The 144179-nt window shown below is 39.1% G+C and overlaps 1 protein-coding gene across 1 annotated transcript; it reads left to right on the plus strand.

Annotated features, from left to right (window-relative positions):
• Nucleotides 1-4298: 4298 nt before the first annotated feature.
• On the plus strand, nucleotides 4299-68773 carry ARSB (arylsulfatase B). The gene is made up of 8 exons (XM_059833483.1): nucleotides 4299-4559; nucleotides 8033-8219; nucleotides 10671-10861; nucleotides 11508-11715; nucleotides 36213-36456; nucleotides 45119-45189; nucleotides 67424-67552; nucleotides 68114-68773. Exons 1-8 carry the CDS (start codon nucleotides 4299-4301, stop codon nucleotides 68377-68379), a joined length of 1557 nt encoding a protein of 518 aa, XP_059689466.1. The 3' UTR covers nucleotides 68380-68773.
• Nucleotides 68774-144179: the final 75406 nt, after the last annotated feature.

The following is a 144179-nucleotide window of genomic DNA, read 5'->3' on the forward strand; positions in this document are numbered from 1 at the left end:
GGAGTAGCACTCCCTTTTAGGCTATAGATAAACCTTTTTTGAAGTACATATGAGTATGAGTAATGTCCAAAATGTACTTTCTCCAAAGAAGTTTGTGCCTTTAAATCTTCAGCAAAGAAGCATGCATATAACTAGAATATGATCAGCAGAAACACAATTTGAATGATGAACTCTTGCTAAAGTAAGCTGACATTGCATTGTGCTGTTCTGAATATCTTTTACAAAGCAGGTGAAAATAAAATTACACAAGCTTTGGCAGGTTTGCATGTAGTGCTACCTGGAGTGAAAAATCCATTCAGGAATTACTCTCTGTTATGCTTTTGTAAGTGATTTAGTTCTACCTTGCTGAACCAATCAGAGATGTTACTTTTTTTAAAGATGACATTATTTGTAATGAGGCAGTTAGCCAATATGTATCCTTGAGAATTTAAGAAATCTAAAATACAACCCAATGCAATATTCTTTTATTTACGAACATAGTTTTGAATTTCAGTATTTCCCAAGAACATGCAAATTCATTAGACACCACGTCCTGGAGTGTACAATAACAGTTATCCTGAAACAGGTTCTCACATGTACTTTCCTAATAAGCTTTGCTGTGCCAAAACTCTGTTTCAATGATACCTTCCACATCCCAATCTGGAAGTTTGAATTAGGTTTGTAACTCCTTTTCCAGCTTGGAAGAAAGAAGTTCTATTCATTAATATGTCAACCAGATCCATCCAACAGCGCAGAAGGGGCAGGCTTTCTGCAGCCTGAGCAAAAGGTAATGAATCAAAGGTGTAATTCCTACAGTCAAGTAAGCTCAGAAACTACCCTCCATGGGCTTGTACCGCATTTCCAGCTGTAACCTCCCAACCACTAATATCTCCTTGTAGCTGATGCAGACAGCTACCTGTCTCATTTTACGGTGTAGTATTCTAGAGGCCCAAACACTGATTTCCTTGTGGGCTTCTCATTGACAGCTGTCGTCACTGAAGTCTCACGAAGATCGAGCCTTGGCCAGTTAAATTGCATTTAGTTTCAAGATTTAGGGAAGCAGACAAAAACTGTAGCATGCTGCTTCTGGGACAAGGCAATGCAAAGTAAAGTTTCTTTCCTGCAGCCAACTTGTAAGACCAAAACAACTCCCTGTTCATCACTGACCATAAATCAGACAAATGGAGTATCTGAGAGCTTGTTGCACTCTGTTACCTCTTAAGAATGGCTGTGCTTTCTGTTTAAAAATGCATTCAGGAGCAGGGAGACCTGAAGTAGCTTTAAGCAAGCACGGCTGAGTATTAGAAGCACTGTAGCTATGATAGCCGTATGCCTGACAGGGCTTCCTAGTTGACGTAGCTTCTTTTTTACAGCTCTGATACTCAAGTCAGTTTACTGAGTATTTATTAGGATAGCTCAACATTGCAGCACTTTGCACAGCATGGATTAACTAAACTGTAAGGGGATGAAGCTTTACAAATCATGCCCACAGAGAGGTTCACGCATTTAAGTCAATCTTTCATAGTTATAAAATGAAAACGATAAACCTGAAGAAATGAGGGGCAGGGGGGGTGTTCAGCAGCTTCGTGGTTTCCTGTCACTGCTTCTTTTCATTATATGTTGTGATACGGTGTTGCATAAACTTGCGGTGCCAGGATACAGCAAGAGGAAGTGAATAGGAGCAAGAATGTTTACATAATACATCCATGTTTTAAGAGGTCTTCTAACCAATCAAAAACAAATACCAGGGTAGAAAGACTGGCAGGGACATCTTTTGAGTCTTCTGCAACCCCATTATCTAACAGAGGAGACACCTCTGCAATGAGGTGAAAAAATGACAGTTGGCCATCTAGGAAATTTTCTGAAATATTCAAATTTCTCTGTGTGGAGAGACCAGGACATGTCAAAAGGCAGTTTCCTCAGACACATTTTTTGTCATTTTGCCTTATTCTTTTTCCATCTCCAGAGAGTTTCGGTACAACAGAGTAGATGTTACTACTACCATTTGAATTTTTGTTCCAAGTTCCCATGTGCTATGGCAAGATGTGCCATGTTCATATGACTCTAATGACTTCACTAACCATTGACCTCAAAACAGCATCCAAATTATTCAACCCTGAATTCAGAACAGGTACACAGAAACATAGGGGACTGAACATAGACCATTTCCAGGATTTATTCTTTTGATTCAAGAGAATACTTTCTGATATAAAGTGTTTTCTGATTGGGATTCCAAATCCCTCAAGTAGTAATAAAAAAAACCCCAAAACACTAAGAAAATATGACAGGCAGCAACATCCAGACTATGACTGTGCAGTATCTGCTGTGTATGTTTTAGATGGTACAACTTAATGTTTTAACTCTGGCAGCTCAGGCAACCAGGTTATCCAGTTCTGGTGGAGCAGGATAACCAGCAAATAACTCTTGACACTCCTCTGCAGGGAAATATGAGTTCAGCTGCAGTTGAACACCATGGTAACTTAGGAAACGTGTCAGGTGGATAGCTATTATGAATTTTATTGCAAAATTTCTATCCAACATTTCTGATTTCACCAGCACTGTGTAGATTTTCAAAGTAATTGTTTTGAATAAACAAAAATGGTTTCCATGAGTATGTGTTAACATGTGAATGGAACTTTACCTATAATAAGGACCTGGAAGAAGTTAGTAAAATACACAATTCAGTGAGACAGCTGTGACTGGTGATGGGGTCTGAACTAAAACCAAAATAAATTGGAACTTTCCGGCCTTTTGAATAGTATGAATCACATCCAGCAAATAAAATATAACTCACAGTCACATACCAGCTTGTTAGCAATCCTGGACTTTACTTCAGGGAAAACTGGCTGTTTCTTGTTCCAGTACCAGCTGGGGACTATAGCACATTCTTATTGTAGAAAAAAATGTGGCATCACTCATCATTGCTGTTGTTTTCACACCAGCAGGGAATCCTTTGGGATTTATAAAAAAATATCTGGTAAATTCATAGGCTTATCCACGAGACTTCATTCATAGGAGCAGGAACTTTCTTTCTACAGAGACTTGTCAATCAAAAAGAAAGTAGGCAGGAGTCTAGCACACCCAGTATTTGGCTTTCTTACCAAGAAATACGATTTTTAATGTGGATCGTTCTTTCACTTGTTACCAAATGGCTATATAAACTTGGGCATGCACATATGTACCATTCCAGCTAAATGTGGAACACATATATATGTATTCCATGGATGAACAAAATCGATCAGAGCTGACAGCTATTTCTGTCTTTCCACAGACTTAGATTTTATATCAAGATTCTAAGTAAGGTAGTGGTCGTTTACAGTATTGCCTTAGAAGATTACACAGTTTGAAGAAACGGCCCTGTTGACATAGCTGTTACTGCTGCTTCTGGGTTGCTTCACTTCCTTCCTAGACAGTAACAGTCACAAGCACCATTTTACAGCCAGACCTGGATCAAGGCTTCTCATCCGTATGAGCAAAATGAAGAGAGAAAAGCACTGGGTTGCTCATGATTTTGCAGAATGGGAGGGCAGGGGAGGGGATGAGAGCAGCAGCTGATGATGGCAGGAGAGAGACCATGCAATTTTCTGCTACGGGAATGATTGCCGTCTCGCACAGCTCAGCTGCTTCTGCAGTGGCAGTGACAATTCGTCTTTCCCAGGCTGTAGCACAGGCTGGCAAGCAGCAAGGCCATGGCTGTTTTGCAGCTGCCCCACTTTGCTTATGCGTAGAAAAAACTCTGTTGGCAGCATTAAATCTGAATGAGCTGCCATAGTGTTGCAAATGGAGACAGAAATAAAGAGTCCAGTTACTTGTACCGGAATACACTGTGTCCTCTACTCAAACTGTTGTATTGCCTTCCTTGGAAACACAAGCTTGGGAATAGTTCCCTGGTTCCCCCGGGAAAGGCTCCATGGCTTAAAACGAATGTTTCATGTAGGAATTGAAGGAAGATGAACTCCAGCATGACTAACTCGGACGCTGCTAACACCGGCAACAACTTTACAATCTTTCTTTGGCGCGTTTCGTAAACTAATCGGCCTAAAGCGACACCGCCTTCACCCACCACAGGCACCCCGGAGCCTCGCAACTCTTACCGCCACGCGAGCTCGGACCGAGCAACCGCATAGGGCTGCGGGAGCGGGCGGCCCCCGCCCCAGGCCCAGCCCAGCCCGGCCTGGCCGGTGCCCGCGGGCGGCCGCGCCCCCCGCCCCCGCCTCCGCAGCCCCCGCCCGCCCGGCGGGAGGAGCCGACCGCTGCCGCTGCCGCCGCCCTGGCCCGTCCCCGGGGCGGTCCCCGCGGCCCAGTTCCTGGTGGCGGGCATGGCGCGGCGGGCGGGCGTCCCGCCGCCGCTCTGCCTGCTCCTCTGCCTGCTGCGGCTGGCGGCGGCGCGACCGCCCGCCCCGCACCTGGTGCTGGTGCTGGCCGACGACCTGGGCTGGGGCGACGTGGGCTGGCACGGCTCGGCCATCCGCACGCCGCGGCTGGACGCGCTGGGGGCGGGCGGCGTGCGGCTGGAGCGGTACTACACCCAGCCGCTCTGCACCCCCTCCCGCAGCCAGCTCCTCAGCGGCCGCTACCAGGTAGGGCGCGGGCCGAGGGGGAGACCCTGGGAAACTCGGTGCCGGAGCTGTTGCCCCAGCGCGGCGGTGCCCGCGGGAGAGCCGCCGGGGCTCCCTCCATCCCTCCGCGGCGGCGGCGACGCCCGCAGCGGCCCCTTCCCGCCGCGGCCCCTTCCCGCCGCCCTTGGCGGCGTGTCGGCAGGTCGCTGGTGCGGCGCTTCCCTCCTGCTCGTCTTCAGCAGCGCTGCCTGTAGTTTGGCCGCCTTCTGTCTCATGCGAAGGTGCACTGGGAGAAAACCAGTTGCGTTTGTACGCAGACAAACTTATTTCACTCACTTGGCCTGTGTCAGAACAGCGTACCCAGCGGGAGCAGGGAGGTGATCGTGCCCCTGTACTCGGCACTGGTGAGGCCGCACCTCGAATACTGTGTTCAGTTTTGGGCCCCTCACTATAAGAAAGACATTGAGGTGCTGGAGAGTGTCCAGAGAAGGGCGACGAAGCTGGTGAGGGGTCTGGAGCACAATGGGTCTTATGAAGAGTGGCTGAGGTTTCTGGGGTTGTTCAGTCTGGAGAAGAGGAGGCTGAGGGGAGACCTTATCGCTCTCTACAATTACCTGAAAGGGGGTTGCAGAGGTGGGTGTTGGTCTCTTCTCCCAAGTGACTAGTGACAGGACAAGAGGAAATGGCCTCAAGTTGCACCAGGGGAGGTTCAGGCTGGATATTAGGAAAAATTTCTTTACTGAGAGAGTGATGAGACACTGGAACAGGCTGTCCAGGGAGGTGGTGGAGTCGCCATCACTGGAGGCGTTCAAGGAACATGTGGACGTGGCATTGTGGGACATGGTTTAATGGGCATGGTGGTGTTAGGTTGATGGTTGGACTTGATGCTCTTACAGGTCTTTTCCAACCTTAGTGATTCTGTGATTCTGTGTGATTCTGTGATACTTCTGGCTTGCTAGCTCAGCAATAAGCTAAGCGTGAGTTTAGTGCAAGTTCTGCTTCAGAAAAGCTGAAGTGCTCTCTACACTTCAGTTGTACACTGAAGTTGTACGCTTCCGGTGCTGGGCATGGCAGCGTGTAGTGAAAAATATTCCTGTCGTAGTCATCTTCTGTTATGTACTTCTGAACTGAACAGGTGCACAGTCAAGATGCAGCCAGAAGTGGATTAAGTGCTACGTGCTCAGTTTATGCGGCTTGTTTTCCAATGCAGTGTTTAGATGCGTCCTAGCCTGTACGTTCTCCTTCATATGGTAACATGGGTGTAAACACTTATGCACCCCTTGATGGAGTGCGTGCACACTGTTCCTTAGGGTGTCTAGCTGCTTCGTAGTCCTCGTCATTATTTTTCCCATTTTTTCCAGTTGCATGGGTATAAGAATTGGACTTTTTCATACTGCTGTACTCCCTCCTCCCCCTTCTTTTTATTGCAGCTTTGGCAAAAATGGTGGAGAGAGAAAAATACAGCACAGACAGAAAGGAGAAACTCACGAAGGGTTAAGTGTATTTGAGAAACTTCCCCTCTCTCTCAAAAAGTCTTGCGCATGCACGTTAACCATAGTGATTTGTCAAAGAAACTGTTCAGAATGAAAATAACTGTCATCCTGTATTAGTGGATGTTATCTCTTGTTTTCACAGGAAGGTTGTTCTAGGTGATACTTACTCTTCCCAAGCAGTGTTTGTTCTGTTCCTAAAAACTCTTAAGAGTCAATAATAAAGAACAGGAAGATGTAATTGATATTTTTTTGCCAACTCTTTAACTTGTTTTGTGTAACTAACTGAAAACATTTTTTCATTTTGACTGTTCCTAGAATACAGTTCATACTCTGAACATGCTTACTGAGAAATGGCACAGGGTTAACTGGACAGTGCTGCATCTGAACTTTAAAGTGGAAATTGGAAATGTTCATAGTTCAGTCCTGATTTAAATTCATCATATGGATCTGACTTGATAATTTAATCATCTTCAAGTTGACCTTGTTACAAATGAGTAAAATAGTATTAGAAAGTGGAAGTAATTTTTCCATAACATTGAGGAGATGTTGTGTGCAGGAAATAATTATGTAGCAGATACGTGGGATTTTGTTTTGTTTTACCCATTGGCATGATTAACAATTGCGCAGAGATTTGAAAAAGTAACCTAAATCTGATCCTATCTGGAGCTGGAATTTTGATAGTCATCTTGCATTCCACAAAGAAAGAAGAGCAAAGGTATTGGTTTATGAAAGCTGTAGATTTTTTTTATTATTATTATTTTCCTTTCCTTTTTCTTGCTTTCTAGAGTGGAAGAAATTACAATGCTTTGCTAGCTTGTGTCTTTCACTATATCAATAATCTTTTTTGTAATAACTGCATTTTAAAAAAAGAAAAAAAGTTTTTTTCCAGCTCCTGTTTCAAAGAAAATTAGTAACTAGTAGACCCGTTGACAGAGTCTGCTTACCCACTTGCCTAAGATCAGGGCTTATTTGGTTTAAAAGTGAGTTCAAAGTGTTGCTAAAGTGATGCTTCAAAAATTAATCATGCAGCTTGATACACTGGAGTGCTTGATAACTGGAGTTATAAAATCTGATGTCTTATGCTCTAGGGGGTCTTGGAGGTTTTGTACTTTGACAGAAGCAGATTATGAGAAATATTTAGTAAATGAACAAGATATTTATACTTGTACGTGTATGTTTGCTGGCCTAAGCTTAGGGTAGTGTGGGTTTTTTCTGGAGGAGATAGGGGAGTTGACAAAAGTCAGCTTAAGAGTACACAGTAACTGAAGAGGTTTCTTGCATCAAGCAAAGTGTTTGGAGTATCGTTATCACTCATGCTTTTGTAAAGAGATACAAAATTCACTACTTGTTAAGACTGGAAACTATGTGGAACTATTAGAGGTCAGATCTAGGCAGTGTCTAAAACTTGTGTTATCCCCAGTATCCAAATGCTTTTTTTGTAAAAGTGCTCACACTCACTTTAAGTATGTAAATAAATACATAAATGTGTGTATATAATGTACATTTAGAAAGGTAACGCAAAAAGCGCTCTCTTAGCCTTTATCACCCTTTCCTCTGGTGACTGTTCTCGATACAGGCAAAAGTTCGATAGCTTCATCCGCCGTGTGCCCTTTTGCCCATCTCCATCCCATTTGAATCTCCCACTCCATCTTGAGATGTTGTCCCTAGCCTTCAAAGAGACGGTAATGGTAACTGTTTCCTGTTAGGTTTTTTAGATGAAAACACAGAAGGCTTTGCTTTTTTGTATTGCACTCGATTAATGCCTGGGAAGATCTTGTAAACCCCTGCGGTGCTATTTCCTTGTCTTCCTCCATATTCCCCCTGCCCTCCCCCTGCGGCTTCCTCATCTTCCTTGGTGCTACGCTGGTGAAGACAGAAGGCCCTAAAGCTAATACTAGCTCCTGGTGTAGCTTTGTTTCTTTTTGCACCTGCTTATAAAGTAGCCTATGGGAACGCGTTGCCGTGTTGTAACTAATCTCGCATCCTTCTTTTATCTGCTAGATCCACACAGGTTTACAACACCAGATAATTTGGCCGTGCCAGCCCAGCTGTGTGCCACTGGATGAGAAACTCCTTCCAGAGCTACTTCAAGAGGCGGGATACGTTACTCACATGGTGGGGAAGTGGCATTTGGGGATGTACAGAAAAGAATGCCTTCCAACCCGCAGAGGATTTGATACTTACTTTGGTAATGGTTAGATTTAACATGGACAATAAACGCGGTGTTAAAAATTATGAGAAACTGCCCGATTCTTCTAAGAACAGCAGATTTACTATTAGTGTATAAGTAAATCAATACCTGGGCATGTATGTTTCCAAAGTATAACTGCTAAAAATAAGGTAATGCCTTAAATACGTGCCCAAGCCTTAGAACTTATTGAAGAAAATATCATAATTATTGGGTAGCCCCAAAGAAAGTATTTCTGTCCTATGATCTGGATTTAATTCGGTTCCATGATTGTTAGAAGATTTAAGTTGTAGTGATTGGTTTGTTTTTGTAAGTGTCTTTAATCTGAATGTGTTGTGTTAGATCAGCCAGTAGACATCGCTTGCTCTGCAAATAATGCTGTGCTTCTAAAAGCTGGTATTTTTAAGAGAGAAATAGACGTCATACAACACTGTGTTCGTGCTTTGTGAATACAGTAGCATTGGTTTTCCAGAGCCTATGGCAAGGAAGATAGTGTGAGAGCCTCTGTAAAACAGTATCCAAAAGATCTGTTGGAGGAACTCGCAAGTTATGAACTCAAACCCTCAGATTAAAAAAATAACGCCAGAATTAGACTGTCCAAGTGTGAGTGTGTTACAAAGCAACTTGTAGCTACATGTTTATTCTTCCTCTCACAAAGGCTCGTGTCCCAGTGTTGATTGGATGTTTATTAGTTTTGCACAAGTGCCACGGAAGTTACGTGATTCAGGCTGCCTGCAATACGTCTCATTCCGCATGGTACTGAATGCGAAGTTGTCCATCTCCACGTGGTTGTTTTTAAGACACTTTGAATGGAGAATTTCAAAGCAGTTCATCATCTTCAAAAACTTTGCAAGCTGTTGATAGTACTGCTGCCCACTTCTATAGCTGAGAAAGTAAGATACAGAGATACTTACACTGAAGTCCATGTTCCTCTTGTCTAAATTTAGGTACTTAAGTGAAGAGCCTGGCTGTGCTACATGCCCATTGTAGGCAGTGGTGCTCCATACTTTAGGTGGGGAGAACTGTTCCCTTAGATTGTTTGTCTCTTTTGACTCCTCAGGGACCTTGGGGCCATGGTTTCACAAGTAAATTAAGCTAATATGTATGGATTGTAATATAATGTCTTGTTGCTTAAACATATATGCCTCCTCCCATCCCTTCGCAGGAGCTTGGGATCTTTTTGACAGCATAGATGTAGATAGGCTGTCACGCCTCGTGAAATCTCACCCTGGGACCAAGCAGGCTCTTAATGCAGGGTCCTTAACACAGGCTGGCTCTGGGCATGGACTCTGGGTGCGCAATGTGCCATTATTTTTTAGAGAATGTACTAGTTTAATATCCTACAACGTTCATGTAATTCCAGTGGGTGTTGATTGCAATTAAGGGGCATTTGATTCTTCGGCAAACTTGACGTGGCATCTTGCCCGCTGGGCAGTCAAAATGGAAAATGCAACTTGCGGCTCTCAGTACATTGATGTAGGCAGTCTGCCCACAAAATCTCTCCTTGTGCTTCAAAACAAAAGCCATTTTTTCCTTCTAAAAATGTATTGGAACTTTATATTGTATTTAAAACAGAACTTCATTCTTTCTGTACATACTTTTTTGCACAAGGAATGATACTTGAAGTTGTTGAATAGAAATTCAAGTGAAGTTCCTCCATTTTGGGTTTTTGTGCCCAATTTTAGTTTGGTTTTGCAGAACTTACTTAAGAATATATTTTTGCAGATTCATCTGTTTTTTCAGGGTGTTGGGGAATAAGACTGAAATCTAATTTCCAAAGTAATAATTACTGAGATTCAAAAAATTTTGAAGAGATTTGTTTCTAGTCGATAATAAGCAAAGGCACTCAATACTTAGTAGCATAGCCCTCGATAGGAGGAAATCTATACCTCTAGAATTTTCACATAGTTTCTTTTGGGTATCTTTAAAAAATAGTTTCTTTTTTTCACCAGTTGGTGTCAGCAGTGGATCAGAAGTTGCTTTACAGCTGACACAAAAAATGCTTCATACTTGGATGTTTTTGATTAAATTAAAAAAAATCCAAAATTTCTAATAGAGAGAGAAGTCTTTTGTGAAAATACAAGTGCACAAAATCATACCAGCTAAAATCGGAGTAGTATAAGGATAGGTCACTGCATTCGCTATCAGTGCATTAGTTTAATGCTAACGTATTTGATATCAAGTTCTGACTATAAAGTCATTGAACTGCTTTCAAAGTGTTTCGTGTTTTGAAATTACTACTTGCATTAGCAATAAAAAGTCCATGAAGTATTAAATGTTGAGCTACTTAGACCTGTCAAGGGATGTCACTAGAGATGGTCAAATGTTGGATGAGTGTTTCAGCTCAAAACCATTTAAGTTTTGACGTGTTTTTGACTTCTTTTTCCCCTGTTGTATCTGTTTTTACAACATTATGTTGGTCTGCTTATTTGGCATCTTTTCCTGTTCTAGGCTATCTTCTGGGCAGTGAGGATTATTATTCTCATGACCATTGCGTCCTCATCAAAGCAAAGAATGTAACGCGCTGTGCTCTGGACTTTCGAGATGGAGAAGAAGTTGCAACTGGGTTTAAAAGCATGTACTCTACTAATTTATTCACAGAAAGAGCTATAGATCTGATAGCCAATCACAAAACTGAGAAGGTACAGACAGCAGCTGTTACTTTGATAACTTTAGCACTAAAGAATGTTTAAAAAAATGTTAATGAAATACTAATGGAGAGATCTGCACTCGAGCTGTAATTCAGGGCTTTTCAGCAGGGTGCTTAGAGCTAAACGTGAGAAGCAGCACTGGTAAAGCTTGCTTTGTCTCCTGTCACAGTCAACTTCGGCTGCACAGCCCTGGCTTGCTACCCTTCTCCATTTCTCTTTTAATAATACAAGTAATGAATTTATAGAAATGATTTACCATGTAGTTTGCTCTTCTAATAAAAGAACGGAAAGTTTAATGGGAGAAGTTTCGCAGAGAAAAACTGTATGGAAAGTTTAATGGGAGAAGTTTCGCAGAGAAAAACTGTATGGAAAGTTTAATGGGAGAAGTTTCACAGAAAAAAACTGTTAACAACTGTGTTATAAAGAAAAGATACACCTGATGTTTTTCCACAGTTTTGCAAAAGTCCTTTATCAAAGTTTTATTAGTTTATGTTTAGGGATTAGAAGAGAGAAGTGTAGAAGAAATCAAAACACAGTACCTGCGGCTGTTGATGAATCAGGGCTGCTTTTGCTGCACTAACTTTTGCATTTAGTACTTTATGTTCAACTAATTTCTGTTCTATCCCTTCCACCCCAGCCCCTCTTTCTCTACCTTGCTTTTCAGTCTGTCCATGAACCTCTGGAGGTCCCTGAAGAATACATTAAACCATATTCTTCCATTAAAGATGTAAAGAGGCGCCATTATGCAGGGATGGTGACTCTTATGGATGAAGCGGTAGGAAATCTTACTGATGCTCTGAAAAGATACGGTCTTTGGGACAACACCGTTCTTGTTTTCTCTACTGGTAAGTTCATTCAAATATTCTTTCAGTAATAACTTCGATACAGTGTCTAACAAGCTGACTGCAAAGACATCTGGCTCCTCTGTCCTTCCTCCATGTATTTTCTAACTACAGAAGAGCAATGAAAGTGAAACAGGACTTTATACTAGAAGGAGCAGTTTCCCTCCCCCTTCTTACGGCTTTCTTAAGCATGATGAAAACAACACTGAAGAAGTGTCTGTGCAAATGGGGGTTATTCCTATTGGAGTAAAAACAGCCTTATAAAAACTGAGGAGTGCGGTGAAGTTGAAGGCATCTTAATTGCCACTGCAGTTACTGAGTATATGTCAGAATTGAATCCTTACTGAGAGCAATCTACGAAATTCGTCTGTCCTGAGCTATAGGTAGCTGTCTGATCAGTCTATAAATTGCCATGTGTTGCATGAAGCACAAACAGCCAGACAGCAAGCAGTTTGAAACCAAAACTCTTTCTTTCCCTTACTTTCATCTAACATGTAATTTTTTTCTTGCTTGAAATATTTCACTGGCACTTTACTCCCATGAAGCAAAGGTCTGCTGATAAAAAAAGCTTAATATGTGATGATACAGTCTAAGCTGCCAAATTACAGGCTAAGTTTTTGTATGTACTAGCACACGATCTGGTTTCTAGATTATTAGGGTAATGTGAATAATACATTACAAAGCAGTCTCCTTTGTTTCCAAATTAGGAATGAAACAGAACCTTTTTGAAATACAGCTGCTTGGCTGGATTTCAGGAACATAGTTGTTCTTGTTTGGTTGGGAGTGGGAAGTAGCCTTTCAATACTTACAGTTGCTCTTTTACCCAGGCTTTATGTATTAGGGCTGTCAAAATGGCAAATCAATTTTCTGTGAACACTTCAAGAAAAACAACAACGACAAAAAAACCCCGAACCCCAAGGTTTGATGAAAATGCAGTGATGTGTTTTGAGTTTAGCAGCTGCTTCCTATAGCATTTGGAATCTTGGAATTTCATTTTGAGTCCAAACCTGTTTGCCTTATGGTGTTACATTTGTGTCCAGGTTTTGGCTCTAACAGGATTAGATAACTCTTCTATGCCTGTTTCTGTTTGCGATGTTTTCATATTTAGAACTGAAAGTAAGCAAAGCCATATGGAAAATGATACCAATATTTATTCCATATGGAAAAAATCAAGTCTTTGCTGATGGGGTCCTGGTAGACTTATTTCAGTAATGTTTGTTTAGTACGTTGTGGAATAAAACTAAAGACACCTGAGTTGGAATTACAGGGTATGACTGAATTAAAAAGACAAAGGTGGGTTTTTTTGTTTGTTTGTTTATAAAACTTTTTTTCCCAAACAATGACAGTATGCACTGCTCTTAATAGTAGTTCTTGCAATCAATTACAGATACTTTTCAACAAGAGTCAAACAGTCAGGAGAATCCAGTGTCTGCCCTGTCTAATGGGACTTATCTTGAGTTAGCTGACATTTTAAACTGCCAGGAGTGGAATGTAATATGACTGAAATGCAGAGAAATCAGGCCTGGATCAAGCAGGCCAGGGGGCAGTGATTTGCGTTTTTTTCAGTGTTCTCTCTTCACTTCAAACAACTATTCTTTACAGGCATAAAACATTGCATGCATTAAAGACACAGTTTCCAAAAAACAAATGTTGAAACCATTAAGCATTAAAAAAAAAGGCAAAAAAAGGCAAACAAAAAAAGAAGCGTGAAATCTATTCAACTTTTCTATATTACATTTATCGTTTTTGCAGATGGTGTGTTTTAAAATTGGCATTAGAATGTGGTTGAAAAGAAACACAAGAGGGTCTGCAATTGAGTGTCTTGTGCAGAGAGTTGTGCTATGTGAGATCTCTGCACAGCTTTCAAGTCCTTTGTAACTGGGAGTCTTCGCACCAGTAGCTATAATATGGGTATATATTTATAGTAATGTATTATCTTCAGCTCTTGAGGGCATGCCTGCTCGAGGAAGCTGTGCCCTCTCTCCCTGCCTCAGGAGCTCTCCTGGGAGTGGGAGACCCTCCTGTTGCTCGGTATGGCAAGAGAGACACATTCTTCTCTACGATCAGGAATTCTCTCAAAGAAAGTTCTTCCCATGTTGTGGCTTTAAGAATAATTTTAAGGATTTAAATGAAGACTGCTAGGGAGAATCTAGAGAAGGATAAAGTGTATCCATGATTTTAATGAGTGGTATCTACGTGTCTCCTCACCATCGCAGTTAAAGACACAAGATCGTAAAAGCACTCTTTGTTGTGTTATAAACCTGTATGGTTTGATAACTGTAGCGTTGGAAACCTGTAGAGGAAAAAGAAGTGAAGACCCTACTTTTATAATAGATTTTATTAGATTCATTACTATTCCCTGTTTAGTTGCGGCCAAAATTCACACTTAAAAGTTTGCATCTCTCACTGCTTCAAAATTCCACCACCACCACCCCCCCCTCCCCCCGAATAATTGACAAGTGATCATTTGCTATTGTGTGCTATAGCAGGTAGCTTTGCAACAAACATACAGTCTTCTGATTGATTCCTTCACTGTGAAGTGTTGACCCCAAAATTAGAGATTTCTTTTTGGTGGGTGCTTACTGGAATACTCTAGAACATGATATAATCTTTACTTTCATGGTAGATTTCTTTTTATTAAACTCTTTCGTGTTTCTTCCTATTTGTATATGTTATGGCTCAACCAGGATTGCCTTGAAAACATGCCAGTTGACGAGTGGAAATATTGCACGTTTTAAAAGGGCCTTGTAAAATGTGTAGAAGAACTTTAGTTCCTCTTTAAAGTGGCCTCATGGAGACACCAGGCCAAAAATGAAGTAATCTGGTCATTAGCAAAGTCTGACTCCATCAGTATTTTGTGTAAATCAACATCTCTCATGTCTTTTTGAAGCTATTTCTACAGGTAAATAAGAAAAAGAAAAAGATGAGCTAGTTCAATGGTATGTGGTGTTATATTTGTGTATCACGTAGTAGCTTGAAAAGTCTTGGCTGGTGTGATATGAAATAGAATTTGCTTTTATGGAGCACCTTTTATACTGCAGATACAAGTAAGTCTACGCTAATGACATCAGTGGTGAAAATGAATTCATTGGCTGTTCAAGCAAAACAGATAAAAATGGATGCAGCACTGTCTTGGATACCCATGGCCTTTTATTGACTTGAAATCAAAAAGAATGAGACTTAAGGTTTATTTTTCTTTGTAGGCAGCATAAGAGACTATAACTACCAACTTTCATGAAGAGGGCCTTGATTTAACATAAATAAAGTTCATAAAAAGCATTCAAGTGGTACAAATTTACCTCAGCACTATTAACACTGGCTTTAAGTCCAAATTTTGCTTCAAATACAGACCTATGATTTGAGGTAAGAAGTGGGGATTGCTGTAAATACCATGCGTTTATAGTTTCTGCAACATACTACAAGTAATTTTGGTGGAAACTTGCCAACATTAGAGGAAAGCAACCTGAACTCTAATTTCAGTTCTGTATTAAAGCTATTGTCCTTTGCTTTGTTTAACTTTCAGCTTTTTAATACTAAATAATTTTGGAGCAAAACTCCTTACTGCTCTTTCTTCCAAGATGTCTGTTAATTCTTAAATGTGGGTTAGCACTGTAGTGTCTGGTAGTTGCCATAAGAGGGCTTTGAACAGTAAAATACGTGGAACTTTTCAAGCCTTGGTTTACATTGCTAAGAGGAAACCACATAAATCCTTTCCATAATGGAGCATGTGACAGTGATGACTGTTTTCACTCCAAAAGAGGGTCTTTTTATCATTTTAGAATTATGATTAATAAAAGCACGGATTGTTTTGGACATACTTACTGACCTTTATACAGTCTCTGTCTCTCTCATACCCCTAGATTATTTTTTTTCCCCAAAAAATTTCATACTACCCTCATAAAGACTTTTTCTGAGTCTCTTTTTTTTTTTCCTTTGTTCCAGGCAGCATATTGTTGCTTTTATCTAATAAAATGTTGGGATTTTTTTTGCCTATTTCCAGCTCCTACTTTGGTAGAAATCAGGGATCTGACTTTCACTGGTTCTCTAAGGGCAGTTTTTTATCTTCTCCCTCATGTCTTTGTTCCTGAATGAACTCCTGCTCCTTCTCTTTTGCTGGTAAGGGACTTCAGAGACTTTTAATTGCAGATTGTCCAAGCCAATTTGGTTAGAGCAGTTACTCTCTGGCTGTGGTGTCAGAGGTGCTAATTTTGAAGGTTGTGTGGTCAGATTTTTTTAGTAAACCTGCTCAATTACAGATATGAAGACCTGCTTTAATTCGTCTTGTCAGGAGGTCCTGAGAGGTTCGGTGCATGGTCAGCGAGGAAGATGCCTGGGCATCTACTGCCTGAGCACCTGCTGCTTCCTAAGAGGAAATAAGCACAGGTGCCTTAACAACAAGCACCTTCAATCAGAGTAGTTATTTGAGTCCGTATATTCCCAAATACTATTTTTCTATTGCTTGGTTATTTAAGCTTGTTATTATACAGGCAAAAGTTGTGGCTGATCACTGTACTTGCATTGGTCAGAGTTTTTTTGCGTGTCAGTGATAAATAATCAAAGGTGCATGTGGTTGGTGTTTTAAACTCCAATGTTGGCTTTTATTCTTTTTTGAGGCTTTTTCCACATTAAAGTATGGGTGGTAAGAATAAATATTCTAGAAATAAAATAATATCTTCTCTGACGTATGATGCAGATAATAGTAATGAGACATCTAGACTAATTTGTAAGACTATATTATCAAAGGCAGAAGTGTTATCTTATGATGGAAATTAATTTCAAAATGAAAACTGAGAAGATGTTGATAGTCAATATATTAATTCCCCCCCCCATTTTAAAATCTCATGAAAACTCAAAATGTTTTGTAGGAAATGTTTAGTTATCTTCCCTTCCTTCTAGCATTAACCCCTCCCCATGCACCCTGCTTTTTCCATGTGAAACCTAACACTCCAAAACAGAGTTCCTGAACAGAGGGTGACCTTGTGCCAAAGGCACTCGCTTCTTTTTTCCCTTTGTGTTTAAAAATTCCAGCATAAGTGGAATCTTGAATTTTCTTCCTGTTTTTAGCAAATGCCAGTGCTTAAAGTGAAGTTCACTTGTAAATGAAACTCAGAAGTGAGTTTGCCCAGAGTCACAAGCTGGACATTTTTGTGTAAAGCTTTGACTTAAGCATGCTAATAGTTACCCTAGCATATTCTTTATCAGACTGAGATGAATGCTGAAAACAACTCATTTTACATGTTAACAATGTTTAATAATTTCCCACAGCTCTCAAAAGGTTATCTTAAACTATGATTACTATTGAACTACACTAGTCTTCTCCATAGTAGTGTTTAAGAAGCCATTATTCTTTGTGTCAGAATCTTCTACACCCAAATCAGTGGTCAGGTTCAGTGCTCTGTCACAGGGACAAGTTCAAAGTTTTCTTGACTATGCCTCGTTTAACTTGCTTACTGCAGACATACGAACAGTTTGTCAGATTATTCCCATTGTTTTTAGGTTAAAATTTCCCTCTGTGTTTCTCTTGTGTTTAGTGATGGTAAATGCTAGCATAGACCTGACACAGCAGGGTCTGTAATTACTGAGACCTGTTTAATTACTGAGATTGCTTACAATGAAAGCAGTTGCCTGAAATTGTCTGTGCTAGGATTGCTCCTATCGTGAAAGCTGTACTGGGATGAAAAAAAAAAAGAGAATTCAATAGGATGAAAAAGGACATTGTTCACGCAGCTTTTGTAGGGCTGAATTTGTAACTATTGGAATCTTGTGTACATCGAAAGCATGTTTTTCCATGAGATCAATTTTCCCTTTTGTTTTTTTTCCACTTCATTAAAGTCAGGAGAATAAAGAGACAGTTCTGGTGAGTTATAAAAAGATATAGAGGTTGATTTATCTGAGCATAACTCAATAAAAGTTGCTCTGTAATGCTCAGTAAAGTTGCTCAGCAAATGGTGCTCTGATGCAGGAGAGGTATTATGTTCCCTTGATGGAAAATAAAAGTCCTATGGGTGTATTTAAAACACAACAAGAATTACATTAGCAGAATTTTATAGTAGAAGGTGTAGTTTTCTGTTTCTATTGTCCATCTAATGGAAAGGTTTTCAGTAGTTCTTCCATCACACACACGAAAAAACCTGTATTAAGCACTGAAAATGTAATAATGCGTCAGCACTCTGAAGACACTTTTTTGAGTGGCTTTTCTGCTGGTTATATTGAACTTCCAAGGTTACTTTTTCCACTGAGAGTGTACAGCATCAGATTGCAGTACACAACAGATGTTTTTTCATCCACTGATCTTAACCAAATGATTTTGGTTCGTTTCATTGGAAATACATGTTTTGTGTTAGCCTTCAGAGGTAGTGTGCTAGCATTTCTGTTACACTTGCAGCATGACTGAAAAACGCAGCAACAAATGGGCCTTTCAGATGCAATATGGGGAAGCAGGAAAGAACTTGAGTTCAAATTAAGGGCGAACTTATTCCCTAATTCATGCTGCGAGTCTCTTATCCGCAGTGTAAATCTCTGCTGTGTATTCTGTACTCTTTTTTTTTTTTTCCAATGAAACCTCAATGGGAGTTCCACACTTGGAACACGTACAGAATAAGCATTATTCATGCTGTGAAGATCAGAGGGGAGAAATTTTCCCCAAATGCGATCCTTTACCACTATTATCGACAGTGCTCTCTGTTTAACTGTGAGTCACAGCCATGAGCTTAAATCACACAAAGGAAGGGCTCTGAAGTCCTTTTCTGTGACCTAGACTTTCAGCAAGAATGTTGGAGGTCAAAAATGAGATGCATTTACAGAGCTGTGCATTGAAGCTGTCTGGTGCTTGCTCGTATTGTGTCTGGCAGTAGTAAGTGCTGTTTAATGCCCTTTCATATATACGAAATTCACACAGAAAATTAAAAAAGTTTTTTTTAAAAAAAAGCAACAGCTAACTGCCTGCTTGTTTTGTTGATATTGGCAACTGATTGTAGTATTACATCCAAACTTCTGTGTGAGAGTATTATGCATGTAGACTTGTCTCCTGCTTATAGCCATCACTTCGTTTTTAAATAAGTACATATTAAATGATATGTAGTGGTATCATGTCCGCTAAATAACTGCGGGGATTTTAAACTATTGTATCAGTGTTATTGTAGTTCCCCTTCTTTGCTTTTTATTAGTATGAACTATTGACTGCCTCCATAATTTCAATACTATTTAAAACAGAGTAATACAGAGCCCGGTTTTGCATTATGGAAAAGAGATGTCGGCACTTCATGTAAACAAAACTACTGGGGATTACCTTTTTTGTAGTCTCCCGATCAGAAATAGGCAATAGCAAGAAAGGTATAGGGATATGGGTTTCGTCCCATCTTCTATCTTTTGTTTATCTTTGTCTGAGGTTGTTTGCATGTTGCATGTTACTCCTTTTATTTATTTTTAATTGCAAACTTCAGAAATCTGCTTTGTAGAAATATCTTAGGTAGTGTGAGTTACTTCATTTACATACTCTGTTTTCAACAATACCGAGACACTAGCATTGTTAAATTGGCTACTTAAACTCTGTAAGTTGCATATGAAATAATTTTAGTTAACTTTTAGTGTACTTTACAGTTCTGCTTCTGTTGGATGGACCCTTACACTGACTTCCATATGGTTCTGATTAAGTATAAGAGCATGATTGCTCAATAAAGCCCCAGCCCTTCAAAGGAACACTATATATATAACATGTAACAAATGTTTACAGAATTAAACCGTGGATGAATTGGATATGCCATCTTATTTTTGCCATCTTTTTCTATACTTGTTACACCAATTATTGTTTAGTTGTTATGGATTAAAGGAACCTACATGGTCACTAGTATACAAGGTTGAATCACATTTGATTTTTAAAATGCAATATTACAACATCAGAGAGAAAAATGAAAAACTCACTATTGGTAAAGAAAGCCAGAATTACATAAAGGAGAGAAAGAAGCAACATCTTCTCTCATCCAGTTTAGTGCTTCATACTGTTTTGGATCAGGGAGACAAAGGTGGTTGAAAATCTGTCCTCAATCCATCATCCCCTGTAATTCATCCTCTGTTAAGGGAATTGTGCTCCCTGGCTGACGGTGGCACAGTACAGGATCACTTCAGATGCTGTGAGATTCAGGCTTGGAAGTGTGTTTCTGTTGGTGCTGTTTACAACTCGTAAATCTCCTAGTATAGTAGCACAACAAGAAGAGGGGGAAAAAAGTCCCAAAACCCTGTGAGTTTGAGTTTCTTTTTAAGCTTTCACCATTCTGAGCTCAGGCTGCATAGTGAAAATGTATCAGAAACTTGAGGAGAGGGAAGAAATTTGCTCCTTCCTTATTTTACTGGCACACGGTGGGTATGGGTTTCTGTCCGCTTCCCTCATTGCCCATCTTAGGTATCCAAATGGTGAAATGTCTTCCACTTTCTGTGGCAGACTGTCTTCTAATGTAACACTGCAGGTGATTTCAAAAAATCTTAGAAAAACTTTGAATAAATAAGCTTTCTCTGTTTTTCCTCACAACTCTTTCTTGCACGACTTTTAGTATTTCTTCCTTGTCCTGTACATTGTTTTAGACTATGGCCATGATTTTACATATATATTGGTACTATTAAACTACCAAATACTATTAAGGGTACTAAATATTAAGATATAGCCAAATATATGCCATTTACTGATTGACTAGTTTCTTAACCGATAGTAACAAAGGAGATAACTACAACATCTCTTTCGTATATTGCCATTATTCTTTTAGAATCTAAATTTCTTCTATAGCCAACTTTTGAGCTTTGAATATGCAAGGAAAAGAGGAATACTGCTTTTAGTATCACTAGGAGTCACTCAGCAGAGTGGACATATACTGTGAATCTGTCATGTAGAGCACTAACATTTTTAATACCTGCTATTATGTTTTCTTAGAATAGCTTGATTATATAGAATCATAGAATGGTTTGGATTGGAAGGGACCTTAAAGATCATCTAATTCCAACCACCCTGCTATGGGCAGGGACATCTTCCACTAGATCAGGTTGCTGAAAGCCCTGTCCAACCTGGCTTTGAACACTTCCAGGGATGTGGCATTCACAGCTTCTCTGGGCAACCTGTTTCCATGCCTCACCACCCTCATGGTGAAGAATTTCTTCCTTATATCTAGTCTGAATCTACCCTCTTTTACTTTAAAGCCATTACCCCTTGTCCTATTGCTACAGGCCCCTAAAAAGTTTGTCGCCATCTTTCTTATAAGCCCCCTTAAGTATTGAAAGGTCACAACAAGGTCTTCCCAGAGCCTTCGCTTTTCCTTCTTGCCCTTTAGTTTGACCAGCAGGTCTTGACTCAGCCATGCTGGTCTCTTGCCTTTGTTTCCTGATTTCTTACACATGGGGGTCAAGAGCTCTCCCATTCTATGGAAAGCATGCTTAAAGATCTGCCAGCTCTGTTATGCTCCCTTTTGCCTGAGGGCAGTTTCCCGGGGGGTCCCATTGACTAACTCCTTGAACAGCTGGAAGGTTGCTTTCCTACAGTTCAGGGTCCTTTACTCTTCGCCTGTCCTATGATGTCCCTCAGGACTGCGAACTCCGCCAGTGCATTGTATTATAGAAGATCATACAAAATTATCAAAATGCAAATACTTAGCTTTATATAATTTTGTATTTCAGTATTTCTTTAATAATTGTTTGAAAGAACAAATGCAAATGGACTGAAGTTTGAAATCTTATATACATAATTTTTTTAGATGATTTACTAATAACAATCTAACTGATTAATGTTGTTTGGAACAACACAGAACTGTCTCACACAAAGCTTTCATATTTATTTAGAAATACTGCTTCTCCATGAGACTTACTTTGTCAGTCATGGACAGCCCTTGCTTGTATGAATCAATATAGAAACGTAGCGAAAATCTGTCATTGATTCACTTGGGAAAGAAACATGCAATATTGTCTGGTCTGGGTTAAGAATTTGGAAGAAGCTGCAGGTGTTGTAAGATGGCCTTAGTCAAATAAGTAGTATCTGAAAAAGATTACTCGAATCCCTGCTGAGATGTTCTGGATCTGTTTTCCTTCTCTGCTTTTTCATTTTTTTCATACCTATATGTTTATATAAACTATGATTTGGTTAGTACATCTGTTTCATATATTTATGAATATTCCAGAATTAAAGTATGCTCCAAAAAAACATGTGAGTGAAGGCTAAACTCTACAGAAGAAATGGAGAACTTCCATATAAAAGCACAACTCTCCTTTGTATTCTTTTCTCTCTTTCACTTTCCATTATTCCATGTTATTCTTATGCATAGACTATAATAGATCGATATTTGTGGACGATATCACTTTAGCATGTGTTAAAGGAGTAAGATTTTCCTTCTCTGCCTTAATTCATGAGAGAGTAAAACCAGCAGAATTTACTGAGTGTCAGAATATAGATGTGCTGAATGCCAAGGAAGCCATACATTTTACAGATTTTTGACTTAAAAAAACCCCAAAGAAACACTGAAATCCATAAATGCATGTTAGTTATTCCAAATTGCAATTGATTTATAGTAACATATTCTGTCAGTTAAAAATTGGTTGACTTTAAAAGTGGAAGGAAAGTTTTGTATCATGGTTTTGTGCTCTTGCCTATAGATTTTCCTGATCATCTGTTTCTCTGAGATTTAGAGGGGATTTAAGCTTAGATGGACCTAGTGTTGCCCATCTCCTGTGCATGAGAAAAGAAGGATTTTTTTGTGGAAACAGGGTTGGGAGCTATAGTGGAATGTTTTAATATTGGAAAAAAAATCTGTAAAATAGCTAAGGCTAGAAGATGGAAAGTGTCCATCTTCAGAGCTAGTGAGGTTGAGCAGGGTGAGTTTGAAAGTAACTGTGTATTAAGTATTTAAGTATTACATCTCTTTAAGTCATGGATGCTAAAATTTGGCCATGGGTGAGTGTATAAGATCATTTAAGTATCTGGTGTGAAACTGGCTTGGAGAGCTCTTACTACAGTGTCCATTGCAGGTTTTTTAGCTCTTCATACTGATGCTGGAACTAATAAGGTAATTTCCCCTCCTTTTGTAAGGGATTCTTGTTTGTGTTTTTCAGTTCCTTATAGATCAGTTTTAATCTTTCCTCTGCTTTCTCCATACTTTCCTACTAATTGTCTTCATGCTCTTTGCATATCTCTGCATCTCTGGATACCTTCATGTGCCTTCTATGACTGGAATATCTGTCTCTCACTATACAGCATCTATCTTTACATTTCTCTTTAAGCAGGAAGAAACATCCCTACGTTTTTATCCGAACTTTGAGCACTGCTGACATGTGGAATGCTGCCTGTGCCTGCTCTTAGGTTTGACCTCTAATTGCATTTTCTCAAGTTAAAATACAGCCAGAGCTTTGTGTACATTGAAGTGAGCTGACCCTGAATTCTGTATTAAGATTCCAGAGTTGCTTGAACTTGGTTGGGAAGAACCAGAAATCTGCAGCAGTAATTTCACTTATATTTTAAAGTAAATGGCTTTAACTAACTGCATATAAAAACAATGCAGCAACAAACAAAACAAACAAAATGCAGCAACTGTAGTGCATGTTTTTCATTATTAACTTCTTGTATTATATATGATCTACATGTTTAGGCTATTGAAAAGATTATTACTGATCACTGCAGAGAACTGCATGTATTGGAGCACTGCACTGCTTCTCATATTTTGCAAGAGATATTTTATCAAATTAGCAATAAAATAGAATATGTTGACGTCTGATACGCAAAATTCAATGACAGTTTTAATAGTTACATCTCTTTAAGTCTGCTTTCTGTTTGCACTGCAGCATTGTAAAGCATTTTGCAATTAATTAAGCATTTGTAACAAGTGGATCTTATGAGTGACATTCTATGCATGCTTTTCTGCCAAGTCCGAATTTTTTCAACGGTATTCTTCCATTTCTGTTTTTGCGGAGGTAAAAAAAAAAAGCTTCCATTACTTTTCTCATGAAAGTTGTACATATGTTGACAGCAAATGATTGAATTCACATCTGCCTACTTGAATGTATCACACATTAAGCTGCCATCCAGCTGTAGTCCAGTGATTTCAATGGACTGAAAAAGAAAAGTTTTTGTTTAAAACAGTTTAATAATTACATTTTATGGACCACAAATGGTTCACATTGACTAGGAGATATAAACTTGTGCTGGCCAACAGTTACAGTTCATTAGAAAGTCAAAGGTAGCAGAAAGAATGCAAATGCAAAAAAATTAAAAAGAAAAATGCATGCCTCAGGAGGAAGAATAGCTGTGTAGACAGTGATGTTGATAAGTGGGACTAAGGTTCAGGGCTTTTTTGGCCCACAGGTGCCTCCCTTCACAGGCGATTGCCCCTGAGGTCTCCCAGCTGCATTCAGGGACGGCATGTGGCTTCCTGTGATTCTCTCGAAGTGACCTTGGGTAGCTTGAAGATTTTTAATAGTTACAGGAGTTTTGGTTTATTAATCCAGATAAGCACATTAATCCAGAGTAAGCACACATGCAATTATACCAGCCTTTTTTAGGGACTGTTGACCTCTTGTGCGATCTGAGAGCTTTCAATTAGCTTAACTTTTTAAATTAGTTTAGTCAGAGCTGAAAGAGTACATCTTGCTGCAGCCTAAGGCAAATGAGGAGAGAGGCTTTGGGAAAACATGGACCTGAAGACCTTGACTAATTTAATGGGTCACTTACTCTGTAATCCTGAGAGAGACTTGAAGTTGGATTTTTTGAGAATTAGTAACTCCTTTGCCAAAGTGGGAGTAGGGGGAGGATGGGACTTCTTGTCTCACCCTTGTTTACAGTGACCCTGCCCATTTGACTGAAACAGTAGATCTTTGCTAATGCAAGTTTGGACCGAGCAGGCTGAGGAAGGATGATGTGAGTGGTTTGGTCAAGGTTTGATCAATAATATGAAAGAGATGATAAATTCTGCCTGTTTGTGGCATCAGGGATTACAAGCAATAGCAGACAGACTCATTTTGCAAGCACAGGTTGAACCATAAAGTGGATGCGCTTTATGGATCTAATATCGCTACATTAGATAAGGAATTTGCAGAGGAAAGAAGGCAAGGCATCTTCTGAAAATGAAAGGATTAACTTATTTCTGAAGTATGGGTGTACTGGGAAACGCTTGACCATCCAGGGCTAAAGCTCTGTTTATAGTGAAATGCTGTCTTTGAGCAGAGGAGTCTGTTAGTACATAATGGATTTTTCTGCTTCTTTCCCAGTATCGGGAATGGAACAGGAAACCAGTTAACCTGTAAAGAATAGAGTTTCTGGGATAAACTTTCTAAGGAACGATCATTAGGCACAAAAACATCAAAACTAAAATGCCCGCCAAGAGCAAAGTATGGAATTTGACTGTTCCTTTGAAGTTTACAGTTGTTTCCGTTGTGCATATGAACAGCTCCCCTTCGAAATCACTCAGTTATATTTGTATATTTGAGGACTGAATGTGGTCTGTAAAGCTAGATAGTTGCCAAGAGGAGAGATTTCACAACTTCAGGAGTCAGGAAATATGATCAAAAGTGGCAGAAAGTTCAAGGATGATGGTGTTGGAGAAAGGTTGGATCTTGCCAAGAGGAAATTGCTGATGACCTTACTGAACTACCACAGTGTCTTGCAGTTGTATTGCAGAGATTCCAACATGATAGCAATTAGAAGAGGGCATGTTTTGGCATGTAGCTGGGGAAAAAAGTATGACAAAGTTAGAATAAAATAATTGCTATTAAATCAAAAATTTTGAGTTTAAGTGCTCCGTCTTGTTATTCACTTGAATGTAGCATTGATGTGACAAAATTAAGGAGGAGGAGAGGAATATTAGGCACACTGTAAATGCTAGGGTTTTTCCTGTTTCTTTGGAGAAAATAGGTTCAGCTTTAGCCATCTTAACATCCTTTTTCTTAGATTCAGCAATGTGTTATTCAGCCATTATTACCTGTCACCCAGCAAAGATGTTAAAGAAATAAATAACAAGTAAAAAATGAGTCTGAAATACTCATTCAGCAAGTATGTTCTCTGCCATTTCCCCACCCTGAAAACATAATCCATTGCTGAAAAACAGACTTCTAAAAACTGGTTAAAAATGCTGCTTAGATCATTAAAGGGAAAGAAAATTATTTATGTAAACATCCATTTCTCTTCATTACCTGTGTTTCTATGTCACCATGTTACCTTATCAAATAATCCCTTTCCTCCCCTGTAAGCTTGATTGCATTTAGCAAAAGCTGAGGTAGGTGTTGGGATAGGCTTGGACATTTCTGAATGTACCTATATAAGACTTATGCATTTTCTGCCTTGTCCACACATGCTGAATAAAATTCTGTGTTTCATTTCATTGTCATCCCTAGGAAAATGAAACAGCCTACAGGAGACAGAATAGTTGCGACAGATCACAAAGATTAACCTTCCCTCCGACTCCTCCAGAAGTTTGACTAGTGTCATAAATAGTATTATTTTCTTTACTCTGTTATTGATGTATTTGATTTAGAGAATTGCTGGATGGAATTTCAGTTTTTGTGGTTTATGTGCATGGTGTGAGAGTTAGCTTAGGGACAGATACTTCTTACTAAGGTGTGTGCTGCCCTTTTTTCAAATGTCCAGTGTGGTAAGTAATAACTGAAGAGTTTTGTTTCATTTTTATGTCTTTATGCCAGCAGATGTGTGTTTCTTTCTGCTAGTGTATTCAGCCAGTATATTCTGGGTATAGCTAGGGCCCCAAGTGAATAAAAACTCAAGTCACTCCTCTCAAACAAAAGCAATGTGAAAAACAGATGTAAATCTGTCCAATTGCCAGAATCAAGTCATAGTTTGCACTGTGTAAAGCCAATGCATGTGCCTACACTTAATAAGAATAAAAAAAGTCATCTGGCTCGTAGTGGATGAAATATAAAAGTCATAGGCACACAGGAGGAGTTGGGCTACTGCTGGATGGGCAAGGATCAGCTGAAATGTTCCTGACACTGAGTGGTGGCCCTGCCACTCCTGCGGTCAGGAGCAGACTTCTTAATTCCCTACGTTGAGGTTTCTGCTGTTCCTGGGCTGGTTGGAGCATTTCAGCGCGGGGCAGTTGTCCCTGGCTGCCAGCAGCGTTGTTGGAAGGTGCCCATCTGCACCGCTTTCCGGTGCGCAGGCTCAGCTGGACCGCGCACAGCCCTCTTCTTCCTCCCTAGCTTTTCTCCTGAAACCTTTCCCAGCTGGATCCTGATGTGCTAAACCACTTAAATTATCTCCAGATTGCTCTTGTTTATTGCGTGCCAGAGAAGTGACAGAAGGCAATTGGAGCAGCCCCCCCTCAAGTAAACACCAAGGAAGAGGGGGTACAGGATATTAGGATGGAAAATGTGGGTTCTGGGCAAAAACCTGAGGCTTTAATATTAGATCATTTGTCTCTGCTGTTTGCATGTAAGTCTAGGTTTTGGCAGCTTCATAGCCCTGGAAGTGGGGGGTTTTTTTGTTTTTTTCTTTTTAAAGAAAAAAAAAAAAGGTGTTGAGTCAAAGTAGTCATTTCTTCCCTTTCCCTCAAAAGACAAAACTGAAGAAAGGTGAAATAATAGTCCCTTAAGGATGGCAGACTTCCCTGCAGGGCATGCACACCTTAACGCTGCATCTGAAGTCAGGGACATCATTTCCTGTACACGACTCTGATCAGCAATAGATGTAAAACTAGTTTTCTGCTGGCTCCTGTCCCCACTTGTTAGAATTGGATCCTCTTTTCTTACCTTACAGCTGCAGCCTAAAGTACAAAACCAGCAGGCCTGAGGTCAGGTATTTTCCATACATCTGGAAGTATGGATGCGTTAGTTTTGGCTGATTGCTGCTTATACAGGGTGTCCGTAAGCACAGTAACGGTGGCCTGACTTCCTGCTTTTTTTCCTCCAAAAGCTGCTATAAATATGCCTCCTAATTAGATCCATAACGTTGTTTGGATAACAGCACTAGGTTTGTTCTAAGAGAGTCACGCTGCTTCCAGAAGCAGAGGAGGAAACCCAAATGTATTCAAAATAAACTTCCGAATGCTTTTACTGAATAAAAACACCTAGATGTTGCCAGCTATTGGACAGTCTCTGCAGTTAGAAAACGTAATGCTTGAAATTCAGTGCTTCCCAGCATACTTGCGATCATTTGTCAGTCCTATCCGGTCCTCCTTTTACTGAGTGTCTGTCTACCATATGGACGTATCTCTTCTGTTTGGTAGGGAGAGAGGGGGGATGCACTTGGAAACTAGACATTCTCCTGAGTTACGTTTACAGCACTTACTTATTTTAAAGGGAAGGAGGGAGGGAGGGAGCATGCGGCAGGGACTCTGTTGTTCCTTTTAGCAAAGAGAAACCACCTTACTTGCACTCTTATCTTCACAAAGGAATTAATCTATTGATCAGAAGCAAGAAACTGGAACAAGTACCAGGAATTATTATTGACCATACTTCCCCTTCAAACATTTTGTGCACATATTTCACGCTAGGTTGATGGCTTTAGTATTTCGGCAGCCTTTATTTTCAGGGGTAGCAGGAGCTTAAAAGGTTCCTTTTTCTCGTTATTTTGAAGGTGCTTTAATTTGATAACGTATTGAAATGCCCAAATCTGCATTATAAAATAAAATTAGTTGGGTTTTTTTCTGGTCTGTACTCACTTTTAAAATACCGCGTGGCTTTAGACAAGGCTTTCAAACAGAGCTTGGCATGGTTTATGTATCAGACAGATGTGCACTAGATCAGCTTACTATAGGGGCCCATGAGGAGAAAATACAGAGTATGGGAGTTTTCTCTTGCAGCTTCAGAAATACTCATCAATTAAAAAAAGTAGGAGCTTAAGGTACAGGTGGAAAACAGGAAAAAAAAAGCTGGGGCATGCCAATGTTGCATTTGAAAAGTACTGTAGATACAGTAAGAGTATCTGGCAAGTATTTTGTAACTGTTTTCAGGAAAAAAGGAGATCTAGGTGTTTGTAGCCGGGAGCCGGCAATGTTAGGCTAGATCTTTACAGACTCTAATGGTTGGTTAAAGTTATTAAGCACCAGTACATGGTAAATTATTAGTGAATTGACTTGTGATGTCTAATTGTATTTATATGATCCTAGATGCTTAAAGTTAAGTTTTCCTCTTACTTTGCCTTTGCGGATGTATGACTTCAAATGCTTTCTTTGTGCTGTGTTCTGAATAGGATAAAAAAGTGGTTGCATAGACAAAGAATTTCTTGGTGCAGCACTTGATTTTTCTGTCTCTTTTTTTCTTTTCTTTTTGACTGATTCCTAATTACAGAATTCCTTTGAGTGTTGGCTGGTTATTTCTTGCTCTGTTGGTATATGAGTTTTATACATACAGATCTGTTAAACTTTGGGATGGCTGTTTTTAAAAATGAACCTAGCTATCCGGGAGAAGTTACGTATTTAAATTTATTAACCTCATTATAATAAAATATTTTGCATGTTGATTTTTTTGTGATATCAAGCAGTTTTGGTCTTTTGCTACTAATTGCTAAAATTTATTTATACAAAATTTGTTTTGCTGTGAGACATGCAATGCAAAACAGTCCAGAAATACTTATCCTATTGGATTTTTGTGCTGAGGTTTTTTTAATTTTCTGTTAAGACTGTTATTTTTCTTATAGGAAATAATTAATTACTGGTGTATTTTCCAGAGGTGGTGTTGTAAATATTTTCTGTATTCTTGGATCACTCTTTGTTCTACAAATGCCAAAACCAATTGTTAAACTTACCTTCATAATTAGGATTACTAGGACACATACTTAGGATTCCAGTTCTGCCATTGTAACTGAGGTTGTATAATACGTATTACAAACTTAAACTCTCTGGAGAATGAGCATGGAAGGTTTAGAATAAATAGAAGTTAAAGACAGTTTATATAAACCTGGCGTATTTTCATGAGATATTCTCACTGTCTAAAACAATTTGCACCCTAAATGTAGTCAACATTTTCTTTTTTTCGGTAAGGAGACTTATGAGTGGCTCCTTATTTTGACTAAAAAAATACAAAGACTGAAAAGAAATACTGGAATTAAAACTCTGTAACAGCAGCACCAAATACCATCCTGGATGAATCTGTGGAGAAACTCTGCTGCTAAGATAGTGTGTGCAGGTAGTAGAATTCGCAGAAAGGAAGTCGCTTAGGCCACTTGTCCACGTGGTGAAGAAAGTTAGCGTGTTGGTCATACAGTACTTTGGAAAGTGTTCTTTGGCAACTCTTCTTCGTTTTTCCCACCATCCAAAAAATAAAGCAAAAAGGTCTCTTTATAGCTTTTAAAGTAAGTTTTTCATTCCACTACATAGGCAATAATGATTTTTGTGCATACAACTGGGGGAGATTAAGCTTACTTTCTTAGAAAACTGGCCTTATACAGTATTACAGGACTTGTTTCCATTTAATTTCTTCTCCCAACAATAACTTTTGAGCCCATTGATCAATTTAAACTGAATTTGTCAGAGGCGTGAGCTCTGACACGTGAAGTTTTGACAAATCTATTAATGCTATTAATATTGCCCCTGAGTTCAGTAACCACTGTGGACTAGTCTTAGCAAGGGATATACACGGGTGAGAAATGTTTATGATCCTGGGAAGGACATTTGTCAGGGTTCACTCTTAAGTCAACACTTTTGCCTTTTTTGGTTTTCTATTGTCTAATGAGGTATAAATCCCAAATGAAGCTTTTCCCATAGTTGTGAGTATCTGTTGCTGATGTGGTTTATCTTCATAGTATGGAGCAGACTGTTGCTTCAGTTTCAGGGTAATTCAATAAAAAAGTGAGTCCATCTGAAGACTTGAATCCATACATGCTTCATTAGTTATTGCTCTCAGAATTGTTTTATTGCTGTTTTTTATTGTCCAATTGCTCTTCAAAGAGGTTTTAGTCATTAAACTGTTTACTAGTTACATACATCCCACATCACTGCATATATATACTGCCCTAGTCAAAATGTTTGGCAGCTGGCAACTCTTCAGAGGAGTGTTTGGGAGAAACAGAAGGGCCTCTCTGTTTAGTTTTGTTTATTGATTCCTTTAAGAACTCCTGCAAAACTTCTTTGACAGTTTACAAATTACAGATTTAACAAATTAAACTCTTTCTCATGTATATGACAACAAATATTAATTACAAAAGCAGATGTTTGTGAGAAGAAAACATTGGCCTTTTCATTTTTAAAGGTATATTCAAGATGCACAAGCTTTACTTTTCTTTTCTTTTGCTTATGTTGAAAGGTTTTTATTAAATTCCTCTTCGTTACCTTTAACAAAAACCCCACAGTAGTTTGAAAGACAGTCACCTTCTGTTGTACAAAGATTTTTTGAAAATAGATTATATTCTCTGATTTTCTGTGTGGGAAATGTGTCCTATTTTCATGCAAAATCTTTTGGGAGGGAGGTACTATGGATTTTTCTTGTTTCAAATCACTCCATTGACATATCTTAATGCGAACAGCATTGTATGGACTTTAAGATGGGTGAGAAAGTGGTTAGATGTAAACAGGTGTATGAGAGTGAAAGAAAGTAGAAATAGTCCTATAAGAAATTATTTTTTTCTTGAAGGCATATTTGGATAGTTGCTAGAGTTAGAAGAAAAATATTTGATTTTTTTTGATATTTTAATCAAAACAGAAGACAGAAGTTCTCACTTCAAAATCTTATTTTTGATAGAGCAATGCATGGATCAGCTTTGCCAGTACTTGAAAGAGTATTCAAGGCGTTGGGGTACTGTGCATGACTATTTTGAAGACAAAAGTTATTTAATCTAGAGTGCTTTATATCAATCTATTTTATCAGGATGCATGTCCCACAGGTACATTCATATGGAGAAACTAACATAAAATTTGATGGTGTTTTGGATTTGGAAGCACTGCCTTGGTTTTGCAGGGGGGGGGTGTTAGACCTACTTATTTTTTTAGTATCAGTTCCAATGAAATTACTGAGTGTGGCAATTTTTTTTAAGGTATGTTCAGATCCTATCAGATTCCTATTCCTTGGATACTGAAGGACAACACAAAATTAAAAGAGAATTATGCTACTTACATGAGTCATGTAAATCGGCAGAGAATGATAGTATTAGCGATGAGCCTGGCTTTTGTACCTAGGGACTCTTGACCAGTTCCTGACCCTCAGAAATATTTATTGTCCTTAAGAAACTGTTCTGTCTGTGACTAGGTGGTTCCCTCAGATATAACCTTTGCAGGCTCCTTCCCCAATGCTTACAACTATCAATGTTCTTCCTTTGCTCTTTAGGATTTTCGCTTTCTTTTCCATAGCAGGAATGACACCTCTTCCCAAATCAGCGCAGCATATCCTTGGTGTTTATGATACTATTACTACATTATACAGATTTCTCCATAGTCAACAAGGCTGATGTTAATTCAAGGGTGCACAACTTCGATCAAAACTACCTTTCGTGGTAGCCAGGATGCTTCTGTTTCTCTCCTTTATTTTGTCGTTTTGCCATTTACCCTGCATACGTCTTCTGTGCATTTTTTCCTTGGTGGTAGTAATGCCTGCTACGAGCTCTGCTTTAGCCCATTCTTATATCAGCAAGGAATGTCTCTCCCCAGTGTTGTCTTTCTTTGTCACAAATTTCAGCTTATAGAAGAAAATTCCATCAGAATAGAAAAAAAGCATCTCGGTACTCCCCTCCTTAAAATAACACGGAATGATGGGAGTGATAAAAATACTATGAGAAAATAAAGGTAGCTAAACACCTGTCAAAGGAAGCCAAACGGAGCAAACTACAAAGCTCTTTCAAAATGTATGATGCTTCCATTTAAAAAAACAAACAAAACTGAATAAATTAGCTAGGTAATGCTTATGCTAAGTACCATAATTTCTAACTATAGCCTTATTCTCTCCCCTTTCATCCTTTCTTTAGGGACAAGACCTGGTTTGTTTTATGATTTTTGTAATGCGCATAATATGTTGTGGGTACTACTGAAGTCTAAATTATATAGATATAATTACAAAAATTATTCTTACAGATAGGAAAAATATGCTTACTACATTTTCCAGACTATTTCACTATTATTTTTAAAGAAAATCATATTTGAAGTTTGTCTCAGGAAAGAGATAATTGAAGTATCGTGCTTGGGGGAGGCTTGTGTTTTCAGCTGAAGTAGCAAAGCTGCAGCTTTAATAATAAGAAATGTTATAAATCATGGCCTCTACTTGTGGGTACCTTGATTCCAAAAGCTTTGCTCTGGAGACTGTCTGCTGAGATTAGGTATTATGATGAGTCATGGAGAGAAACAGTTGCAAAAATGGATGATAAATCATTCAGGAAATACTGTTTTGAAGTGGATTTAGAACTGGATATGAAGCCAGTGTAGAACATGAAGCAACAATGATCCTATTTGTCTCTTACCTAAGTGGATATTAAGTGTGTGTTTTAAACTACCGGGAGTTTCCATATGAACTTTGGAGTTTGTTCCATATTTAAGATACTTTGATAAAAAAGCATGAGGAGTTAGTAAGGAATAGCTTATTTGGGAGAACATGAGAATGGCTGTACTTCCACAGACAAACAATCCATCTAGCCAAGCATCCCCTCGCTACAGCAATGCCTGGTAGCACGTGTCTAGGAAAGCGTATTGGGACTCATTGTTTGTGCCTTTCACCAAAAATCTTGTGAAAACTTTCAAATCTTCAGCAGTTTGTGGCTGAAGAAATTCCTGAGACAAGGTGATGTAAGAACTATCAATTATTTTTTCATCTTTAACTTCTCCAGTGGCTTTCTGAACCCATGCAAGCTTTTAGCAGCAGTTGTATACATCCACAGCTGTATGTTAGGGGAAAGGTATCTGAACACACACACACACACACACACACGCACAGAGCAGGTACCCATTTTGTCTCCTGCTGTCTAGACATTCCCTCATAGGTAAGACCAACTAGAACTCCAGTTACAGCCCTGCAGTGTTTGTTCATGCCTGCCTTTCTGCCACGTCTATAACTCATGCAATCAGTGGCTGCTTCTTTATTGCTTCCACCCACCTTTATTATTTCGTGGTTAGCTGAATATTTCATCAATACAGACTCCAATATGATCTTTCATTATTATGTAACTTGCTCCTCTTTAACAAATTTTTGATATTTGAAGTCCTAGATAATATTTCAGACCATACAGAAGTAGTTATCTATAACTTAGAAAAATGATATCACTTATGTATAAACTGCCAGTGACACATCAGATCTGTTCTGCCTACCTAGAAAGGATACAAACTTCAGTAATCAAACCAGAAACCATCCTTTTCTCTTCTTCAACACTTTCTTTATAACTCAGTCAAGAAACGAAGCAGAAGGGGGTCTCTTGAACCTGAATTCCTAAGGGAGAAGGAAACAGTAATATTCTAGCAATGTGAAAATGAGAAATCAAAATGAGGGTGATGAAGCTTGTTTCATATGTTGGGTTTTTTCATTTACATATCAGATAAGCTATCAAAACAAGAAAAAATATTTCCCTTTTTTTAACTTAGTGTAGTATGTCTGAATGCTAATATCACACACGAGTTTTTACAGGATATATGTTAGAGAGATTCCTTATCTCAGGGAATTTGTTGTATAATGAAACTGGCACAACATGCATGTCTTCAACTCAACTACAGAAAGTAAAGTACAGTAAAGATTTGACTGTAACCCAGGAAATGCATGCTTTCTCTCTCTAGTCTTCAAAAAGACAGTCTACTTCTATAATTTCCTTGCTACTTTGTTGCTGATATTCAGGATTAAAAAAAAATCTCATGTGCTAGTATTAAACTGATATGGACAGTAAGTAGCTTGTGATACAAAGAAGGTATTTAACGTACTTAAGATTTGATCCCACTGTACGTCCAAACTGTGCTATAATGTAGTGTAGATAAGATACTTTTTATTCTAAGGCCACCAAAGGTTAAAAGCTACTGAAAGCTCTGTCCCAGGAGTATCCCTGACAGGAATTCCTGTTTACACTAAAAGTAGAAGGAATTGTTGAAACTGCTGCTTTTTTTTTTTTTTTTTTTTTTTTTTTTTTTTTTTTGTAACTGGCAACTGCTTAAGTTTTCAGATCTCAGTGCTCAACATTGTTGTGTGAAAAATATTGGTAGCTAGTATTTGGTTGCCTGCATTTCGTATTGAAGACAATAAAGCTCTTAATTTATTTTTAACCCAAGAGTGCTGGACACACAAGCAGCCCTCCTGGAAGCTAGTTGGGCCACAGAACACTTTACACTTTTCAGATGATGCTGTTTATTCCAAGTGCTTCATTTAGCTTAGGGCTTCAACCTTTTAAAGTCTTCACAGAGACGTGCAGTAGTTTATTCCTTAGCAGAACAAAAAGGGTTTTCTGTGTGCAGTAGAAAGATGTTCATAGTGGGGCTTTACATTGATCCCTAATTAATGAAACAGAAGGGAGATAATTTTGGTATGTTGTGGTTACAGTAAAGTTCTTGTGTAAGGTGTTGGACATGTATGTCTTGTTTATTCCCTCAAGTTCCTGTTTTTTAATCAGAAAATACAATATAAACATGTCAAATTACACTGAATGTCAGTTCAACAACTACTATTTGAAATAATTTTAACCTCATTAAAATACACAAAAATACTCTTAAAAGAATTGCCATCAATGATTCTTCCAAGATCATTACAATACGTTTGGACAAGAACAACTGTACAACAGTACTAAAAGTAACTTCAAAGAATCATTGATTCTGTTAATTCCAGGAATCTGGATTTTATTCTAACTGTGGAAGCTTGGTCAGAGAGAATTAAAAAGGAGTTACATGAGCTATCTCTAATTAATGTAGATATTCTGAGTTACTGTAGTCATGGTTCAACTTTTTCTGTAACTGTCTTATATGTTGTTCTCACCAAACATAATAAACTCAGTTTATTTCCGAATTGCTTCAACTATTTTAACTAGTTTCAACTCATTTTGATAGGGCTTTCTTCATCGGCCTGAGAAACTGTCTGGTTTGTGTGACATTACAAATCGATGTGGCTGCTGAAAAATCTAGGAAAAAAGTGGTTCTAAACTGGGAGTGCAGGTATTGTCCTGACACTGGAATAACGGTTTTCCATTTTAAGTATAACTTACTGCTTTGGAAAACAGTGTATTCTGAGTCCTGATCATGGCACTGATAGCAACTCTTCATGTGGTCTGTAAAGTAGTTGGAACTAAATTTTTGAAGTCTTTGATTCTGGAAGCTTTGGATGTCTAATGATATTTAGAATCAACATCAGCGGTTGCTCTTAACGACGTCTTTCTAAATCATTGGCTTGTAGTATGGTATCTTTTCTGCCTAGCAATGTATTTTCATTGTAGTAATTTGTAAGACTGGCAAGAATTAACTTATGTTTGTGACATGCTCTGAACATGCGACATACTGTATGAACACTTAACAGCACTATGCAAGTACTTATATGACATGCCTATATTGTGAGAATACTTTTTCAAATGGATGAATAAATGTTGTGGAGAGGATTGTTCTGGATTTTTTCTTACCAATAATTCCTTTTAATTACTTGTTTTCCAGATAATGGAGGACAGACTTTGGCAGGTGGGAATAACTGGCCACTGAGAGGAAGAAAATGGACCCTCTGGGAGGGAGGAGTGAGAGGAGTAGGCTTTGTTGCAAGTCCTTTACTGAAACAAAAAGGTGTAGAAAGTCATGAACTCATCCATATCTCTGACTGGCTGCCAACGCTGGTGCACCTTGCTGGAGGACATACCAATGGCACTAAGCCTTTGGATGGCTTTGATGTTTGGAAAGCTATCAGGTAACTTGCATGTCAAATCACCAAGTCAGCATTCTGGTATGAGAAGAATTTAATCAGCCCAGAGAACAGAGCTGGAACTTGGCGGGGGGCGGAATATTACATGTTATTTTCCCTAAATAAAGGGAAGGTATAAGTGTATTTAACTTTGCTATCCATGAGAGAATAATCCAGGTTGCAAATTAATCCTAGTCACAGATGCAAAACTTCCATACAGCTTTAACTTGGTATGTCGAATTTATCAGTGTGGGCACAGCACTGCACAAACATGGAATACTTTTTCAAGAACACTCTGTGATCCAGAAGCATGTTAACTGATTTTGCACAGCATGGAGTACAAGTTAGTAAATTTTATGGACCCAGCCCTGCTCTCTACCCAGTTGAGTGTCAGAGCCCAGTTGAGTGTCTCTGCAGTATGCGTCTAGAATTGAACATGTGGGAAATCTATGCAGACATTAAACTCACTGAGCATGGATTCCACTTTGATGGTTTGTTAGCACAGTACAGGACCTGTGAGGCTGGCTCCAAGTGTGTAACCATTTTAATAAGTCCATATCATGCTGTCCAGTGTCTCAGAAAGCCTGTGAGGTTGAGTACAAAAGTAGACCTGGCTTGGTTGCTGAGAGGTCATGATGTTATGCCTGATTTAAGCAAGACGGACCACTCAGGAGTGCAGTGCAGACATGCTTAGATGGCTGGAAAAAACAGGCAGCTTAGCTCCAGTTGGATTGGCACTAAGACCAAGCTAATGACTTTTACTGGGCTCTCTCTGACTCTGTGCACCTCTCATGCTGTCTGGATTAACTGGGTTATCCCAAACCCCATTAGTTCAGGTAATAGAGAGTCTTCTGTGCATTAAAAGAAAAACGAGTTAAAGCCCATACATTTTCATCTGGAAAAGAATAATGAAAATGGTATCACAACTGCTGCATACTGGGGGCTCTGGGCACGTCTGAATATGTGCTTATTACTGGTGTGTTGGGGTCAGCAGAGTAAGTAGAATAGAATGTAAAAGAGTAAATGAAATAGGCATTAACTGGTAAAGGTGATTTTTTTTTCACTGGAACAAACTATCAAAAGATGTCGCCCCTGTGTGATATCTTCAATCAAGACTTGTATTCAGTCAGTCCTTCATCTTTCAAAGCTTTTCTTTTATTCTAATGTTCTTTTATTCTACTAAAACAGATTACAAGGTCCTTAAAACCTGAGTTTCTGCAGAATTTTAAACTTCTGTGACCAACCCTTAGTTTTGCAAAAATTGCATGGTGACATTGGTTTAAATTCCTGTTTCTCCCTCTTCTGTGCTGCATGTAATGTATTCTTTGATGGGGCTACATTGTATTGTCTATGTTCTTAGAAGTTCTATTTATTTTAGTTGGTCTTTGAATATAGTTTTAATTCACATAAGAATCCATTTCCAATTTCCATTTGGGATGGAAAGTTTAATACTGCTAAAGCAGAATAAAAGGACTAGCAATTCTATTTCCTACATGCCATTCATCTGAGAATTAGTGTTTTGTTTCTTTTGATAGTCTTTGTTCCGTTTTTATAGCAGTCAGACAATATTATATTATGTGTGTTATAACCTTTTGTCCTCTTCTCAGGGTTCCCACCCCAGCTTGCAGGAGAAATGTAGCTATTTTCTGCAATTTTCTACATAGTGCATTACAATAAACACTGATTTTTGTGTGTCTTGGCATCCTAGACTGTGAATTACAGGAGTTAGTTTCTAAACAAGCGTGAGCAGTAAGTGCTTGGGTTAGTGACTGAGATGAGAAATTGAAAGTTAGAGCAGGCAGAGCTGAACCCATCTACCCATCCCTGGTTAGTCCTAGATAGACCTTGAAGTTTAAAAAAAAAGAAAAGCAAAACAACAAAACCCAACCCCAAAAAATCCCTGTATCTTGAGTTCAGAATTGTTTTGTACCTTTAGTAGGATTACCTGTTTTGAAACCGCTAAGCTTGACTTCTTTCTTAGTGCTGCCTCTGTTTCTGAGAAGCTTTGGGGTAGTTTTCTGTACTAGCTGGAGTTTGCAGAGAGCTCATGGCCTTGTGCCCAGGTGTGCTGTATGGCTCTCTTCCAAGTGGAACAAGATAAGGATGTGTATAATTAAGGCCAGGGACCATTAACTGCCAAGAAGGAATGGAGACTCCTCTCCAGCCAGAGACAGTAAAATGTTTTACATGCCAATAGTACTGTGGGAAAACTTAGCATCAGCAAGATCCTGGGGTACTCCTAAACCATAAACTTGTCTTCCAGCTACCAGCATAATTCCTGCCTAATTCAGGTTCAGTTTCAACCAGGTATTCTTCGTCATGGAGTGATCTTCTCAGATTAGGTTACTTCAGCAGGAAAATTATATGTGGGGAAGGGTAGGTACGGCTGTGCATCCCCTGCATGCTCCTGGCACTTGAATCTTATCTCTTCGTGGAGGAACTGAATGCAATGTTTACTGGCACTGCTAGTGACCTCCAATATTTTCGGAAGTGCCAACCAGAGGGCGTCTGTTCCGAGGGGGGAGAAAAACATCAGTTTTTGTGAACTGTTAGGCTGCTTTTCGGCTGATCTTGCAGCAGAAATGTCAAATTTCACATGATTTTCCCATGTAATAAGGAGAAATGAGTGTATTAAATTTCGTGATCATAACTCAAAAGGTCACTTGAATATTGGCTAGCAAACAATGAAGGCATAGTGCCCTTTTGGTGACATCTGATGGAAAGTTCAAATATGTTGCTTATAATGAGTGAAATTAAATTTTGCTAAGATTCTACCTCATTTGAAAAAAGTAAATTAATAGCCTGTGTTACGTCTGTATTTTTTTCAGCCCAGTTTAATACAAGTAGTTGCATATGTTTCTTGTGGGTTTGATTTTTGGTTTTGGTGGATTTTAATCCTAAACCTACTGTTTCATATGTGTGTAATCAGAGGGAAAAAGGTTATAAATTTGGAACCTTGATTTAGATATTCATAAGAATATATGAGACAATGCAGATACTCTCAGAAGTTACAAAAATACTGGATCCATTCCAGTATCTGTCTGATCCCTGTCTAAAAATGGTCAGTTTTCAAAGGATGTGTTCTTAATATGATATTTATATAATAAATAGAAATAATATTATTCTGACAAAAAGTACATACAAATATAGACATTTAAATATAGATTATGATATAACTAATATAGAAATTAGATAGAAATTTTGAAATCTTACATATAAATTCTGAAATCCTAGACCAAAATGAACTTTCCGTAATGATTTTAATATGATTAGTAGTCCAAATTAGGAATTGCGTTAACATGACACTGACTAATATTAAGTTCTTGTGGTAAATAGAAGTGCTGAAAACCACATGTGTATACAACTGTTCATTTCATGCCTCCTTTGAAGAACCAAAACAAAGTTAATGGTTGGGAGCAAATGGTATGAAAAGATGAAAGTTCAGGAGCACGTGTTTCTTGTGGACAAAAATATCTTCTTTTGCATTCTTTTTAGCTAGCTATACTTTGTGTTTCTTTCATACAATGCATGAAGCTGAGGAAATGCAATGTTCTTGCTCTCATTGTTTGAACTTCTTTTCTTAAGAAAAAATTTGCATGGTACTTAAAAGCTATTTGGCAGGAACTTTGAACATGAAAGCTTGTCTGCTCTTCCCAAACTGATCTGCTGACCTAGTAGTGTAGGAAATACTGTTGCAACACCGTATCAGTGAGAGACCTAATAGAAGAGGAGTGTGATTTTATTTAAAATAGAGATTGAAATAAAGCAGGTTTTGCTTGCCCTCTCACAGTCTGACACTCTCGCTCACCGAAACGTGTGTTTCTAAGAAGTCTGCCCAGCAGCCGGGCATCAGGGCAAGGGTTTTCCAGCCATACGTCTGGCAGCCAGGCACCACAATGTGACCAGATGTTAGGCCCAGGAACTGTTGCGATGGTGCAGAGGTCCAGGGACGCCAGCTATGAAGTCCTTCTAGTATCTTCTGTGTTCTTCTTAGGTTGATGACCATGCACAGGTTCTGGTTATGCCTTTTTGTACCCTTTTGGTGCTGCTTCTCTGTCCTGTCCCACCTCTGTGACCAGGTGCCATCACTGATTTGTCTTCCTTTGTCTCTGTCCTGTGAAACTGGCCTAAATGTGTTGGGGTCTTGCTGACCTGCTAATCTGGGTGTCGTTAACACAGGCGGTTATGAGAGCCCTTTGCCTGCTGTGAGTGAGTTCATGCTGTTGCCTCCACCTGCAGATCTTCCCAGTCTTTCTCCATTCATATCAATCTTGGCCTTTCTGCTACAGTTTTCTACAGTAAAAGATAGTAGGCCACCAAAAAAACTTCTCCATCCAACAGTTTGTTGCAGTGTATCTTTAGACCAGTAGCTCCTAAACTTAATTTTCTTCCAAGTACCTTTGGAATTAGATTTAACGTTCCCTTTAATGTCCCCAACTTCTTTTTGAAAATAACTTAGGATAGTATCACAGACTCACAGAATCATTAAGGTTGGAAAAGACCTGTAAGATCATCAAGTCCAACCATCAGCCCAACACCACCATGCCCACTAAACCATGTCCTGCAGTGCCATGTCTACATGTTTTTTGAACACCTCCAGGGATGGTGACTCCACCACCTCCCTGGGCAGCCTGTTCCAGTGCTTCACCACTCTCTCAGTAAAGAAATTCTTCCTAATGTCCAGCCTAAACCTCTCCTGGTGCAACTTGAGGCCATTTCCTCTTCTCCTGTTGCTATTCACTTGGCAGAAGAGACCAACACCCACCTCTCTGCAACCCCTTTTCAGGTAATTGTAAAGAGCGGTAAGGTCTCCCCTCAGCCTCCTCTTCTCCAGACTGAACAACCCCAGTTCCCTCAGCTGCTCCTCATAAGACTTGTGCTCCAGACCACTGGATACTGTTCTCCAGTATCACTGTACTAACCCATTTTTGGATATCCATTAGACCATTCCAATCTCAGATATAAACCTTCTACATAAATCATAGTAGATTGCACTTTCCTGATACCTTAGATTACCATGGGTAACACTATAATATAGCTGGAACCTCTGAAACCGCATACATATTAAAAATTATATCTAAAAACACAGGATAATATCACCAATATATTTTACAAAAATAGTAACTGAGAATACCAAGAAAAATTAATAGAAAACAACACTAAAATGGAACTAGTCAAGGAATCTAAACTGTACTGCATGTTTCCAAGCAAGTATCTCAAAAGGCCCTTGCATTTCTAAGAAACATCTGTTCTCCAGATGCCTGCTACTCTATTGAAATAGAGACATGAGGCAAAATAATTTTACTTCTGTAGAAATTTGCCCTGGTTGATACATTGTTTTGATATATTTTGGTTTTCAGTACTGAGTATCTAGTATGTCTGTGCTCAGACAAGTTATTTTATTTTGCATTAGCAGGAAAATGGGAAACCAAATGGTAGAGCACATGAAGCAGTATGATAGGCACTGAGAAATTCAGGATAAAATGCAGTCAGAATACTAAAATTTCTTCAGAGCTTGTTAGCAAGTGTAGGTTTTCAAGTTTTACTCACGCATTTTGCAGGGCAAGTTTCAGTTTTGTATTTTTGTAATGTTGAAAACATCAGAATTGACTAGATGAAGTAAATGAAGCAAGATCAACTTGAATTCTTGGTTACATTCATTTTAGGAATTAAACACCTGTTTGAAAAAAATTTTCATTGTTGTGGTGTAATTTAATGCTGAAGAAACAGCAATGTAAAGCTGAGAGTGGTGTTTCTTTCCAGCATATGTGAAATATAATTATTTTAGGAAAGCATGCACAGATATGATCCAGAGAAATACATTATATGGCAAGGTTATAAAGGTTTAGATTTTGCTGAGTGACACTGAGAATGTTTTTGTGCAAGATAAACATATTTACCCTGAAAAACCTTGGATTCATTCCCAAGGACACTTTCTGCCTATTTAACAACAACAACAACAACAAAAGAGAAAGATCGCATGTAGATGTTTGTTCACGTTCACTAAGGAGTAATAGATCTTTCTGTATGTTTTAAAAAATTTGCAAAGCATAAGATGGAGCAATGTTCTCAGTATAAACTAGCTGATTCTCATACCAACTCCAAAGTTAGTGTGTATGTTTTCATGAAGATGTTCTTACATAGAGGACTTTTCTGGAAAACAGTATCTTTTAACTGCTTAATTAAAAAGTCAGTCAGACATGGTAGAATAATAACCAGACAAAAGAAGTAGTTCCTTATTTTTAGGGAGAGGAGCAATATATTAGAATATTGGAGTCTAAAAATAAATATTCTAAAATTAGTGTATTGTAAGATATGTTTACACTGGAAGCTATGAAAATACAAAGGCAGGATTCCCTAGAGAATCTTACTGCTTTCTTATTCTGGCTCTGTTGGCTAGACTGTATTCCTGATGCAAAATATCCTTGGCAGAACACCTGCCAAGGTGAATCTGTTGTTGAGGCTGTGTCTTTTGGGGGGACTAAGGTCAGCATGGAACTCCATGAATGGGAAGGAGGACAGAGTTTAGGTACAGGGAAAGGGAACTCTGCTACAAGTGTAAATTCTCTACTTGCTGTAACCGGGACATTGCTTCTGTCTTCCTGATGTCCTTTTTTGTCAGCCAGCCACTTTCTTCAATGTACAATGCCATCTTCTTTTCTCTGGCTATTTTTTTGTGAATAATATATGCTGGTTACAAACCTCCATTTTGCATGCAACAGAATTACTGGAGTAATACCCAAACTGAACAAGCAGTTTCGTACCAGTTGATAGTGCTACAGAGCTTAATACAGTAATGCCATAAGGTTAAGGGGGTATATCTCATGATTATATATAAATCACATTTCCAAGTTACTAATACCAATATTCTATCCCAGAAAAAAATGGATTCAATAAAAATGACAACTGCAGCATGAAAAACTTAAATGAATGCAGCTGTAATCTTTACATTTTGTATTCTAGCTGCTGTGCAATAACGTTTGTAGCCATCTTTAGTGTACAGTATCCACCGTCCAGATTAAAAGCCATAAAGGAAATTAAGGAAATGTAATGATATGGTAGTAATACTAGTCTGGTCAAACAGCATGAATATCCTCGGTTCTGGCCTTCTACTTTATGTGGCGCTCTATGAATATTGGATGTATAAACAGGAGAAGCACATAGTAGTAAGTTACTTCTTTCTTCTGTATTTGAACGTGGCAGAAGATACTAGATTACTTAGCATAATTCTGGTGTTTGCTTTCTTTTAAAAGGATGCTGAAAAATGTAGATACAGCTCAGAAACAGCAAAATCAAAATATCTCCCCAAGCAGTTACTGCAGAGTCATTCACATGCTATAAATTTGCATCCTAGTTTAACTTGTGCTAACTGGTTCATGTTAGTTACCTATGAACAGATGGTGAAAGGCACACTTGACCACCGTCTGTAGATGGAGCATCTACAGACAGTAAGAGTCTACTAAATCTAAGGTAAAATTTGGTTAAAGAAGGCCAGGCATTCCTTAGTTAAGAGTGTGACGACTATAGATATTAGGGTGCGGGGGTGGGGAGGAGTTAACCTTTCACACACGTTTTGGGGAAAAAACATTTTTGTGGCAGTTTTTATACACTGAATTACTAACACTGGAGGTTAATTTTGTACTTTCTCTGTATTAATTCCAAGGCTGTATTATCTGAATACGTTTAATCTTTCATCCAATCCTCCTTGTTAATTTTGTACTTATTGAAAATGTGTGGCATCCAGAAATGGTTTTAGAAATGGAATAGAACAATATCCATTTTAGTTAGTTGTTATTGAAAATTTTAGATTACAAGTCAATATTGTTTAATTATGTATTTTATATATTAAAATAACAGCCATTTTTGAGGTTTCCACTAAGTTTTATACTACCTGATTTTTTATTCTCAATATCAAGTGGTTTAGGGGCCCTGGTTGGATTTTTGAGTCTTACAATGAAGCTCCTTAACGAGAAGAAAACAATTTAAGTTATTTGGAAGTTTCTAAAAAGATGTGTTTAGGTTCCCTATCAAGTAATAAAATGTTGTTGTGTCGTGTTGTAGCCAAGGTTCTTTCTAGTTATGTCTTCCTACTCATGTTGCCCTTTATAAGGAGTAAATTTCTCTTACTCAGTTTTTTAGGACTGGGATTTACTTAACTCAGAAAATTTATGGGTAAGTTCAGAGGCTTATTCCACACCATCCTATGTAGTCAATGGCTAGAAAGGTTCAGAATATCTAAATAATCCTTGTGACATCAATTACAAGTCAAAGATGGGGTTTTTGAGGGGTAGCCAATGCCTCTAGTGTTTTTTGAGGCACCCAGCCAAAATGCTTTCAGCACATGTTCAGGTATGCAGAGAGCATAGAAAGTGCCGTGCCAGCTTACTCTGCAAAATTTTATTTTTAAAGTTTATTATTGTAAAACCCTGCTTTCGTAGGGCCAATTCTGTACTCTGTAAACTTGTGAATAATCCCAGTAAACACCAATGAAGTCGGGTAAGACTGATAGGGGCAAAAGCTGTTCCTACTAGGCTGGAAAAGAGCATTCAGATTAAAATTGATAGCAAGTGGTTTATGGTTATAAGCTCATTCTCTGTTAGGATGACAAAATGCCTAAAAATAAAATACGTAGAAGGAAATTAACATTTCCTTTTGAAATCTCTCCTAGTGAAGGAAGACCTTCCCCCAGAGTGGAACTGCTGCATAACATAGATCCCATGTTTGTGGATGACTTCCCATGTGAGTATGCTACTGATTGTTCAAGCGTTATTAAACATACAGTTTATCTTCTGAACACTCCTTGTTTTCCTTAAGTGTTTCCTGCTAGGTGAAACAAATAGAGTAGGATGCCTTCTGCTTTTAAGTAAATAGCTTTAAAATACAGAGACATCATCCCCCAGGTGCTGTAAGTACTTACTGAATCATGACCAACGCACGTTTCCTATTTCAGAGAGCTCTGAAGCACTGCTGAGTAATGAATAAAATACTTCAGGACATGGAAATGTTGAGGAGCAGTCATGTGCCTGAGGTGCACAGCGGGGCACACTGCCAAAAAACCCTGTCTTCAGTGCTTCAGGTTGGCAGGTAGCTCCCAATGAACTGCTCGCCCTAGCACGTCTTGATATATCTATATAATATGACCTTGCAAATGGAAAACTTGAGTTGGTGAGAAGCTGAGAAGTTCCAAGATTGCTTTTGTTCCATAATCACATGGGTTGGATCTTTAATGCCTAATCACATGAATTGGAGCTTAAGTTTGCCAATTCTATAGCTCTTTAAGCACCGTCTGTTTTGTGATTCAACATTATTAGTTTGCTAAGGGCTACAAACTTTTCAAGCAGTGATTTTTCATGCAGAACATTGGAACAGGTCCTTTCCAGTGTTTTTATAGCATTTCTGTATTTCATTAAATAAAGAAGTAAATCCAGGCAGAAGAAAAGTAGTGCAGTGGGGACAGCGATCTGTCGCCTGCAAGATAGAGAGACATTGTGCTGTAGCAGCTGGATGAAAAGGGGTAATGTGACCTTCTGCAATGCATACCGTGATGCTTTTCTCAGAAGGAGCAACATTGTGCCTGTCTAGCGCTGGCTGGACAGCACTGCCTGCAGATAATTCCTACACACTGACAGAATTCAGGTGTAGCTACTCCAATTTCCCTTCAAAGGATGCTCAGTGAGTCGTAGCATTCCTGTACAATGTTATGCCCTGATGTGGTATTCTCAGGCATACTTCAGAGATCATCTTTTCCTTGTGAAAACTGCTGTGATTGAGCTCCGTGGAGGTGTTTGAGTAGACAAATTCCTGGTGTAAGTAGAAGGGGGAACGAGCAGAGGAGGTTTTCAGGAGCCTAAGCTCGGGAAATACTTCTCCATATTGCTTCCATTATGCCATACTCTGATGATACTTCACTGTTTGCTACATATAGCATGTCCTTACTTTTTGTGTGCGTTGTGTGAGATTTGGGCAGGGGGCGGGGCAAGTGGGCAGAAACTGTAGTAAGTGGAACTTTTGTGCTGGATGAGATGCGACTTTTAAGCATCACGAACAGAGGAAGAGGTATGCGTGCCTGTAAATTTACAATGGGTTTATGTACCTTTTTAAAACTGGAGTCATTAAAAACAAGAACGTAACACTTTACCCACATGTCCTTATGTACTGTATAGGGTTTCCCTGTCTCTTCTCAGCAAAGGCCTGTAATTTTGGCAAGTTACTTTGTGCCACATGTTTTACTTTATCCCTTAATAGCACTTTTGGTCAGGAATGGGTAGAGTTGACCTCAAATTAGTATACCTTACAGTTTTCTTAGTTTTGATTTTATGATACCATTCTTAAAAGATTTGAGATTAAGTAATCATATTTCTGATAGGTTTGACAAAAAGTATCACTGTTATACATGACAAAATATAAATTAAACTGTACTTTTTCAGACCACTGTTCTTTATATTAATGTACTGCTTCTAGTGCAATGGAGAATGTTAATTTATAGTCCACTGTCAGGGACAAGAAATCCAGCTTTCTGTGTACTTCATATATTGTCGTAACATGCTCAGTCTGTTAACTGGAAGTTGGGATGGTTTTGTGCTTTGCAGGATGAGTCATTGTATTATTTTTGATTCTGTTTTTGACCCAGCTAGTGAAATTATGCTTTGTCATATAAGGATTAAATTTTCTGTCTAGCAATCTGAATTATGAAGAGTAACTGTATATGTATGTAACTCAGCCGATTTCTACTTAGTGTCTGTTTTTCAATTGCGCAAACTGAGTAACAAGTTTAGAATTAAAATTCAGATAGATAATATTGGTGTCTCTATTATGGATAGATTAGGGAGACACAAAGCTTGGAATATATAAGTACTTAAATATTTTCAGCAATCATGGCTGTCTTCGTATTTTTTTTAAAAAAGCATCTTAAAATAAACTGCCCGTACAATCTTCCAATCACCAAGGTGATAACTGTGTGTCACTCTGAAGTCTTGCTCTTTCCTTGGCTGTTTATTGTTTCCTTGTCCTTACTGTTTTGAGATCAGAGTACGGTTTTGCCTACAGTGCTAAAATATATGCATTTATATTTTGCTGTGTTCTTTCTCACCTCCTGTGTAGTCTTTGGCCTTCTTTGTGCCCATCTTGCCCTTGTCCTAGTCCACTTGAAAAACCACATCACCTAAATCACCTTGTGTCAGATGAAGTATTCATATTATACTAATACTTACTTTTTTGTAGAAATCAAATTAGTAAAATAATGACTGGAAGATACAGATTAGCCAAATCTTTAGGTTTGCAGAGTACTGTGGAAGAGCAAAGAGGAAATTAAATCTCAAGATACTGTTAAAGACAACCAAAAAAACTTTGAGGATGTTGCAGATAATCAGGCGAGTTCTGATCATGGTATTAATAAGGAAGACACTGTACTGTTGCAGTTGTGCACACACAGGGCATTAAGTTATTGTTGTGCTTGCACTTAGTGTAGGGTCAGTGTTCCTGAATTCTTGCGTGCTTTTGCATATAATGTATACATTCTTCCAGTGTAATATTTTTATTTAATGGGTGCATTTGTCTTCACCTCTGTCTGAATAAACTGATACTATATATTTTTGGTAGCATGAATGATGGGATGTCTCATGTAATTCATTGATTTATTTTTTTTACTGAAATAGGAAAACTGAGCTTTGTTCTTTTCAGATTTTTAACACCAAAATAAGCATTCCTTCAGGGAAGAATATGTGCAAAAGACATAACTAATTTAGTGTCAACTGTTACAGCCAAGTATTCAACAGAATGTTAAGTTAAAGGTAGGATGTGCTATCTTGATTACAGAGCTAGCTGCATCTTTGCTGCTTGTGGTCTGTTAGAACTGACCTTGACCTGCGTGTTTACCACTCGTCGGGTAACATCATACAACTTTTCAAGTTCTCAGACTGAGTGCTGTTTTCTAAATAATACTATAAATAGTATTCATATAGATTTACCATATATAAATAGTGGTAAATACTATAGCCTTACAGTAGTCTTGTAGCGAAGTACTGTACTTCTTTCTCCTATTGTTAGTACTAAACAGCTTAAGCCGGGAAAGACTGTAAGCTAGTTTGTGTGCAGTTCCATTTCACAAAAAAATGCTGACAGGTCTTACTTCACTGACTCTTAAGTAATCCTCTTCTCTCTCAGAGGGCAGACTTTCTTCATTCAAGTATAAACCTTTCCTGTGGTCTGAAACATATTGCAGTGTTTTAGACCGTAATTCCTCATTTGTCGTCGTCAGTTCTAATAAAGGGGTTCCTGTCCCTGACCACAGACTTTGCCCGCAGGCTCCCTTTGACCTGTGGCAGCTCAGTGGAGTGGTCGGGGTTAAAAACAATCTCAATAAACTGATCTGGTTTGCAATGCAGACAATTGTGGTGGTGTAACAGAGAAGGGGACAAGGCGGTGGAGTGCAAAACGAGGGGTGGGATCTCCAAAAACTAGGATGAGGAAGGGGTGGGTTGCGGTCTTTGTAGCGAAGCCAGTCTGGTGGTGAGCTATTGCCAAGGTGACCGGCCTGTCCTCTCCCTTTCTCCCATCCTTTCCTCCCTCCCTCGAGTTGGATCTGGAAATCACATGGTGACAAGATGAGTCTTCTGCCAGAGCAGCCTTCACACTATGCTGGTTGTCGGGGCAGGGGTGGGGTTGGGGGGGCGGAGGGAAGGGAAGGTGAGGAAAGGTTTCTACCACATCAGCCAGCTGAATCAACTTGCCCTGGAGCTGCGTGACTGGGGGGAGTGTGTGGTTGGTGGCAGATGGAGGGACTGGCTGCAGGACCCGCAGCTAGATCAGCTCAGGCCACCAGGGAACCTCAGCCAGAGGCAGTAGTTCCATGGGGTTTATGCTAGTGTAGGTCACTGGTGCTACCAAAGAGGAAATCCTGCCTCCCACAGAGCCTCACCACCGCTGCCCTCTCTCGCTGGTCACCAAAACACTTACAGAGCCAGGCTATGAACAAGGTCAGAATATTCGTTCAGATTTAAATAATCCTTTTTATTTTTTCTTCGGATGTATCTTGGATAAGCGCTCATTTTGGCACAAAGGATGAGACTAGAAGGAATTTTAGGGGACAGGTGAGTCTGATTCTGTTGGCTCTGAAATTAAACCCCGAGGCTTCCATTTCATAAAACACGATGAAGCGCTCCAGCAGGTTTCTGCTGGGAATGTGCTTCATTTCATCCGCTCCCCATTCCCAGCCACATGCTCCTGATGCTTATTTTGCACCCATTCTGGCCCTCCTCGGGTACCTCCATGGATCCAACTTGCTAGCTTTGTTTTCCTCTGTCAGGTATGTTGAATCCGCTCATTGAAGGGGCTGACAGATGCCAGAGGCAGCGCAAGGCAGGAGGGGAGGAGGTCTGTGGGGTTGGAAGTGGGGAGGCAGAGGGAGAGCCAACCCTCCTAGTGCTGTCTGGCTGCTCCTGGAACCAGATCCCCAGGCGAAGGAGTGGGGAACCACACCTGCATTGGACCTCACTGCACTAAACCAGTCTGGTGAGCTCTGCAGCTGGAGCTGGACCCAGGCTCCTCAGAGGTGGTTGCTCCTCTCTGTCCTTCCTAAAAGCCGCCGCTTTTGTCCTTCTGGTTGTTTTTTCACCACCCTGTTGATAGAAGTGATGAATGTATGTCTCAGTCGCTGGGTCTCAGTGTAGATTTGTAATTTATCGGAGAGTTTGCAATTACGTAAAAGCAGGATATTGGCATGAAAGATAACCGTCTTCCAGGTTTGGGTCTGAAACATTTACATTTTCTGTTAGTTTTAAGAGTTTGGTAGTAAAATAGGAAAATTAAAACCAGAAAGCTAAAATTACGTTGAAACAGAATATCATTTTCTCTGTAATGTATAGGTTAAGAAAGCACAAATAAAATGCATAAAGTAACTTAAAAGTTGCATAATTAAAAAAATCTGATTTACATATGTTGGAAGGAAGAAAAAAAATGTTTTGCCCCATTTTTGTGACTTTGTCTTTAATAAAAAAAAAGGCAAGTTGTTGATGGTTTGGCAGCTGTCCAGGTGACGTCTGCTCTTCCATTGTGAAAGATATGCTTTCTTTTAGACAGCCTTATGGCATTTCGTCAAGTTTTGGTGATTCAGCTGAATTAAAAACCAACAAGATTTAAGTCTAAATTCCCCTAACTGCTAAACCAAACATATTTCTGACCACACAGTCATTGCTAGATGACCTGTCTTGAAGCAGTATTGAAACTTTATATCCCACAGAAGGCAATTTTATTTTGAGAATCAGGACTAAATGACATGGTGAAAGGAAATGTACCCTTTAATTCAGAGTTGTTAATCAGAATATGTCAGTACACACTGTATTATTTTTTAATCTAACTTGCTAAATTTATTAATTAATTTAGTGAATGTCACAAAATCTTGTAGACTACACGTGTAGCATCACTTTCTCTTCAAAAAGCATTTGAATTTCTTTAAATTAGAAAGATGTATTCAAAATAAATATGTTGTTGGGTGGGGCTGGTTTAGGCTGAAAAAACTTTTACCTTCATTTAAAATTCCAGTCTTAACCATAAACTAAAACTTCAAAGGCATAATAAAATTGTAGGCTACTAATTGTAGTCAATTTATTTTGAAGATATCTGTTCATAGAGGCAGACATCCAAGACAGAGAACTTGTAAAAACGTTTTGTGATTTTTCTCCAAACTTTTATTTGCCTTGAGCGAACTTAATCAAACTTTACATTGCTTTCCTTGACATTTGAAAAAAGGCATTACCTCATATATTGCACTATTTATTGCCAAAATAAATGATTGCTTATAAGGGGCTAGATCTGCTATATGCAGAATGAACATGTTATATATTACAATAGAGAAACCATCTCGGTTCTGGGACTGATGTATCATTCATGGGCATTAAAATTGCATTATAATGGCTGTAGCATTATATATTATATCTATATATATACCAAAATGATTCATCTTGATTAAGGAATAGACACTCTAGGCTCCTTTAGGCCCTATTTATTACTTTTTTTACCCAGGTGAAAGATGATTCCTGGGACAGGCAGGCCAGAAGTGATTTCTTCCCTACTTTTATTACTGATGATCTAGCTTGTTAAGAATTATTAAAAAAAAAAAAAAAAAAAAAAAAGGTGAAAAAAAGATCCCTGGTAATGGAGTTATTCAGTAGCAGCAGCTGATGTAGGTATGCATGGATGAGTGTGCTGTGTGGGCTTGGAATGGGATAAATATACTCCATGTCTGTGCCAGGCTAAGACCTGGAATCCACTCTCAGAGTCAAAATATGCAGAAAAGTGACAAGTATGGTTAGCTGACTGAGCTTACGTAGTGACAGCTGGAATGGGAGAATGGTCAAGAATGGGGAAAAAGACAGATACGTTCTTTGCTTCTCCGAATGTGTATTTCTCTGCAAAATTATACATACGGCTGCTGACCATCTGAACTCTCTCATCTTTTCATTACAAGAAAATCATAAATTGCAATGACCCCCTCTAAGTTTGTAAGGCAGGAACTGACAATATGTGACCCTGGAGCTGCGCGTGGTGCTCAACCACTTCACGTGGTGCTTTTCATGCTGGTCTGGCAGTTTTGGGCAGAGCTCAGCTCTGCTCCCTGATGGGAGGCCGCTGTTCCAGTCAGCTCTGCTGCCATTCACATCAGAGGTAAGGGGTGGTTTTCTTTTGGCTGTTGGCTATATGAAGTTTCTGGGGTTTAGCTCTTACTGTTGGGAGGTTTGGCCTGTGGTTATACGTTGCCTTGGCTCTTAGCCCACCTGCATCTCAGTGTGAACCATCCATCACTGCAGTATTCAATACTAAGTGTGTGGGGATTGCACGTTTGGTGAGCCTCATAAATACTAATCCCCATGTTTCCTTTGGGATGTGGATAATCTCTTCTAGAATTTAGAAATGTTAAGTCACTTGATAAAGTGTCTAATGCCAGTATCATGACTAGCATTCAGAAATCCCTCAGTACTGCTTCCTTTTTATGCTTCATTATATCCCGTACCTACTTGAACATAATGCTAACATTTTATATTTTTATACAGATCTTGACATAAACGTTAGATTACATTTTTCAATTGAAATATCTCTGAGCTGGAAACGTGTAAAGTTTTAATTGCACACAGGATGTTAGAGTCAGGTTTTACACTGCTCAGTTCTCTTTATCTTGAACATTGCTATCTTACAGTCATGCAACTGGGGTTTGGGTGTTTCACATATAAGGCCATCTCAACATGACCTTTGATGTCTTCAATAATTCATATATACTATTCCATTCAGTTCAAATCTGTTTCCTGGAAAAAATAAGATTTTGAATTTTTTTTTTCTTATTTTTCCATCAAAATGGAAAAATTTTGTGAAAATTGAGCATTTCCTTTTACTAGCTCTCATTTTGTGATGTTTGACCTTGTAGGCTGTATTAATAAGTTTGCTCTTATTTAGAATAACTTTATTTTTTTTATTCTGTAATTGTATAAAAATTTAATAATCTGGATAAATACTTTGCCCTGTTGATGTTCACAGGGATTTTTTGCTGCCATGAGAGTGATTCTGGATTTTACTCAATTGTTTGTGTGGTGTGGTTTTTTGTAAACACATAATCTGTTGTAAAAATCAAGGTGAATACTTTGAAACCAGAACGATAGTATTTTTGTATGCTTACTCTTGTTGAAATTAAGAAGAGTATGCATTTTGAAAGGTAAGAGACTGAGCATGATATTCTAGTATAAATCTTTCCTTTGAAATCCAACATTACTATGAGAAAACTGGAATTAGAAGGGATAATAGTGGATCTGTATGTTCACAGCATTCAACTTAGTGAATTAAGATAGGTGAGCTTTGCTGGGTGAGTTTGTCTATGGCACTGCCCTATGCCTTGTCAACACTATGGCAGGAAGTTATAGTGTCTCAGTGCTCATCTGTTTCTTCAAGATCAGTATTCTATTCATTCCTCCAAGGTTAAGGTCACAGCTATTCCTCAAACGTTTTTATTATAATAAAGTAACAGAAAGACTCGGGGGTTTGTAGAAAACTCATTATTGCCATAAAGCAGCAAAAGGTCACAAAATGTCTTTCCTCGGTGAAGTAGCAAAACCCCTTATTTCTTCGGTAATTCATTGTCATAGTATAGGCTGGAAGAGCCCTTGACATTTCCAGAGTTTCCTTGTTGAGGTGAAATAATTGCTCTATGCATCACAGTTCAAAAAAAGAGAAATTGGTTAAAAGTACATATATGCAAAGGCCTTGTTAGCCTGCAAAGCCATCTGCATTTCAAAGTGACTATAGCAAGCTTGTCCTTCCTTCTGACACGTTTTCATGGAGTCTCACATTAATTAAGGTATCAGACCTACAAACAGATGTGCAACTTCAAAAATGTACCTTATGAGTGAGGATGAGCAAAGACGAAGGTTATACAGATGTAACTGAAATGGAAAAATCACTTTCGAAGGGCTACTACTGACTATTGAGCTATCATTCAGAAACACTGTAGAGCATTTTATTTATTGTATTCATTATAAGCATGAAGGAAAAACTGTTGGTTTTAAAAGACTGAGAATAAAAGCAAAAATGAATTGACTCCAGCTGTGTGAGGATGTAGAAGTGTAGATGGAAGAAGGTGCATTGTGTGACTTTGAACCTTTTCAAAAAATACGCAACATTTTCTCTCTGGTAGGTAGAAGAGTCGTCTGTCTTCTGTAGTCATCAGTAACAACAGCGGTCCATAGCACTGCAGTAGGCCTAGAAATAACCATGACGAACTTTTTCGACTCTCATATTGATGGTGTTCGTTACTGTGAGGAGGGAAAATGCTACTTAATTAGACAGTGCTATTCAAAGCTACCTTGTAACTTTTAGCTTTGATTTCTATGAGACTTTTTGTCTTTGGTGCTTCGTAAGAAGGCAAAAGTCTAAGAAGCACTAAACAACCTACTGATCATGGGTTTGTTAATGTACAATAAGCAATGTCTATGCAAAAGCAGTCTGTTCACAAACAAGATATACTCTTATACGTACTTTCCTTAGAACAGTCTAAATAATCTGCTTGGGCTCATAGTGTTGTTCATCTATTAAAGTCAGACACTGAAACTTTGATATTTAACTTTCCCCATAGTAGAAGAATTTTTTTTCTATATTTTCCTGTAGATTTTCTCCCAGAAAGACTAAATTTGCAATGGATGTAAAACAGCTACAAATGTAATAGACCAAGTGTTGATCAAGACTTTTAAATGTATGTATTTTCTGAGACATGCAGTAAGCTCTAAATTTTGGCTTTATTGTGGATGATGGTGGCTGTGAGTGTTATGATAAGTATTCATAACATTTTCTTCTGCCTGTTTCTCCATCTCTTCCAATTTTTCCATCTCTTTCCAAAATTCCAGTCATAGAAGTAAGAGTTAATTCAGAGAAAATACAATGAAGTTGCTTCAAATCATATATCCCAAGACAGAATAGTCTAGTCATTTATAGCATTACCATTATAATCAGGAAGCTTTAAAAATTTCCTACATTTTGTGGAAGGTATCCCTAATTTTATTTTGACAGTTCATTGACTGAGATTTTCTGAAGTTCAGCAGTTATCAATAAAGACCTTAAAACAATTTGCAGAAGATCGAACCGAGCTTGGTGAGATTGGCATCTTCAGCCAGAACTGCTTATAGCCCAGTTGCCTGTCTTGTGTGCACTGGATCCCAGAGCTGAATCAGTTGCAGGAGGAACATGAGTTGCATTCATGCCAAGATAACAATGCATACTTTGCCAGAGCAATAGGGAGAATTTCTTACAGCTCCTCCTGGAGTTTGCTTTGTCTTGTGCATTTCTCGATGAAAACGAAGCAACAGGCAGCTTCCCAGAATCAAGTCTAACAAAAGGTAATTTTTGCCATGAAGTTTCCATTGTACAAAATGCTAAAAATAAATTTCTAGTACAGTGCCATCTACAAAGTTTCTAATGCATCTATGTGAAACACAGTGCAAAATTTTCTGTTTATAGGCAAGTGATAGTTTTGCCTGCGGAATCCTCATCTACTTGTATCTAAGACTTTTTATGCTTCTGTAGCTATAGGGGAGAGAAATACTCCATCTTCCCCTCCAATTCTGTTTATAAATGTATGGAGAACAGCCATGTGTTTCCATACTGTTGACAAACAAATGAGGCATTTAAAAAGACCTTATGTTTATAAATAAAAGATATATAAGGTCTAAGTGTGTCTCCCAACTGTAAAAATATTAACTATGCCTTTTGTTCTTTTGCTTTTTTATTTCTCAATAAAATTTTCTTTGAATATGTGGTCTTACTCTTATCTTGCAGGTGAGTAGTTGATTCATCTGACTGGTTGAAGATTTTAGGGACTGTATAAATTATATTACTACATTAGAGACAGTCACAATTTTCAGACTGTTTGGAAGACACCTGATTTAATATTCATCAGTGGAAATGAAAAATGTAGTACTTTTACTGCTCTCAATGCTATAACCACTGTGGTCTAGTGTATATACTAAAAACTTGAACCATGTTCGATGTATTATTTCATGATATTTAGGAGGAAAAAAAATCTCATGTTAAAGTAAAGCATGTTGGTGCTTAATCCAAAAACATAAAGCAAAGAAATTCAAATAGGATGGAAATCCAGTATAATTTCTGACCCAGTCCATAGATTCATACTACTTCTATTATGTGTGCAGCCAAACAATGTGAAGAGTACAGCTTTCCAATTGCTAAAATGGCCTTCACTGGAAATGGTGTATGCTGAAAGGTATTTATATGTTCATACGATCCCACATTAAACCTTCCTGCACCTTCTGTCTGTTCTCCCCAGACCCAGGTACTTCCAACCTAGGAAATACCGAAGGAAATCCGGTTTTTTTTTTCACATGCCATTCTGTTTTTTCTGGTGTAATGTGGAGACCCTAATTTGGATGTATTTGTAGGCTGCCTACAAAACAAACTATAGACCAGACTGCTTGCAAATGAAAATCACCCTGTGCCTACAGAGTATTTTGCATCTATGGATGCTAGAAAAATACATATATCATTGATCTAAAATTTAGAAGATAGTAAAAAGTTAAGAATCTGTTCCAAATGGTGTACCCACTAAATTTGCTTACTGTCTTATACAAATTAAAAGTTTTATCTACAAATTTGGTATGAGTGGAAATTGAAATTACCCAAACCCACCCAGATATCCCATCACCAAGTTAAAGGCTTATTTTCTGTGTTATCATTCAAAATATTTGTGTGTATCATATGATGTGACATGGAAAATATGGAGAAAACCTCCATCCTGGAGTTTCATACAGTCTGTTGGGGAAAAATCTCTCCTGCAAGATGGGAGATCGAAGTTCAAAACCCTTTGTAACAATCAGGGTAACTCAGGGCATGAATTTGGGTCCCCAAAGCCCAGAAGCATATCCCCAGTGTTGAGCTAGATTTTTTGGAAGGGAGAGAAAACCTCTCATTTTGTCAGGTACATCCTCATGTGAATTTAACTCTTACTTTTCAGTTTAATTTTCTCTTTATTAAAAATTTATGGAAGTTAAACATTCAATTCATCTGAGCCTTTTCTTTATTTCCAGTTTAGTGAAAATTAAATAAGCTCACCATCAAATTGACATCTGTTTCTAATTGCTTTAGTGGACAAACAGTAATTTATATAGCATGCAGTTGGCTAGGGTTTTCGATGTGACCTGAAAATTTCCCCCTTTAGGGAGAAAGCTATTGGACAGTTGGAAAAATGCCGTTGGAGGAAAGTTCAGAAGATGTGGTTGTGGGAAGCAGCGCTGACCACAAAGAAAAGTTATAGGGTGGCTTCCTGAGTTTTACTGCAGTGAAGTTATGGTTCATTTCTTGACTTTGTGTTTCCCTTTCTGGCTGCATGCTCCTATAAAGAATGTTTGGGTGCCTGTTACCTGAAGCCTGCCTTTATTCTGCTGTTTCAGTGCTGCAGGGAAGATCAAGCGATATGTTTAAGTAAACAGTTTCTAGATCTTAACTTCTGAGCTTAGTGACATGGGAAAATTACAGCAGGGAAAAGTACTCTGGAATTCAGTTTTCTCTGCTCATCCGTAGGCCACATTTTTTGGTAACACGGGATTGTGTGCTGTTACTGATTTTTTTTTTTTTTTTTTTTATTAGTTTCTTAAGCTTTTTCTTCTGAGAATTGGCAAATCGTGTATTGGCACTTCTGTTTTGTTTTGATTTCATAATCACTTTAATTTGGGGATAATTGGGGGGGTGGTTAAAACGTATGTGTTGTTGCCACAAATGATTGTTGTGAACACAAATGGGGAAGCCTTTCATATAAAGGTTTTGTGGATAACACACTGTGTCTGCTGAACTGTATGCATAAAGGGGAATTTAGCTTCATTTGTTTGATTAAGAGAAGTTGGTAGGGTGTAAATTCCTTGTTTGTTACTACTGATGCTTAACCAGATGCTGAACCAGAGCCCACTGGCTCTGGTTTCAGTGTGGGCTTTTTCAAGCCCTAGCAGACCTCCCACTGTTCCACTGCTGAGCATTAGTAAGGGACAGTGAACCTGCCAGTCATGCAGGTTTTGTGTCTATGCATGTGGAGAGATTTCTGGGAGGCTGAAGGCTGCTTTCATGAGGGTAATTTTTATGTGGAATTCCATAATGTTTAAGAAAATCTGTGATTTTTTACCTACGGCTTCTGCTATTGTAGCACAAAACCAGGCTAAGGTGATTTGGAGTCTGCAGTGTCTATTGATAGAAAAGTAATCACCTATGATTTTTTGAACTGCTTGCGTTTTCTTTCTTTTCTATTTAATGGGCATCATGTAAGCAAATGTTTTAAATCCTGGTGATAGAGTTTAATTATTTACATTAGAACAGAAGGTGTGATGTGCAAAGCCTTTTATTTGTTTTAATGGAAGCAGTAGGAGAATGATACCATTACCATTTTTCTGACAATATGTGGAAGCTGGTGAATAGAGTAGAGATTTCTTGGATGATTAACCTAGTATGTTGTTTTCAAAGACGATAATGAACATACTAGAAAATACTCTCTTTCTGTTTGGATTTCATATATAAGTGGGTTTTGGTTCACCCGTCCCAGACTTCTGTCTGGGGATCTCCTCTGTGGTTTTTATAGACTACTAATCAGATCACAAGAGGCAGGGAGACATATGCATTGCTTTACTATGAAAATAATACCGGTTATTGTTTATTGCTTTTAAGTTCTAGTGGAAGTAGTGAGTGGTTTTTTCCCAGAGTTTGGTTCAACTATTAAGCAGAATTCTACCCCGTGACATACAAAGTTGTTCACTCCTCTCTAATAAAAACATTTTCAAAGAAACTTTTTTTGAATCACTAATAAAGTTTTAGAGTATAATCTCAGCAGAATTTAAAAAAAAAAAAATTGAACAGCTAATATATCCCCTTGAGACTTGTCATTGTCAGGTGACACTACCTTTTGAAAGCCTGTCTTCCTGGAGTGACAGTCTTCAGTGAGTTGCCAATCTGTATGCACAAGATTGAATTATTTTAAATGCAGTATCTTTTTTTGGACATAGGCGTAAGTGCCACCTCATTCCCTAAAGCTGTCTTATTGCAAGCACTACTTTCTGCAGTTCAGTAGTTTCTTGACTTCTGGCTATATGACACAACCTTGTTATGGCTGTGTTCCTTGGTTTGAGGGCATAATGGACAGAATCCTGTGATGAGTGCCTCTTGTCACACCTATAGCTCTGTATGTGTCTCTCCAGCCTCCGTTAGCAGAGATATGCCTGAAAACATGAGGGGTCCCAATGATCCTCCCCAGAGTCTTTGCAAACAAGCAGGACTTTATTGCAATGCTGTCTTAGTGACAATCGTAACTTATGTGGTGCCTACTGACAAAACAAAATCTCTTTTATCACACAGGGTTAAGGACGTCAGGGGACCAGCAGCTCAGAGAGGTGTTCTAGCTGTTCTGATAGCAACAGATACAGATAGCTGAGATACAATTAAAAGAAGATTTTACAAAGCAATAGAATAACATGGAGGTTTTCCAGGAAACTTCTTCAGTGATTGAAAAAAAATGGCATGTAATTGAATTTGAGGATGTAGCCAAGATTATATTTGTTCAGAGAAAGTAGTCTAGTCCAGTTGGAACATGATTGCTACTGGCAAAAGCAGACGATGAATTTCCTGGGTGAAGAATTTATGTCTCATCCAGTGTTTCATCATGTTTGAGTTTTTCTCTGTGGGTACGTGCTGTGTAGTAGTGCCGTTCCACATTGAAGATGATGTCTAGTCAGGTCAGGTAGAGACTGTAGTCGTACTGAATATGCTAACAACTACCAACATGATGTGGTTTTACTCAAGATACTTCACGAGGTCTGAGTAGTAAGCACTCAGACTATTTGGCCCGTGTGTTACATTGATATATCCCCTGTCAATTAAAACAATAAGGTTTTGATTATTTGATTCCACTTGGCTTAACATCACACAAGATGGGAAGAAACTTCCTTTGGTCATGCAGAGGATGGAAGCAGCCTGGTCCCTGGAGTTCCATAGAACATATGAATTTAATTAAGCAGAATGTACATCTAGCAGAGGCTTTTAATTCATGAGGGATTGCACATGTCACCCAACTTTGTAAGTGGTTTCTGAACCTTTTCAGTCCTACTGTATTCTTTTTGAGATGGGAAGACCAGAACTACAGTCTTCTAGTTGCATAGAGCTTTTTCCTTTGTTCGTGAGTCCTTTTCTAATAAATCCTTGCACTCAATTTTCTTTTTGACCAGTGCTGATATAATTCTGAAAAAGCATCAGCTCAATCTGTCATGATCCCAAGGTTTCAGTCTTGGACAATTACAGGTGACATGCAGGCCATCATTTTATATGCGAATTTAGCATTGTTATTTCATGCACGCATCACTTTACCTGTGTCTATGTTAAATATCATTGCCTATTTTAATACCTACTCAGCCAGTCTCATAAGGGCCTTCTGTCATTCTTTACAGTCAGCTTTAAATAACTTATTGTCATCCACAAACTTTGTAATCTCACTGTTCAGGCCCTTTTCCAGGTCATTTGGAAAATGTTCAACAGTATGGATCCCAGTACAAATTCCTTTAGGAATCCAATGGTGGCCTCTCCAGTGTGAAATCAAAACTTTTTTTGTTTCCCATTTTATTAGATGATTTTCTATCTATGTGAGAATCTTTCCTCTTGTCCCATGGTTACAGGAAGTGTTGGTGATATTTCTGCTGTGGCTGAAAGCTCTTGAAGGCACTTTACACCTGCAAAGCAGTAGCACCTGTTTATTTGTTTCAGATGTGTTTATAATTTTCACTGGAAAGAGTGTGAGCCATCTAAAATCTTAATTCACCCTGGGTTTTGTGGCTTTTCTTAATGCATGTTTTTCAGTCTTTTCCGTCAAGCATGTTGCAATTAAGCTTGGAGCTTTTTGTGATTATATTTTCCCTGTCATATGGCTGAATCTGCTGCTACATTATATTATCATAATTAGAAATTTAACTATAGAGAATGCTGATATTTTTCATTTTTTCCTTTGGGAAATATACTGCAAAAGCTAACATCCTTGTTTTGCAGATGAAGAAGCAAAGGTAGAAGCTTCATTTGCCTCTGTTGTCCATAAAGGGCACTGATTATATGTAGCTGCTTATAGAAGAATGTTTTTGTCACTGTGTAGGATATTGGAAAATTGTAGAGGCATAGTCATTCTCACACTCACTTAGGCTGTTTAGATTAACTCTTTGGGCAGGGCTCTGTCTCCCAAATAAATAATAAATAAACGTTCTTTCGTGTTTCTCCAAAATTGCTCTCCAGTACCCAACATTGCCTCCCTGCACACTAGTATTGTAGACCACAGTGTACAGAAATATAGCATGCTTCAAGCAATATTGTTTTGGACCCTTTAAATTTTGTGGTCAGTTCCTCGCTAAATGGCATGTTAGACAGAACTGTGTGCTCTTTGATCTCTTACCAACCAAGAAAACTTCTTCTCAACATGGATCATTTTCATCATCTTAATCATAGGCTGAAGGCAGAGTATTTTATTTTTAGATGTACTGTCTATTTATATCACCACATTTTAGGTTTCTACCAATTACTTGAGTTGGTCTCGTTGAAGGAAAGAAGAAGGAGAGCTAGAGAAATGAAAAGAGTAATTGATCTATGCTTATTAGATCTGTGTAAATATCATATATATACACTGATACAGAATATGTATTCCCCTATATATTCCCTTTCTTGAATCTCAGCTGAAAATTTGCAGTTTATGTTCTTCCTTCTTATGATTAAAAATTAGATAGCGAAGGTTAAGTGAATATACTCTTAAGACATTTAATAAAATGTTTCCACAAATTTATCTTTTAGACTGATCTAAAGAACGAGCCTTTCTTTAAGAAAAACCATTCAGATTGTACCTTTTTTTTTTCCTAACCTTGCAAATTTACACAATATGGATGACGATTATGCTTAAATCTTTTTTTACCAAATTATGGTTACATGATACTTGGAATATTTGCTTTGCAAAGTAGAAAGGAAAAGATTGAAACAAATCATAGGAAATATTTACAAATATGCTGACAGATCTGAATTTTCCAGCCTACCTACCAAGTACTGTGTTGCAGAGGCTTTTTGTTGATGTCTTTGCTATTTCTTGATTTTGCTTGCATTAGGAAAATGGTTTTCTTTTAGTATTTGCTCTTGACTGAATATTAAATATTTCAGAGAATATCAGTGAAACTTGTCAGGAACATCATAAGACTCAGAAAAATAAACAAGTTGGATTTATAGGCCCCATACAGGAAGAGGAGTAGAGAGCTTCTGGTAAGACATCTAAAGCTGTAAAATGTAGTAAAACTGGATCAACCCTTCTTTTTTTTTATTACTATGTCACATTGCAGGCGTCAAAGGGTCACAAAGTTATTTTGGTGTACAGCAGTAGTAGAATAATTTTAAAAATTTGAGTTACACAGAAAATAAATGGATTTTCAGACATTTTTGGTTTTTTGATGGTGATCAGATAAATTAGTATTTTTTTACTTTAGATAAGTTTCTGATAGGTAACGAGGATTGTATGAGCCAAGGAATAGATGATCGATTCTCAAGCATACATTGATCCCCAGAGAAGAAATGTGAAGAAATGTTTCTTCCTATTTTCCAACCCCAGAAATCATTGCCAGTTGGACAGGTGAACTAATGAGTTAAGCAGAAGGCTATTGTAAGTGTATGCAGAAATGCATAGGAAGACAGTCTTTTTCTCTGGCAGAGCTACCCACCTAACTTAAATGATGTATTAAATCAGGAGTACACATGGGATACAGAATGACGTCAGAAGAGCTTTTTTGAAAGGCTAGGAGGAAAAAAACAGGGCTAAGCACATTGCATCATTTTTTATGATCTTCCCTATGCTTAAAAAGTGAAGTGAAGGAACAGATTGCTGGGCACAGTAAGCAGTTTTGGTTCATCTTTTCTGTTTTACTTTGAATCATCAGCTATTAATTACTTCCTGGGACACTGCTGGATTGGATGTACCAAATAACTTCTTCAGTATGGCAAAACCTGTCATCTTGTAACATTTCTGTAAATTGTAGGGGCTTTTTTTTAATTTAAAATTGTATGACTAAAGCAGGAAATAATGCAGGTATCAGATTCTGATCTCAGTCACAGTAGTATAAATCCGGTGTGAATGCATGATTTCAATTACTTTACTCATGGTTTACATTCTGGTATAAGTGAAAAACAAGCCTTCAGCAAATAGCTGACTTGTCTGCACTGATATGGACTGATCTGTGCATTGGAAGCCATTGCTAATACAAATTAATATTCTCATTTTGTTATGCTATGCCTCCTTTTAAGAATAGCACTGAAAGTAAACAGCAGGGTATGCTAGGAATGCCTCATGGTGTTCATGAATTTGTAAAAATACAGTTAAACCTTCATCTGAATCATACATACTTACAGAGGAGGGCGATCAAGATGGTGAAAGGTCTCGAGGGCAAGACTCCTCGTTGAGTCTTGTATCAGAAATAGTGTGGCCAGCAGGAGCAGGGAGGTGATCCTGCCCCTGTACTCGGCGCTGGTGAGGCCGCACCTCGAATCCGGTGTGCAGTTTTGGGCCCCCCACTATGAGAAGGACATTGAGTTGCTGGACCGTGTCCAGAGAAGGGCGATGAAGCTGGTGAGGGGTCTGGAGCACAAGTCTTATGAGGAGCAGCTGAGGGAACTGGGGTTGTTCAGTCTGCAGAAGAGGAGGCTGAGAGGAGACCTTATTGCTCTCTACAATTACCTGAAAAGGGGTTGCAGAGAGGTGGGTGTTGGTCTCTTCTCCCAAGTGACAAGTGATAGGACAAGAGGAAATGGCCTCAAGTTGTGCCAGGGGAGGTTTAGACTGGACATTAGGAAAAATTACTTTACCGAGACAGTGGTGAAGCATTGGAACAGGCTGCCCAGGGAGGTGGTTGAGTCACCATCCCTCGAGGTTTTTAAAAGACATGTAGATGTGGTGCTTAGGGACATGGTTTAGTGGTGGACTTAGCAGTGCTAGGTTAATGGTTGGACTTGATGACGTTAAACATCTTTTTCAACCTAAATGATTCTATCATTCTATGATTTTAATCTTCCTTGTCACATCTCTTTTTATCTCATATGTTTTTTCTGTGTCTGTTTTGTAACATGGGGATCAAAAATGCACAAGGACCTAGGTGGTTCCATAGTGTCCCATTCCTTGCCACTTCTAATACTGGTTTTGCTTTTCTTGACTGCCGCTGAACATTACCTGTTCATTACAGCTTCGCAAACTCTTCCCTACATGGCAACAGCTTATTCAGAGCACATTCTTTTGTGTATGCAGAGTGAGGATTGGCTTTCTTCACCCACGCTGATTACTTTCCCTTTTGTGGTACTTATGTTTGTGCATTAGCAAGGCTTAATGCCTTGAAAGATTGTTCACTTTTTACAAAAGTCCCACGTATTGTCTGGTCATCATTCAGGATGTTACTTATATACTTATCCAGTAGTACATTTTTCAAGGTCCTGCCTGAAGACTATGCTATGGAATATTCAAATTATCAAAATGGCAATTATTTTTGCAAATGCAGCTAACATTTTTGACTGATGCTTTCTGAGCATCTTGCATAGATTCTTCAGAGTTGATGACATTGGTCTTCTGAAAAATCAGGTCTTTTGAAGATACAAATTAGCTATTGAAAATTATTTAGGGTTTTACATGCTAATTTGGAATATATATCTGTTTATAGAGACAATGTTCGATAAGGGAAATAAAAGAACTAAGCTGAAGTTTTCATAAGGGGCAAAGGGCCAGGTTTTTAAAGTGTTTAGATAATAAAATGCTGTTGCAGATAGTGGGAGTTGGCCATGTCAATTCCTTTTAAAATCTGATCTTGAAACCGTTTTTCAGGCTGTTAAGACTAAGGATGATCTTGAAATATGATATAAACTCCAAAGTCACTTACCAAGGACAACATTTTCTGAAGGACTTGTTTTTTCTATGGAGATATAAAAGCTATTTAATACTTTTTGGTGACCTACAACTTCAAACAAAACACTAAAATATTTAGATCAATTCGTTGTGGCATTAAATATTTGAAAATAAATAGCTGAATGAAATTTCACTGCTTTCTTAACTAATAAAAGTTGTATCATTTCCCAAGAGACTACTTAAAAAGAAATATAGCAGCTGGTGAGGCTCCGAAGTTGGGCTTCAGGAAACAGTGGCTTCTGTTCAAAAATAAGAAAATTCATGGCAAAGACTGTGGGAATTTTCTTTTAAGGTAAAATCAAAGCTTTAGTATTTCATTAGCCACTGATACACTGGTGATCAAACAGCAGAAAAATAAAATGTCTAGCCTCTGCATAAGCAAAAGCATCACATTTTTTATATATAAGTCTATAAGGAGTGTATGTGGGCATGTGAAGGCAGACTTGATTACACAGACCATTAAAGGGCATCTGTCCTCTCACTGCTGAATTAGTCCACGGGCCTGGTCAACCATAATGGAAAAAAAGAAGAAAGAAACCCCAACAATCTAGAAATTATTTTGTTTTCTTGAATCTTATTTTAAGTCTCATGCATGGCATTCTAAGGATATTTTGCAAACTATATCAAAAAATACAATCTTTCATACTGTTTATTTGAAGTATTTTAAATAATTTAGCCTGTGTAATACTATGCCTTCACATACCATAGTTCAGCAATCAGAAGCATATTCTCCATGCTAAGCCTTAAAATCAGAAATGCAGACTCACATAATTTTTTCCTTTAGACCAAGCCTTAATGTTGTAATTTTGAGATGTAAGTTTTAAAAAATACGGTTGTGTTTTTTGATCTGCTGAATGTCTTTCATTGTGCTTTTTAAGAAAGTAGATGTCAAAGATGAGTATTCCCAGTAGCAAACAGTATGACAGAATAATACATAACATAATGATGTTGAAAAGTAAGCAATATTAATCTTTAAACTGTTTTGTATCTGCTACAGACATCACAGGGCTGTGTGGGGATTTATCTTCCAGAAGAGATTCTTCTGGGGGTATTTATGAAGTTTTCCTTGTTTTTATAGGGGTTTGGTTTTTTTCACCGTCAGCTTCAGTGCTTCATGATCTAAGATGAGCTGAGACTTCCCCAATCTGTGTATGCGTACTCTAAACAAGTCATCCCCTTTTATAGCCTTATTTATCTGGGAACATTATACAAGTCTGATGTAAACAGGGAACTTGGGTATGCACAGAAAGTGCTTATTAAAGAAAAACTGATTCAAAGTGTGAAGCCCAGTAATAAAATAGAAGCATAGCAGGACCTTCATAAAAAATAGAGGAATTGTGACCCAGCATTTCCTTTCCAAACTTTCTGTTGCTCTCTTCTATCAGAGGTCTATTTGCCACACTGTGATGTACAGAATTTACTCTTTCTAGAAACCTCTAGTTCTGCTTCTAACATTGGATCTCACATGATCATTGTACACCTCTTTCATTTCAGTGGCAAAAATGTGTCAGCTGAGTCCTTCAAATTCCCTAAACTGATTGCAAGTAATCTCTTGAAAAATGCTAGAAAATCAACATTGGTTTCTCTCCACCTCCTGTTGTCTTGTTTCTAGTCTAACTATAGAGCTGCCGTCTGGTAGTCTTTTGGTAAACAGGTATCAACTGATACAGTTAATATAAAACTCTTATATTTTATGTCTTAAACTCCTATCTTGTTTGTGAAGCTGATACGCAAGATGGTTTGGATGCTCCTAGGGTGTCTGTCTGACTCCCTCCTGATTTTGGTAAAGAACTGGTCTCCTGATCATCCGTGGTGTGTGCATGTTAATTTTTTTCTGAGCTCCCTCCTATAAGGAGCTTCAGGTTTCCTCTTGAGAGCGAATTTACACATAGTCAACACTTTAGAGTTTTCTGCAGTATCTGGATATTGGGCCACGTCATATATAACTCTACCAAAGACATGCTTCATGCTGTGTCATGCCATAGAAGTACCTCTTTGGCCAGCTATAGATCTGTGTGAATGTAGCCAGCTCAGTCCAGAGAGACAGCTCTCTGCATGTAGATGCAAGTCAGGACCTGGAACTTGGTCCCTGGAGTGATCTAAGAGAATTAACAGTATTGTTAGCATTGGTTCAGGAGATCTTTCAATCCTATATTCCTAGCTGCCAAAAGATACAGGCACTTGCATGAGCAAATTTAGCAATTCCAGTAATGAGCATTCTTACTATAGGTATATGAGATACACATATAATATCTGCATAAGAAATGAGTCCAGTTATCCAGACTCAGGTGTGACATTTTCCACTGGTATCTTTTTGGGGTGCAGTTCAAGTTCTGAGTTAAATACATCCAGTGAATCATAGCACAGGTCTTCGCACATATATATAACAAATTCTTTATCCATTACCTAAAAACGGATGATACTGCTTTGTTTTTCCAACAGAATTCTAAAATGACTTCATGCATATGCAATGTACCTAACTTAGTTTACTGTTTCATTAAGGTCTTGGCATTGACAACAGGACATCTTTACCACAGAGCAATTCTTCTCCATGGGATGATACACTTTTCAATATATCCATGCATGCAGCAATCCGACATGGAAAATGGAAGTTACTAACTGGGTATCCAGGTAATGAAGCAACTCCTTTTTGTACAGGGTATCATATCTCCCACGCCCCAAACACAGTTTAATTCTGTTAGATCTATTTTTATTTCTTTTAATTATTCTACTGACTTCTCAGGTTTTTGATCACATGTAAACATCTAGAAGGGGCACTTCTAAAATCAAAAAAACCATACTCTTTCATTTTGCAAATATTTTGTATACAAATTACTTTCACAGTAGTGGAAAAACTATCATAGAATCGTAGAATATCTCAAGTTGGAAGGGACACATAAGGATCATTGAATCCAAGAAGAAAGTCCATGAAATTAATTGATATGAAATTAAGTGACATGGAAGTTTGAATCGCAATGGTGCAGCTTTTTTGTATCAACAGGACTCCTGTATAGGTAGCCCTGGACTAGAGAGACTCTGGTGCTAGGCTCAAGTTAAGGAATGCAGCAACAGTCAGTGGCCACTGTCTTGTCAAGGGAACTAGTGAATTCGTCAATTACAGTATAACTCTAGGTCTCCACACTGCTGCTCCATATCTGAGAACTAACCCTTGGTCTGTTCCTGTTTCTGCAGGCTGCAGTCATTGGTTCCCTCCACCATCTTTGTTCAATGAGCCAAACATTCAATCATCTGATCCACCAACAAAGAGACTTTGGCTCTTTGATATCATTCGTGACCCTGAAGAGAAAAATGATTTGTCTGAAAAATATCCTCATGTGGTGGAAAAACTGCTCTCACGACTTCAGTACTATTATAAACATTCAGTGCCCGTGTTCTACCCTGACGAGGATCCCCAGTGTGATCCAGCAGCAACTGGGGCTTGGGGTCCTTGGGTATAGTGCACAGCACTACATCCTGCAAAACACCCCTGTAGCAGAGTCTGGTTTATGGATTCAGGGTCCTAGTCACATATTTCTTACCTTGTTTATTAAACTATTGCTAATTGTGAGCTCATTCCTTGAATAATTCAGTATTTCTTACTCTTAAAATATGTTGGGAATCTTATTTCAGTCTTTTCCCACTCTCTCCTTCCCAACAATTGTATGTGAAACGTTGGTAAAATTCGAATATTGTTTGAATATTCTTTGTTCAGAATATGCTTTTAATGCATAACGTAAAACGTTGCCTCCCTCCTTGAAACAGATTACTTATCTTAAAAAGCTGCAATGAATTGTGGCAGTAGGGACATCCGGAATGCATCCGTCTTGTGGAATAAACTGATTTTTGATTTCACATTTGTCCAGAAGACAAATTCTATTGGAAGCTGTTACATATCTGTAAAGAACAGAAAAAAAATACAACAGTTGACATAATAATTTTTGCCTTTACATGCACCTCCATCCAGAAAAGGGAACAGATGGAAATCTCCCACAGTAAAAAAGCCCAAACCTCCCAGAATACGCCAAAATCCCTAATCCTTGTTCACTGTTAAGGTATCAAACTGGAGTAGAGAGGGATGGTCAACTAGAGTGTAGGGCTGTCAGGCAGAGGGATCTTGACAGGCTGAAGAAATGGGTGAAGAAAGACTTCACGAAGTTCAACAAAGGCATAGTCCTACACTTGGGGTGGAATAGCCCCATGCAGGAGTACACACTGGGCTATGACCGGATAGAAAGCATTTTTGTGGGGGAAAAAATCCAGGCTTCCTGCTGGACAATCAATTGAACAAGAGTTGCCATGTGCTTTCTTGGTGAAGAAGACCAGCCCCATGTTGGTCCTATAAGAGAATGTAGCCAGCACATCAGGGGAAGTGTTTGTTCCCCTCTATTTAGCACTGGAGCATAGCATCAGATTTTGGGCTTCCCTGTACAAGAAAAGTATTGACAAATCAGAGTTAGTCCAGTGGAGCACCATGAAGATGATCACAGAGAGGAGAGCAAATGAAGGGAGGTTAAATGGGTTAGTTTATGCTGGAGAAGAAGGAGAAAGTGGAAATTGCTATCTTCAGCTACCTAATGTGAGGGCATAGAGAAGATGAAGCCAGACTCTTCTCAGAGGTGCACAAAGATAAGAAGCAGACAGGGAACATGTGGAGTTCCAAATCAGTATAAGAAAAGAAAAAAGAAAATCACACCATGACGTTAGTCAAATATGGGAACTGTGAGGTGAGACTATGGCATCCCTGTCCTTGGGAGATGTTTAATCCTTGGTTGGAGAAAACCCTGAGCAATGTGATCTATCCCTGAAGTTGGGTCGAATTTGAAGTTGGCCCTGCTTTGGTGGTAGTGGTGAGGAACAATCAGGTGACCTCCAAAGGGCCCTTTCTGCATGAAGTATTTCATGATTCTATGATGAACAAAACCTTGCTTTTATTGCCTGCCTAGTGAGTACCCTTTCTTCTCAGATTTTGTTTCTTTATTACCATAGTAGAGACTGTTTTCATTCTGAAGCGGGCTCTGAGCCATGAAGAAACCAGGCCAAGCAACATTTCTCAGTTACTCATCAAATTGGTGCAAGATCAACCCACCAGCTTTCTTAATGTCTCAAACCTCTGGAGTCTGGCCAGAGTTCTGGTACTGCTTCTCAGTGTTCTTAGCCAAGTTCTCAGGCTGCAGAGCTCTAGTTGTCATCCTCTCCAGAAAGCAGGGCTCTAATTGCCTATTTTCTAGCTCCAGGACCAACTCCTATAAATTGCACTAAAATTTTGCACACCTTTTCCCAGTTTTCCCTCAGGAGAGTTGTGCTAATTGTTAGCAAACAGATTGATGAAGAGACAGACTTGACAGAATTTGTGGATTTTTTTAAATAGAAAGATAAAGCATGTAGAAGATGAAACTCAAGAAAACTGAAAATGAACAGAAATTCCTGCCTTCTGATACAGCTGATTATCCATTACACTGTCTTAAATCTAGCTTGCCTTTTCCACCTTTGATTTTCTCCTACAAGTAGAAGTGAAGCCAAAGCTCTCCAGAAGCCTGTTCTGCTGTTTGTCTTTTTCTCAAAGAGCCTCATGTTTCTCTCTCTCCTTTGTCACTTCTGCTCCTTTATTTCAGTATTTTTTACATTCTATTTCATTCATTCTCTTCAGCCTTGAAGATGAGGAAAGAAGAAAAATAGTCTGGGATGAAATAATTCTCCTATAGTGGGCAAATGTGTATTCTCTGTGGTTTGGTTGGATATGTTTTAGAACCCTGTTTCAGACCAAGATTCAATATCCTTCTCCATTCATCCATCAGTGGCTGAAAGCAGATGGTTGCAGCAAGATATGAGCAGTGCAAGCATATGTAATAAGCTCTTCAGATTGTCACTCACCTTCTAAACGATCACTCAGAGCCTCAGAGATTTAACTTCTATGTATTTAGTTGCCTTTAGTGATTTTTTTTTTTTTCTCTTCCTTGAGGTTGAACACCCTTTCCATTGGGGTCCTTGGGCATAGCGCACAGCCTTACCATAACTTGTATACTGTTGGTATTCACACAATCTCACATTTCCACTGCTTAACTAGACTGTGTGATGAATCATCTGTTTGTTTGTGACCTGCTTCCAGGTAATTTGAATTTTCACTGGTAAAACACATATGCTGTGATAGAAGCTCTTACTATATTCCATTTAGCAGCTTTCATATTAACCAGTATCTTTAAAATATCAAAAAGAATTTATATGTTCTGCAAAGGTAGTCTCCAAACTAATACCTGATCATATCTCCTTCCACGTCATGAAACACATTTAAGCTTTTCTTTCTGTTCACTCAGCTCCTGCTCAGATTTTAGCTAACATACAGCTCATGCACAGGCCTGATGTGTGTTGGGAGCAGCACCATTAAGTCAAAGTGAGAGCAACACGTAGGCAGCCCATGGAAAGGGCTACAGGTCATTACACAGCCATTATCACCTGCAGCTTGCAGTCTCTTGCAGCCATAATCCTTGCTATTGATTGGCTGGCAGTGCCTTCAGAATCCGCTAACTTATGGAAATCGTATAGATCAAACTTCCAAGCTCGAAGGTATAAATACATCAGCTTACCCAAAAGGCTTTTGAAGTGTATCCAACAGCAGCCAAACTGCTGAGGCTTTTGTGCTTCCCAGTGTGATAGAGGGTAGACCTGCACCGTGACAGAGGAGGAAGGATGAGCACTCATCGTTGGCTAGGTAAGTGTTTTGCTTACAGGTGCATGAGTTACGAGTTATGAATTAGACAACTTATGAGTTAGAAACTTCACGAATGAAGGGATGAATTAGTGAATTCATGTGTTAGACTAGTCTGTACAAAGGGGATTGAGCCCTTGTTTGATGCGTGTTTGTTTTTTTTCCTAATGAGCTCGTAAAGTAATTTACAGAATACGTTGTCCCATAAATTTGAGAGATCCAAACGGACCGTGACAATCTTGGCTTCAGAGCACAGCAGCATTTCAGTGCTGAGCTTTTGAAGATTCTTTACAATAACTGAGTCTCATGCTCTGTTATTTGCTGACCACAGCAAAGGATGGAAAATGTAAGCAACAAAACCTTTTTATAAGCTATTGCATCACCTTGACAAAAACCGCATCTTCCTTCAGTACCTCTAGAAAAAACTTTATTTCAGTTTCCTTTCCTAATTATTGCAGTTTGTTTATTTTATACCAATATAACAGTTTATGCTAGTTTATAACTTAATCTGTTTAGTACTGCAACTTTCATATCCTCATTTTCTGTAGCATATAGTTAGTAACATGGTTTGGAATATGCGATTCTGAAAGAATAAAGTGTTGTATCGCCTTGTGCAACTTGTAGAGTTACTATCTCTGTATGTTATATATTAATGTTACAGATTGGCCTTCAAATGCCTTTTTGAAATAAATCCTTCAAATATCAGAGGTTCCATCTGTTTAGTACTCTATTCCTCATTCATTCAGAATGCGTTGGTTAATTTATTCTTGCAATCAAAATGCAGATGGAGAAGTTGACAGCCATCCCCCAGTATGTGAGGCAAGTAGATCCAATGAATTTACATTATTCTCACTCTTGAAAGAGTTGGCTGTTTTTTTCATAGTGCATATTTATTTAGCACTCTGTCTATACAAGGAGACATGTGAGACTAGAAAGCTAACTGTTTTCAGTCAATACTCATACTCACATACAACATTTTAGTTTATAGTAGCAATTATAGGATATGGTTGCCACAAAAACAAGGGACTGGACTTGGGGGTGGAGGAAATTTCTGCCCTACATTCCTCTGTGTCATTCAGCATTCGGCTCTCATATTACATGAGGAAAGTTGTTGGCTTACCCACAAAAGTGGGAACTTTTGTTAATGATATTTTTAATACAGGTACTGTTCTTGTTATGCTGATATCCAATTGCATGGAAAAGAAAGAAACATCAGCTAACTTGTAAAAGCTCGAGTAATGAATGTGTGTGAGTCTCCCATCAATGTCAGCTCCTTGGCTAAAGTTAGAAAAGATTAAAGAACATCTAATTTTCATTTCAGAGGTAAGCAGAGCTTTTATATGTTCTCTTTTCTCGATCATGTCCTACAATCTGCATTTTAATATCTTACTGATATTCTAGTTCATATAATTCATCTACTGGGAAGAGACTGTGGCATGTCGCTGTCTTCTGTAGGTATCAAATTCACCCTCTATTTCTCTTGTTGTATTTTAAAATCCAAGGATTCATTATTTTCTCAGCTACAGTACACATAATTATTTATTTTATTTCCTAATTATTTTCCATGGGTGGTCCTTCATAAAATATTTTAATTGAAATGGGTTAGGGGAAAAAACCATCTGGCTGACACGTTTAGGTTGGCATCTGCAAAGAGTTGTGTGCTGTTCAGTTGTTTCAAATTGGGAAATAAAGAATTCTTTATATGTTTTGTGGTTACTTGAGTAACACTGAAAAATGCAAGCATTTTGAACTCTCTAAATAAAACTTCATTTCATCCCTTTCCAAGTTAAGATTCTTTCTTAATCTAGCAAACATCTGAGCATTTTCAATTCAAAAGTCTTCATTTTTATATTGTGGAAATTATTTAGGCTTCAGAAAAGTGACCAAGTTTAGGAAGAATGCTCACACTGGCTACTCATTTTGCATGGCTTATTTACAAAAAGATGCACACAAACAAGGAAGGGATGATTTTATAAGCCAAACAGAAGATCTGGACCTGTTCTTAATTCAAAGGCTCTATATTCAGCCTGCCAATAATTTGTCTGACTTTCCTAAAGTTGATAAATGGGTCTTGGATTAAACTCTTGAGTTTAATCCTCTTCAGAATCTCTGAACAGAAGAACCCAGAGTTTAAAGCCTTGTGGTTCATATAGATTTGAAGCTTCACTAGCAGTCCCTGTTGGCCTCTGTGAATTTGCCCCTCATCTTACTTTCTGACAAATTGGTTTAATGGTGGTAAGGCTACTAGGGGTATTCCCAAAGCTCTTCCATGTTTTCTTTAAGAAGCAGTAAATGAACTTGAGGTTACACAGAGAATCCCTATTGCAAACTTACAAAGGTCCTGTTGGAAGGGGTGATAGTGACAGAGCCACTGATACAACATGTGTGATGGAGTCTGGCACACAAGGATACACGGTCTGTATGTGTAGCCTTGTTTGTAATTCTAGGGCCAGGGAAACCCAAATGAGAAATAGGCTTGGTAATCACAAAACACAGAAGTCACACAGTATGAATGAAAGAAAACTTGACAAAGAAAAAACATATAATGTCAAGCAATACGTGGTGATCCAGAATCTAACCGTAGGTGTGGGCTGTGCTTCGCCTAGGAAGACCAAACCATTTCCTAGATGTAGCCGTTGTCAAGGGAGTATTCATTTTCCTGCCTACCTGCTCCTTTGTCAGCCCACCGCAGGACCCCCTCCAGCTGGACCCCAAGGCTGTGTCTCTCTCATAACATTAACCTTAGCTCTGATGTGATGAAGGGGTCAGAGGACCCTTTCTACAGCCCAGCCCTTCCCTTGGCAGCCCCTTTGCAGCCCCACCCTAAGTGGACCCATAGGTTTTGTGTCTCTCTAACTATAAATAAGCTGAGGTTTGTAATGGAAAAGTAGTGCTTTTGATAAAAGAAGGGATAAAACCCCACCAATTCTAAGTTTGAGGAGGTTTTTAAGCTATTTTTTTGCCAGCAGGTTTCCAACTGAATGTTTTAACTCTTTCAGCTTACTGTCTTTTTCAGCTGCAGGCAGTGGACTTCATTTGGTTTAAAGCTGGGTTGTTATATGGGAAGATCCTGGTTAAATACACGGTGTAGAGAGTTGCCTGGGGTCCCAAGCTGCTTTTTCTGATTCCAGGGCTCTCATACTTCTTCCGGAGCCATATAATGCATGTATGAGCTCATCTACATTGAGCAGAACTGCTGCAATGAACAGTAAAAATGTTTTGGCACAGAGCAGGCAGAGTGAGTCAGCCATCCACCCATGGATGCGTTCAGTGACGGCCCTTGTGATAATTGCATACTGTGGTTAACAGAGGCAAAAGGGATGATACATTAAGTTCTTGTTGCGTTAGTGTTCCCTCCTAAGAGTGTTATTTTTGTGGGGTGGAGTGAAGAGATATTGGAAAGGTTGGCGATGTATCTGCTGCCAAGTTTCAGAGAAGTGACTACCGGCTGCCATCATCAAAGCAGCTACCGGATGTTGATCCCCTAATTCTGGCTAAACTCAATAGCAACAAAGGCAGCTATATTTTGTCTGCAGGACTATAGTTAGAAAAAAGTACAGTCAGAATCGCTAGATTTGGATCTAAGGAATGCAGTGCTTATTTGGACGAGTCTTCAAAAGCCACAACAAGGTACTACACCAAAGCCACAGTTCTGAGCTGCCAGATTCTGGCATTCAGGACAGTGATAAAAATAAAAGAGCTCTGTCTTGCTTTGTGCCATGCATTCTTGTGATTTCTTCAAGCAAACAAGGAGTAGGAACACAGTGAATACACGTACAAACAAAGTAAGCTGTGTTCGGTATTCAGCAATGCTTGCCGAGTAGTTTTGGGCACAGAGCCCACGGTAATGAATGGAAAACTTTGATCAGGGCATCTGTGGCCTGCCCAAATCATTTCATGGGATCTATGATTCTGCTGGGAACATCACTCGATGGCCTTATTGACCAGGGATGTTGGAGCTTTCTTTATTGTCTACATTCTCCCAGCACACTCGTGAAGAAGGAGTCATCAATTTTTATTGGATAGAAAGCTCTGAAATGGCTTATTCAAGGACATCTGAGCCCTTAAGTTACCCTTACATTTATCCTGCCTCACTGGGAAAAAACGCTTAACGGGTCTCTCTGGACGATGAGATGAGTGTTGAGAGCATTAAGTCAGAGGCTTGACTTCACTTCTAGCAGATGTAGTCTCAGTTCCAGCTTGACTCATGTTTAACTCACTGTAACAAACATCTTTTTTTTTTCTCTATAGATTACAGTCATGGGAGTTCTGTGACTCCGAAGTATTTTCTCAATGGTGCTCACCAGTGCGGGTTTATCCGTGAAAACAGTCAGTTTCTGGAGGATCATTGTTTTTTCCCCTCTGCCCCGTGTATTAGTGGTAAGAGAAGCCTTTTTAATAGGCTGTGAAAATCATAATAACAGCCATCCCAAGAACCATGAAAACACTGTTGCCCTGTAGGTGGCCCTTATAGATGTACTGAATTTTCACTTTAATTATTGTTCCCTTTGCTTTGTTTTCAAATATTCTGTTTCACAAGTCATACTTGATGATAAAGCACTGTCTGAAATAACACCAAGGTGGCTATTAGTCTGGATTGGTCACACCCCCCACCCCAGCAGTGACATGTTGTAGAAACAAAGTCATTTTCCTGCCTTTTCAGTTCTGTTTTGGCTTTACTCGATAATGAAGAGAGCATGGTCATGATATATTAAACAACTGGGTAAGAGCAACATATACATTACCATTATTCTGCTTCTAGCTAAAGCTCCAAGACTAATATAGTGGAGAAGCCTCGCTAAGAATTTACTGAGAGTTTTCTTTTGCCATAAATTCAGCCTAAAAAAAATCCAGAACAGCTGAAATGGCACAGCCTTTGGCTAACTAAAAAATAGGCATATAATATCAAAGAAGACTTAGGAAAATGTCCCAGCTGGATTTTGAAAAATGTAGGAGGGAATAGAGTAGAACAATTGAATTTCTGTTTATATTTGCCCGAGAAAGTAGCCCACTCTGAATAAACATTTACAGAAGTGAATGATTGAGAGATTGTCTCTTAGAGGCAAGAGAGTGTCTGAAATTCCTTTGAGTTATAATTGCTGGTTAATAACAGGATTCTTTGGTAATTATTTCTGCCCACAATACAGAGGGATTTAATGTATGTTGTTTTACATGAAGTTTTTAGAATTCACCCTTTTTCTGTATTTATCATAAAGAAAAGGCCATGGTATAATAAAAAAATGGCTAAAAGCAAAATTTTCTTTAATTATTATTCTGCCACTAGAAAATGGAGAGCATTTTGTTACAAAAAGGAAGATTTTTCTATGCAAATGTTTATCCTATTTATAGCATTAAATAAAATTGCAAGAAGCAATCTTTCTGGCTGTAAAGACTGAGTGTAGTGTTAAAAGGCAGGTCTAATTATTAACCCACAAATATTATTGAGAATTTTTGTACTATTCAATGAATTACACATTTTATGTTTAACTTGTGATGTAAAATATATATGAACTCAATCCAAAACGCAAATCCAAACAAAGCAAGCTTCTACTTTGTCTAAGTTTGTTGTACTTCTAAATTTCACATTTTGTGTCTCTGGTTCTAAATGCCAAGATGAAATTACTCAGGGCATTAGCATCTACTTTTTCAGAAGCAGTGATGATGCTAAGACCCTGCTGTCACAACAACTCTAACAGCCATTCTTCTCATGTCCTATAGAAATGTATTTGTAAGCGTCATGAGCTTACAGAAGAAAAAGCTGACTTTCTAATAGCAGCCACTATCCATCCTTTTACTTAATGTGATTTAATGACTTTTTTTTGATGGCGTATTCAAATAAAGTAATAGCCTCTTTTTATATGTTAAGTGCTGGTTTTATCCATAGTTTTTTTTCATTGTGCTTTGCATAAATGTACTGCTGATGTGCATTAGAATAAAAGAAAATGTGTCAGGATCACTTTGTTTCATCCTAAACACTAGCCAGGCCATAAGTGACTATAATACACTGATCATCATTAAAACTCTAGATGTAGCAGAGATCTGGGATTGTTCAGCTCCATAACTCTCAGCCCAAAGTGCACACACAACTGCAGCACCCTTGAAGCATTGTTTCCTTCCACTGCTGTGTTAGGAGCTGATTACTGCACAGATCCCTCGGTATCATCAGAGAGAAAGTCAAGAGTAATTCCACTCAAAACCATAGCTTCACGTAAATGCAGTGTTCATGAAAGATCCTTGCCCACGAGCTACACTCAGAAGATTCTGAATTAATTAATGATCAAATAACATGTGTGTGTCTTAGTTGCCCATATGACAAGAGGGAGAGGAGAGGATATTGTGAGAAATAGAGACAGGGCTGTGCCAAAAACGGTGCCTTTTGGAAAAACTTTGTTCAGGATATTGGTCACTCAACCTGAATGCAGTCATGGTTCCAGCTTGTTTTATGAACTGGCCCAGTCCAGTTGTAGAGCGGAATTAAAGATTCCCTTTCATAATATAAACTGGAATCATGTTCTTCGTTCAGGGAAAACTCTTTGATTCTTGTTTGCTGATAAAGTTATATTTGTTGTGGAATCATTGGCTTGTTTCGAACAGTAATCTGAAGATGTGATGTGCCGACAACTGTTATCCTATGTCACTGTTGGAAGAAGAGAAACTTATACTCTCAGTTAATAACTCTCTCAGTTTTTAAATCTATGCATATTACAAACACTCTATTCTTGTTTAATGTTATTTTAGTTTTTTCATTGTGTCTTTATCTTTAAAATAAGTGTTAGCTAGATGTGACTCCAGAGAAAGATATCAAACATACATTTATTCATAGATCTTGTTTCAAAACAGACCTGCTAATAAAATTTACTGCCTTAAAAATGTTATAATTTCCATTTCCTCATCCTTCTGCTCAAAAACCTGGAAATGAAAGCAGTTTTTTCATAAAGGTCAAATGATAGCTATAAACCCTATAAACAAAAATTATAAGATAGAATTTTCCTTTGGTAGTCCCATAATAAAGCCCATACAGACAAAGAGCCCAGTAAATCTGGTAGATTTCTATAGTTCTAAAATGGCCCCATATTTAGCTTTATGTTACTACTTAGAAATCAAGTTCCAAAAAGACGTAACAGTGGCTACTGTTCCTTCCCTTAGGGTCCGAACAAGGAAATCCAATGTTTTCTGGTCAGCCGTAGGAATTCCACTTTGTAATCTGACACTCTTCATTCCTCTCCTCTCAAAGGCAGTAAACCAAAATATTAAAGGCAGAACAGATTTTCAAATCATGTAGCATTTGCAAATCCTTACGCACCTTTAATGATTTGTTGGCACGTACAAACTGAAAGCTTCATGACCTGGCCTTTCTCTTGTCAGTTCCTGCTCTCATCATATCATCTAGTTATGCACGTTTCACTGAGAATTCATGCTTTCATGTTTCTCTGATTTCAGCCCTATTGTTCCAAACTCTTGAGGAATAATAAGAGTCATAGAAGAGCCAAGATCTTCATGTTAGGAGGCTGATACAGCTCTGCTGTAGCCAGCTGAGCTATGCTAGTTTATAGCAATAAGTACCATGCAGTTATTAGAAAGATATTAGTCCCTTTTTTCTATTTTTTTATTTCTGGTCTCTAGCAAGCATGTGGTGGTGGCATGCTTCTGCATATTTATGTAGGAGTAACAATTGAATCTTTCCATGCTCAGAGTAACTCAACTCTAGTCAGGCTGTAATTTCTTTCTGACAGACTCATTATTTCTCTGCAGATGATACGGTGATGGTTGAGGCCAGCTATACATTTTAAAAACAGACAATTTTTTTGTGAGCACAGTATGTCTATCCCAGAACACTTCTGTCGTAACAGCGCATAAGCCTGCTTATCTGATGACCACTGGCTGCATCAGTTGTAGAACGTGGTGGAAACACACTGGATAGAGCAAGCACGTTGCCAAACAGTTTTACTTGCTGCTATCATTTCTGTTTATTCATCTTTCTGTGATGCTGTAAACGATGGATATATATTTTTACAACAGTCATTGCAAAGTCCGTGGACTCTGGACTAAGAAAGTTATCCATTTGCTTTGGCTGCTTGTTCTCATTTAGGATTAGTTCAAGTTCATGCTGGTGGCAGCATGCCTTCTGACTTCATTGGAAGACATCAGTGCTATTTGAAAAAAATCAGATTATTTGCAATGAAAGACTTATCAACCATGACACAAGCTGCAAACTCAGTTGGAACTGTGTAAACTTCCGTAAGACTTGTTTGTGGTAGGAATAAATGTAGTAAGGAGAACAGTATTAGGAATCTCTGATTTCTGTTTTCTGTGCTTTCAATATATGTGCTGTACTTTATCCGCATGTATTGAATTTATGCATCCTTAGTCACTTCTGCAATGAAGCTGTTAGGGATGCTTTTGAAGAGATGTTGATTTTTGGAACATTTCTTAAAACTGTGATATTTGTTGGAAGTGCCTAAGAAGTTCTGAGAAGTCCACTCCTGCAGCTAGTGCAAATTTCTTGGGAAATCATAGCAAGGTTTTGGTGAATTCTTACACCTTGAGTTTGAGTACGGCCCTATAGCTGACACCTTTGGTATATGACATTTAGCTTGGATGCATACCCAAACAGTGACAGAAACTATTCATGTAAATTGGCAAATCAAAGCCTCCACATTTCTGTATGTTTACTAGAAGGAAGTCACAACAGTAGATTCCAGCACAATGACTTTATGCTCATAGGAAATTATGTGGGTATTGTTCATTGTCACTCTTACCAGTGAATGTTACATAGCTGAAATTTACGCATTGCCTACAAAGCAGAGAAGGATTTAGAAGATAATGCATTAGCAATTACTACACCCTGTTCTTAATAGGTCCACCACCTTGGACCTTCTGCACCACCTTCTGAAATCAGCTGCTGGGAGGAAGTAACACTGGCAGTAGCGTAGGGAAGTGCAGTCTCAGGCTCTGCACTCTGTTAATTAGGAGCCTGAGACTCATGGTTAATGGTGATTAATGTTCCTTTGTATTTTGCTAGTTTCTTCCTTGTGGGAAAAGTTCACATAAAGCTGAAGTACTTTCAAATAACTGTTGATATTAATTAATAATTATTTTTAAAAAAAAGTTATTTCTAAATTTGTTACTGACAAATTAAGAATAAAACTCTCGTCAGAGAGTGTCATTTAACTAAATCAGATGAACATAACTGCACCTAACTGATGTAACTGCTTCTTTTTCCCACACTGTTTTTTTATTTTTTTAAACTTCAAAGTCTCCAAATTCCTCCTGATTGATGCACTGATATTTTAACAATGTCTTTGTTGTGTACTGCAATCAGACAAGTGCTAATCCCCTTGAGGAATCTGGCAGGGCTGTGGGAATCTTCCAGCCATAATTGTATCTCTATCGCAAATGCGATGATATTGGCAACTTCAGCTGAGTTAACAGAATGTGCTGTTGTTGTTGAGGGTGGATTATATCAACTTTCTCTATTGACTCACGAGTCTAAGGGTCACTCATTTATGCATTCTTCGCTGTCTCTGGTAGGGTTTTTTTTGGTACTGTTTTGGAAGATGCTAGAGATATAAATGCCTGCTGTATTTAAATAAAGACTGTAATCAGAAAAACTAAAAGGAAAAGCCAACAGGAAATCCTAATCATATAGTCAAAATAAAATTGCTAGAGAAAAAAATGGATGGTGAATTATCATCAGTGAAACTGGTTTTTAATGGTGTACTAATGGGGTAAAAAAGACATCTTTAATTTTTGTTAGTTTGAACATTAAAAGAAAAATAAAGCAATATAAAGATGCTGAATGTAGTACCACTTACTGTACAACCTTGTTACCCCAAGCCTTTGATTTACTTATTCAGTTGTTTACAAGATATTTTAGCTGAACACTTTAATATGTTTGTTTTTCTTTAACACTTTCTAAGTGCAGAAGAATTCCACTGTAAACTAATTTTGGGGGCAAAGGATGTTGCAGATGATTCATTAAATGCCTAAATGTGTAACCTACTCATATTTACTCAGCTTTTGGATCTCTGCCTCAAGCCATGATTATCATGCATTCAAATTCTGACATGGACCATCCATTTCTCTGGTAATAAACAGGGTTTCCCCAAGTACAGGGAAAAAAAATCTTGATTTTTGTTATTGAGAGTTACTCTACAGTTCTTCTTTCTCTGTATTTACATAAGAAAAATGGAAGAACCCTGTCATTCAAATGATCTAGTAGAACAATGAGTTGCAAAATACTTATTCACTGTATTTTATTTTCTATGATCAGACTATGAAGAAATAAATCCTGTTTGCTGTTTGGTTGTTGTGTGTTTTTTTTTTTTAAAGAGGAAGTTGTTAATTTATCCTGATTATAATAGCACTAACGGAGTTTCAGGGCCATTATAGTTCCTTAATTAATTTGAAAGATGAGAGAAAAAAAGGACCCTTATTTGTTTTACCGCATATATTCTATCTGGGCTCCCTGAAGTCCACTTGACCTACAATCAGTTTCGAAAAGACCATGATTTGGTTTTGAGTCAGGTGTTTCAACTGAAATCAGATAGTCAAAACCACAAGAATCTGACTTGTTAGAAATGGTGACTGTTCCAAAAATGTGAATCCACAAGACTGGCATACACACAGTAAGTAGAGGACATACATAAAAGTTTCTGCTGTACACTTAGCTTAGGGTTTTGTTGATTTTGCTGCTGTTACGTCATCGGGAAACCATGTGCACTTTGCCACAAAAGGCTGGTTTTCTTTGTTTGCTGTTCCAAAGCCAGAATATATCTTCTGTAGATTAAAAGTTGCTTTAATCCTGATTTTCACTGTGTAGTACTTGGTCTGACTGCGTGGAACCATTTCTTAATGACCTTGCACAATCTCCTGTCTTCCCGCAGCGCTCAGAATGGCCATGCATACTGAGTGTGTCCCTGCCATGCTGTGAATTCCCAGACAAAACATGATGCTTCCCTTTATCGGAGCAAAGAGTTCTAATTCTTCTTATTTTACTAAATTATACTTAAAATTTTCTTGGGAATTTCTCCAAATGCTGTCTCAACAATTCGTAACCAAATGTGACTCCCAGGAAAGCTCAGCAACTGAATTAGTTTTGATGTTAAGATACGACTTTTGCTTACTTGTCATTCAGTGACTTTGCAAATGTGCCTACCACTTTCTTCTGTAAACCATTCCCCAACTACCAAATAAGAAAAGGCTGGAAAAAACCTCTTACGAGAAATAGGACTAGCTGAAATTTGCCGTTTTGTTAAAACTAACTCACCTAGCAAAAACACGTATTTTAAAGGTTTCAGTGGGACAGTTAGCCAGGTTTATTACTGTATGGTGGCCAGCATGGTGTTATTTTGTGAACTACAGCTGATGTACTGTATAATTATTGAATTTGGCTGTGATGCCAAGCCCTAAGATGTAGGTAATAGCTAAGTAAGATTATTATACAATGAAACTGCAATTTCTGTTATTTTGGCTTTGCATTTCAGAATTTTCTTTATTCACTACAGCTCTTTACAGATGTTTTGGTACTGCGAGAAAAGCATGCACTAATGACTATGCAACCTACTCTTGGTCAATATGGGCCTTATTGTGTAATTAGTTTCTTCCTTTCTCTTTCCTCTTGAGTTTATTAGCCCCATAATTATCACCATTAACAACGTTTACTTTTAATCAGTTGTGGTATTTTAATTCTAATTTCTTAGTTCTTTTTCCTTATTATTCTCAGTAATTACAGTGCCCTTGCAATAGCAGTACCATCTGCAGCTAAATGGAAATGCTGGGTTTCCAAGCTATTATTTTGATTCCATCTTACCTGTTCAAATAATGAAAGCACAAATTCCTAGGACTAATCACTGTAGTGTTTCATAAATGTTATCTCCAGCTAAGCATTTTCATTTTTGTTTTAATGTAGATCATACATCACTTCTTGAAAAGCTAATTTAATTCTTATAGAGATGAAAAACATAAAAACGCAATTTAAATGCAACACTCACTTAGCACGTGAGAGAATCTTTGAGAAATAAAAGGCTGGTTTAGTGCTTGTAAGTGTGTGATCCAAGAGATCTGTAACAAGGATAGCTATTTTGGAAACAAGTTTTATGCTGCAGTCAGAACTGACCATAAGACGGGAATAAGATTATTATTTCACAGAGACAAGGCAACTGACTCATCAGAAGACAGGGTTACCACTGAACATACACAAATTCAAATGAATGGCCTAGAATAGAAATTTACATCCCTTCTAGTGAGGTGGTGCAGTAGATCATTTTAAAGGCTGTGAAAAAACCGACCTTTTTCCATGAGAGCCATCAATCTATTTTAAGACAAGGATTCAAATATTGAGTTTTTATAATCTCTCAAGGAGAAGCCTGACTTAAAGATCCCAACAGCTCTCACATGCTAACATACACAGATATGCATCAGAAGGGTAAATAAGCAATAAGGTGAAAGGAAGTGTTACGAAAATGCTGGTCTTTATTTTAAAGGAAAGTCAAGGGTAGTGAGAAATATGTATTTGAGTATAGGGCTGGATCCCTAAAAAAGTTTGGCAGCCTGCGGTCCAGAATCCTCAACCTCTAGACCAGCAAAAGCTCCTATTTAGGTCTCATCTATTTATATTGAGGGATTTTCACATTTTTTTGAAGTTGATATAGAGATACCATATCAAAGTGATGGATTCAGCTTCCAGTGAATAATTGGAGGAAGACAATGCTCTTTACAGGGAAATGCCATAAATCCTAATTATCAGGCTCCGTCAGCAGCATTTTCTCAGTCATTAAACTTGTTTTTGAAGTTTGTTTTAGCCAGCATTCTGGTCAGCACACCACTTTATTGCTAAAAACCAGTAAGCTCAATTACATGTAATTTAAAACCAAAACACTCAATGAATGGTTTTTTATGGCTTATTAATAAATACAAGCTATTATTAAGTTGAAATACAAAGTTAGAGTATTACTTTACAGAAGTGCCATTTTTTACTGAAAAGGCACAATGTTTTCAAAGAAGCTTCATGCAGCAGTATGCTCTATGTGAAGACAAACACTTTAATGTGTTATATAAAAAGTAAGCATTTATTGCATTCACTTGGCTTTACATTATTATCCAAAAGAAGAATTCCATTACTTTGTCATTAACAGCTTCAGTTAACAGAACAATTGCAAGTGTGCTGGCACAAATTTTGGGTTTTTTTCTAGACTCCTGTTCGAGCTCTCTGAAGAACTTCTGAGGTTATGTTTTCTTCAAACTAATCTAAAATGAGCAAGTTTGTTTGCTAGTTTTAAGATCACTCTTCCAAGTTTATTCAGTATATGTTCCTTGAAAGCATCTAATGTTTAGGCCAACTGTCTTAAAGTTAGTGTTGTATGTTGCACTGCACAATGAAATCTCATTTCAAAAGCTTTTGAATTTTTAAAGCGTAAACCTCTTTGTTTTCTGTTAAAATTCAAAACACATGGCCATGTCCCAAGGAAGCTAATATTATAATACTCTAGTTTGCCCAGTTACAGGGAAATTGCTACATTGTAACTGTTAGTACTTAATTGTGATTAGTGATTGACAGAGAAAAGCCTCCTGGTGTGAGTCGGTGCAGGAGTCAGTGAACAGGCTGTATCACAAATACAGGATTCATGTTTAAAAGGCATTTTCCCGATCAGTTTACAAATCTTTTCTTTTAGGAAGATCCAGGTTCTTCCAAGTCATATAGACTGTATTTGATCCTCCACATTAAAAGCTCATCCCCAAATTAATGTCAGTATGTATTGTGCGTATCTTTCGTTCTTTGGAAAAGACAAGCTGTTGTGTGCCCCCAGGCTGCTTAGGATGTCTGAATCTCTTTAATCTGACTCATGTCAGATTAGTACTGTAGTGAGGGCACAAACATGAACATGCTGTAGACCCACAGGACGTGAAGGATGCGTTAACGCCATTGCAGGCTTTTTTTTGAGAGAGGTGCTCTAACCTGTAACATTATTTTTAATTCATATTTGATTGGTGGTGCAGGTATTTTACAGTTAAAATTGTCTCAAGGTTATTTTAAAATTATATATCACATGCTAATTGCCTTCTGGAAAAATGAAGTACATTCTCTTAACGAAGAAGGCTTGTACAATATGTCCTCCAAAGGTTAATTTTTTCAATCTTCAGTGTATTTGAATCGTTTGTGGAAGGTCCAAGCAGATGGAAGAAGAGTTACTTCTCAGGAAGCTCAAATTTAAACACACAACAACTCTTTTTTTGTTTTTTTTTTTTTTTTTGTTTATTTTCAGAGTTCTGGTTTAACCGAAATACGTAGTGTTGGCAAAAGCTGACTGCATGCTTTCCAATTTGGCTTTACAGTCAATAAGGTTCAAAACAGAAAGTAAATGCTTCTGAGGGAGAAACAAGGATCAAGGTGAAAGTGTGATTCAAGACGGTATAGCTAACTGTATACATGTAAATGAGAATTCCATACTTCTTTTACACAGACTGGAAATAAAAAGCTGATAGATCGAACCTGTTACGCAATTTCATTTTGGAGATGGGTGTGATAATTTCATATTATCCATATCCAGAAGTACGGAGTGTTCCAATACATTTGTGATAAGAGCAGGAAAAGAAAATAGCGTGAAACTAGAGCAGCATGAGACAAGAAAAGGAAAGGATTTCAAAACCATTGTAAAGTACAGTATTACAGATGGCTGACAAGTAAAGAACATGAAGATAGACCACTAATTAGGACTTCTGGGCTGGAAGGTATCATTATATCTTCTGTAAGAACAGTTTTATTAGAGTGCAAGGTGTGGAAATCTGATAGTGTACAGGACAAACAAAGAAGGGGAATCCAACAAAAACCCATCTGCATCATCATTTTTTCCTCCTTTTCCATCCTGGCAATGCCATGGTCAGTGTGTACAATCCTGAGCATCCAGATAAGCATAAAATATGCTAGGAATCCACTTCCCATCCTTGAATGTGGGGAATGTGTGGAAATCAGCTCAAAACCAGCACGAACTGCCAGTGGGAGTAAGCGGTGTCTGTAACTGCTCTGATTTGTGCTGCTCTGGGTCTCCCTGACACTCCACATGGAGCTTCAGAAGACTTAGTGTAATCATAATTGAGTTATTCCCTAGGCAGGATTGCTCATTAGGATGCTCATTTTAATTCTGAAGATTTTTCAAGCAGTTATTCTAGAACTGGGGTTATGGAGTAAGAAGCCTGTTTTACTGAATTTCTTTGGATAGTTTGGGTGAATTTTCCCAGTTCTTAAGCAATTTCTTCAAGTTTTAAATTGCTTTGAAAAACTTGGCAGTGTTACAATCTTTGAGATTTTCCTATCTCTAATGATGTTAGCCCTGATGAATGAAAAATATTAAATAATTCTGAGATCTATAATTCCTAGAAATAGCACTAGACTATTTCCTTTTATAATTTGTAATACAGCCAGTAGAATGTAGGATATTTTGGACAAAGTCCTAGAAAATGCCTCACTTGTGATAAATAAGCTAGTAGTTGAAGAACGTATTGGAGTTGCTTTTTTCAACTGGATATATGAGTTGATAGAGTAATTTCAAATATTATATGCATAGTATCCTGCTCAAGATCATTAAATCATTTGACTGTATATGTTTTCTCTTAGTAGTCCTTAGGATATGAAAAGAGATTTTAAGACATTTGAAGAGAAATGGATTAGCAAAGCTGGGTATTAATGTGGGAATTTCAATAGATGAATGTCATATTTAAAACCCGGCCTCTTTAATTATTTATATGTAATGGATGTCTTCGTTTGTTCAGTAGAAAGGATACTGCTAATTTAAATTCCCATGAATTATTGCCTCAAAATGCACTTAAAAATATTCTCTGTCCTACAGTCCCAAATTATGAGAAAGGAGATAAACCAGCTGTTACTGCTCTTGTGTCAGGCAACATTTATTTGGCTAGACAGCTTTTTTTCATACTACTTACAGTAATATGTTTCAAAAATACAGATTAGACACAGTGATAAATCTGGATCCCTTCAGTGAGCCTGAGTGTCTGCATTCAATTACAGCCTTCTTAAAATACAGTGGTGGATTCCTGCTTGTACCACACTGGCTGAGTCCCAAATTAGTTTAACAATTACTGTCCCCAAAACACCGAGCTTGATTCAGAACTGGAATGTGAGACCTCAGAATACTCAACCAGGGTCAATAGATGATACCTCTTGACACCCACCAAAGGCTTTAGTCTCTTCTCATGTTGCCTTCTTTTTAAAGGTCTCAGTCTATGAGACACTCTGGTTTTAACTGACCTGAATTCTTTAATTTGTTTTTATTTTGATGAATGCATGCTGCTGCCTTGCATTGATCTGCACATCTGGAAGAGTGTTTTCTTCATCACTTTCCCATGGAAGCTCTAAGCAGCTCTGTCCTTTGTCGCCTTTACTTGTTCCTAGTATCAAAATAATCTGCACGCTATTAAACTAACTTTCCTGAGTCACCCTAGACTTCTTTCTCCTGTAGAGACAAAAATCTCAAGATATCTCTCTGGATATTTTGGAATTAAGCCATCAATTCAAATTCAGTACGGCTAAAGACAGCTCCCAGCCTTTCCTTGCAAACCTTCCTCCCATTCCCTTTCTCTCTGCAGACAACATCTCCAATCTTTCTGCCACTCGGCACTGATCTCTCCCTAGGTCCTCACATGGAGATAGTCTAGATACTGTATGTTGATTCTGTACATAGTAACTTTGAGATAGTATGTTTTCTGTCTATCCATGACTAAAACTCTCACATAAACTTTATTTGGGGTCTGAACTATAGAATTACTTTTCTCTGAACTTGATATATTCAAGATGATACTGCTGTTATCCACTCAGGATGCTGTTGCACCCTTTTTTTATTATCTACAACATAAGGTGGTAATTTTGAATGTCCTTTTCAGCTTAACCACAGACTCTTCTCATCTCTCATTTGCTACCAAAATGTCCATTATGTTACAATCAATCCGTGATGATCAATTTGGGGCCCTGTTTTTCTTTAAATGATACTTTTGCCAAAAATGCTGATCAGTAGTTGTTACTGTTATTTAGTTCTCAGCATCCTTCTGCTTGTCTCTGCCTAGGCATTGGGGGTTTTGTCTGATTTACTTAGAGTGTAAGACATTTCTGGCCAGGACGCCCTCATTTTACTCTGCGTTTATAGTACTGTGTGAGTCTGATCAGTGACCAAGATTCTACAAGTTACGGTAACACACGTAACAGATGGGTTTCCCCATTCTTAAAATATCTTTTTTGGGGTTTTTTTTGTCCCTACTGTCACTGGCTATAGTGTAGATGGATCAGATTCTTTTCTGTAACAGCATATACTGGTTGACACGAGGGGAATGAACTACTGAAAAATTAAATGTCATAATTAAGTGCTTACAGGAACTGAGATTTCTGAAGCTCTAAACAAAAACAAGCATTACATGAGAAAGATCCATTTTCTTGGAGATCTATCTCAGCTGATGTTTTACATCTTAACTTTTCTTTGGGATAGAAGAACAAACAAACTGCAATAAAATAACACCTATCCCCTCACTCAATTCCCTCCAACTCTTCCAGAATTGAGTCCTCTCTTTTGTATATTTCCTACCATTTTCTGTCTCCCTAACTCCTCTCTTTCCATTTTCACTGGAGTTCTTAGGACAAGTTCCAATTTTAGCATTGTTTTCCCAACATTATTTTTCTCCAATAAAATTCTTCCCAGTGTGTTTCTATAATCAGACCATTCATTTCAATAGAATACTGAAATTTATTCCAGTCTTCCGCAGTGAGAAGGTTTTGGAACAGCAGCCACTTAAAAAAAAACAACAGGAAAGTAAATACAATCAGGGAGCAAATCTAATATGACTGTATCTGAAGCTTATAAAGTTGAGATTTGCTGTTTAGTCTAACTACTTCTTCTAATTGCACTATGCGTACATATTCCCTTTGTTCATTTTTAGCTTTTTGTAGGCACCATATAGACATTTTTGTATCTTCTCCAATATTTTTAATAGTTTCCAGTGACTATTCACAGACTAAGCGAGATCGTCATTTTGAGCCAAATAGTGTCTGTTCTACTTTCCAACCTATATGTTATTTGCTAGTTATTTGTATGTCGTAGCCTCTTTGATTGTACTTTCTGCTATCCTGTTATGTCTGCCCTGTCTATATTCTATTCTTATAACCGTCAGAGGATGTTTTTTGGGCTGCATCCAAGGCTGTATTTGTTCAGGTGAATGTCAGGAAATTTCAGGGTAAAATAATTCTTCATTCTAACAGTCCATGAAGAATTTAAATAGATCAATCAAAATTATGTCAGGTATTACTATCTGGGGTTATAAGTAAACCAATGTTTAGGGAGGAAAACTGTCTAAACAAATGAATGCCTACAACGTTAATACTTGGGAAGATCTATGAGTAAGAGGAAAAACCATTATATCATCTTTTCCATCTTATTACTTAATCCAAAGTGTGCTTGTTTGACGTCTCCGTTTCCTGTTTGGATAATACATATGTGCTAAGTTCTGGTGATAAGTTATTTGTTTGTGCAGTTGGGTTTCACATAATCAAAATAAAAATGTTTAGAGCTGCACATCAAAGCCAATATGGTAATTAGTTACCATTAAAACCTCGCTACTTCAATAAAAGGAAATGCCAAGTTCTTCACACCAGTTCCAAATAAATAACCGGTTCAAATTAAGAAAATTATATGCTATGCCTGGATCTGTTGGGGTCCCAATCCTTGGCCTTCAGGGCCAAATCAGGGGATTTCAGAGTGCTGCGTCCTACCTGCCAGTAAAAACTGCCTGCTTGTGACTGTTTTTCTAAGCCACAGACTCATTCAGCCCCACAAGCTGATACACTGAGCTTGCCACACAAGTTTCTGCATCCAGGGTAGTGTGGTAAAAAGTATCTGTAACAATCTGTGCTGAGGACCAGATAGCACCCAATGGGGTCAGACTATCTGATAGCCCAAATTAAAATGTTCTAAGCCATGGTTGCTCTTTGCATTACATGCAATACTGTGAGTCTGTAATCAGTTTCTTAAAAACTTTATCATAGTGTTCTGTGGGTTATCATTTTATTATTATCCGGTGTCATCATTCCCATTAGTAATTACGTTATCCAATGGTAAGCCTGCACACAAGTGCTAACTGATAGCAGGACTGTGTAAGTGTTCCTGCGTAACTGTTCCTGCTGTGTATTTTTAAATATTTTTAAACAATTAATGGAGGAGGAAGAAGAGGCTGCTGCTGCACTGGATCCACTATCACAGCAACCATCACAACATTACTCCTTATCCCATCTGTTAATTGCAGCGAGACTTACATGTGATTGGGACACACATCAGTGTCTATGTTTAGAAGCAAACTTCATAAATGGATACAGCAGGGGTGCATTAATAATTATTTCCTTTCATTCTAGGTAAGCTTTATTAAATCAATAGTCACTTTATCTTTGTAGGATTTAATAGATGATTAGTGAGAAAACTGATCTTCACTACAACAATATTTGCAATGCAGGTTTTATACTTTTTGGTTTCATGTTATTGATGGACTATCATGGTTCTAACACATCCCTTTGAGCCGGCATTTATGTTTTGGAAAAGTCTGATCCGAAAGTAGCAGAGCCATCTCTTATGGAGAGTACCTCGAAGTGCACTGAAAAATGGGAATGCAAAAGGTCTCATAGCTTTTTGAAAATTAATATCTATTACGTTAATTTTGTATTATCAAGTATTGTGACCGCTCTGTTTGTATGATGTCTCTAGGGTTAAAATATTCTTTAAAGAGATGTTTATTTTTGGACAGGCCTATTGAGTTGTCTCCTATTGTATGTTAAAGTAGCTGCTCTCAGAGGTCACAGAGAGTTCAGCTTTACAAAGACACCCTTATTTTGTAGAAAAATGAATTTTCAGAGTCTTTAATGGGAACAAAAATGTCTCAAAACTTTTTTAGAATGTTTCATTTGATGACTTGTCCAGAAAGAAAGGGGAAAAGTAACATACGGGTACAAGTTTGGACAATCATCAGACATGAAAGCTTATGCTCTGTTTTCAGTAAGTGTAGCTAGCAGTGTATGTTTTTAATGTTTCTGCCTCAGGAATATAATTCTTGGGGTTTTGTGCTTGTTTCTTCCTCTTAAACCTACATACTTAGGAAAACATTAACTGACTTCCAGTTTTCTGAGCAGCAGACACTAAAAAGGCACAGATCCAGCAACCGGACCCACTCAGATGGAGTGTGTCCTTGCACAGTTGAAGGCTTTGGAGTCCCAAGCAGTCAGGGCCAGCCTGCATTGGTCCCTCTGTTTCATCAGAGCGAAAGAGTAGTCCAGCCTGAAACCATAGCTTCAAGTAAATGCAGTGTCTGTAAAAGATACAATTCTGATAGCTGTGAAAAGAGAAGTCCTTACTTTTTCCCAGGAGGAGGACAGCTTTAGCGGCAGCAAATCAAGTTTTGCACTGGTGTAGCACTTCGTTTCTGTCTCTGAGATACCAGAGTTGATTTATTTTATTGACCCACTTAGGGGCTGGTTTTATCTATTTCAACAGCCAGTTCCAATCTAGCAAGTGAAGCTGACGTGAGCTGTATGAAGTTAGACACCTGTCATCCTCTTGCAATGATCGGCGTATTACACGAGGGCACAACAGCAGGGAATAGCAGCGGCATGCGGAGACTTGTCCCAGCCTAAACCATAATTTTCTCTGCAGATGCTTTAAATGAGTATTGCTGCTGGTAGGCATGTATGTGCTTAGCATTAGACATCTTAAGATGCTTTCAAAATTACAAAATTCTTGAAAAGCCTGGGTCATCAGAGTGGTGCTTTGAAACTGGAAGAGTATTAATGGCGATTTTAAAGGGAGACTGGTGGGAAATTATTTGTTCTGAGGGGAAAAGGTTCGAAAACAGAAGCTTTGCAGGCAATTTTGGAGACATTTTCTTGCAATGTAAATTGTAGAAGTATTAACTGCATTTTTTCAGAAGGTCTAGAGTGAAGAGAAATGTTTGGAAAGGGGGAGTTGGTGTTTACCATTCCGCTTCCCATTCAATGCACCCTCCACGGACAGGTCTGAAACTGATGAGCCGTGCGGTAGTTAACACCGGGACTGACACTGCCAGTCCTGCAGGCCAGTGTCAGTCCTGAGCCGGCCCCGTCGGAGGAGGCAGATGAAGGACGGGTGGTTATTTAAAGCGCCAGGAGGGCGGGTCAGCGTTCGCTTGAGTCTTTCCAGAGACCCTCCCCTTTGGCCAGCCCGCTGGCACAGCCGTCACACGGACCGGGGGCACACCAGGCCGCCTGGAGGTGCCGGGTGCCCGTCCCGCCGCGGCGGCTGCCGGCGGGGCCCACAACGGGACGGACGGGGCCTCTCTCCCCTCGCTCGTCTCCCGCCCGGTCCCGCTCCGGGCGCCCCCCCCCCCCCGCGCGCCGGGCGCGGGCAGCCCGTCGTGGCCGGCGGTGTGAGAGCGGGGGACGTCAGTGTGAGGGGGCCGGTCCTGGGCAGGGCAGGGCGGCCGCGTCCCGTCCCTCCCCGCCCCTCGCCGCCGTTCCCTCCCTCCCTCTCTCCGGCTCGGGGCGGCCGGGTCGGCGCTCGCCGGGATCCCATTCGTCCTCCCTCGGTGCATGGTCGCGGCGGGAGCGGGGGAAGGCGAGCCCGGCGGGGCGCGGGCCGGAGGCGGCGGCGGCGGGAGCGGAGCCCCAGCGTGCAGCAGCCGCCAGCGCCCGGCGGAGGTGAGGCGGCGGCGGCGGCGCCGCTCCTGAAGTTGTGAGGGGGAGGGAAGGAGGGAGGGGGGGAGGGAGGACGGGGACGGCTGGGAGCTTTTCCATTCATTGCCCGTGTGGCGGCTTGGCTGCAGCTCCCCTCGGGCCGGGGCTGTAGCCGCAGGACGGGCCGGGAAACCACCGCCGGGGGACGGGGCATGGCGCGGAGGTAACGGCGGGGGACGGGGCTGTGGGGCCAGCGACAGCCGCCCTGCGTCTGCCGGGGAAGCGGCGGAGCGGGAGGGCACCCGCTCGCCCCTTCGCCGCGGGTCGGCGGGGAAGCAGGGCGCAACCCGAGGGGCGGGGGGGGCGCCCGGAGCCGCCGGACTGCCTTCCTCCTTCCTCCCCTCACTCCAGCGCGGAGGTGCCGCCGAGCAGCCGGCCCTGGCGGGACGCGGCTCCCACCGCCCGGCAGCGGGCGGGGGTCGGCGGCGCGGGAAGGGGGTGCCCCGCGCACACGCAGGCACCACCGAGCGGTAGCGGTCGGTCTTGCCGTCGGGGTGTCGGTCGCCGTGGGGCGGGCAGCGGGGGGCTGTCGCCCTCCTTCCTGTCCCGTTTCTGCGGGAAGAGCCGTAAGGAGCGGGGCGGGGACGAGAGGGCCCGGGGCGGGCGGAATGGCGGGGGCGCCGCCCGCCGGGACAGGGAGCGCGACGAGCGGTGGGAGCGGGAGGCGGGCTGCCCCCAGCCGGGCATGCACCCGCCGGCAGCGGCACCTGCGGCCTCTGCCGTGGGGCGACGGGCGGGGGCCGCTCCTCACCTCAGCGAGCTGCCTGGGGGGAGAGAGGGTTCGAAGCTCACCTTGGCATCTTCCCACCTCCGACGTGTTCTTCCTTCCCTTCGCCCTTCTGGGCTCAGTTTTTGAGGAGGGGTTGAGGGTATGTTGTGTCTTAGGGCCTTCAGGAAAGGGCAAGAAGTAGGTGGCACAAGTTATCAGTGAAGGTTTGTTGGTAGTTTAGGTGTCGCTCCGAAGGAACTCGGTAACACACCGCTGAGATTGGATCCCATAATTCAGAAGTTGCGGGTGTGCTGGAGCAACATCAAGTAAAACAGCACGGCCTGGCAGTGCTGCGTCCAGGCAAGTGCACGTGCTGCCAGTACCTGGTGGTGGCAAAGCGGCTGGGTTGCTCCATCGCAGAAAGTTTACACTGAGCCAGAAGTAAGCAGACAAGACACTGCGAGTGTGTGCGTCCTGATGAGAGATGTGTTATTAGGAATAACTGAAAACAATTAAAAAGCTCTAGCTGACCTCATCTAGAAGAAAATATTATGTCTGTTAATTAAAAGGTTTGGCTTTCTTAGGGAAATGTTCCTAGGCACCATTACAGGTACCTTAATGAAAATGTCTGCTTGGTCCCAGTCCTGCAGTGGGTTCTGGCTGCACAAGCTCACACCTGCAAGGAGCCCTGTTGTTTTCAGGGGGTTTGCTTTGGTCACAGAAACCTTATAGGGCTGTAACTCATCGAGGCCTAAATATATGATGTGCACAAAGAGTGGCTTATTAGAAAGTGTCAGTGACACTAAAATCAATGTTCCTATTTATTTTTCCATCTAGCCGTTGTTAGATGCAGGATATAGACAGTCTGCTCTGTTAGGGCAGTTGTTACTGAGAGGGTTTTATCTCAGACAGTTTCATGGGACCATTCCTCGATTTTCATTGCATATGCTAGTTGCAGCCACTCCAGCATTAATCACATCGCAGCTTTCTTCACAAGTTTTCTTTCCCTGGGTCATGGAGTGGGTTTAATCACTATGTAGGAAATTGCCCACTTTATCTTTTTTTAGTTAATCATCTGTTTTTATTAAGCATTCTGGGAAATGCTTGCATGATGATGTACCCGCATGTCAGGCAAGTAACAGTAGTATGTCATTTGCTTTTAAGAGTATAAGTCACTGGGACTGGACGCAGCATTCCTGTATAAGAATGTTGTAGGCCTTTTTTTAACCTATTTAATCAAAGCATATTCCTCCACATCTTCTAAGCCACTCTGAGTTGTGCTGGGCTGGTAAGTTTGGATGAGGAATACTGCCGGCGAAGACTGAAAGGAAGCCAGTAATTGCCACCATCCTTTTTCATGTTCTAGCTTGTAGCTGTGAAAATTGCTTGTGGTATTCTGTAATACAGTAGGGCAATGACATATTAAGTGCTATATGCTATTGCGTCAGCAGAACCTGGTTGGGCTGCAGGTGACTGTATAGCTGGCATCAGACAAGAAACCAAATGTTCTGTTTTGCGTACGGTGTAGACATTGCTGTTTAAATAATAATCATGTGAAAAGGAGGATTCATTATTTTTCTGAGTGATGTGAAGAACACAATTATTATTGATCAAAATTTGCGTTTCCAGAAGCTTCTCCTTTGTTAGACATTCAGTACCAGTTGGAGGGCTCAACAGTAAAAGAGATGCGGTGGTTGTGACGAAGGGACATGTTGAACATGGAATGGCAGCTCCTAGCTGATGTAAGATTCCTGGTTATCCAATGCAGGCAACAACCAGTTTCTGAGAATTTCACCCTCAGCACCTAAAAGCTAACTCATTACAAGAGGAAAAGGAAAAAGTCTCTTCGTGCAGGAATGGCCCCCACCGAAGTGGTTGGGCTTCCCCTTCACCATGCAACAGTCCCAGAGCTGTTTGGTGAAGCTCAGAGCGGGGGTGAGGATGGCTGCTCCGCTGTCCCAAACTGTCCTCGCTTCCTACGCACACGTGTGCGTTCGTGCACAGGCACAAGCACACATGGCTCCTCTTGTTGGCTGACCCCTGGCACCATCCAGCCTGCAGGGAGGAGAGCAAAGATCAACTTCTGAACTGCTGGTGGCTTTTGGCAATGAGAGAAGCTGTTTTGTGTCCCCATTCCTTCCTTCCCTATGAACAGTGGCTTTCTGTGTCTTCCCATTTGCTGCTTCCTTGTCTGTTTTCAGTACCTCCCTTCCCCTGCAACAGTTCCCATTTCTGTTGCTTTCTGCCTAGGGGATAAATCATTTGGGGTGTCAACATTTTGAACTCACTTGGGAACAAGGGTAGAGGTGATGAGCGGCTGGAAGGTGTTACTGGCTCTCAGAGCCCTTTCTTTGATGCAGAGACAATTGCTGATGTGATTATAGCTGACAAGTCTGTTAAAATGATGCCAAAGACTTTTGCTTAGATTATTTCTCCCTTCTGGTTTTCCAGCTTTCACAAAAATTGACAGGATTCTCCCAGGTCATGGTGCCTGAAATCTGCTCTTGAAATGTGGAACTAACAGGGTGTGTTCTTCCAAAGTTGTCGTCCTACATACAGATGAACTGGAATTAAGCTGAATGTAGGGCCCTTGTAAAGCCCAGATAAAAAACTAGTGTTGTTATCACTTGTCTTTTAAAATTGCTGGGGACGTATGGTCAGATATTCTGAAAGCTGTGTAAACAACAGTTTTATTTTATTTTTAAACAGTGTTCTAAGTAAAGCAAATAGTTTCAGTCATTTTCATGTTATATTAAAGTAGTTAATGCATTTTGGAAAATATTTTACTGCTGATCTGAGATCTTAAATTTTTTAATTGCCTTTGTTTCTCCCTATGTTTAGACTTTAGGAGGTCAGACATAAACCACGGATAAGCATTTCAACACCAGTTGATCAGAGAATAATCAACTTTCCTAGAAGTATTTTCCTAGAAGATAATTTTGTGAAGGTAATTCCAAAGAAAACAAAACCCACAATGAAAAAATAATTAAATCATAAATTTGCTGCAAAAGCAAGCAAATGACTGCAAATGTGCCTGATCTATGCGAGTGGATCAGGAATATATGTGAAATTCTGAACTCGGGGAACACCTGTAGCAACTGGGCAGTTATCCTTTCCGTGACCGAGCACAAATAAATCACAGCGGAAGATATGAGAGACTGTTGTGCTGTTCACACAATCACTAGGATCCAGTTTCTGATTCAGTATATGTAATTAAAAAAGAAAATTAAAAAAATCACAGTCTGTTGCTGAAGATTAATTTCTCCAGTTTTCCTTGTCTTCTGGTCCTCATAATCATACTATCTTTCTTGGCTTGGAGCTGTACAGTAAAGTTAGATGTGAGCTCTTCAAAGGAGAATCCAGAATGTTTAAGACATAGCTGCATGAGCAGAGTGCTGCAGCAACACTTGTTCCTTAAAACATTTCTTATTTATATTGGTTTAAGTGTTATTAGTTGGGGTTTTCTTTGAGGGTTTCTTTGAGGCCCATGGTGAAAACATGGAAACTAAATGATAAACCATGAAAATGAAATACCATAAAAAGAGGGAAAAAAATGTCCTGGAGAAAGCATCATATTGTGTTGCAGCCAGTGCAATAATAAGACTATAATAAATGAAGCCAGCCACACAAGGAAGTCTTACTTTAAGCTGATTTTTCAGATCTTTTAATTTTCACCTTTATAACCTTCTAGTGCTCAGAAAGGATTAATGAAGCAACACTGCCGAAGCAGCTGTACAGCCTCCTTTGTCATTGGTATCAATGCTCCATTTCAAATTACTTTGTCTTAATACTTGTCTTACTACCTTAAAGACTGTGGAGGTATTGTTAGATTCATGTTTTATACATGGTATCTAACATCTTACTGGTGAAAATGTCTTAGGTTTGAATTAGCTTTAGAGTTCACTAATTGACTTTCATGTTTACCAACACCTGGCCTTGCATATGTTGTATGTATTCTCATGCATCGTTTATGACAATTTGCCAATAACAGTATTAATGCTGTCACTCTGTTCCAGATGAATAACACTAAGTTTTGTAAATAAAATCGTATAATAGTTTTATAGATAAAAATAATATAATAGTCTTTAATTATACAATTGATACTTATTTTAAAGTTTGACTGTGAGTTGTTGGCATTTCCATCTTGCGGGATTCTTTTTGATCCCATGTAGGTTCTTCTGTTACAGTGCTTTGGAAGAAAATCTTGCCAGTTTACTGCTAATAGAAATGGTCAACATGATAACTGTAGCAATTATAACCTGGGCCTGGTCTGAACTGAATGTCTGAACCAAACTGCATTGGTTTATTAAAAGCCATGCAGTTTTTAAACCAGATTCATTCAAGCAGTGTGGCTTCTCAGGGTGGCTGAGATTTTGGGTAGCTGTGACAGAACTTTGCTGGTTCAGCTTGCAGGCATAATCCCTTAAACCAGTTTGGAAAGAATCACCTGTGATGTGGGAGGATAAATTCAGTCTCTGTATTTGATCTTCTGTTGAGATTGCAGATAGGGTACCAGTTGGTGCCATCTGTGTTTATAGATTTTGCAATAGTACTCACCGGGAGATTATCTGAAAGCCAAATCAGTTTACATAGGTCAGTGAATTGCTTGCAATGCATATGTCTGGGATCACTGTAAACAGGTTTTTCAGAGTTTTCATTGAACTTTCATTTGTCAAAACCTGACCTCATCACTAAAGTGCGTGGTGGTGCTAATGCACCAGTTTTATATGCTGGCAAATGCATTTGAGAGAACCTTTATTTTAATGGTTATGTACTCTTGTTTCGTCTCTTAGTGTGTGCATATTGCTTTGATAAGTTCTGTGCAAACACTAATTTTGTGGAGGGAAAGCTGTTACAAAAAATATTTTAATATATAGGGGTGGGGTTTTTTTCTGAATTGTTAAGTAAGTGATATATCTGCAGTGCTGCAAATATAGTTACTGTTCTTGTGGTAAAGTACCTGAAAAAGAGAAGGTGCTGCAGATAGCAGTACAGTTCGTCAGGCGTCTAGAGTTTACTAAAGCAAGATTTGTACAGAATTTCTCAAGACAGTTCTTTGTGTGCAAAGAATGGCAGCATCTTTCTGCACAACTATTTAGTACTGATGAATAGTACGTATTGAATTGTGCTTGTAATATAAATAGTGGAGTGTACCTCATGCAAATACTATAGCTCTCTCAGCATTCTATGGATCTCACTTGTTTCACAAAATAAAGCAGTAAGTATACGTGGTTATCATGACAATTTTAGCAACTGTAACTCTATTTCAGAACAGACGCCTGATAGAGCCTGAGCATCATTCTGCACAGGCAAGTCTGAATAATTTAAAGTTTACAAGAAAATTTCAAATGTAAATTCTAGTCTAAATATGATAATGTATTCTTTATAGTTTTTACATGTTGAGATTAGTTGCACGTATGTTAATTTTAAATTCAGTCACATTTGTGGATTTGTTTCTGTGCTTTTAGAAAATTGTTTAAGTTATGAGTTCAACATTAAGTGGTAGGCCTGGTTTGGTATGATAATGAAATTACAGTTTTGTGCTCAACAGAAAGTTTTATGCAATGTTATGCCTCCTCTCTCTCTCTCTCTGCATTGATTTTTCTCAGGACAGTGTTCCACTGGTATGGTTTACCTTTCAAGAGTTAACAAAGATCTCATTTTTCTCTCTGTTTTAGGTTTTCTTTAAGCTACTAATAGACATAGTACATGACAGCTGGCATGCAAGATTTTCCACAGACTGCCCAGCTGATTGCTCTGCTGAGATGCTAGATAATTTAGCAGAGGTATCCAGTTTGCAGAAATGTGCATGAGGTTTATGTTGCGCATACATGTTTATTCAGTCATTAGTCATGATCATGACTGCATAAAATCAGTGTAATTACCTTCAACCAATCTTTATATCTAAGTGACCCAGACCGCATTCCATGACAGCCCTGACAGCTTGAATTAGAGCTTGCCTTTCATCGCAGCCAAATTTGGAGTACAGAAATATCCAGCCTTTCTTGAGCTTGCTCAGTGCAAGAATGGGACATGTTAATGTGAAAGGCTGAAAGTCCAGTCTAAAACAGAGCCTTAGGAATGTTCTAATTCACTGGCACTTGACCAGCCTGTATCAGCAAAGTTTACCTAGTTTTTCTATTCCACATTGCATGCATTGCACAGTAGATGTGTAATCTGTTGCTTTCAGTGTGCATCAGGAGTGTCGCACATGCACATATGCAGTGTACTCTGCATAGTATGCATCTGCTTCCAAGCCACATTTACAGAATGTGTGGGGAAGGTCAGAGAATAGAAGTCCACACTTTCAGCACAATTTCTCCAGCTCTTGGCTGCTAGTCTTCCTTTCTTTCCACAGGCTTCTTGGAGATGGGCAGGGAAAAGGTCTAAATGAATTAAATCCAGTTCGTGGCCAGTCACAAGCGGAGTCCCCCAGGGCTCAGTTTTGGGGCTGGTCTTATTCAATATCTTTATCAATGATCTGGATGAGGGGATTGAGTGCTCCCTCAGGAATTTTGCAGACGACACCAAGTTGGGTGGGAGTGTTGATCTGCTCGAGGGTCGTAAGGCTCTGCAGAGGGATCTGGACAGGCTGGATCGATGGGCCGAGGCCAGTTGTATGAGGTTCAACAAGGCCAAGTGCCGGGTCCTGCACTTTGACCACAACAACCCCATGCAACGCTGCAGGCTTGGGGATGAGTGGCTGGAAAGCTCCCCTGCAGAAAAGGACCCTGGGGGTGTTGATTGACAGCTGGCTGAATATGAGCCAGCAGTGTGCCCAGGTGTCCAAGAAGGCCGACAGCATCCTGGCCTGTATCAGAAATAGTGTGGCCAGCAGGAGCAGGGAGGTGATAAGTGCCCCTGTACTCGGCTCTGGTGAGGCCACACCTCGAATCCTGTGTTCAGTTTTGGGCCCCTCACTCCAAGAAGGACATTGAGGTGCTGGAGTGTGTCCAGAGAAGGGCAACGAAGCTGGTGAGGGGTCTGGAGCACAAGTCTTATGAGGAGCGACTGAGGGAACTGGGGTTGTTCAGTCTGCAGAAGAGGAGGCTGAGGGGAGACCTTATCGCTCTCTACAATTACCTGAAAAGGGGTTGCAGAGAGGTGGGTGTTGGTCTCTTCTCCCAAGTGACTAGTGACAGGACAAGAGGAAATGGCCTCAAGTTGCACCAGGGGAGGTTCAGGCTGGATATTAGGAACAATTTCTTTACTGAGAGAGAGGTGAAACACTGGAACAGGCTGCCCAGGGAAGCGGTGGAGTCACCATCCCTGGAGGTGTTCAAGGAACATGTGGACGTGGCATTGTGGGACATGGTTTAGTGGGCATGGTGGTGTTGGGTTGATGGTTGGACTTGATGATCTTACAGGTCTTTTCCAACCTTAATGATTCTATGAATAGTTCATGTGTGAGTAGGTTGTTTGTAACCTCAGTTTTTCCAAGGCAACCCTGTACTCCCACCCCCTTTTTTTGTTTTTTTTTGTTAAGTCACTGAAAACAAGAGATTCTGCCTCAGGTCCCAAGGAAAAGATCATAAAATGACAGGACTGGAAGAGGCCTTAGGAAGTCATCTAGTCCATTCATCTGCCTCAGGTTAGGATCATCCGTATCTGTCATCTGTGCCTTGTTCTAAGGAACTCAACAGTCTCCCTTACATCATCATGCCATGAGAAAATTTTCTTTTCATGTTATGCAATTCACATCTTTCTTATTGTGGTTTAACACCATAACTGCTGATCCTGCATCTGTCTTGAACAAAGCAAATAATCTTTTTTCTTCTTACAATATGTTTTATTATGTTTCTTCTTAACTATCATAGCCTGCTATTTCTTTAAGCTCAATTCTTTGACCTCACAGGTGCCATTTTCTGTACACCAGTTATTTCTGTTGCTTTTCTTTGGGTTATCTTCCATTACTTCACATCTATTTTGTTCTGTTCAAGTTAAGACTGTGTTCCACTTGAAGTTTTAATGATGTTGAATAAAATGGACTGTGATCCTCTTCATACTTTCTGACACAATGCGTGTCTTTTTTGCAGTACTGTGACTCTTTCATGGTTAGGCAGTGTTTTGCCAGATCCTCATCCAAGGACACACATTCTAAGACATTGTTCTCACTGATCGTTTTATAGCTGGTTATTGCTGCCTAACTGTAGCATCTTGCACACATTCTTACTGAAGATGGCATTGTTTTTTCAGGTCATTCCTCCAGTGTGTAATTTTGAATTCTTATCTTTTCCTCAAATAAACATGCTACCTTTTCTAGATTAACATTGCCTGGTAATAGAATAGTTTACTTTATCACATCATACAGATCCTGAAAATACTGAAACAAATTCTTCACAAATCTTACCTAAAAAAAGGGAACAAATTTTTAACTAAGTGTCTTTTTTCTGCTAGTAATGGTACTTTTCAGGGAAGGAAATGTAGAAGAGAGAGAAAATACTAGGACAAAGTATTTTCCTTGTAGTGCAAGTGATTTAAATTAGCCATGTGTATTGAAGAATCTGTGGAAAGAAAAGTTCACCAAACTCCTCGTAGTCCTGTGGACTGGAGAAAGCAATTCATGCTGATGCTGGTGCTCAGAGGGAAACCTCCTTTCTCCTCAAGTCTTTCCCTTAATTTACAGGTGATGGAGGTTAATATTTTTACAAGAATCCATCCTTGTCTCTTTTTGTAATATTAATACTTGTTCATTGTATAGTCACAACCCATTAAAAAATGCACTTTCAAGGGTAGTAGCTGTAGTTAAAAAAGTACAAGTGTGTGTTAAAGAGGAAAACAAAAGGGTCAAACTCTGGCAGATTTAAATGTCCACAAGAAGGCAGGTTATAAAGGAATTTGAGGAATAAGTTGAGGAGTAGGAAGTCTGCTACAGAGAGTCTGTAAAGCCAACAGATTATTGGGGAATAAAAAGAACATTCAGGGAAGATAAGGCCACAGTAGAAGGGCTAAGGACATACTTGCTTTTTCTGTTCACTGCAAGGACAATCAGAGATGCGTAACACCTTCCATGCAAAGAACAGTTAAGTTGGTGATGCGAAGAGACAACTGGGGATGCGATGATAGTTTTATAAAAACATGAATGTCATGGCAAGAGTGATAGCGATCAGTTGTTTGTTGTCTCTCCCAGTATAAGAACTAATGAATGTGCAAATGAAACTAGCAGGTGTTGGGTTCGGAACAGCAAAAAGAGGGGTTTTGTTTCATGCGCATGTCATTAAGTTGTGTAACTCCACAGGATGTGGTGGATACTGAAAATTTATACTGATTCAAAGGGTGACTGGACAAAATGAATTGAAGAAAAAGTCTGTAGGGGATTATTAAATACATAAGCGTGACCTCTGGCTTTGAAAGTCCCTGAGCTGCAAATTATTGGAGACTGGAGAGTATTTGGGGAAAGTATGACTAAACACTTACACTATTCTTATCCTCTTCCCCAGACATCTGCTTTTGGCTGCTCTTGGAAACGGGGGTGCTGGGTAGAAGATTTGACCTGGCATAATTTTAGATTTGTCTTTTTAAATTGTAAAAACTCAAGACACATTTTTCTGTGAGTTAGCAGCTCAGGGTAGCATCTGTAAATGTCGTACTTTGTAGACTGAAAGCCTCCTATTCATTTTCCTTATAATTTAAGACAGAAGTACATTTTTAACAAAACACAAAAATTACCATGAACATTTGTCTGTCTCCTGCCAGTTGGCGTAAACTACAAATTATGTTTCATTTCAGTCATGCTAAACGGCCAGATGAGATAATACATATTGTCTCATTTAGGCAATCTAAGCAGCTATGTCTGTAATTCTAACTTGGTTTTTCTGATTTATTTTCTCCTACACGTGTGTGAAATTTTATTTAATATGGAAGTTTTTTGTTTCTCTGTCCTTCTCCCTTCTACTATAGATACATTTTAGCTCCTGACATGAACACAAAATATGTGAGATTCCCTGCAAAGTTAGAGAAAAGACTGAAAGCTCTTAGATCTGTGATGGGGACAGAGCAGTATAGAGGGAGGAGGATGCAGTGTTACTTGTTATTCTACAGACACTGATTTACTGGATTGATTTAGAGTGTTGATTCAGTGGTACGTTTTTAGGGCACTCGCCAGCATGTCAAAAGCCCATAACCACACGATGCAAACATCTCGCATAAGCATACCTTGTCAGGCAAAATTTTAATGTTATCCTTGTACTAGTTGGTTTTCTGCTCTGTCAGATATTGTTCCTCTGTCTACGACTCTGACAATGCCAGACCAGGTATTTTTCGTCCTCCTTCAGCTGGCATGAAGTTGGCATGAATGCAGCATCCTGTACTCTGGCAAACTTGACAGAAATGTGATTGTGTCTGCACCTGCTCAGGGGTAAATTTGTATTGCGTGGTGAACATACCAGATGGTAATGTACCAGATGGTAATCTGGCATTAATGAAGACACAGCCATGTGTTGCACATGCATTCTTTACTTTCCTGTCATGTATTAATACATTTAACACGCTTTCGCTGGGTTTTCCAAAGTGTCTGTGGGGGTTAAATTAACAATGCCTTTCACTCCAGACTGTATCTGCAGGCTTCTTCATGTCTTACCACCTAAATGTTTACTCCGTTCTTGTAATACCAAATAAACACTCTTATCCTCCTTTTCTCTGTGGTCTGAGGCATGGGGGAAAGCAACTTTGCCTGGAGGTGGAAAGCCTGTGCGATGATTATACTGCCAGAGAGGGTTTTTTTGTACCAGGTGTTAGACTGTTCCGTCTTACTGGTGGTTGAGTTCCTAGCTTATCTTGTGGTGCTGCAGCAGGGGCTGGGTTAAACAGGCAAGGATCAGGCAGATCCTTGAAGTTCCTTCCTGAGCCTTTGTAGTCTGTTCCCATGTCTGCTGCTGAGGTAGATTGGTCATACTGAAGCTCCATACAGTTTACTTCACATACCAAAGTGGGCTTTATTGAAGTATGTGGCTTTGAAGGTGGGGAAAGAAAAGCAACATTTGGATTTGTGTAGGTGAGACTATTGGAGTTTGTTGTAAATAACTGTGAGTGCTGTTTTGTTATTGTTGGGATGTTTGTATATAGTAGATACTTTGATCTCTGCACACTGAGTGAACATTAATTGATGTTACTACGGCAGAGTTGTTTTGTGACTACCTTAAGAATAAACCTTAGGAAAACCCAGAAGTATTCTCCTGTTCAACTGTCGTCGTCTGATACCTGCAAATATTTGAACTGATGATGTATTTGCATATAGCAAATACAATTATCTTCTCTGAAGGTTTATTAAAGCTGTGCCAAAAGCAATCTGTCATAGTCAAGAGCATCACAGCTGGGTATTTCAGAATTGATAAAGGAAGGCAAGTTTTCTGTTTGGACAGGAAAGCCATCCAGCTCTTCTGTTGGACCAAAACCCCTTACCTGTACGGACAGGGGAAGGTTCAGCCATGTCGTTAACTGATTATACTGAGAAGTATGTCAGGTAACATGAAGCTACTGTTTCGATATCTAACAGTCTGCCTTTTAGCTGAAGAATAGTGCAAGGTTCTTCGCCAGAGAATCAGTGAGTACATCTGAGGGGCTCGTACTTTAGGTACAATCTGTGAAAACAGTCCAAAGAAAATACTTTTAATGGGTTTTCTCCTTTTAGCATTTTGCTATTGAGTTATACTTCAAAAGAAAGAAAAGAAAAATGGCCTTGTATCTAGCTATCAATCAATCAATCGATTGATCATTGACCTCAGACGTAGTACCTATGATAGTGATTCTTCTTCTAAGTTTTTATGTAACCAGACCATACATTTTAGGAGAAAACTGTTGAACACTCCTTTTGAAGATTAGATTATGGAAGGGAGATCATTAATTAAATTATAATCCAAAGAAGTCTTTATTACCGTCCTTTCTTCCTGCAATAATCACGGTTAAAATTTTGAGCGTAGTAATAACACCACCACAATAGCAACAACAACAACAACAATAATAATAATAGTAGGACATATTTGTCAAAGTTGTCAGACACTATTTTATTCTTCATTCTATATTATACAATTCCTAAAGATGTCAGAAATTGTCTGAAATGCACAAGAAGTTCTAACGTCATAAAAAATAATTTAATAACCAATTAACAACTCTTCCATTTGAAGTTTTTCATTCTAAATCCTAATCTATGACCATACAGTTCTCTGCCTAAGGACAATCTACATTTGCAGGCATTGATCCTTATTGCTTCACTTTCCATTCATGCTTGCTCTTGTGACTAAGTAGAATATATTATTTTATTGAATACATTTTTTTTTTTCCAGTGAGGATGAAGAGTTCAGATTTGCATCAAACAAGCCAGATGATTTGGAAAACAAGTATGTCTCTTTGCAGTGTACTTTCCTCTACTGGAAAGACTGAACAAAGACAAAGACTGATCAAAATCAATGCTGTCATTACTCACTTGTGTTTTTCTGTATCTGATAATGTGAAAGGTTATTTATAAGCACTGATTAATTACAATCCAGTGCATCAGGCCTGTGTCTGTCCGTCTGGGCTGAGGCATCATTCATCAGCTGAGGGGAGCGGTATATGTGTAGCCATCTTTGCAAACACATGTAATATGCTCCACATTATCTCTAAAATCCTCAGACGTTATGGCCCATTTCAGGAAGACAGTCTGATAAATGAAGCATGGGCAATTACAGTCCCATTGAGTAGCATGGTGAAGCAGTTTGAGGTCTAGGGGGAAAGAAAATTATCCGATACTTTTTTTTTGTGGACTGACTTAGACCATTATGTGACCTTCCTTGGTCAAATTCTCAAAAATACAAAGCTTATTTCCAGTTTCTTTTTTAGAAAGCAGTGTTTTGTTTTTTAACGTTAAGTTTCCTGTGGTTTCCTGCAAAGCCTCAGAAGCTCAAAACATCATTATGTATCTCCTTATTCAGAGAGGAAGCAGGTACTGTCAAGCGTTTATTTTTTCTAAAGGAACTGTAATTGATAAGAATAGCTAAAAACATTACATGAAATAGTAAGAATTAAGCACTAACTTCATATTCACAGACGTCTCGAAGAGTCCTGTGCTCAGGGCATTGTCCTCGTAAAGAGAGGAGCAGGCAGAAGGTCTAAATGATGGTGCAAGGGAGGACGCAAGGGCTCAACAGATGGACTCTGAAATCTGGGCTCCTCTTGGCAAAACCCGCAGCTCTCTCCCCAGCAGCTTTCTGTGAGCTTCCTTGCTGAATGCTGGGAGTGCTCTGTTGTTTCTGGATTGCCACGATCATTGCGATTTCGCTTGTGAGAAGCAAACAGTGTACCTCTTAATCTGTGTTTATCTCATTACCAGATGATAGAAATAGTCTGTCTGCTGGTCTTGCAGTGAAACTAGTGTCCTGTTTAAAAAATAATAAATATGTCCGCCTACCAGTTCTGCCTGCTGTTTGCAACTGGCAACTTCTTAAAGTCTCTTTGCTGTACACTACCATTCTGGTTTTGCATATAACTCTAAATTATTTGATCCTGGATGAGTTATATGTCCTAGCAGCTCTGGATTTAACTAGTTCAAAATAAATGTTTCTTTTGCTTTAATATGCGCATGCTGTTACTCCATTAATGGTTGAGCAATGTAGTAATAGTCTTTGTTTATGAACCAAGAGAGGAATGAAAATTGCTGCTTAGCATTGTCCTTAGTGAGTAGAGGCTGATCCGCATTTTAAGCTTTGAATTGTAATTTTTCCATGCATACTTTATTTTAGGTTTGGGTTTGTTTGTGTGTGTGTCTTCATTTGATTGAGAGAAAGATTTAAAGGGGAAAATTACTATATATGGCTAGAGTCAGCCTAAACCTGTCTATGCAGCAGAAGCTTCATCTTTTTTTTCTTTCTTTCCCTTTTTCTGTGAAGTTCGCATGTTCTCATAGTGGAATAAATGATTCAGTAGTTGGTCCCTCCCCCTGGATTATGGCTCTGCTGAGAGTCAAGTTTTTGAACGGCTCCTATTTAATCTATCTTGTGTTGAAGATAGGGTATGTTTGGTTTTTAAAAAGGGCAGGCATTCCTCACCTGTCAGCCAGTTGGGGGAGAAGCGACCATTGAATGAAAAATTTCATATTACTTCTCCTGTAATTTAACGTGATGGGGAAGTAATTGGTTTTCCCTTTCCTTTTGCATGGAGGTTTGGATGTTTGTAACTTGTAGGCTGGCACGAGACGATCTGTACCCACTTCTGTGGTGGCTGACTGTGGCTCAGAGAGCTCTGCAGTTCTGAAAGCTTTTGCATCTTGAAGTTTAAAAAAATAAACGAAGCAGTCAGTGAAAGACTTTGTCTAAAAATGAATTTGTTTCTCCTGTTACATTGGAATTATTTGGGGGTGCAAGCCTGTGCAGAGGCTTATAGCCCTTCCTGCATCCTCAAATGCCACTGGCGTAGTCGGTGTTCAGTCTGGTAATGGTAGTAGTCCTTGAGGTTCTGGCAACCATTTGGTGAATGTCTCTCTCTACTTTTCTAGCTATATGTAAGTGATGGGAGCATTGCCCTGAGTGGGTTAGTTGCTTCATCATTACTACGTGTGACTTTCTGGAGGGAGTGTGTGGTCCAGGAGACCTCACAGATTTCCTGGACGTGGCCCACACTGTAGTTGCATCTGTTATTTATTATATCCTTTCAGAAGCAGAAGATAAACTAGTTTCCCTAATGATTATGTTTTTTTCATATGGTTAAATGAGTTTCTGCCTTTAGAGGGAAGTTATTTTGGCTCCCTTTCACTTATTTGTCTGTGTACTAATGTTTTTGCACAGCTCGGCTGGAAGATTCACCACCTACGCATCAGTTTGTTCCAGCACAAGGTAGATAGTTATTTAAATATGTGAACAGCTAAATTTTTAAACACAGGCACTGTCTGGAAAATATTATAAAAGCAAGTCGCTGTGTGTTACAGTTTTTGTGATATTTAATATTTATAATAATTTGATTGCTTGTTACATAGTTAACTTCTGAGATGTATTTTGAGTCTTACGTACACACACAGAGTCTTAATTTTGTTTGACTGGACATGTGAAAAAAGTATTATTTGACCATAATTGACATGATTTCATAAATATTTTTTTAGAACTCACAGTTCACTCTTGTGCAGAGCTAATATATAATTTCTCAGGACAGGAATCTATTAAGAAAATACCAACACAGAGAGACATCATAGTATCATTCCTCGTTCAGCATCAAGCCTCACAAATGAAATATTAGCAGGAAAAACACTGTATTAAGTTTTATCTTGAAAAATGTTATTTAATGCTATGCAGCTATGCAGTTTAAACTAAAAAGCAAATGGGTCTGAGAAACCTAAAAGCTGTTAATAGTTAAAGAAGTGGGAAAATACATAAGATCTGAGTTTGTGATAGTAACGAAAAAAGATCAAAAATACTCTATGGACCAAGAAAGAGGGGAAAGAAAAGTGTTTCTTTCCTGTTTTACAACACACCTCTCTGTCCTGGAGTACATTTACATTTGGTTGAATTGCAGGCAGTTTAAAGTACCTGTTATGAAAAGATGTTGACAGAATCAAAGGAATTAAGAAGATAGTGTCAGAAGTATCAAAGGGTTGGTGGGATGATTTATGAGGAAAACAAAACTACTTTTAATGGCTTTGTTAAACAGTGGTGAAATAAGGTCGAAGAAGCAAGGTGATAATAGGATGAAATGAAGGAAATGTAGGCTGTGTGTCAGTGTTACTTTGTGTATTGAAATAATTTTCTCTGGAACTGTTTCCTGTCAAATACCAAAAATTGCATTAGTCAGATATGATAAAATTAAATAGGATGCTTTGTTCAGAAAGCAGTGCTGTAACGAGCAGTCTTGCATTGACCTAGACTGACCAGACTGTTCCCTATCTCCAGTTTCTAAGAACAGTTTGTGGGTTTTTTTTTTTTTTTTTTAAATGAACTTTAGCTTCATTAGTGCTAAAGTTCACTAGTTCTTGAACTTGTGTTAGAAGTTGTGATGGAAATATTTGTTGAATATTGACTGTAATATACAGAACTTGGAGGTCACTGCAATACTTAGATGTGTAGGTTTGTAGTTAACCCTTTCACTCTCCGTCTCTGGGATGCTTTTCCATTTCATGCATTTAAACTGGCATGTTTTCCATTATTTTTCCTCTTTTATGATTTTCTTTTTTGTTTTCTCTAATAATGTGGTTGCGCCTGTCATTCCCATCTCCTCTCTTTCTTGGAGCCTATCAGTCGTAAGCAGAGAGAGGGTGCTGAGCTGGATGAACTGCAAACTGTATCCTCTCCCCATCTCCCTCACTCACACTGGGTACTTTTCCACTGTGGATGTGTGGCCATATGACTGGAGGACATGTGCCGATCATGAAGGCAGAGATCATACTGTACCTGTTAACGTTTACTGGGACTTACAACTTTTGATTGTATGAGTATATATCCATACAGTTATTTATGACTGAATACTTGAGAAGCTTTATGTCTTGCAGTTATGAAAAGGGTGGATGCTCTATTTCATCCAACATCCATCAGACATAGCTTTGCAATTCCTTCTTCTTAGCTTAAGCTCATTTGAAGTCACTATTATCTTAAAAGCATGGACAAATATTGGGGACTTCTATATTTTGGATAGGGATGGTACAGCTGGTAGAAAAGTCTCCAGTCTTTCATGTGTGATGATATGAAGAGGTGGTTTATAAAACTTTTCATTGGAAACCTTAAATGTAACCAACAGACAATGAACTACAGTGAACAAAACAAGCAAATATGACTTCTGCTTTGAAAAATGGGGAAATGTTAATGCAGATGTTTTTTGAACAGGAGGAACAGGTGAGCTATATCCATTCCAAAACCTCATAACTAAATCCCCTCTTATGGATCAATAAGTACTGCTTACAGCATACTTTTCAGGTAACTTAGGGACCAACCACGTCATAGTCATACATTCTTCTGATGTTTCCTGAAGAGGTGGGTTGTGGCACATTGCCAGGAAGTGTGGTTTATTAAATTAATTATCTATGGTAAATGTAAATTTTGAAGTTATGAGGCACTTGCATACTTCACAATTTTAGACAGCTTTCTGTGATTCTGTCTGCTTTTATTTTTAGTTTGTGCATTTACAGTTGATACTTTAAAAAGATGAACATTACCAAAAAATGAACAAAATTAGTTCCTGAAGGCAAAGGTAGCTTATCCTTTTTTTACAGTTATTTTTTCATCACATTGTTAACTTACTATCCTTTTTAAATTCATGAATGGTTTGAGTCGGTTGACTTTTAAAGAAGCAACCAAATCCTCAACCGTCTGTATTCTGGCATGGCTGCTATTGAAAAAAGTGCTTCTAAGAAACTTCAGTATTCTGAAGCATAACTGAGGGATATTGTTGTGTAATTAGTAAAACATGTACAGTATCAGTTGGTCTTTCATTTATAGCTAGGGATTTTTTTTTAACATGATCATTTAAAACAAATTCTGTAAATTTGTAACACTTGATTTGGTTTTACTTTGAAACAGGCTTCAATAGTATCTTTGTTTTCCTCCTATAAACAGATGAACATGCAAAATTAGATTCGAAATGGAAGTTTCCTTTGCTTTGACAGGAACAGGGCAGCAGAAATTTGAGCCATCTTGGCTGAGTGATGTCAGTGTCTAGATAAAACTTCAAGTATTGATTTTTTTATTGAAAATATGCCTGTTAAAGGGAGCCTGCCTGTTATGTTTCAGCTGAAATGAAGATACTTGCTTCGAAAGAGTGGATGTTCACTTTAGTACCTTGAATTATTTTATTTCCTGCCCTGGCAGTTCCTCAGAGCCCATATTTATTATTCCGTTAGTCAATTAATAAAGCTTATGTTGAGCATTTGAGAAAGAAATGTGTGCAGATAATAGTGAAGGGAAAGAGATGTTACTTACTTAAGAAATCATAGCTGTTATCAAGCAAGCACACGCTGACCTATATGCTGTGTACACTAATGTATTTTCCAGGTACTTTTCATGTGTGCTATACATTCATGTATTCGGGGCACGTGGTCCCATTTTGTGGCACTTTTGGTTAGTTTTGAACATATAGATCTCATTAGTCTCCCATACCTGATGGAGAACTCTTGAAATTTTATTTTTTTCCATCCTGAAATACAAATGTGCCTTTAGGAATGTGATCGGTGAGCAAGAAATTGTCATGCTTACTTCAGTACTTCTTGTGGATACATCACAGTGTTATTATCCTTTTTTTTATGGTTGGTCTGATTTTAATAGAAGAAAGTTCTGAGACTGCACATCAGCAGCTTTGGAGAGGGAGTCCAGTACAGGGAGGTGGTCATGCGGTACCAAACAAACAGGGCACCAAAACCTCCAAACATTTAATGGCTGCTTCCATCCTGAAGCTGGGAGTCGTGTATGTTGTGTCAGCTTTTAATCTCAGAATGGCCAAGGGAAAAGCTAATGCTCATCTTTTGTCTGTTGCTTTAAATCATTTTTGCAGAACTGCCCTGCCTTTCAACTTTAGAGGGTTGTGAAGGAAACCGCTAGACACAGCTTGGGAAATGTTTGATTTTGCTCAGGAGAGGCTGGAATTGATCATGCTGACCTAGTTGAGGTCAGGCTTTCCGAATACTTGGTGAATAGTAATTTTCCTTTGTAAAACTGGGTTGGAAAATAAATTTTCAATCATTTACAGAAGCCTAATTCCTTCCTTCCATCCATCCATCCATCTATCTAATATAGCAGTGAAGACACGAATTCCAATTCTTAAAACATGGTAAGCGTAGACAACAGTTACACCATGAATTGCCTATGATATACTTTCAGGAGAACTGTAGTTGCTAGTGTAACAGGACACAGTTTCCATTTGGTGATTTAAAAAACGAAAAAAGGAACCAGAGTATGTTAAATAATGCTATGAGCATTGTATCTACTTCTCCTTCTCTTCGGGAGTGATTACCGATTAATGTTGTCCGGAGCTTCTCTTTTTAAGGACATTATGCAGTATTGAGTTCATGTTGATGAAAGTTTGGGGTCTTCTAAAGTTGTCTCAGAAGCTGACTGGCATTTAAGAGATGTAATCTTCCACTCCTTTATAAAACTCTGCTTACTAACTTTATGGGAAAATATAACTGTCAATTATAACAGGAACTGATGCTGGAAATTTTAATAACTAGGAATAGCTCTAGACAGCCTTTAGCTATATATTTGTATTTTAAGTTTATACAGATCTGTTGATCAAAAATGAAAGAAAATTACTTTTCTTTAAAGTGTTGAAAGACAGACTACCCTTTTGGCAATGATAGTGTTGCAGTGCCAGTAGAGATCTGACTGAAGTTTATAGAGATATTATGCAGGGTAAGAGGAAATGAATTTAAATATATGGTTTCCACCCATCAAGATTATACATGATCTATATAATTAGGATCACATAGATGAGAAGAAATGAGTTCTGCACGTGCAGAAATGTAAGCTGGAAATTTAATTGAAAATCCCAGTCCAGACTGATGTAGTCACTGTTAAAGCCCTTTTTCAGCAGCTGCTGCCCCATGCCCATTTTCAGTTGTCATAAAATTCTGGAGGAACATCCAGGCATTTTCTTTGTGAATTATTTGAGAGCACAGAATTGCCAGGGGGCCTCTGGGTCCCAAAGTCTGGTTTCCAGCTATTGAATGCAGCTATACAGTAGATCTCTAGTTCTAAGAGATTTGCGGAGTATGTCTTTGCCCACCACGACACACAACTCCGAATGCTTCCCAGTGCCACCTATTAAACTCTAGACGTCTGCTCCTTTCTAGGACACACAGTGTATCTGTATTAGGTTCCAAATATACAAAAATAACAGCTCGTTTTTCACACTAGTCCTTTGTGGTTTAATTTGTTAGGGTGGGATAATAATCAGTGTTCTCAGAACTTCGTCTCCTCCTATTTTACCTCACAGTTGACTCCAATCTTTAGACACTGAAGAGGAGCCAGCTACAAATCTTGTTTAAAAGAAGCCAAGACTCTGCCCCATGGTGTGATTGTCCTGATCGCTCTGTTCAGGGCTGTTGAATTTATTCTATGAGGAGCAAATCAAACTGCAGCGTTACAGTTGGTGCATTACTTGATAGGAATGGTATAACTGTATATGAGAGTGCAAAACCTGCAAGGATTTTATTAGATAGCATTGTTCAGTATTTGGAAGAGATGCTGTAGCTCCTTTCACAGGTTTATAACAAAACAGATCCAGTCCAGTAACACCAGCCGTTAAACAGCATCCTTTAAAATCACCAGGGCCAAAGAAAGTTCATCCAGAAACTTTGGAAAAGCTGAGCAGTGAGTTCTCTGCTTTGGTAATGCTATTTACATCTCCATCCTCACCACCTCTTCCTCCAATTTTTTTTTTTTTTTTTTACTTCTGGAGAAGTTTCAGAGACTAGAATATGACATAAGTGTTTTGTCTCTAGTTTATTAGATTACAAGTGATGACTTAATGTTGTACAACACAGACTTGTGGGCTGGATCTGCGTTTTGTTATGAGCTGCCGGGGAGGGGAGGTTAGGAAGACAGCTGGATGTACAGATGGGTGGGTGGACTGTGCTGTCAGCCCTGAACAGTTGGATTGCTGTTGCCGCCCGAGGAGGTAAGAGCAGATAGATGGTGGTAGGCAGTGGTATACCAGAAACAGTCACTGGCTCCCATTGCCAGCAGCTTCAGCCTGACCCTCTGCATCAAGTTGTGGTAGGCAGTAATATTTTGCTCCTCAAGCCGTGGGTGCCACCTGAAACTGCCTCTGCCTCCTCCAGGGAAAAGGTGCTGGGTGGGCTGGATGGAAATGCTGGAAAAGCCAGGCTTTAGGGTAGGACATTGTGCTGTCTATGATGGGATTGAATTAATAGGTGCTGGAACAAGTATATAAAACTAATACCAACTGGTATGGGTTTGTGGAAAATTTATCTGATAAAATTAACTTGATAGTGTTTTTACATGAAGTGATAAGTTCAGTTGATGGATAAAGATGTAATAGACTTAGGTCCGGTATTTAACCTTTCAACACCCATTTTTGTTCACAAAGGGGAGCAAAGCAAAATCAAAGGATCAGCTTTGACCTGGCTAAATGACAGGTGCCTCATGTAACTGTAAATATGGAGTTGTCATTGTTTAGCTGGGTTTGCGGATAAGCTGCTGGCTCTTCACTGATCTTTTTATTGGTGACACATAACAAAAATCACATTATCCCTGCCAACCTCTGAAGACTCACAAAACCAGAGCTTACAAGGCCTGAAGGGACCACTGTGGTCAGGCAGCCTGACTTCCTGGGCAATGGAGGCATTAGGACACTTCTGTCCATGAATGTCCATGAATCAAAGATGATGTTGACTGTGACCAGAGAAGAGCCAGGGAAATCTATAGTGGACTGAGAACTATGCCTTATACTGTATTTATATGGTTTAGGGTGTCAGTAAGAAAGTTATGGTCAATTCTAGAATCAGGATTACATTTTTTTCCCCCTGAAAAATAAACTGTAATTCAACACTGAATTATTTCAGGGAAGTCATATGGTTTGAGTTACATAGCAGTCCTTCCTTTCTAGCTCCATAAGGTATGAATCTATTTCATAGAATCATAGAATAGTTTGGATTGGAAGGGATCTTTAAAGGTCATGTAGTCCACCCCCGCCCCCCGCAATGAGCAGGGACATCTTCAACTAGATCAGGTTGCTCAGAGCCCCGTCCAACCTAACCTTGAATGTTTCCAGGGATGGGGCATCTACCACCTCTCTGGTCAACCCGCTCCAGTGGTTCACCACCCTCATGGAGAAGAATTTCTTCCTTATATCTAGTCAGAATCTACCTTCTTTTACTTTAAAACCATTACTCCTTTTCCTATCACTACAGGCCCTGGTAGAAAGTTTGTCCCCATCTTTCTTATAAGCCCCCTTTAACTATTGAAAGGCCGCAATAAGGTCTCCTTGGAGCCTTTTCTTCTCCAGGCTGAACAGCTCTAGCTCTCAGCCTGTCCTCATAGGAGAGGTGCTCCATCCCTCTGACCATTTTTGTGGCCCTCCTCTGCACCTGCTCCAACAGGTCCATGTCCTTCCCGTGCTGAGGACTCCAGAGGTGGATGCAGTACTGCAGGTAGGGTCTCACAAGAGCGGAGCAGAGGGGCAGAATCACCTCCCTCGACCTGCTGGCCACACTTCTTTTGATGCAGCCCAGTTGGTTCTCTGGGGTGCAAGCGCATTTTGCCAGCTCATGTCATTTTTCATCCACCGGTACCCCCAAGTCCTTCTCCTCAGGGCAGCTCTCAGTCCCTTCATTGCCTAGCCTGTATTGATACCAGGGGTTGTCCTGACTCAGGTCCGGGACCCATTTCACTTGCTGGTCAGAAGATTAGCTATATTTCTAGCAGTGTGCATTTGTATAGAGACCATCTGACAAAACCATGGCTTTCGTACATCAGATTCTGGGCTAATCTGTGCACCATATGGTACTTGTGAACATTGAAGTCCCTTAAGGTGTTGCACTTTTAGAACTCTAGAAAAAGTCCTGGGGGAAAAAAAAAAAGGTGGTGATTGAAATTGGCTGAGCTGCAGCATTGCTTTCATGTCAGTCGGGATCACCAGTGTGCTTTCTACCCTGGTGAGCTTGTTTTGGGACAGTCCCTCCTGCAGCGCAGTCACCTACACATCAGTGCAGTATTGCCATGTTTAGCTGGCCAGATGGACCCCACTAGTGCTTACCTTGAAAGCAACCTGTGGCCTAGAGTTTTTCCCCTCACAAGCTTGAATGCTTTTTTGGAGACTTCTCTTGTATGAAATGATACATTCTTGAAGACCTGAATGTAATTGAGAATGTCTGTAAATCCAAATAATTTCTCCAGATATATTACTCTTCAATAATAAACTGTGGCAGCTGGGGGACTGCTTTATTTATACCTGCCATGTCTTATTTCCAGGCTGAAACACCAACATGTGTATTTGATTTCTTTAAAAAAAAAAAAGGTGTCTTCCCAGCTGCAGTGTATGACTCCCAGAAGGAAAGGTACCTTTTTTTGGAGCTTTTGTCATTGTCATTCCATTGTATGTCTGTTTTAGGTGCTGGTTTTTTGGCATGATCTCATGAGCTGAGCACTTGCCGTGTCACCAAGGCTCTATTTGAGTTTTAAGTCTTTTCTTCCCAGCATGAATTCTGCTGTTTCACAGAAAAAAACCAAACCAAAGCAACACACCCAACCCAAAAAAGCAATTAAAGTTCTTGTCTTTTTTGCCATTCCCTGCCAAATTAGCTTTGTTTGAGATCCCTTATGCTATAGTAAAATAAAAACACACCTTGATCTGATGTAGTGCTTTGAAGAAGATTCTGTGTACTGAGTTATGCTGTGAAATAAAGCCTTCATAATATATTGATTTAATATAAACTTCTAGAGACACATCTGGATACTTACCTTAAAAAATAGATAGTACAATTCTTTATTAGCTGATGTAACCAATTTCATATGTTAAAAAAGCAAATGAAAAACATGCCTGAACAGTTAAATCCTAGAAATATCTGTTTTTATTTACGATACAATTTTTCAGTCTGAGTGTGCAATGACTTTTACCTGCTAAAAAAAGGAGAGAATAATCAGTTGTTTCTAGCAATTAACTGATCTGCCTGCAGGATGATAATTAAAATGAGTAATGCATGTAAAAGGAAACCAAATCTTTCTCTCCCTTGACTCATTCTTCTTCCAGAAATTTGTTTTCAGAATGGCTTGCTTTAAAATTCTGCCAAAAATTGATATACCAGTATATTAAGTCATAAAAATGCTGGGTACAACTTCAAAGCAACTCCATTTACAAATCCTATGTAGAGACAAAAAATTCGGTACCTGATTCATGTTACCTGAGCTTAGAGCCTGCAGTGTTTATAGAGTCAGTAGAGAGAACCACACATCTCCAAGGGAATGGTGAGGCTTGCAGTATTAGCCCATGGAAAGTGTTGCTCATCTCCTGCCTACCTTTGGAGTGGAGATGCCCAGCTGGTGGGTGCTGGTCATCTCTGCCAACACGGGATCCTTTCCTGAGGACATGTAGGTAAAAGATCTGTGCCCTGCCCCGTAGTCCCACAGCATATTGGTTAAAGAGGTAGTGCTGTCACCTCCCTTTGCCTGTCAGTTGGGGTGCTTGCACTGAGAATGGATGACCTGTATTCGCATCTCTCTGCAGGCTGGGGGACCCATGTGCGGTCACCACCTTAGAGTAGTGTCTCCTTCCCACCAGGATACAGAATTGTCCGAGGGAGAGGAGTTGGAGGATTTTCCCCTCTTATGGAAGCTGACTCACTCCTGTTGAGAATACGAGAGCCAGGACGAAGGAGAGAATGGTTGAGGGAACCTGATTCTGTGCGTCTTTTTAGCTGGTGCCTGCAAGTCAGTCAGGAGTGGTGCCTGCAGTTAGGAGTGGAAGTTACCATTTTTGGTCCCTATGCTTAGGAGCATGACTGGTTTTAGGTGACTTCTTAAATATATGAACAGTATAAAATGTCTTTGCAAAGAGTCTGGGGAGTGTAAAGCATCACACCCATCTCACGATTTAATCAGAATTTCAGGTTGTTATCTGCGACTGGTGATGAAGGCAGGTGTTGAGCTTCTGGTAGAGTTCTGTGTGTGAAGAGCACCCATGTTTTGGCACTGCTGAAAGAAACTCTCCCACCCAATAGAGAGCTGGCTGCTGAGCTGTCAGTGCTGTGGGGCAGGGGCACACACTGGCTGCTGCCCCGTTGTCTTGTTAGACTTGTATTTCAGAAGCTAACTTCCTCCCAGTTCTCATTTTAGGTGCCAGCATAAGCAGCTTGATGTTAACTTTACACACCTGATTACCAGCCATGTTTGAAAATTTCACTCACAGTATCACCAGAAAAGGAGAATTACATGGTATTTGCTAGTGTATTTTGGAAGTATGTGATGTGTTGTATCCTTTGTTTTATCACTGTGAGCTGTTCCTCATATTCAAGGCTTGATTATTTCCAAGGAGCTGAAAACCAATGGCTCCAGTAAAAATCAGTGGAAGATGTACTGCTCATAGATCAAGGAGAAGTAATCTTGGTTTTTCTTAAAGATGCTAGGATTAAAGGTAAAATTAATCTATTCTGTAGCATATCTTTTGCTTTTGGTGCTTGCTTAAGAATGTTTACTTGGAGCTTTGCTAACATACGTTAGTTTTTCCAAAGAGATTGTCAGAAATGGATTTTTTTTAAAAAAGGGTTTGTTTTCTAAAATTGGTAATCCTCTCCTGAAGAAATATACAGAAAGACTGCTCTCTGCTAGTTGAGAAAATGAGATTTATCCAGCAGTTGACTTCAAATGTTTCACCAGGTAAATTTTTCAGAGAGGTTTGGTTTTGTTTTGTTATGTAAGATTGTAAAGACTTTAATTGAGAAAATTGATTTAAATTAGTTTCTCGGATCATGAGGAATCAGCATTCAGACCACCAGGTTCCTAGTTATAATTAAAGTAAACCTTAAAAAAAGTTACTTCATGTGTAAATATTGCCATTTGTTAGTGGCTATTGTATATATTTCCACCTCAAAGGAAATGGACTGCAAATAGTTTTTTTAAGACTAACTGGTTTATACTTTCTGCGGACTGTAAATGTTAATGTTTAAACACATGGAATCAAGGGGTTAACTTCTCTTTAAGTGATTATTCAGACTGGTTAAATGTTTTGCCAATTAAGAAGCAATAGATTTTATCTGACCCTCTGGAGTGGGGTAGGGATTGTTAGAGCTTGATCGTTTAGAAGCTACACCTGATGTAAGGGGCTAATGTTTATTGACTGAACTCTTGGGTTTAAGAGAACTTTTTCTGAAATGCAGTGGGATCTAATTTTATTAATGTTGTTGCCAGAGAAGCATTGTGGGGTTTTTTTGGTTTTTATTTTTTTCCCCAAAACACTGAAAATACTCTTCGTGACTGATGCAGTTAACTAAAGGTCCATGGAGCCTTGCTTGCTAGAGATGCAGATGACGGATGTACAGACACGGAAATCCATATGTATTGGAAGGGCATTAATTGGATTTTAAACCCGCTCTTTTGTGGATAGATTTAAAATCTGGAATATCATGGAGACTGTTTTGGATTTATCCTGCATTTACTGAGAACTGAGCTTCAGTGTATTTAGTGTGTGTAAGTAATATACTGGCCACATGAGGATTAATTAAAGCTAAGACCCTATCAGATTTTCTCTGTGACACCTGTAATAGGAGTTTGACATGGAGAGGGAAGCTAGAAGGAAAAAGATCAGGTTAATTTGGCATCTGATCAGGAAAAGGAGTGTGGTTTTTCTTTTTCCTTTAGCAAGGAGGCTGGTTGTATCCAGGAAAAAGAAACATTTTTCTGGAAACCTAAGTCTTGCTGTGGCTGGGTAGGAGCAAAGAAGTGGGGCTCTGCTAAAGGCATACAGAATGGCCTTTCCTTGAATGTTTTTTCCCTTTGATTTGGAGTATTGATCATCTCGAAGGAACATAACTGAAGAATGCCTTCTGACCCAGTGAACTAAGACATCCCACCATGCATCCCACAGGATGCAGTGCAGGCAGCTTTTAGGAAGCTTGATGTAATCAACAGAGTACCACTGAGCTGCTCCTTGATGAGTTGTGGCCAGTGGTTTGTTCATGGCACGTGCTTTGCTGGACTGAATGCTGTTAGCATACTTACACTGTTTTTGTTAATATGCCCGTTTTCCTGTGCAATATGACTTCAGACATTTCTGTTACTCCCAGAATTACAGGAATCTTTGTGTCTTTATCTCATCTGTTATAAGAACTATTGTATTTATATGATGAACTTGTGGTAAATTTGTGGTAACTAGATGCTCTTCTTGAAAGCTTGGAAATTCTTTATAAAAGGGTGGGGTGGTTTTTTTTCTTTTTTTTTTCTTTTTTTCTTTTCTTTTTTTTTTTTTTTTTTGGTAAAATATCCACCCTCTTAAGAGACAAGCTTGCCAATTCTCTTGTTTGGAAAGAAGGATGCAAATGAAATCTTATCTGAATAAAGATTTCTTTATCTAGATTGGGACAGGAGGTTCCTCCAGTGTCATTATTTACTTTGTTATCACTTACAAGGATAAAGGTCTGTTTTCCGTAATGGCCAGCTCTTAATGTTTCTTATCAGGAGGGAATTTGGCTTTAGAGGGTATCCACCCTTGCAGTAGCGAAGTGTGGGTATTAAGTTCACCCTGACATCATTTTGGCACTCTCCTTTAAGTATGAGTATTCAGATGGTATGAGGCAAATAATTTTTTGTTTGCTTTTTTGGTCATTTGACCATTGAAGAGCTTCTGTTGATGTTCAAAACAGTGGTAAATGGGCAGATTTTTTTTAAGTATTGTCTCTCTAGATTTAAAAATCGCACAGCAGAAGTGCTTTATCACTTGGGGCATACTTCAGGTGATCAGATATGTGTTCAGGTATGGTCGGATAAATTAGTTTGTTAACTGGTGGATAAGTTTAGGCCATTTAAATTCCTGTTCTTTAATTAAGCTTGTAATTCTAAACCACTATTTAAAATACATGTGGTATTCTAGGAGATCCTGGATGCTTGCATAATGGAAGTGAAAGATGCAGGTTTGTGTTTTGTTGTAACATCAAGTATCCTAAAACAGGTAGGTCAGTAAATCATTAGCAGTTATTAACGTATACTTTAAGCATAGTTTTCTCAAACAAACGAAGATAAGTAGCAGGCACTAGGTATAATATTCCATGGAAGCATCGTATTTTCTAATTAAACTGTGAAATGTGCATTTGTTCCTGAAATGGGATAATTTTATACACACATTCGTAAACTACATCCATTTGTTGGTTACTGCACAAAATACTGTGAATATGCCTGTGTTAAAATATTTAGGACAGAAAATGCTAGCATGCCCTTGTTACTTAATTTGTAGCTGTTTTATTTTAATGAAATAGTGTGCTACAAACTTAACCGTGTTTCTGTTACTCAATAAGAAAATGGTTTTGTTTATGTTAAACTGCTGTACCCTTCAGTCAGTTAAAACAAACAAGCATGCTAATAACATTTTGAGGTAGGTCTCTCCTAAATCTCAAAGTTTCTGTTTATCTTCTGCCATGACTGCAGAACACATTGACCGAGGCCGAGTATTTGTTCACTACTGCAGTCCTAATAGAAAGCAGAGATGTCTGGAGTCACCAGAAAAAATTAATGTGTGGGCCTGACTCCTGTCAAATCATACAAGAAAAAATACTACAGATGGGGCAAGTTAGAGATGATTTAAAATCCTATAGATGAAGCAACCTTTTCCAGTGGTACATGAAGAAGGCAGTCCTGAGAGCAGCCCAGTGATCCCGCAGAACTGAGTGAGGACATGCCCTGGCTCTGCTCCTGACCAGCCCTCCTCTTCCCCTCTCCCAAATTAGCTCAAGGGAAAAAATATTCAGGCTTTTGAAGGTGGTGTCTTGTTAAGAGGGTCTGTCACATGCTGGCATGAGGGCGGGAAGGAGATGGGAGTGAGTGGCCAGGCAGAGAGCAGTGGGAAAGGAGGGCAGGAGGGGGAAGGCCTCTGTTGTGTTCCTCTTCAGGTGGCAAGAAACCTTCAAACTGGTTCGGCTGCTCCTGAAGCCGCAGCCTTGGAGTTACATGCAGGCCTCCTTCTTCTACCAGATGCTTTCCTTTGGGTGCAAAAGGGGCTACTCATCATTTTGATCAAAGGAGGTCAGTGGATACAGGAGACTGTAAGATGTATGAGAGTTTTAGTAACAGATCTCGGCCTTGGCTGCCTGTAAAGGCCATGACATGACTGATATGAAACCAGCCTTGCTCCACTTCAGATCAAAGCTTTGCAATCTGCTCCCCATCTTATTTCTACTTCCAGATAATTGAGGACAAGCACAGCAGGACACTGTCTGTCTGGCACATCTAAATAAATTCTTAATGCGGAGATTCCTGTTCAAAGCACTCCCCCTTTACCCTCCCCAGTGGTTATGTTTCGCAGACGGAAGGAAGCCATTTTGTTTTCTCAATTTCTGTTGTTACTGCTTGATTCTCCCCTGGGTATCTCTATTTCCAGGTTTACAGTAGCAGTAATGTTAGTTTTGGAACAAGGAAAATAAGCTGGTCTGTTCTTGGAAATCAAAGTAGAGCTTTATGCAACAAGGAGAGCCATGGTGCTGCGGCCCCTCGTGCGTAGTACTCTGGATTGAGGAGTGACTGGGAGATGTGGCACTGGCCGCACTAAGATGAGCGTTTCCAGGCATGAGGCTATGCCCTAGAAAAACATCAGTGGAAGATGCAGTTGTCGACGGTGAGGAGTAAGCGATATCACAGAAACAAAGCCTAGCTCCTCCTGAGACCTATCAAAAATATTTGCTGTCTTGTGCAGAGACATACTCAGTGGTTGAGTTACTTATCTGCTGACTGTGGATGTCTCCCTTCCACGTTCTTATCTGCTGTTGGGATCATCCACTTCCGCATCTGCTGGTGGTAGAGAGCAACTTCTGTTTGAAGGGATCTTCCTGATTCTGTTCAGGCGAAGGGCATTTGAGGGTCTGCTCCATTTACTTGTCACTGAGATGTCACACTGCTCCTGCCTATGCGAAGAGCAGGCACGTGCTGGTGAGTATGTCAATACTTCTTACGAAAGCTGCAGTTATTCCTGACCGGCAGATCAGTTCCCCTGTGCCAGGGGAATGAAAGTTTCCCGTTGCTCCGTGAACTGTCCACACGCTTCATGTGTTTACATGGAGGAAGATGGACCAGCGCTTCTGTGATGGTGTTGGCAGGCAGAGTGGCTCTTGCAGCCAGGTGGAAGTACATAGCGCATCATGAGTCCTGCCAATGAGTTTGTGATCAGTCTCTGCATCTGGAAACTGCTAATGATAATCCTGTTCTGCCAGCCACTGTGTTAGGACACAGTGGGAACTGGTGGGGGGTTTTTGCCTTTTTTTTTTTTTTAAGGCTGTACTTGAATAAGATTTTTTTCGTTTTACTCATCATTTCAGTGGTCACCTGTAATAGAACAAAAGATAGGACTGAGAGAGTGGCCCTGATGCTGTTTTTCTACATTTCTGACTGGAGAACTTTTTGCTCCTTGGTTTGTTTAACAAAACATGGAGGCTTTGTAAATGCACCTTGGCAGAGGGAGTTTCCTGGCGAATAGCAGGCCTCCATCTGGGTTGCGTGTGGATTTAAAAGGAGTGTTTGGATGATGTGGTACCTTGCTGAGCTAGGCTCCAGAAAGACGTCAACAAGTGTTGTACTGGTTTATGTAAAGTCCAGCAGTTAAATACCATATTAAACATGTGAAGCATAACCTTAATCACTTTTTATGAGAGTTTTGGGCAAAAGTATGATGATATTATACTGATGATATTAACACATGCAGGAAAAGTGCTTTTTGCAAGGATCCCAGCATTAAATGGTTCCTTAAGGTACAAATTTTATTCCAGCCCTGCAGTTCATAGATTGTGACTTCATTTCTCCGAACACTGTATTAAAATGTCTTGCTGTATCTTGAGATCCGCTGCATCTCCACTGGGAGATTTTGTTTGAATTTGAGAACTTCCCTAGGAAAAAGAAATGTTTCTAAATCATGAAACCATTCCTTGTAACTGTCATGGCCATTCACTCTCTTGTATTAATTTGAAAACTGTTCTCCTTCACTTTAATACCATTATTGAGTCCTTCAGGAACTTTCTGTCCTGAACAGTTGTACAACTTGAGTAAGGATCTAATTGTCTGTCAAGTGATAGTTTAGTATTGTGCACTTTTCTTTTCCAGTCTTGGTCCTCATTTACTGCAGATATTACCGATGTATTTAATTTCTGAGGGAGCACAGGAAAGGGAGAAAAGCGGAGGGGAAAAAAGCAGATGAAGGCGGGTGATGCTCGTTTAGTGTCCACACCAGAAGACTGTTTCTCTGCTCTGCTTTCTGGAGGCAGAGGTCCCATTCTATTGGATCTGTGGACCTTGATGTAAGGAAAGATGGAGAACTGTAATGTTTACCTGAAACTTTATTTTCTTTAAAGGGTAATTTTGCATCAACTAAGTCAGTTTAGTTAATCTTTCTACAAAGTGGAAATTGACCTTTTAGAGTTTGAATTTGATACTAGGTAGAACATAGCCTGTTTTGCAGAGTGAGAAATTAATTGAAGGATGCTTAAAATATTCTGCTTTTTAGGAAAGCATCTCTTACTGGAAAATACAGGGCTTACATAGTATGATATGGCTTCACAAAAGAGCAGTTGATGTACAAGGAAAGTGACCAACTGTATTAACAGATTTGGATACACGTGAAAAGCAGGTATTTCAGATTTAATTTTCCTTTGTTGCAGGTTTAACTCGTGTTCTGTTGCTTAATGGTGAGGAATTCGATTCGCTGTTACCTTTGGACTTTTCCAGCTGTATTCTTACTCCTGCTGAATCTGTGCTATCCATGGCTTCAGGCTATTCCAGGCTTCAACACAGATGAGAAAGCAAACAAGCCCTGCCGTCCAAAATCAAACTAAAAGCCCCTCTAAAAGATTTTTCTTTGCCTTTTTTTCCCTGGCTCTGACACACATACTCTGCATGGGATTTGAGGTGTTCTTTATTCAAGTTTTATATGCTGTTCCTACCCAGCAAACTTTAAAGGACTAAGAGTTAATGTATGATTAATTGCCTTTGCTAGTTAGGTGGGATTGAACTACATCTTTGCGGGATGTCAAAATGAGTTTGCTTTATAGTTTCAAAAAGGGGGAGGATTTTGCTACGGAGAACTTTACATCCAGCAACTGGAAAACTTCCAGAAATATTTGAGAGGCACAGATAAATTTTTGAAGTGAAAACTTGGAATTCAAATGTTGTATAAAGCATGCTTTCTATGAGTAATATGCATATGCTTTCTATGAGTAATATGCATATACTTTCCTTCCATTTTCGCCTTTTGAGCATTTTATTCTTGCTCCTTCCCAAGCTTCTTTATTTGCTTTCCTTTCCTGGATCGTCACTATTCTCTGTCTTTGTGGTCCTTGAAAAGAGGAAATGCAGATGATAGTGTTCCTGAACAAAAACTGGTGAGATTTTTGCAGGGTAACGTGTCAGCCTTCATCTTGTAGGTTTATGTTATGTTTGAGATTCTTTGGCTTAATTTGGGGTTTGCTTAGCTTTAAATCCCAACATCGACTTCTGAAGGTACTCCAAGGCATACATTTTCAGTGTGCCCTCAGTTACTAGCAGTCAAACTTGTTTCAGAAGCATTACGATTCTCAACGAGGCAAACTTTACAGTAGGGCACAGGACACTGGCACGATCTTGTTGTTTAAAAGAAGCCGTTTATTTATGTCTGGAAAATGTGGGAGCTGTGAAGGAGCTAGTGTTGCAAATTCGCTGTAAAAACCCAGTGAGACTCATTGTCAGGAAAAAAACCCCAAACATATACTACTGAAACAAAAGTTTTACAAATGGGCCTGGTGAGATTATTTTTAGACATGTAAATTGGTTGAGTGTTATCAGTAACACTTTCTTTTACTTGAACTGCAGCCATTGCTTTGCCAATTTTTCTGCTTAGCCACTTAAAGACTAAATTAGGCTATTTTACAAATAATTCTTTTTCTGTCTAGAATTTTTGTTTTCAAGATCTACAGATACAAAATAAATCATTTAAAAAATCAAAATTGATTTTTTTCAACAGTAGAGAAGCAATGCAGTATGCTGTCTGTTAAACAGATTTATGGAGAAGATCGTTGGAGGCTGCTGAGCATAGCTCTAGAAAATCATTATACGAATACAAACACAGTCTTTGGCAAGCTTTATGGATCACCTACTTGTAAAATAGGCCCCAAGAGTAGAAAAATTGCGGATTAAAGAATAGTGTACTCTATGCTTCCATGTCTTGAGTTCTTTTGCTTCTGAAATCTGATTTTCCCAAAGCTCTGTAGAGATTACAAGCGGTAAACTGACTATTTTGGTTGCTATGAACAAATGAGGAATTTGAAAATACAGAAACAAGAAAGCAGCAATTGATCCTGGTGTTACACAGGAACATCTGTCTGGAGTTTCAAAGGCAGCTAGCTATCAGCTAAGGCAGATTTTCTGTCTGGCTGTGCAAGGATTGTGTGAGCTTGTTATGTCTATATTGAAGCTGCTATTGTTCTCCTGCTGTGAAATGACAGATGGACGTGTCTATCCTGAGAGATCTGCAACTTTTGTCTGACTTTTACTTTCTGAATCCATGCATAATAGAGCTTGCTCTAGTCCTTGAAGAGGGAAGAAAAATAAAAATAGAAAAAAACCACCACAAATTAAACATATGGTGCCAGGCTGTATTGTGAAATCATCAAAAGTATATTCGTTTCTTCTTTTTGAACACAAATAGGTTATTTTTCTGAAGGGGAGCTATCAGCTTTTGGTTTATTTTTGTAAAGATGTAACATACTCACTGCATATGTATGTACATGGTTTCCTTTGCCTTAGCTAAAACAAGTTATACTATTCTAGAGTACTCACATAGACAACCAGTACTAAAACTTGGGATCCTGAAAAAAACAATGATGGAAGAGACTGAATGTATTGAGATTTTGGGAAGGGAAGGTGTGTAATTCAGAAATGCATGTTTTGTTTTCTAATGACATGAATTAACATGTCATTAGAAACATGTTAATTAGTTTTCTAATTACATGGGTTTGCTTTACTTCATATGTAGCATAAATGTATGTTAATAGGGGTAATATATTTTATGAATCTGAAAACAGAGTTTGTCTGACAAAATCTTATTAAAAACATTCGTCTCTATTCAGCTCATATAAATGTGTTTTTGTCTTGAACTTAATGATCCTAGCATTAAAAAAGCCAAAGGAATTAGCACTGGTTTTGGGACATTTATAGGAAAAGTTTCACTGAGTTCACTGGGATCACTGTAACGAAGTAAAACTAGATGCTGATGCTTACTCTTCAGTTTGCCATTGTTTAGTTCAAACACCAGCATTTTTGCTTCTGTGATGTTTCCTCTGAATTGTTAAGGTCTGCTAAGGCAATCTGTTAGTCCAGTATACACCACTTTTTTTAATTGTTTAAACTGGGAGCTATAAACCATCCTTCTAGACTGAAGGATCTGTTTAAACAAAGTGTTTATTTAAGTCCTGTACAAACAAATACATAATGAAGAGCTATATATTGTACAAGGGGAAAACATGGAATAGGCTGTGGGTCAAGGCACCATTTTTCTTTTCTGGGATGTTTTGTTGTCATGTGAATAGTAGGTGCATATTTTTAAATTACTAGAAAGATGGCTATTAATTTAGTTAAATATTTGGCTTGCCTTTTCTCATGCTGTGCTTTAGACAGGTGTCTTACAGCTCATCCCTGTGTTACCTTTAGTTCTATACAGTATAGTTGAAGGAACAACATGAGGCAGTGTGAAGTGTATCTATTACATGGATGCACCTGGACAAACGGTGACGTATCAGTGGAAGCACATCGCTCCTGAACAATGGATCAGTCAGAGTCAGCCAGTCAGTATGTCTGTCTTTTTCTTAAACTAGGAAGAGACTGTCCAATCTAATTCCTTCAACTGCCATGTTCTGTGAAGTGATATCTTTCTGCTAATACATAACTTTATAAATCAAAAAAAGTTTGTTCAATTCAGTGCAGTGTATTTGAAGTCTAGTATAGGTATTATAAACTTGATGCTGTTCAGTAAAATTTTGATCCATATCCCAGTGGAAGGATTCCTGCTTACCTAAATTGATGTTTGCCAATGTGGATCAAGAACTGTTGCCAGCTGCATTTCTGAATCGACTTTAAGAAGTCTTGGTCAAGGCATGGTTGATTTCAGCTAAGTCTTTGTTGAACGATAAGGTATAAATAGTTACTGCTGGCAAAAAACATTTCAAATTCTGAATTTAATTAATGAAATGTGGACATTTGTCAGGAGTAAGGGATAAGAAATGTGCTGATCCAGTCCTCCTTCATCCATCTATGTTACTGTGGTTCTCTCTAGTATGCTAGTGTTCAGTTCTTCTAACTGGGTTTTGGGTAAGTCTTTTAATGGCTCCAGCACTCTACTGTCTGATGAGATACATCACTGTATTGCCAGCATACAGAAGATGTGAGGCCTTCCACTTGCTTGAGTCCCATATGTGCATTGAACACAGCAAACTGAAATTGTGCAGTAACTCTGCACAAGTAATAATCACAGGCCCCACGCCGATCAGGCTAAAAGAGTAAGTATGGATATTTTACTGATGAATGGGTACTGGTAAAGGGAGTGACTCTGCTATTATACTTTCTGGTCTACAGGTAGGTTTGAAGCTACAGCGCATGTGTTAACCTAACTCAGCACCTGTAGTGGCAGCTAGCATTGATGGAGAACAGAAACAGAGTACATAAATGCTAGAAATTATCTGTGTTGAGCAAACTGGGGACACAGATTTTGATCGCTGTCTCTTCCTCTTGGTTTTCTTTCTCTTTAAAAACTTCCTTATTTTTAATTCTTTTTCTATTTAAAAAAAAAAAAGAGAAGCACCTTTTGACGTGCCTTGAAGGCTAAATGGGTTAGTGTGACCAATATTTAAATTAGTGCACATATGATAGGGTTGTTTCTGGCAATACCGTCAGGCTGCTTTAACTGATTAGTGCATAACACACATATTAGTGGAGTAATATCTTCTTCATGTGCTGAATCCAGTATTCAGCCTATCTTCTAGGTAACCTGACATTTCCGTTTACTTCAAGGCAGGTACAGAAAAAAAGATTGCCTTCTTGCTATTCTTGCTGCGTTCTCTGTGTCCTGGCAGGCTGTCAGAATGGCTTGTTTCTCTCCTGTCCCTGACAGGGTGAGCTGCCTCCCAGTCTCATGGAGAATTTCTTAACTACAGGCCGTCTTAGGCACTCACATTTTGGGAAAACTTGGCAGGAAAGAAGCAGTGCTGACTGCAATTGAGAGCTAACAGGGGATTTCCATTAGCACAATAGCCTCCTGCTGTAGCAGTAAGGAGTGCCTCAGACCAGAACGATGGAGACACCGGCTTCTTGTGCTTTCCCAGCAGTGCAGCTGAAAGCAATACCTGAGCAGGCCCCTGCTTACCAAATCTGGCCAAAGGGGTTTACTAAGTTAAGTTGTTCAGAAGTGCGTTGTTAAACATCTGTTGAACCAGTCTGTTTTTTTTGCCCCTCAACAGGCTTTTGAAGGTAAGCAATAAGGTTAGTGGCTTAGGCTATTTTTTTCCTGCTATCTGTATTTAAAAAAAAAAAACATTTGAACCACTGGTATCCCCTCAGGCAGCAAACTAGTGAATTTTTTTTATCTAGATGGTCAGGAGTCACCCTTAGTAAAGTCCACTTCTCATCATTTTCCTCTCTGTCCTCTTCAGAGACGTCAGCATACTATTTAAGCCCCTGTGTGATTAACTTCTCTTGCTCTTTCACTGATTAGAATAGCTTACTGTGCTCAGGTAAGAATGGGGATGTTGCTAAACCAAAAATTTGGCATTATCCTTCTCTTTGTCAGGGACTCTTTAGTCTGACTCTTCAGAGAGTCTTTGGGAGAACAGGAGGAGATTATTCAGAGGACTGGGGAAGGGCAAATGTAAAACTAGACTCCCTACTTCTTTCTTTATATCTGTATTTTTTTTTAAAGGTGCTGGGGAAAATGAAGGGAATTGTAAGCCAGTCAATAAAATCTTGAAAAGGAAAGGAATTATAAGCCAGTCAATGAAACCTTAATCCCCACACATTTTTTTTTAACAAGTTATTAAACAGTTGCTTTACAAGCACTTCTGGGATAATAAAATTGATAAGCAACCAGTATAGATTTATCAAGACCACACTGTGTCAGACAATTTTGATTTCCTGCCTTGGCAGTATAGCTAGCCTAGTAGATAAAAGATGAGCGGTAGATGCATGAGGTATCTTGACTTTATTTTTCTTATGCAGTGACTGCATGTGATATTCTTGACTCTGTCTCACACATCATTCATAGAAAATGGCTGGGGAACTCCACATGGAATCGTTGTAAAGTGAACCCACAAGTGGTTGAGAAAAGGTCTCTAAGTGTCGTTATGGCTCACTGACAACTGAGAGGGCATTTCAGATAGGTCCGGTGTATCTTCTGTTTGTTTTTGTTCTGTATTTTTATTAGTCAATTGGCTAGTAGAATACAGAGGATGTATTTGTGGACAGCAACAAGCTGGGATGTTGCATTAGCATGTTGAAATTCAAGATGAGTTCAGAGTGGTGAATGACTTTCAAGCTGTGGTCTGCAGACCCTGTGAATCCACTGGTTGCTTATAAGGAGTCATGAAGGGTAACTAACAAAAGCAAGCTTACTATCAGTAGGCCTAAATTCACTACACAGGGTCCTATGCCTCCACTGGAAAATTTAAAGGGGTTCCCACAAGGGAAAAAGGTTGGTTGAAAAGCAGTTGTTTTGACAATTTGGAGAGACAGTACAAACACAATGAGTTGAAATTCCAAAAGGTGAGCACAACTTGCTATGTTTTGCGTGTGTGTTGAAAGAGGAATAAAAAGCTAAAGTAGCCTAGCCAACGAAAACCTGGGGTATATAGTCAAAGCACAAATACCATCTGAGATGTATGAACAAGGAACGTTACATGTAAGGGGACATAGCTGTTACTCTCTGCTTAGCCCTGTAAGGTCTCAGGTAGATGACTGTATACAGCAGCTGTAATAAAGTGCTTTGATAATATGACCTGCAAGAAAATTTTGAAGGAAGTGACTTTGTTTTGTTTCATAGGAAAAAAACAAGGGTTGTGGGAGAGACATCTCATGGGAAGTGAAAAGCTTTATAGGAGATACTGTCTTCCATTAGGGGAGAGAAGAAAAAAAGTAGTATGACTTGGGATGGACAATAGAAAAATAAGAACTGTCTTAGGTATGCAAGTTTATGTGGCAGCTGCCTAATACCCTGCATATATCATGTGATTTAGCCCCCTACTTATTCTCAGTAATTAGTTTGTGTGTATAGTTAGGCACTGAAATAGATGATTAAAGATGTTGTGGAATAGCTTTTGAGATTAGAAGTTTCCAGAAACAGGTTAGACACAAAAAAGTCTCAAGGAGGATCTAACTATACTTTCTTGTATCTCATAGTAAGAATTAGGTAAGATGACCTTTTGAAGTCTCTTCTAGCTCCTGCTATAGTTTTACTAGTATGGGAACAACTTGAGTTAAGAGAAACTAACTGGCTCTTTAAACAAGGTGTAGCTCCACAGAAATGAGCATTCATGTGGAAAACCTTACACCAGAGAGCAGTAAGGTGGTATATTTCTTCAGTGGACTTGCTTGTGAGCAGAACCAACAGGAAGGTACTAGTAATCATGGGAACAGAATTAACTCTAAAGAAGACAGAGGCATTCTCATCCATTTGGACCAATCTGTAAGTTTTGTTTCCCCTTAACTCTCCTTAGTTACTAAAGTAGTTGTGCCAAAACGGTTGTTCTCTTGACTTTGTTTTGGTTTACTAGAAGGAACAGGTTCTTGCATGTCGCTTAACTGGGGATCAGGGAATCTTAGTTGCTACAGGCATCCGAGTCAAGCTAGTTTTCCAGGCTGAAATATTATTGTAATTCCTGATGGCTATTGAGCATAGTAGTGAATAGAATTTGGGCAGAAAATTCTGTCCAAAAGAACCAAATCCTATTTAATGACAAACAGGTGATGACAAAACTAAATTTTGGTTGGTTTGTTGTTTTCCCCATAGAAAGGATGTAAGATTTAATATCACCCTCATTATTAGAAAAAGTTGTGAAAAATTCCTTTGTACCTAATTCTTCTTGCATTATCACTTATGCAATAAGTACCGTAACACTTAAAAAAACCCAAACAAACCCCCGAAACACCTCCCTAAACCACCCCATTTCTGTGCAGCTGGATTTGATTGGTCAGTTTACAGAGTTCCAGATAAATCTGAAGCAACTGCAGATCTTGATGGAAATTTGATAGTTAACCAAAAGAAAAGTAATGTTTAAGACAGGAAGGGAACAGAAATCTTGGCCTAAATGACTTCTCACTCCTTATACTGGGCAGCGTCTATGTACTGCGCTGGGACATTCCTCAGATACTGGGTCCACCTGTCCAGTCTTGATTTCCACTGAATTAGAAAAACTTTCTAAAAGTGGACCAACATTTAACCTCTTCGTAGAATACAGCCTCGGCTTTTAAATCTGGTTGTACCTGATTTGTTTTCCTGTTTGAAAGTTGGATGTGGATCATGGCTTGTTTCCCAGTAGTGAATGAAATCACACATATGAGAGAGGTAAAAATAATTTCTCTCATTTGTAATTTTTGTTTCTCACCATAATTATACATTACTTTGTCCAAATCTGTTGTGTCTTACATTATATCATGCTGTTTGCAGAAATGGTGATTAATGCTGTTTGTGAAGTGGGAAGGGAATAAGAGTGTAATGTCTGCGTACATTTTGTGCCTGCTGGTTTGTCTGCCTTCATCTGGTATTTGGCATGTCTTCCGGTATTTCATGAGAACAGGAGAATAGCCATCTTCTGGTCAGGCCAAGTGTCCATTTAGTTCCATACTCTCTCCAAAGGCAGCTAGTAAAGATGCTTGGGGAGAAAAATGTAAGAAATGCATGAAGTATATATAGTGATTCTTTCCCATGGTTAGGTCCCTTAATTAGTGGTTTAGGGATCTCCTTAGCTGAAAGTTGCACCCAAGCATTTGTGTTTTAAATAACCAGCAGTGGGTCTGTCATTCAAGAATTTAGTTCTTTTTTGAGTCCATTTGTGCTTTATGTGTGTCCAAGGTCTTGCTGCAATGATTCTGTAACTCCAGTATACATTGTGAAGAAAAAGCATTTCCTCAGTTGTTACAGATTTACCATTTAGTGAGCTGCCCACTGTTTTTTGTTGTGAGAAATGGTTCCTTGTTGACTTTTCCACACATCAGTCATTCTGCCAGCCTCTGTGCTCTTCTTGGTGATTTTTCTTCTTTGCTGAAGACTTCCAGTCATTTTGGTCTTGGAAGGTTTGACAGTGTTCTGATGGAAGAGTCACTCTCACAACACTGAAAGCTTGGTGGCCAATGCACTGAATTTTTTTATTTCATTTTATTATTTTATTTATATTTAACCAAGGTTCTGTGAACACCAGTTAATGCCTGTGTTCATATATTATGGGTTAGATCACATGTATAAATTAAGGAGGAACCAGATTGTACTTCTGAAAATGATGATACAAGCAGTGTATTACTGAAGTTCCTCCCTTTGTATGCTGTGCATAGTCATTAATGGTGGCTGTTGTTATTCGATGAAAGGTATTTCCACAGGCATTTTTTTTGCTAAAAGCACTTGTAATAGCTCTATTTTTATGTTTTCTCATTTTTATATAAAAATTTGAGGATAATTAAGGCGATCTTATTGTAACGTCTTACTTTGTTTGAGAAACATGTTGATGAACAGCTGACAAGGCTGAGAAACAAGATGTTACGTAAAATTTCAGTTAAAGAGGAACAAAATTACATTAGAATTTAAAATAACAAACACTTGGTTTTGGTTCTAAAGAAAATAATCCAATTACCTGATCATGAATTGGATCTGAACCGCGACCCAATCTGTTGAGCCTGTAAGCAGATTCTCTCCAAGTGCCCTGGCAGTCCGGGTGTGCCTGTCCCTTTGCTCATCAGCCAACCATATGTGCCTGTTTATGGTTTTATCAAATGCTCTGTTACTCCCCTTCTGTCTCTGCTGCGCCTTTATGGCCTTGCACAAAGGAGTGAGGGTATATTTGGCATACAGTAGCGGAAAGGACAGTACGGGTATAGAGTTGTGGTAGGTTTGGGACATAAAGTAGTGCTATGCAGTGCAGAGGGTTAGGGAGCAGGGAGTAGTGGGAAGGGCTGGGCACTGCGCTGCTAAACACGAGCATGTTGAGCACGGGGTGGTGGGTGGTGGTAGGAAGTTCAGCAGAGAGGCTGGTGGGACATGGTCCCTGTGGCAAAGAAAATGTCCGAGTCCTGTTCAATTGTTCACTTCTGTATTAGGAGGAAACTACATCATTCTGTGATATTAGGGGGTTAGGAGCTTGCATAGCACATAGCCATTCCTGCCAGCAAGTGTCTTTTGTGCAGCCTTGTTATGAGGTGGTGTCCTCCCCTAGCTGTTAGGTTTCTGGACTGGGATCTGTAGGTGCTTCTTTCTCTATGTAATTTTTTTGTTCAGTCAATTTATTTCAGCCAGCAACAGAAAGGCAGACTTCTCAAAGCTAACAAGGTACCTCTATTTTACAAAAATAAGTGGCCAGTTGGAGGAGGGACTGTAAAACATCCTGTCAGAAGTCTTGATCAACCACGAAGCACAAATCTGACAAAAATAAGCTTCATTAGCAGCAGAGCTTATGGAACTACTTGCTTTAATTAGTTTTCCATAGCTGAGGAATTCTTTACCGTATAAGGGTTTATTTCAGATGCAAGTTTTCCATTAGCAGACAAACACTATAAATATTAATTAAAATAATTCAGACTTCACTCCTCCAGAAGTTCATGAAATATCTCTCTTTGTTTTGTGTAATGTCTTCATATATTGTATTAGGAGCTTTAGTGGTGAGAAGGATCGGATGGATGACTTGTGTGTCCTTACTTCTTGCTAGGTTTCATGGAGGATACTATGTATGTGCAGTTTGCAACTCTATGCTAGGATTTGCAAGTTTGTGCTAGACCATGTAATCATCTACTAGTGTTACCTGGAGCTGCACACCTAGAAGAACTTGAACTGGGGAAAGGAAGGACTGTGCTGGAGAGCAAAATAAAGACCAGGTTGGCAGGTGAAAGGTGGAGCCAATATGTAGCCTGCTATGAAATACCAAACTTAAGGGAAAATATTTTATGGGTCTTTCCTCTGCACGTTTGTCAATGTTGTTTTGAGTTACGGAAGTCAAAAGCAAACCACAGTTTTTGGCAGGTAGGCTAATGCTTTCTAGCCCAGTGATCATAAATGATGACTTAAAACATGTTTTCAAAAATAAATCGCTTGTACTATTGTCTAATAACTCACACTATATTTAAGTTAGATTATTACAATCCCTTAGCTCTTCCCTATTTTAAATTGTAAAATGTCCCTTTAGAGAATTCTGACTGGCAAGATTTATAAGACCAATAGATCAAATATAGTCTAGTATTAAAACTGTACTTAAATATTTTTAGTGTTTCAAAATTAAGTTTTTCTATAGTAGCCAGTAATAGCTTAAAGTTATTCCCACTGACACAAGCAGGAATAGTTGAACTAAACCAGTGTTTAGCACTTTTTAAAAATTACTTAGAATATGTAACATTTTCATTGTGGCTTTAGTGATTTTTTTTTTTTCTTTTGTAGCCAAGTGATTTCATATTATAATTTTATATTTGCTTTGCTGTTGATAAACACCAGTCAAAGAGCAGTGGTTTGGGTGGCGGGTTCGTTGTAGCCTTGTTTCTAGGCATTGTTCCAAAGTACACAGCTAAAATGCTTTATAAGTTTTGTTTAGAGCAGGGCTTTTAATTCAAAGATCACCACTGAGTCTTTTTGATGCAATTTTGCAAATACTTGATTCTTGTTCTTTCCTTCAAACTCAACATTACATTTCAGTGGTGGAGTGTGGCTGTTAAAAATACATGCAATTGTTCTGCATACTGTGCTTTAAAGAGGATGAGAGAACTCAATTTTTTCTGAATATGTGATGCTTTTGGAGAACTCTGGTATTGAGAGGCGTGGAGAGGACATGAGAATTAATTGTGTAGAAGGCTCAAGAGATCATCCTGCTGCAATGAATGTGAAGCAGAGAGCTTCCTTTGGACCATTTGGGTGAGGTTGTACCCTGATCTGCTCCTCAGTGCCCGTAACTGAAGTTTATGATGCATGGTAGATGCCTTTAGGCGGAGAATGAGCAGCCAGCTTTTCATTAATTTGTAACAGAGAGACTGGTGGGAACGTTGTTCCATGGCGTGGAGAGCTTGTAGTAGATTCCTTCAGCGTTAAGCAAGCTAAAAATAATACTCTAGAAAAAGTGTGCTTTAGCCAAACCCTTTGTTTTTTGAACAGGGGTTAAAACTACTCTATGAAAGTAAAAAGAGCAAGAAGTATCATCCCTCTTTTTGTTGTAATCTTGAAACCATTAAGCTGTTGAATAAATTTAAGTAAAGATTTTAAATTGGTCTATAATGCTTACATAGGAATGATTTGGGGAATTTGTCTTTGCACAGTTTAAAGATTCTATTAGAAAACTTGTATGGTTTTGTAAGCTCTTTGTATCCATCTAACTATTTTTACATCCCCTTCCTGCATGTTGATTCTGCAAGGGGACTGAGGTGGATGAGCTAGCCCATCTGTTTGTGAATAGATGAGTTGTTGAATCCAGTGGGTCCCAGTAGGGAGAGCTGAGGAAGAACTGCACACTAGATGAAACCATTTTCCTTAGCTGCTATTTGGAAGCATAAAGTTTCAAGAAATTTTAATTTCCACAGGAAAGGGAACAAAGAGAGCCATTGGTACAGCCCTTTAAAAAACGTGGTGGGATGGGTCATGGAGGGATAGTTGCTAGCATGGGGAGAGAGAACAACTGTTGGAGGGAGCAGAGATGTTGTAGCTGAGGGGCCAAACATGGCTGAAGGAGGCTGGTTGCAAGGCGAAAGGAAAGCTTCCAAAAAGCAAGCAGTGACAGGCAAGCGGGGCATTTGGTTATGCAGAGATTTCTTGATCTGGTCCTCAGGTACATTAAACTATGGGGGGAACCAGAGGCAGCAAGCTGTCTGCATGGGCTTCAGTATTGCTGTGAAATAGAAAGTGTTGATATTATTTTTAAAGCAAATTTAAAAAATGTAGATCTGTATGTCTCTTCCTTGCTTCAGGGAGTAAAGATGTTAAAATGCTGGATGAAGCTGCATAGGTGTGTTTCAGCTACTGTATCTCCTTGAGGAGCAAATGGACCATGGTAACGATGTTCAGGGGAAGAAAGCTGCCCCCCATGAATGTTTCATACTTCTCTTGCTCAGGAGGAGGGCCTGGACTGGAGCCCTTTCCTGCAGATAAATGACTATACTCTTACTGGAGTATTAAGATGCTGTTCTGCTCCCCATCTGTGTGGTAACCAAATCATTAGAGCCCTTGGCTGTGGAGGTGAGTTTCTGTCCTCACTGCAAGGTGGTTCAAATTGTCCCACCTCTCCTGGCCAGGGGGGCTGGAGCTGGAGCCCTGCATGGGGCCACCCTCTCTGGTCCCACTGAAGCTGTGCCACTGCACAGCTGGGAATGGAGCCCTCTTTGTGCGGTGGGGAAAGGGAGGTTGGCCATGACCTCATTATTTAGCTCATTGCGCTCAAGGAGAAGAGTGTGGAGATCTCATCTCTGTTCCAGAGACTGTTCTTATGGCCTTAAACAGTGAACAGTTACAAACCTCTCTGTGTATCTCATCTTGATTTAAACAATTGTTTTTTGTATTTGTATTGGGGGGTGATGGGGGACAGGAAATAGCTGCAAGCTGACCTAGTATCACTAATTTAACCTGGTATGTGTGTGTCCCTGAAAGGGTATGCATTAGCTGCAAGTACTCTGTTTTAAAACTCTGTTTTACTTTGCTAGCCTAGTACCTTAGGGCAAAGCATACTTTTGAAATTGCTGTGGTGGCCCGTTGTGATTGGTTTTGGTGGCTGTGGTATAGTTTGTGTGTCTGTCAGTTCACAAAGAAAGGAAATGAAAACACTAGGTGTGAGGTTAAACTGCATAACCGATAAAATAAACTATATGCACATCAGAACATCTCAGCCAGATGGATTTTGTGGCGTGGAGGTCTGTCAGTAGAGCTGCTGTCACTCACGTGGATGAGGGTCTGGCAAACGTAACTCCTTAATTTATTTTGGGGGGGTAATACTCAGAAATAACAAAGATGCATTTATCAGAAAAACCCTTCCTTAAAAATCAAGCAGGAAACAAATGGAAATCCCATTAACATTGTGTTGAACCAGGAAAATGCTCTTAATTTACAGATACCTTTTGACTGAATACAGGAATGTGTTTGTTTTGCAAAAGGGGGTAGAATTATTGAACTTAAAAGCTGTTTGGGGCAATGTAAACATATTACTTACCCAAAACACTTAAGCAAAGGAAGTGTGCCCTTCATGCTTTCCCTTAGGAATTAATGCTTTGCTTTGAGTGGTAGTAATTTACACAACCTATAAATACAATAAGTAATGTAAACTATAAGGGACTACAGGTTTTGGTTTTTTCTTCCTTCCTCTTTTAAGGAGTGTTTTTCATCTCTTTACTGCTCATAGCCTTGTTAGGAAAGAGAACTGTATTCTACTATATTCAAAAGCACTGATAGGAATTTAATGTTTTCTTATGCTTAGGCCTTAAATATCAGTTCCTACTGTTTATTGTTTATGTTACTGGTGGCTTAAAGTCATACTTGATTGCTGCATAAATATGGTATAGAAAGTTTCCATGAAAGCTTTTTCGTTCATTCATTTGCTTTGTTTCTGTTTTGTATGAATCTTCATAATGTATTTTGGCCTCATGGTTGGCCTCACAGCTTTCCTGTGCAAATCTCAAAGTTGTTTTGTTTTTCTGCTGAAAGCTTTAAGCATAATTATCATTTTGTGCTGAGTTTTATAACAAGGATTTTTGTTTTATAATCTAGACAAAATAATTCAATTTGTTTCATACAGGCGTTCACAAAATGGTGAATTAAAGAGAAGGATTGTTGCTCCTTTTTACCTTTATGAGTAATTAAAGTGTCTTCTTCCACCTCCACTATTTTTTTCCTTCCCATTTTAGTTTTTTAATAATTTGTCCAAATACTAACTTAGGACGTTTCCACTTTAGATCATCTGTGCCACAAATTGAAAAATATTAGTCCGTAGTTAATGTTTAAAAGAAGTTTTGAACAAACTTGTCCTTCCATACAGGCAGAAAAATGGGAGTCGCAGTATAGCAGGCTGAGACAAGATCCCTGAAGAAATGGAGGTTTTTCATAAAGCTGAAAGGGAAAAAAAAAATGCTGTCTGTAGCCAGACTGTTGGTGCAGAGGTGAAGAATTGTTTGGCCACAGGCTCTTTAGTACTGCAGCTTAGATTTTACCTGGCTGAAAGGCATTATTGCCTTCGCATCCAGCCAGCCACGGCTATCGAGGAGCTCTTTGGCTTATCCGTGTAGAGTTGGATCACTGTCCAGGTGTGAAGATCCAGAATAGCTTCCAGGTTAAATGTGTCATTCAGTGATTACAGAGGATATACTTTACCTTCATCTTCAAACAGTGCCTACTGGGCTGTTCATTTTTTTTTCACTTTTCAGCAGTTTCTTATTGCTCTCTACAATTACCTGAAAGGAGGTTGCAGAGAGGTGGGTGCTGGCCTCTTCTCCCAAGAGACTAGCGACAGGACAAGAGGAAATGGCCTCAAGTTGTGCCAGGGGAGGTTCACGCTGGATATTAGGAGAAATTTCTTTACTGAGAGAGTGGTAAAACACTGGAATAAGCTGCCCAGGGAAGTGGTGGAGTCACCATCACTGGAGGTGTTCAAAAAACATGTGGATGTGGCATTGTGGGACATGGTTTAGTGAGCATGGTGGTGTTGGGCTGATGGTTGGATTTGATGATCTTACAGGTCTTTTCCAACCTAAGCGATTCTGTGATTCTTTTCTTGGCCTTCAGTTCTTTGAATGTGAGAAGGCATTAAACAAAACTCTGAAGTTCTCAAGAACCAGGACTTTGCCTTTCAACCAGTAAGACCCTGGTGCTGGAATAAAGTCTTTGACCAAAACAGGCAGTCTCTGAGTAGTAGGGTTCTTGAGTGTTAATCATTTAATTGTTCAGTGGTAGGTTGTTAATAAGATTAGGTAAGTTAAAGATTTAAATGAACTAAAAGAAATTCACTACTAGGAGTTTTGACTGCAATGCTATGATAAACCTGAAAGTCATAAATACTTACTTAAATGAAGAACCTACTTTTTGTAGCCTAACATTCAACTTTGGTTTTAAATAAACGTAAATTTTCCAAAAACTCCACAGAGATTCCGTTTTTGAAGATGCAGAAAGAGGTTTCTATTTTCCTTGTTCAATAGCAGCAGCTGCCTCTGAATTTCATTCTTGCTAGCTGATAATTGTAGGCAACACATTTTAACAAGCCAAATGTGATATGCATCTTAATATTACTCAATAAAAATGTAAAAAAAACCCCACCAAGTGTGACTAAAGGCTATGTGAAACTACGTCCCTAGCCTCACAGGTTCCTGATCGCTGGTCCATGTAATCCTTAATATTGTCAAAAGGAATGATTGAGGCAACCAAACTGACCGGGAAGAAGCTTCCCTGAACAGGCTTTTAAAACCACATATAAATATTTTTTGAGCTTCATTGTAGTGTGATAGTGGAAACTTTATATTTTACTGAGGAAGAAAATAATGTTGATGATTAGAGAAAATAAAGTAGCATTTATTTAATTGATCTTTGATTCTAGTAGTTAAAAAAAAAATTGTTTCGGGACCAAGATGCTTTTGATTGCCTCTGCAGGAAGCCATTATGTTAGGCACAGAGGTTTGAGAACCAAGCTTAATAGTGATGTATGCTGTCATCCAAGCCTGTTTGTTTTTCATTAAAAGCTAACTGTTTAGGCTGTGGGAATAATAAAAAAAAGAACTCTTGTTATATACCTATAGGCTTTTAGAAGTCTTTTTAAAATTGAGAACATGCTTCAGAGATAACTAGACATGTACTGTGACTTGTAACCTGATGTAAGAGATAGCAATTCACATTAATATCTGAGAGGAATATACACCCAGAAATTAACAGTATTTAATATTAGTTTCTGTGGCTTTTTTTTAGTGCAGTTAGATTTTTGAGTTAATCATTAGGGATGTTTCATCAGTGTACTTATGAGTATACTCTCCCTAAAACCACTGCTAGCATGTGAAGTATTTTTAACAAGAATATACAGTATTCAGAAGACAAAGAAAGGACAGGTACTGTTAACTGATTAATTTTTTAAAGTAGGATTTCCTCTAGATGACTTGCCATATGTGGAAACTGGAAGACTGTACCTGCATACACAATCCTGAACGGCCTTTGTTGGATGAACTTTGTTTCCAGAAAATTGGAAAAAGTTGCAGAAACTTTAGTGTTTATTCTAGTGTATTAGTATCATTACTGGGCATTCGGTGATTGTGAAATAATCTATCCTTCCTATGACTTGTGAAGATACACACTTCCTGTTACTGATAGTGGAAACTGTCTTCCTGTTATACGCAGGCCACATTTCTGATGCCCATCCTCAATGTATGATTATATGTAAACCAAGGGTTTTGTCGTATAATGAATTTATTGTCTGCTGTGCTTCTGGATTACTCTTGATAACCTGTTTCTTGCTTACATCAAAGATTTCTGATGAATTGAAGACTGAAATTTATAAATACAACTCTCTGAGATACGTTGATTCAGAAGTTGGAAGATGAAAACAGATTTTAGGGTCTTAGTTGTGGGTGCCCTGGGAATTAAAAGCAAGTTTAAGAATATTTAAGACCTGATATTATTTAAGACTCTATATAGAAGAACAGCAGTTCTGTCTGATTTCTGGTGGCTAAAAAAAGCACTAGAGAAGTAAAAGAAAAGCCTTTATTTAATCTTGTTTTGTATTCTTCTATTGCATCTTTTAATCTTTGAGAGCTATCTTCTTCTCTCGCTTTGAACTGTTATATAACCAGAAAAAAAACCCATTATAAACTTCCAATTTGTTTCAGAAAGGCTGGGATGAGGCTTTTTAATTTAAATAAAATTCATGTTTTGCACACTTGCATGCTTGGCTGATGTGTTAATGGAGGACATTTCGAGTTTCAAAGAAACTGAAGATGCCATTTTGCACAAACAAGCAATTTTTAAAAGTCAGAATAATAGCAAGCACAAAATAGTCCATTCTCAAAAAGGCAAACTTAGAATCAGCAAGGCTAGTTATTCTTATTTTACTGGATGGTATAATAAAAGTGGAAGTGTTGTTCAGTGTTTGACAAATTCCTCAGTATATGTGGTAGAACAGGACTTCCTTCTGTGTTAAATACCTGTCTTGTTTAGTTATGAAAAGGGGAATCAGTTCAGCTTTGCACATGAATGCTCCTTTCATCCGAATCCTCTTCCTGATTTTTTTTTTTCCTCATTATCCAGAGTATTGGTATAGAGTAAAATTAAGTTCCACCCCAGTGTCCTCTCTCCTGTAAAGTAAAAAACAATCTCTTCTTTTTCCTTTGTTCCCGTTTTATTTCCTTAATTTGCTGTCTGTTCCTTGGTGTTCATCCCTCCTTCTTTCATAGGCGGCATTAAATAGCTGCTGTGATATTTTAAGAAGGTATGAAGGGACTCTAATAGAGATTTCTTTTCTGTCTTAGTATGCTAAAATCAATTTGGTGGCTTCATGTTATGGTGCTCTTCCTCCCTCCCCCACTGCTGGAAAAGTGAGTGGATTAATCTAGCCCCAAATTGCTGTACAGAAACCCTTTGCTCCTAAGTCAAGGAAGTCAGTGCAAGTCTGTGAATCGTTTTATGAAAATACTGGATTGAGTTTCAGGCTTCGAGTCCCTGCTGATACATTAAATTCTTCATGGTATTGGCAGGGAAGAAGCATGGGACCTTTCTTTAGCTGGATAAGTAGGAGAAGTGTCAGCTCCAGATGCCTTGAGAGAAAGACTCCAGACAAGCCTTTTAGTACAATTACAGAAAGACAAAGTGGAGGAGACCCATGGGACTCCTATGTGTATTGAATTTCGTTTAGCCTAACAGAAAAAAGACCTATAGGAGTCTTTAAAGTATATATTTTTATAGTCTTTTGGGTATAAATACGGCGGTGTTGCTTCTTTTTTTTTTTTTTAAATATGTATATATGTGTATATGCATGCTATAGTATTTTAGGAAATGGTATTGGCAGAGCGTACTCAAGCAAAAAAAACCAGAAGTACGTCTCTTCCAGTGCCCATAGCGCGTGGAAGAAAAGCCAAGACTCTTCCTTGGGACATTTCTCAACATTTGAAGTCAGCAGACTCGTGTGGGGCTGGTGCATAACTCGGCAGCATGGACGCTTGGCTTCAGTGCTATGCTGGCATCAGCACGGTTGGACATGCAGGAGGGAATTTGGTGCGTTCACCTGATCTTTCTCTGCAGACAGTTAATGACTTGTCTAATCTTTCCTTAACCTGCAAGGAGCCTTCAGTGATTCTTTACATGA

Source organism: Gavia stellata, chromosome Z (assembly GCF_030936135.1).
Source record: "Gavia stellata isolate bGavSte3 chromosome Z, bGavSte3.hap2, whole genome shotgun sequence".
Classification (NCBI taxonomy): Eukaryota; Metazoa; Chordata; class Aves; order Gaviiformes; family Gaviidae; genus Gavia; species Gavia stellata.

Coding starts and splice junctions, on each gene's coding strand:
- ARSB (XM_059833483.1), top strand. CDS start 4,299: ATGGCGCGGCGGGCGGGCGTCCCGCCGCCGCTCTGCCTGCTCCTCTGC. Junction 10,862..11,507: donor CCAATCACAAAACTGAGAAG/GTACAGACAGCA, acceptor CTTCCACCCCAG/CCCCTCTTTCTCTACCTTGC. Junction 11,716..36,212: donor CGTTCTTGTTTTCTCTACTG/GTAAGTTCATTC, acceptor CTTGTTTTCCAG/ATAATGGAGGACAGACTTTG.